This window comes from Mesoplodon bidens, assembly GCF_964165515.1.
Source record: "Mesoplodon bidens genome assembly, chromosome: 3".
NCBI classification, from domain to species: domain Eukaryota; kingdom Metazoa; phylum Chordata; class Mammalia; order Artiodactyla; family Ziphiidae; genus Mesoplodon; species Mesoplodon bidens.
In genome coordinates this window covers 146068776-146212954 of record NC_138178.1, presented here as the reverse complement: position 1 = coordinate 146212954, position 144179 = coordinate 146068776, and the positions used below count along the sequence as shown (strand labels likewise).

Genomic DNA, 144179 nt, shown 5'->3' with positions numbered 1-144179 from the left:
GGCTTGAAGGCTCTAGAGCGCAGGCTCAGTAGTTGTGGCGCATGGGCTTAGTTGCTCCACGGCATGTGGGATCTTCCCGGACCAGGGCTCGAATCTGTGTCCCCTGTGTTGGCAGGCAGATTCTTAACTGCTGCACCACCAGAAAAGTCCCCCAGGCATTTTTTTTTTTAAGGCATTTGTTCTTTTGTCAAATCAAAATGAGGTTTACCCTGTTGGCAGTATTATACCTTTTTTTTCTTTTTCACTCAGCAAGAATATACCACAAACATCTTACTCAGATTTTGACACCACGACTTTAAGTAACTGCTTGTCATTTATGAATTTCACTTGCAGTGTTACTGAAGGCCTCGTGGCTTTTTCTCTTTGTGATGTTTTTTCAGCACCGGAAACACAACACTGAGAGGGTGACTAGCGGGTTGCAAAAGTGTGACATACAGCTGTGCATCTCTCTCTGGCCAGGACAGGAGGTTGCTTCACCCTGTCCCTCTAAGCAGGACAAGCGTTCTTGAAAGAAGCCACCAGAACAGGCCACAGATACTAAGGGCTCAGCAACGGTCAGTTGGACAAATTTATCTTGTGGCTAGTCTGTAGTTCCAAACGTCAACAAAAACAATGCATTTTAACACATTCGGGATCATGCTACACTTGACTATTAATTCTTTTTAAATTGCCTTTTTGCATAAATCAGGAACATCTTTTCCCGTCAATAAGTATAATTTGAACCCCTCATTTTAAAAAATTATACAAAATTGATAGACTATTGGCAACTGTTGAAGCACAGGAATAGGTACACGGAGCTCTGTTGAACTATTCTCTGATTGTGTGCCTGTTGAAATTTTCCATAATAATTTTAAAAAGTAGGTTATAGTGTGCTCTTACAGTCCATCTTCAGTCTTCTGAGACCAAACCCTAGGGTTAGGGAGCTTGAGGTGAGTGGCCAGCTTGGAGCAGAAGACCAATTGGGAGATTTAGGGTAGGTGGGCCTCACTCTAGAAAAGCCGCTGTAAGGTGGGCAGGCCCGGAGGTGGAGGAGGGTGAGGGTCCGGGGGAGGGGGTGGAGGCGGAAGGGGAGCCGTTGCTGTGTGCAGCTGCAGGGCCCCTTCCAGGGAAGCCACGGTTGCTGGCTTCTTCCTGCCCTTGCTTAGACTTTGGGTGCCCCAGCCTGGCTTTAGCACCTGGGCTGTGTGGGAGGAGTTCCCTCTGTACCCGTTGGAGGCAGACCTTGGGTGCCCACAGATGCTCAGGATAGGGATGGGAACGGATAGGGTGGAGAGGTCTCCCCAGGGAGCATTTTCCACTTGCTCCCGCCTAAGGCACGCTTCTCCCCTCCCACACATACTCCCCCGTGAGTACACGGTTGCAGAGTAAGTCAAGGATTCGGGGGAGAGGTGGTCGCAGAGGAGACTGGGGGCTGAGGGAGGGCTGTCAGTGAATTAAGCTAACATGCAACTTGTTCTAGCACCCAGGCCTCTGTGTGATTTCACTGAATTGATTTGACTCAGGACAGGCCAGCAAATGTGGGGGGATAAAAACAAAAAAAAAGAGGATTGATCTCTTACACAGAGAACTAAAACTTCTGGCCCTTCAGGCTTTTTGTTTTCTTTTCCTTCTTTCTTTTTTGCTTGCACAGTGTTTAAAAACCAAAATAATAAACTTGTAACATTTGATCTAAAACCAAACTTATTACTGCTAACAATGAAAAATTAGGGGATTTCACTTAAAAAATTGTATTTTGGGACTTGTTTAAGAGCATCTGAAGATTGCAGACCCTTTGGCTGTGGGTGCCGGCGGCTGGGTCACCCCCTCCCACTCCCCCAGCAGCCTGGTCCCGGGGGATTTGAGCACAGGGCCCTTGGTTATAGACTCACAGAATGTCAGGAGATCATTTAGTCCAGAGTTTTCCAAACTATGGGTCTCCCTTCATTAGTGGCTCTTGAAGTCACTTTATTTTGAGAGAAGAGAGGAGAGGAGAATGCAGGCTGACAGAGGCAGCGAAAGTGCTGCTGAGATGTGTGTGCTGCAGGGAAGTGAAGTCCAAAAAATACCCCAAAAGGTTTGAGAATTACTGGACTAGGCTAATCCTCTCATTTTACAGATAAAGAAATTAAGGACCAGAGAAGAAGAATAACTGACCCAAAGTCACACAGCTAGCTAGAGTGAGCACTGGAGGAGGATGTACGGTCCCTGAGCCCAGGCTACCCACCTTGCCGGGGGTTGGGAACACTGAACTCAATGTGGTCAAATCAGGCTCAAGCCAATACTCTTCACTTATTAGAAAGGAAATGACCAGGTCCTTAGGACAATGTTTCCTCAAGGTAAGGGACCACCTGTACCAGGATCACCCCAGATGCTTTTGACAGATGCAGATCCCAGCCTCAGCCACCTGCTCACCTTAGACAAGTTACCTAACTTCTCTGAACCATTTCCCAGCAGTGAGGTGGGGCTAGTGAGAGCGCCAGCCTCACAGCATTGCCTGGAAGTGCTCCCATATGATTTCTGACATAAAGGTGGTTACTATCACCTATTAATTCTCAGCTAGGAGCCAGCCATTGCACTGGACCCTGGGGGACAGAGATGACCCAGCCAGTCCCCCTCTTTAGGGAGCTCACAGTTTAACCACTGATCACACCAGGTCCTCCCTCTTCAGAGCAAGACTCCAGCTCCTAATGATTCAACGAGGCCTGTTGCCATTTGTATTTTCCCCAGAACAAGTAGGTATTTGCACCAAAGAAAGGAGCCTCTGGCTGGTTGAGGGAATTCTCCTATCCTGAAGATGATAAAGCCCCCTCAGTTTCCTTATCTGTAAAATGGGCTTTCTCCATCCTCGGGGTGGGGAGGACAGCGTGCAGATATTTGGGCTGAGTGCAGAGGCCTGGAGAGCAAGCCAAGAAGGTGAGACTGGCAGGGACAAGATGTCCTGGGAGCAGGACCCTGTGCTGGACCCTCGGGAAAAGCCCTGGACCTATGGGAAGGGCACCATGGGCAATGAAGCCAACCAGGTGGGAAACCCCGAGGCCCTGCCCCGCCCACCTGGCCGCCAGACCTGTCTGCCCAGAAGGGAGGGGCTAATCAGAGACGTCCCTCCTCTGAAGGCTTCACCTTTCTCCTTCTTTCCAACCTTGACTCCCAAGCTGAATGGACACGGCTCTCCTGTTGATTCCAGCCCCCAGGCAGCAGGAAAACCAGCACTGTGTGGTTTTCCTGCTGTGACGGCTGCAGGGAGGGCCACAGAGGGAGGCCAGGAGGTGCCTCCCTCCGCACCTACCAGCCTGGCACCAGCAACAAAGCTGCCCTGTTCCCACTCCCGCAGGCGGCTTCAACTACGGGGTGCCGTCCAGAGAATGGTCTGGGGAGACACGCCCCTCTCCTTTGGCAAGGCTTTAACTTCTTGCATTTAAGTTTGAATAAATGTAAAGTGATATTTCACCTAATTGATACAGATCACTTAACCCTCGCACAGTCCTGTTCTTATTCCGAGGCAGCAGAGGAGACCCAGGCTGCCAGTAGCGGCAGACCCGGTACATTTGACCACTAAAGCAGATCATTTCTGAAGACCAGGCTTTTCTATACAACAAAATTATTTTCATCAAGAATCATGGAGCGGCTTCCCTGGTGGTGCAGTGGTTGAGAGTCCGCCTGCCGATGCAGGGGACACGGGTTCGTGCCCCGGTCCGGGAAGATCCCACATGCCACAGAGCGGCTGGGCCCATGAGCCATGGCCGCTGAGCCTGTGTGTCCAGAGCCTGTGCTCTGCAACGGGAGAGGCCACAACAGTGAGAGGACCGCATACTGCAAAAAATTAAAAAAAAAAAAAAAAAAAAGAATCATGGCATAAAAAAAAAAAAATCATGGAATAAAACAAATAATAATGGCCAGAAAAGAAACACAGTGAAGTTTGTCTCATATTTAACTTTGTATATGAAAGCATATATATTTTTGGCGTCAGTTTTTTATTCCTTATCAAACTATTATAGCAACAGTGTATGATTTGTAAGAGAGAAAAAAACCACACAAAACTCCTGTCCCCAAAGAAAGCCACATGTTTATTTCTCCGTGGTCCCCTTCCAACCTTCATCTGCCATATTATAAGCATTTTCAACATAGCAACAGAACCTTATAATTATGGTTCAAAGGATCCTAAGTGAACAACAATGGGGGGTGATAATGTAAATGCAACAACTCAGTGTTTTTTGTTTCAACAACTAAAGAAACGAACACATCATATTTCTCAGCAGCGGGAATATAAAATCATCCTTGTTAAATTTAAAATAAAACATAAGGGGCTTCCCTGGTGGTGCAGTGGTTGAGAGTCCGCCTGCCGATGCAGGGGACACGGGTTCGTGCCCCAGTCTGGGAAGATCCTACATGCCGTGGAGCAGCTAGGCCCGTGAGCCATGGCCACTGAGCCTGCGCGTCCGGAGCCTGTGCTCCACAACGGAAGAGACCACAGCAGTGAGAGGCCCGCGTACCGCAAAAAAAATAAAAATAAAAATAAAATAAAATAAATTAAATAAATTAAAAAAATAAAACATAAATATTACATTACAGAAAAAAGTAATGGATTAAGTACGTTAACTACATTTATGTTTGGGTGGTGGGGATTTTTTTAACAAAAGGGGAAAGAACACATGAAGAAATGTTTCTGAATGAATAAATGAACCAAACCATTTGTTTCATCCTTTGAATTGATTATCTGATTTTCTCTAGAAAAAAAAAAAAAAGAAGATGCAAATGATTCAATCCAGATCTTATTATACATTCTGTTATTGTAAGTTCCTGGTCTGGTAAGCGCACACACACACACACACACACACACACACAAAAACACTTGAAAAATCCCCCATTCCTAACTATGTGCTTAGTGCACGCCACCTGGTGGACAAATTGCACAGCACTCTGTCTCTCTCACTGGAGCTGACATGAAGTCACAGGTCCCAGAAAGCTCTATAAAGGTTTGGAAACAGGTTTATCCCTCATTACCTAATCCATTTTCAGTGTTTGACCGCCACTTTATTAACTTGAACCATTTCTCACCTTCACCAGGATTTTAACTTTAATTTGAAGGAGGACCATGTGCCTGAGCAATAAACTATCCAAATGAAGCAAATAAGAGTAGAGCTTGGGGGCTTCCCTGGTGGCGCAGTGGTTGAGAGTCCGCCTGCCAATACAGGGGACACGGGTTCATGCCCCGGTCCGGGAAGATCCCACATGCCGCGGAGCAGCTGGGCCCGTGAGCCATGGCCGCTGATCCTGCACGTCCGGAGCCTATGCTCTGCAACGGGAGAGGCCGCAACAGTGAGAGGCCTGCATATCGCAAAAAAAAAAAAAAAAGAGTAGAGCTTGGGCTTCCCTGGTGGCGCAGTGGTGGAGAGTCCGCCTGCCGATGCAGGGGACACGGGTTTGTGCCCCGGTCCGGGAGTATCCCACATGCTGCGGAGCGGCTGGGCCCGTGAGCCATGGCCGCTGAGCCTGCGTGTCCAGAGCCTGTGCTCCGCAACGGGAGAAGCCACAACAGTGAGCCCGTGTACCACAAAAAAAAAAAAGAAAGAAAAAAAAAAGAATAGAGCTTGGCATTAAAGTTAAATAAACACACTGAAAAACCAATGTGGCTTGTGTCTGTGATGGTGCAGGAGAGCCTCTTGGCATAGGGCAAGCAACAACTGACAAAACTTCAGGGAGAAATAGGTAAGTCAACTATTGTACTTTGAAATATTACCACACTCCTCTATGCCCAAGCAATACAATTAATAGACTGAGCTATTAGCTATATATAACATTCTGAACCTGGAAAAAAAGGAATACACATACTTTTTGAGATATGCAACCTTTAAAACAACATAGTAAGTCATAAAGGAAGCCTCTACAAATTCCAAAGGATCTTTACCGTTCAGACTGTACTTTGATGACAAAGCAATAAAATTAGAAATGTATAACGAAAGTAGAGTTTTTTAAAATCTCAGGACAGGCAATGGTCTGTGAAATATTTGGTGGATGGATATAATAATTTCCTTTTTTTTTTCAAAAAAGTTTGGTGACCTCTAAAGAATGGAAATACTATTTTATGGCTTCCCAACTAGACAAGGGAAAAACAGAGGTTATAGAAAACTGATAACATTTTCAATCCAGAAGAAAGTAGAAAAAGTAAAAGTGAAGAACAATAAAAGGGTAATACAAAATAAGATATTAGACATAAGTCCAAATGCATTAATAATTTTAAGGAAGATAAACATAATAAATTCAAATATTAAAAGAACTTACCAGATCATAGTCTTACAAATCCAATAACATGCTACTCATGAGAGAGACCTACAACAAAACCGGAAAGAAAATTTGAAAATAAAGGGATGAAAAGCTGGCTTAGCAACCTAACATAAACAAATAAATTATATGGTGTTAAAAAAATTAATAGGGGATGAAGAGGAAAAGTACATAATAAAGCGATACTCCATTAAGAAAAGAGGACATTGGGACTTCCCTGGCAGTCTAGCGGTTAAGACTCCGCACTTCCACTGCAGGAGGCGCGGGTTTGATCCATGGTTGGGGTAAGATCCCTGCATGCCGTGTGGTGCAGCCAAAAAAAAAAGGAAGAAGAGGACATCATAAGCCTGGGTAGACTGAATAACAGCTGAACCGTTGTTAAATATGCACACAAGTTCTTTAACACTCTTCCCTTCAAAGGTGGAGCCTAACTCCCCTGCCTTGAATATGGGCTAAACTTAGCAGCTCACTTCTGATGAGTAGAATATGGTGGGGTATGTGGTTCCAAAAGCCACATCATAAAAGACATCACAGCTTCTGTGTTGCACACTCTTGCTCTGGGGAAGGCCACCTGCCATGTCACGTGGACACTCCAGCAGCCCGAAAGATGTCCACATGGGGGGAGACTGATGCACCAACCTGCCAATCACATGCATGAGCTTGGAAGTAGGTCCTCGAGACCTGGGCTCACCTTTGGAGGACAGTTGCCCCAGCTGAGATTGGTAAACTCATGAGAGACCCCAAACCAGGATCACGAAACTAAGCCATTTCTGAATCCCAGACTCAAAAACTGTGAGACTGTAAATGTGTATTGTTGTTTTAAGCCATTAAGTTTGGGGGGTAATTTATGACTCAGTAATAGATAATTAATAAGATGGCCTTAAGTTTTAGAAAGCAAAAACTGACATAATTATAAAAAGAAATTGACAAATCACAAGGCCTAGTGGGAGATCCTAACAGCCTTTCTCAGAAATGGGTAGATCAAGCAGAAAAAAAATTATAAAATAGAAAATAATAATACAATTAGCTAATAGTTAAGAACTTACGGTATCATTCAAAGTATTTTGCTTGAATACAGAACCTTGCACCAAAAAATAGAGGCATACATTATTTCAAGGGTGAAAAAAGCATCATAAATGCTGACCAGTTATAAGGTCACAAAGAAAATCTCAAGATAGTTCAAGTAATCTGTTATACTAATCACTGTTTCTACTAAACACAATGCAATTAAATTTAAAACCAATAATTAAAACAAAGTGTTTTTAATCCATATTTGAAAACTTAAAAATTTACTCTCAAATAACTCATGGTTAAAGGGGAAATGACACTTAGTAAGAACTGAACAATGGAAATACTACTAATCGAATTTTTTGAAATGTAGCTGAAGTGGTATATAGAGGGAAATGTGTAGGCTTAAATGCATTTACTGAAAAACGAATTAAAATAAGTAAGTTGTGCTCAATACATGAAGCCAAACAGAAATACAGAATAAACCTAAATTAAGACCAAAGAAGGAAAATTTTAAAAGAGACAATAACAATAAATTAATGAAATAGAAAGCAAAAGAAAAAACAAGAGAGAGAGATTGACAAACCTCCAAGCTAGTTATTAATTTATTTTTTGAACTTATGAACTTCATTTAAATTGGAAACTTCTGCTCTTTGAAAAATACTGTTAAGAAAGAAAACAACAAAACAACAATAAAAAACCAAGGAGCAAATATTTGCAAAATACATATCTGAAAAAGGACTTGTATCCAGAATAGAAAATAAGTCTCAAAACTTAATAAGAGGGTTTCCCTGGTGGCGCAGTGGTTGAGAGTCCGCCTGCTGATGCAGGGGACATGGGTTCGTGCCCCGGTCTGGGAGGATCCCACATGCCGCGGAGCGGCTGGGCCCCTGAGCCATGGCCGCTGAGCCTGCGGGTCCGGAGCCTGTGCTCCGCGACGGGAGAGGCCACAGCAGTGAGAGGCCCGTGTACAGCAAAAAAAAAAAAAAAAAAAAAAAAAAAAAACTTAATAAGAAAACAACCCAGTTTTTTAAATGGGCAAAATATTTGAATGGACACTTTACCAGAAAAGACAAATAGTGAATAAGCACATGAAAAGATGCTCAACTTCATTAGTCAAAAATGCAAACAACTCAAATGTCCTTTGACTGGTGAATGAATTAAAAAACTGGTATGTCCGTACGATGGGATGCTATTTGACAATAAAAAGGAAGGACTTACTGATATCCATAACAATATGGACAAAAATCAAATGCATTATGCTAAGTAAAAAAGTCAGACTCAAAAGGCTACATAATGCATGGTTCTATTTATATGACATTCTGTAAAAGCAAAATTTTAATAAAGACAGAAAACAGATCAGTGGTTGCTGAGGGCCAGGGTGGGAGAGGGGTGGTTACAAAGGAATACAAAGGAGCCTTAGTGGGTGATGGAACAGTTCTGATTGTGATGGTGATTACATGATTGTATGAGTGTCAAAACTAAAAATGAAAAAGGGTGAATTTCACTGTAAAAAAAGTAGATGTTAATAAACCTGACTATGTCAATATATATATAATATATAATAAAACCTGACTTAGTCAATAAAATTGACTAAGACAGATAACACTAATAACAAGCCTCTGGAGAGACTGCTCAAGAAAAAAGTGAAAGTCACACAAGTAAACAATTTTAGGAATTGAGAAATATTAAAGGGTACATGATGGACAATCCTGCAGCCTGTGGAACAAAAACCACATTCACAGAAAGATAGACAAGATGAAAAGGCAGAGGGCTATGCACCAGATGAAGGAACAAGGTAAAACCCCAGAAAAATAACTAAATGAAGTGGAGATAGGCAACCTTCCAGAAAAAGAATTCAAAATAATGACAGTGAAGGTGATCCAGGACCTCGGAAAAAGAATGGAGGCAAAGATCGAGAAGATGCAAGAAATGTTTAACAAAGACCTAGAAGAATTAAAGAACAAACAAACAGAGATGAACAATACAATAACTGGAATGAAAAACACAAGAGAAGGAATCAATAGCAGAATAACTGAGGCAGAAGAACGGATAAGTGACCTGGAAGACAGAATGGTGGAATTCACTGCCACAGAACAGGATAAAGAAAAAAGAATGAAAAGAAATGAAGACAGCCTAAGAGACCTCTGGGACAACATTAAACGCAACAACATTTGCATTATAGGGGTCCCAGAAGGAGAAGAGAGAGAGAAAGGACCCGAGAAAATATTTGAAGAGATTATAGTCGAAAACTTCCCTTACATGGGAAAGGAAATAGCCACCCAAGTCCAGGAAACGCAGAGAGTCCCATACAGGATAAACCCAAGGAGAAACACGCCGAGACACATAGTAATCAAATTGGCAAAAATTAAAAAAAAAGAAAAATTATTGAAAGCAGCAAGAGAAAAACAACAAATAACATACAAGGGAACTCCCATAAGATTAACAGTTGATTTCTCAGGAGAAACTCCACAAGCCAGAAGGGAGTGGCATGACATATTTAAAGTGATGAAAGGGAAGAACCTACAACCAAGATTAACCTACCTGGCAAGGAGCTCATTCAGATTCGATGGAGAAATCAAAAGCTATACAGACAAGCAAAAGCTAAAAGAATTCAGCACCACCAAACCAGCTCTACAACAAATGCTAAAGGAACTTCTCTAAGTGGGAAACACAAGAGAAGAAAAGGACCTACAAAAACAAACCCAAAACAATTAAGAAAATGGTAATAGGAACATACATATTGATAGTTACCTTAAACGTGAATGGATTAAATGCTCCAACCAAAAGACTCAGGCTCACTAATGGATACAAAACCAAGACCCACATATATGCTGTCTACAAGACACCCACTTCAGACCTAGGGACACACACAGACTGAAAGTGAGGGGATGGAAAAAGATATTCCATGCAAATGGAAATCAAAAGAAAGTTGGAGTAGCAATACTCATATCAGATAAAATAGACTTTAAAATAAAGAATGTTACAAGAAACAAGGAAGGACACTACATAATGATCAAGGGATCAATCCAAGAAGAAGATATAACGATTATAAATATATATGCACCCAACATAGGAGCACCTCAATACATAAGGCAACTGTTAACAGCTATAAAAGAGGAAATCGACAGTAACATAATAATAGTGGGGGATTTTAACATCTCATTTACAGCAATGGACAGATCATCCAAACAGAAAATTAATAAGGAAACACAAGCTTTAAATGACACAATAGACCAGATAGATTTAATTGATATTTATAGGACAGTCCATCCAAAAAGAGCAGATTACAATTTCTCCTCAAGTGCACATGGAACATTCTGCAGGATAGATCACATCTTGGGTCACAAATGAAGCCTCAGTAAATTTAAGAAAACTGAAATCATATCAAGCATCTTTTCTGACCACAATGCTATGAGATTAGAAATCAATTACAGAGAAAAAAACGTAAAAAACACAAACACATGGAGGCTAAACAATACGTTACTAAATAACCAAGAGATCACTGAAGAAATCAAAGAGGAAATCAAAAAATACCTAAAGACAAATGACAATGAAAACATGACGACCCAAAACCTATGGGATGCAGCAAAAGCAGTTCTAAGAGGGAAGTTTATAGCAATACAATCCTACCTCAAGAAACAACAAACATCTCAAATAAACAATCTAACCTTACACCTAAAGGAACTAGAGAGAGAAGAACAAACAAAACCCAAAGTTAACAGAAGGAAAGAAATCATAAATATCAGAGCACAAATAAATGAAATAGAAACAAAGAAAACAATAGCAAAGATCAATAAAACTAAAAGCTGTTTCTTTGAGAAGATAAACAAAATTGATAAAACTTTAGCCAGACTCATCAAGAAAAAGAGGGAGAGGACTCAAATCAAAATTAGAAATGAAAAAGGAGAAGTTACAACAGACACCACAGAAATACAAAGCATCCTAAGAGACTACTACAAGCAACTCTATGCCAATAAAATGGATAACCTGGAAGAAATGGACAAATTCTTAGAAAGGTATAACCTTCCAAGACTGAACCAGGAAGAAATAGAAAATATGAACAGACCAATCACAAGTAATGAAATTGAAACTGTGATTAAAAATCTTCCAACAAACAAAAGCCCAGGACCCGATGGCTTCGCAGGTGAATTCTATCAAACATTTGGAGAAGAGCTAACACCCATCCTTCTCAAACTCTTCCAAACATTGCAGAGGAAGGAACACTCCCAAACTCATTCTCTGAGGCCACCATCACTCTGATACCAAAACCAGAGAAAGATACTACAAAAAAAGAAAATTACAGACCAATATCACTCATGAATATAGATGCAAAAATCCTCAACAAAATGCTAGCAAACAGAATCCAACAACACATTAAAAGGATCATACACCATGATCAAGTGGGATTTATCGGAGGGATGCAAGGATTCTTCAATATATGCAAATCAATGAATGTGATACACCATATTAACAAATTGAAGAATAAAAACCATATGATCATCTCAATAGATGCAGAAAAAGCTTTTGACAAATTTCAACACCCATTTATGATAAAAACTCTCCAGAAAGTGGGCATAGAGGGAACTTACCTCAACATAATAAAGGCCATATACAACAAACCCACAGCAAACATCATTCTCAATGGTGAAAAACTGAAAGCATTTCCTCTAAGATCACGAACAAGACAAGGATGTCCACCCTCACCACTGTTATTCAACATGGTTGTGGAAGTCGTAGCCACGGCAATTAGAGAAGGAAAAGAAATAAAAGAAATACAAATTGGAAAAGAAGAAGTAAAACTGTCACTGATGACAGATGACATGATACTATACATAGAGAATCCTAAAGATGCCACCAGAAAACTATTAGAGTTAATCAATGAATTTGGTAAAGTTGCAGGATACAAAATTAATGCACAGAAATCTCTTGCATTCTTATACACTAATGATGAAAAATCTGAAAGAGAAATTAAGGAAACACTCCCATTTACCACTGCAACAAAAAGAATAAAATACCTAGGAATAAACCTACCTAGGGAGACAAAAGACCTGTATGCAGAAAACTATAAGACACTGATGAAAGAAATTAAAGATGATACCAACAGATGGAGAGAAATCCCATGTTCCTGTATTGGAAAAATCAATATTGTGAAAATGACTATACTACCCAAAGCTATCTACAGATTCGATGCAATCCCTATCAAATTACCAATGGCATTTTTTACAGAACTAGAACAAAACATCTTAAAATTTGTACGGAGACACAAAAGACCTTGGATAGCCAAAGTGGTCTTGAGGGAAAAAAATGGAGCTGGAGGAATCAGACTCCCTGACTTCAGACTACACTACAAAGCTACAATAATCAAGAAAATATGGTACTGGCACAAAAACAGAAATATAGATCAATGGAACAGGATAGAAAGCCCAGAGATAAACCCACACACCTATGGTCAACTAATCTATGACAAAGGAGGCAAGGATATACAATGGAGAAAAGACAGTCTCTTCAATAAGTGCTGCTGGGAAAACTGGACAGCTACATGTAAAAGAATGAAATTAGAACACTCCCTAAACTCAAAATGGATTAGAGACCTAAATGTAGGACCAGACACTATAAAACTTTTTGAGGAAAACATAGGAAGAACACTCTTTGACATAAATCACAGCAAGATCTTTTTTGATCCACCTCCTATAGTAATGGTAATAAAAACAAAAATAAACAAATGGGACCTAATGAAACTTAAAAGTTTTTGCACAGCAAAGGAAACTACAAACAAGATGAAAAGACAACCCTCAGAATGGGAGAAAATATTTGCAAATGAATCAACGGACAAAGGATTAATCTCCAAAATATATAAACAGCTCATGCAGCTCAATATTAAAAAAACAAACAACCCAATCCAAAAATGGGTAGAAGACCTAAACAGACATTTCTCCAAAGAAGACATACAGATGGCTAGGAAGCACACGAAAAGCTGCTCAACATCACTGATTATTAGAGAAATGCAAATCAAAACCTCAGTGAGGTATCACCTCACACCAGTTAGAATGGGCATCATCAGAAAATCTATAAACAACAAATGCTGGAGAGGGTGTGGAGAAAAGGGAACCCTCTTGCACTCTTGGTGGGAATGTAAATTGATACAGCCACTATGGGGAACAGTATGCGGATTCCTTAAAAAACTAAAAATAGAATTACCATATGACCCAACAATCCCTTTAGTGGGCATATACCCTGAGAAAACCATAATTCGAAAAGACACATGCACCCCAATGTTCATTGCAGCACTATTTACAATAGCCAGGTCATGGAAGCAACCTAAATGCCCATCGACAGACGAATGGATAAAGAAGAAGTGGTACATATATAGAATGGAATATTACTCAGCCATGAAAAGTAATGAAATTGAGTCATTTGTTGAGACGTGGATGGATCTAGAGACTGTCACACAGAGTGAAGTAAGTCAGAAAGAGAAAAACGAATATTGTATATTGATGCATATATGTGGAACCTAGAAAAATGGTACAGATGAACCGGTTTGCAGGGCAGAAATTGAGACACAGATGTAGAGAACAAATGTATGGACACCAAGGGGGTTAAAGTGGCGGGGTGGGGGCGGTGATGGTGTGATGAACTGGGAGATTGGGATTGACATGTATACACTAATATGTATAAAATGGATAACTAATAAGAACCTGCTGTATAAAAAAATAAATAAAATTGAAAAAAAATAAAAATAAAGTAGGTCAGTAATAAATGTCAGTATGAGTGATCTATTTAGAGGGGTGGGAGAGAGGGAGAGGTAAACACCAGGAGTACAAAAGCAGGAATGGTTATATACTGAGCCTCTGGGGAGCAGAAGTGGGTGTGGGGAGGGGGAGGCAAGGCAGATGACTTTTTCCATTATTACTTGCCTTCTTTGTGTTTTAAACAATATGCTTGTTGTAATTTAATAATCAGAAAAAAAATAAAGGGTACATGATGACAGATAGTAAAATTTTAAAAAATTAAAACACTATATGCCAACAAATTTGGAAAACATATTTAAGTAGATAACTTTATAGAAAAAAATCACCAAAATTATCTCAATAAAATGGAGAATCAAATTAAATCAATAATCATTCAGGAAATTGCACATATGGTTTTATAGGTCAGTTTTTTGTTTGTTTGCTTGTTTGTTTTCTTTTGAGGTACGTGGGCCTCTCACTGTTGTGGCCTCTCCCGCTGCGGAGCACAGGCTCCAGACGCGCAGGCCCAGCGGCCATGGCTCACGGGCCCAGCCGCTCCGCAGCATGTGGGATCTTCCCAGACCGGGGCACGAACCCGCGTCCCCTGCAACAGCAGGCGGACTCTCAACCACTGCACCACCAGGGAAGCCCTATAGGTCAGTTTTATCCAACTGTTAAGAAACAATAAACTCTGTAGTCTACAGTTCCAGAAAATTAAAAAAGAGGGAAGTCAACAAAATATTGTTCCATGGGGTTAGTACAGCTCTGGTAGCAAACAGGGACAAGAAAAGAAATTTTCATACCGTTTTCACTTACGAATATATGCCAACTGAAAAAAAAAAAAAAAAGCACAACATGAGAGTTGTGAGTGAAGTTTTATTTGGTGCCAGATAAGGACTACAGCCCGGGAGACAGCCTCTCAGATAGCCCTGAGGAACTGCTCTGAAGAGGAGGGGGAGGGCGTCAGTATATATATGATCTTAGTGAAGGGGGTATGTGCAGCCAAAAACACATTTCGGCCGAAGGTCGCTGCTAGGCACGAGGAGCAGATGCCTCTGTTAACAATTTTAGTCCTTTTCTAGATATGAGAAGATGCAAGAAATTGAGCTCATAAAATCTCCTGAAAATATCTAAGTATCTGAAGGCCTGTTCTGCCAGCTTTTCTCAGAGCACAGAGGGCCTCATTCCTGATCTCCACCCCGAGCTCCTTTCAGGGTGTATTGAGGGTCAGGGACGGCAGGGGCTAGTGACTTGAGTCTTGCAGAACCAGATGGCGAGCGACAATTTTTAATTGGCAGTAGATGCCAATTAGACAAAAACTGCGGTGTATTTTAAGACACACGGGCACACGAGTGACAATTTTCAATTGGCAGTAGATGCCAATTAAACAAAAACAGCAGTGTATTTTAAAACAGGCACATACGGACGGCTACATGCTCTTATCATAATCAAGTTGAGTTTAGCAAGGATATGAGGATGGTTTAATAGCAATCAATTCTATCACTATTCAGTGTAATGCATTACATTAACAGATTAAAGAAAAACACGTTACATCTTATCTTTTCTATCAGTAAAAGCATTGGATAAAATTAAACATTCATTATTAACAGCAAGCTAGGAATTAAAAGACACTTAGCTATGCTAGCCTATGACAGCCAGCCTATGAGAGAATGCACCTAAAGTCACACACAAGGGGTTTCTTGGTATTTGCTGCCGTGAAGGAGCTTGCACACCTCAGGAAGAAGATGCTACCAGGGGCTTGTTCTGGAAGCTTGTGTTAAGTATTTGAGGTAAGTTTCAAGGCAACATGGTTTTATTCTGGCCTAGGGACTGTCAGAAAGTGAAGGCAGTTCTGTGATTGGATATTTCCCTTTTTATCTAGGAAGTCCTCTGGACCCCCTTTTTCACGAGTCTCTCCCTGCTTCAGTCTCTACCCCTGATAATTATGACACCTAGAACATGCTTTAAAATCTCCTAGGGTGCCCCTCCACCTACAGGGTAGCATTTAAAGTCATGAGAATGTCCCTCCCAGCCCTCTACCATAGAGCAGTCTCCAGGCCCATGCCACTGGGCAGCACATCCCCACACACACACCCTCCCTTCCAGCCACACCAAACGCCCCCCCTGCTCCCCCAAATCACAGCCTCTTTCAGGCTTCTAGGCCATGGCTCACAATTTTAGCTCTGTCCAGAAGGCCCCTCCCCTGCTCACCTTCTTTCTGCTGAGCAAACTCAAGTCCCAGATTAAATGTCAGCTGCTCTGCAAAGCTCTAGCCGGTGGTCCTGCACTATTTCCCCCCTATTTTCCCCGGTGCTGTCTCCCTCCTCATCCTTCCTGCAGCGCTTCTTTCCTCCTGCCCTTTCCTCCTTTCTCTCCTGCCCTTCCTCCATCTTCCTCTCCTACTTCAGTGAAATAATGAGTCTCTGGACCTGCCCTGCTGGGCGCTGAGGAGTCAAGGGTGAACCAGGAGGCCACCGATCAGTGACAAGACTATTAAAGAGCCACACACGAAAACCTCCAGGACCCAGCAGTGTCCACACCTTCAGCTCCACAAGCGCAGCCCCCAGCACCGGTCTGGCACTTTGCAGACGCTCAGGGAAAATCTGCTGGGTGAAAGGAGTCTGTTGTAGGTTGAATTGCGTTTCCCAGAATGATACGTTCAAGTCCTAACCCCCAATACCTGTGAATGTGACCTCACTTGGAAATAGGGTCTTTGCAGATACCATCTGGTTAAGATGAGGATCAGGTAGATCCTAATCTGATGACTGGCGGAAATAGAGGGACATTTGGACACAGACACAGGGAAGATGGAGGCAGAGATAGGAGGGATGCATCTGTAAAACAACAAGCGACAAAGATTGCTGGCAGCCACTAGAAGCCAGGGAGAGGCAAGGAAAGATTCTCCCCCTAGAGCTCTCAGAAGGAGACAGACCCTGCTGACGCCTTGATTTTGGACTGCTAGCCCCCAGAGCTGTGAGAGAATAAATTTCTGTTGCTTTAAGCCATCTGGTTCGTGGTGATTTGTTACTGCAGCCCTAGTAAACTAATGCAGAGTCCCAGGGTCATTGCCCATGAACTCCTGGTCACATTCCCTCTCCACCTCCCCAGGAGGCCACAGGTGCCCAAAACTCTGCTGCAGGCTGCATCTCAGCTTTCCAGTTTATCCCACCCGCCTGGCCTAAGCCTCCCTTCTCTGACCGGCAGAGGACTAGTGTCTAGTCTGACATTAGGTGGCGCCAGCAGGCTGAGCCATCCCGGCTCCCTCACCGTGGGCTGAGCTGTCAAGGCCAAGACAAGGAACAGACATCAACGTTTTAAGTTCTTCCCAAAGAGTTGGCTTTTGTTCTATCAGAGGGAGGAAGTCAGATGCTTTCACCTGCAAACTGTCCTTCCCAGCCTCTGAGCTTGAGCTGCTGTGGGGAGAAATCAGAGGAGCCGAATTATTGCCCTCACCTCCCCACCTCCCTGGGTTTTGCCCTCCCAGGTGGGCTGCGTTCTGGTCCTTTGAGCTCCCCTACATGTTCCTATGGGAGGCCAACCACTTCTTTTTCACCCCAGAAGCAATTCCCTAGAACAGGCTTTGATTCTCCCCCTGGACAAGTCTGATGAACCCTCCCCTGGGTCCTGGTCCCTCAGCCCCATACTCCAGGACCCTTTGCACAGCTCCCTACATTCCCTCTTTCCAATCAAAGCCCTTTGTGCATTTCTCTGTTCTTCCTCTTTTTCTCCTCCACCATAGAGATGTACGGTTGACCCTTGAACAACATAGGGGTTAGGGGTACCCACATGCAGTAGTGGAAAATCTGAGTATAACCTTACGGTCCAATGTCCATATCCAAGGTTCTGCACCTGTGGATTCAACTCATGTAGTACCGTGGTATTTACTATTGAAAAAAATCCATGTATAAATGGACCAGCACAGTTCAAACCCACATTGTTCAAAAGACCTGTACAGTCGTTTGGACCTGTCTGTTTTTTATTCCTTTCTATACAGTAGAGTCAACCACAGAGACCTCAGGCCTCTTAAGCTGAACGATCTTCCCAAATACGTGAGCAATGGTCTCATTTCTTCCACACTAACTCAAGCCCACCTTCTGGTCTAATCATCCGAGGGCTGCTCTTCCTTCTCTCACCAGGATGCCTGCAGTGGCCTCCTGCTTAGTTCTCCACTCTAATTTATTGTCCTCCAAGTTCTTTTCTAATATACTCAGAGCCTGTCCTTCTGCTCTTCGAAATCCTTCTTGGGCTCCCACTTGCCTAGGGAATCACATCCAAGTCCTTAAGACGGTTCAAAATCCTGCTCCAGCTGGAGCTGTCATATCTTTCTAGCTATTTCCCTCACTAGCTTCCTCTACGCTGTCTGCCCCCTGGATACGTCACTGTGGGAGAGAGCCTTGGTCAGAGCCCCCTTTGGAAACTGAATGCTATATTAATTTGCTGGGGTTGCTGTAACAAAGTACCACAGACCCGGTGGCTTAAACAACAGAAATTCATTGTCTCGGTTCTGGAGGCTGGAAGTCCGAGATCAAGGTGTCGGCAGGGTTGGTTCCTTCCAAGGGCCGTGAGGGAAGGACCTGTCCCAGGAGGCTCTCCTTGGCTTGTGGGTGGCCATCTTCTCCCTGTGTCTCCACATCGTCTTCCTTCTGTATCTGTGTGTCCAAATTCCCTCTTCTTATGAGGACATCAGTCATATTGCATTAGGACCCACCCTAATGACCTCATTTTAACTTAATTACCACTTTAAAGATGCTATCTCCAATTTCAGTCACATTCCAAGGTACTGGGAGTTAGGACTTCAACATATGCATTCATGGGGGTGGACACAATTCAGTTCATAACATGAAGGATTCCAAGCCACAATTTTTATTTTCTCCAGGAAGGCAGGTGGAAAGAACAGGCAATGAACACTGTTTATTGTTCTTCAGCAAAGCTCTTTGGGGAGCTGTGTGTCCCTTCCCAGAAGACAAATTACTAATTTGTAACAAGAGAAAAGATCAGATACATTTGCAAAAATTCTTTGTGAATATTTTCTCTGTACCTAGGTATCATGCATTTTGTTTTTTTAAGAAATAATTTTGAGCAGGTAATATATTCACTTGCTGCAAAATTCAAAAGTACAAAAGGTGTAGAAAATGACCCTTCCTCCCAAGTCATGCTCTGTCCCCAGAGGCGCTCAATGCTGACCATATCTGGAATGATCCTCTGTGCATAGAAAAGGATGCACATTGACACATTTTAAAAATCCTGTTTTGTACACAAATGATAGCGTTCCAGCACCCTCTTCTGTACCTGGCTTTTTTTTTTTTTAACAAGTGTATCCTGCAGATTAGTCCAGAGCTATTTTATTCTCTTTTTTCTTCCTGTATTCATTTTATGTTCAGATGTATCATATGTATTTAACCAGCCTATGTTGATGATTATTTGTTATTTTCAAATTTTGGCTTTATTAGACAACTGCAATGAATAGCTTGTATACTTTTGATTTTCCATGTATTATGTGAGGATATCTTTCAGAAAAATTCCTGCAAGTAGAATTTCTAGGTCAAAGAGTGTATTGTAATATTCTTTAATTTAAGTAAATAATTTTATTTAGAAACAAATTTACAGAAAGTTTCCTGAACCATGTGGGGAGTATGTTTTCGGATCCCCTTTAACATGTATTTCCTATGAACAAGGACATGCCCCTGCATAACCTCAATATAACTAACAGAACAAGAAATTAACACGTATACATTACTACCATCTAATCCTCACACTCCGTTCAGGTTTTGCCTGTTGTCCCAATAACATCTTTTATGGCAAAAGCATCTAATTTAGAATCATGCCTTGCATTTCTCTGGAACAATTCCTCAGTGTTTCCTTGACTTGTACGACCCTGGCAAATTGAGGACTACAGGCCAGTTATTTTGTAAAATATCACTCAATTTGGGTTTGTCTCATTTTTTCATGATTAGATTTAGGTTGCATTTCAGGGCATGTTATGGAAGTGATGCTGGGTTCTCTTACTGCATTCTATCAGGCAGTGCATGATTTTGATTTGTCCCCCTAGATGAAGTAATGTCTACCAGGCTTCTGTTTATCTATATGGACTCATGGTCTCCTATCTTATTCAATGGATTATAATCTATTATATTATCATCACTTTACTTTGATGCTCATATTGTTCCTGATTTGGTCAGTAGAAGCCCCTTCAAGTGGGAGTCCTTTGGACATGTACCCATCATTTCTTGAGCACTTTTTTTGCTCAATACAACAAAATATTGCAGGCTCATCTAGTAGTCTTCCTGCCTGGGCTCTGGAAACAGCCATTTCTCCAAGAAGCCCTGGTTCCTTTTAGTGGAAAACAGTATTTAAATGCCAAGGTCTGAACTCTAGATGTGCTCGCTGCTATTGAAGTGTCACTGCTCCCAAACCCTCTGGAAAGAGCTAGGGAATATTGGTGTGTGTGTGTGTGTGTGTGTGTGTGTGTGTGCATGCACACATGCATTACATCTATATTTCTATATCTATTTATGTAGATTGAAACCATGAAAACCTACCATTCCAATCTGACACTGCAGGGTTCATTGTGTTTGTTCTGTTTCCCATTCTGATATATGCAACTCTGCCCCCACTTAATGGCATTAGAATTGAATTGTTCACTAAGAGAAGGGAAGAGGAGCTGCACTGTAATTTGATGGTTGTTGCCAAATTGCTCTCCACAGAGAATGTACCAATTTACACTCCCAGGTCTCTACAGTCTGGAGAGTCCTCTTCTTCATACTTCCCACCCCACAGCTCCTTGGGTTTTTTGTTTGGTTGTTGTTTTTTTTTTTTTTCAGTTTTAATATTTAAAAAAATTGAACTATAGTTGATTTATAATGTGATGTTAATTTCTGCTATACAGCAAAGTGATTCAGTTATACATATGTACATTCTTTTTTTCATATTCTTTTCCATTATGGCTTATCATAGGACATTGAATATAGTTCCCTGTGTTATACAGGAGGACCTTGTTGTTTCCACAGCTCCTTGTTGACTTACTGCCCTACCTGTAGTGTTAAAACACAATTCATCCTTCACGATGCAAAAATGGCACCTTCCCTAGGGAGTCTCTGCTCGTCCCCCAAAGAAATGAACTCATCCCTCTTCACTCCCCAGGCACTTGGCTGGTGCTCCATTAGATTTCTTTCTTTAAGTTCTGCCTTAAGTTTCAGGCAGCTATTTAATCTCTTTTCTCCCCTGTTAGTCTGCAAACTCTTAGAGGGCAAAGACTGAGTCTTATTCACTGCTGTGCCCCTGGAATCTAGTATCAGACTTTGTGTAAAGCGAATCCTAAAAAAAAAAAAAATTTTTTTTTGGTTGACTTAATTAGCAAATGAATGAATGAACAAATGATTAGAGCAGGAGTGGGAATGGCCATCCCATAGAAAGGCTACAGCACCAAAGTCTCTAAAAGTCTTTGGAGCCGATGTTGAAGGGCTTCAAGAGGCCACCCCAGAAGCCAGAGCAGCCCCCATGCTTGGTGCGTTTGTGTGGAGCCGAAGTCCTTCCTTTACACACCCCAAATCACCCCAGATGTTCAGCCCCAGCCAGCAGGCTGAACCTGCAAGCAGGCTGCCTTTGTTGGAGGCTGGACTACCTGCTCCCACAGGAAGCTCTGCCGTGGGGAAGTCCACACTTGCCAAAACCTCCTCAATTTTCTGCCAAGTTGGGAATCGTCTGCCACCCCAGGCTCAGGGACAGTTCAAGCTGCCCCAGACGGGCTGCTCAGGCATTCCTATGTTGTGAAATTTCCTTTTCTGGGGGCCGTAGGGCATCATGGGAAATCTGAAATGCCAAACAGCTGTTCACCTCTGGGCGTGGGACGGGATGGTCCCCAAGCCCTGTGATCCTCCTCTACCACCGCAGAGCTTAGAGCAGCAACCCGGGCCTGTCTTGGGAACGTGTCATGTCTTGCCCAGGTTCAGATTAATTCTTTTCCTCAGGAATTTATCTATCATCCATCTTTTTCTCTATATATAATGCATTATTTAATTTAGAAGAGGAATCGCGGTTTTGATATTTCATCTCAAACATGGATGTCTCGGACGTCAAACTTGGACAGTTTTCAATATATGTCTTTGTTACAAAGAGTAAGCAAATTATATTTTAAAATTCAACTTCAGGAATAATGATACAAGTGTGAATCAAAACACCATTTTCTGTCAACTGGCATATTTTTAAAAATGGTAACTCCCCATGCTGGTGAGGTTGTTTAGGAAAATGAACACTGCCAATGACAACATAATTGGGAATAACTTCTTTGGTGGGCAATTTGAGATACGTCAAAAGACTCTAAAATGTGTTTCTTCTGATCTAGCAGTTTCATCTCCAGTAGTTTATGCCAAAGAAATAATTTAAAATACTATCAAACCACTGGTTATAAGATAAAAAAAAAAATGTGGCAACCTAAAAGTCCAAATTACCAATACGACAGAAAACTATACAACCATTAAAAATGAAGTCAATGAAATTTTATGAGATTAGAACATTGCCAGCAAGAGGTGGAATTATGGGTGATTGTAATGTCCTTTTTAAATTTTCTCAAATGCCTATGTGTTACTTTGGCATACTGCAAGATATTTTAAGTAGTCTGAGAGAGCCCTGCGCTGGAGACTGTTACTACTTTTGTTCTTGTCTAGGGGTCTCCACTTTCCAAATTGGGAGGCAGGGGTTCAGCAGCAGGGCAGGAAATTCTTCTGCTCTCCTCCCATCCACTTTCCAACCTGAGGCAACCACTTCAAAGACAGCCCTTCCCCCAGCAGCTCTGCAGGTTTTGCGGGCTGTTGCCTTTGTCCCCCTCATCTGTCATCAAGAGAAAGGCCGCAAGCCTGCGGTTGACCCCGTTTTGACAAGACTACCCAGCATACCTTACCTGATGGGACGTGTTTCTGCACCTATTTCCCAACGACAGAGACGACTTACCTCTCACTGAAACAAGCAATCTTTCCTGGGTTTTTTCTTGTGGAGGAACAACTCCCACTGCTTTGTGAATTTATGTCTTATCACATTTCTGCATAGCTTAAATGCCTCCTCCCGACACCGTGATGGGTACGTCCCATCCTTTGAGAGTAGTTTATTATCCTCGTGAACAGTGTGCCATTTCCCTGCCCCCAAATTAGTGTTTTTCCTCTACCTGAAGCTCACTGGTGAGACAGAGACTCTGAAAGGCAGAAAGAAGGGGGTGAGGTCCTGGAGAGGCAGGCAAGAGCCTGATGGGGTAGGAACGGGCCAGGGCAGGGGATCGCTCCGGTCATCTGGGTTTGAATTCAATCCTGGCTCCGCTTTGGGCGAGTTAGTTCACCTCTTTAGGCCTCACTCTCATTCTATATCGTCTGGGGCTCTGGGCAGGGATGGTACCCGCCTTGTAGAGCTGCTGTGTGGGTTCCATGAGTTTATACACATGGAGTACTTAGAAGCCTGCCTGGTACTGAGTAAGTGCTTTTTAACGATCAGCTTTTATCACCATTACTCTTATTGGTACAATACTCTTCTCTTCCTCTCCTTGCAATTAAGTGATGTCTGTGCGGACCCTTCTGAGGACTGGTGCTCTGAGGTTGAGACTGGGTGTTTGGCACAGATGCCCCTAGAATGTTTTCCCACCTGACACTGTTAGAGAAACACATCCTGACCATTACCCCGAGGGCAAATTTAAGGGTGGCCTGGTTTTCAATCCCAAAGTACCCTGTACATCTCTCTACTCACACCCTTTACTTTACTACCTGTTGCAACTGCTCGAGTACTGTCGGCCTCTCCTACCTGGCAATGATGACCTCTTCACCTCTATGTGCCCTGCCCTTTCATCTCTAGATCTCCATCATTTCCCCTCCCCAAACTGTGCCTTCCATTTCCCCATCTCAGAGGATGGTGTTGCTGTTCACCTAGCTGCTCAAACTGCCTTATTTCCCACAAGACCAAACAACTTCTTAAACGGTCTCCAGGTACTTGTTATACCCCTCTAAATTCATTCTTCTTAAGAGACGGAGATAGCTTCCAAAAAATTTTTAAAAATTAAAAAAATAAATAAAAATTAAAAAAAAACAGAGCTTACTAAGTCATTCTATTACTTAAAACCATTAAGGCACTTGTTGCCCTTAGGATTCTCAGCTTGGCTGGCCGGGGCCTCCTACCACTGGCCCCTGCTTACCTCGCTCAGCCCGTCCTGAGCCACTCTGCCCTCAGCCCTGCCTGCCCTAGACTCCTTTCAGTTTCAGTTTCTCAAACTAAATGTGCTTTTCTGCTGCCTACACACACACACACACACACACACACACACACACACACACACACACACACACACACACACACACACACACACACACACACACACACACACACACACACACACACACACACACACACACACACACACACACACACACACACACACACACACACACACACACACACCCCCCCCCCCCCCCCCCCCGTGTCCTGCTCCGCAGCCTCACTCTTCCGGCCCTTCGCATCTCAGCTCACGTGGCATTTCATCCAAAAGGTGTTTCTGACTGTCCCCCAACATAACTTCGGTGATCACAGCCATCACTGCATAGTGTTGTGACTGTCTGCTTCCCTGAGACGTTAGGAATTCCATGCAGGCCCCAAACTCACGGTCTTGCTCACTGCCAAATCCCAGCTTGAGCACAGTGAGGGGCACACTAAGAGCACTAAAAAAAAGAGAGAAATGATGTATTTCCACTTATGTTTGTGGTCTCCCTCCCCTGTACCTTCATCCTGTCTCCTCTTCTCTCCCCAGAGCTAGCGGTTCATCCCTTCACGAGCTCCTGCCCATAGGAGGGCTGCTGCAAAAACCTTCTGGAAGGATGACATCTCTCACAACCGCCTTCATAAGAACTTTTTTTTAATTATTATTATTTAGAAATGCAGTTATATACATAGAACAATTAAAATTAAATTAAACTTTGTACAAATATTAAAATACTATCTTCACACCCACTGCAATGTACAGGATACCAAAAAATATATATATAAAATAAAATAAAGCAAACCCAAACTGATTGACATCCTGCACACTCAATGATGCGTGTGTCATGTGAAACCATTGCAGAGATTCCACAGTGGTGTGATGAGAAGCCTGGGCAGGGTGTGGTGGGCCGCCAGGCGACCCTCCTCGTCCCTCTCTCCTCCCTGCTTGGCCATCTGAGTGCTTTGCCCCTGCATCTTCCCCAGCTCCTAGCAGAGGGCTCAGCCTTGGGGTTCTCATTCAAAATTCTACTAGATTTCCAACTGGTGGTTAAGAGGGGTCGCTTCCCAGGAAAGCTGAGCCTGCCTTTCCCTCTCCGGGGAACTAGCTACTCTACCACTCGGGTGCACCCATCTGTCAGACAAAATCCTCTCGGAGCCCCTCACCGGACACCAGTAACGACAGGCCCTATGCTGAGAGCCAGGAGCCCTAGCAGGCTCCATGAGACGCTCCCAGCCTCTATCCTCAGCAAGCACATCTGGAATTAAGCTGTCAAGCCTGTGTCCCTTCCCTCCTGGGCCCGTTATTCTCAAGGTGGGGGGTGGGGGGAGGGGGGGAACAGGCAAGGATATAGAAATATTTGCAGCATTTTCCATTCTCTATGTAAAGACGTTCCCTGGGAATGGAAGTGACATTGTTATGTAGAAAGCAAGTGGTTTGAGCTCCTCTGGGATGGGGAGGGGAAAGGCCGAGTGCTAGGATTCCTGTGCCACCACTAACTTAGCAGGAAAAGTGTACCTTTGTCTGTCTTGCCATCCAGCTTCTCCAGAGCTTTAAAGCTGGGGGAGGGGGAGAGGAGGAGGGCAGGAAGAATGGGGATGACAACATGAGTTCTGTTTGCAAATGGAGTGTTAGTAGGATGTACATTGAAATACCTTATAAAACCAAAAGAACTCACTAAGTGGCCAGGACTCGGCCCATTTCACGGTTCACACCCAGTGAAGTGGGAGCATAGCACACGAAACTCAAAAATGGCAAAAGATAGAGCCTACGTGCTGAACTAAGGCATTGAAAGGGATGGAAATTTTAAGTAATTTTCACCATATACTGGCCCTTGAAAGTCACTGGAATGTGACTGCAAGTTGCCAGGATATAAAACCTGCACTGAGTCAGCTCATGTACGCAAAACAAACAAAACAAAACACCCCTTTTTAAACGTCCTTTGGTGCCAACTGTTCTCCTGGGCGAGTCCTCTGCTGGACTCCCCTGGAGGGGAGCCCGGGAAGCCAGACCATGGGCAGTTTTCCCCACCTGCTCCAGGCCCCCCCAGCACCACCTTGTCTCTCAGCCAGGCCCCACTCCAAGGCAGCTGTGGGGGGCCCTGATCCTTCGCAAGGGACAGAGGCCAGAAGCTCTAGAAACAGCAGCGCATGGCTGACGTGGGAGCAGAGAACTCGCTGTGGCAAGCCGTCGTGGGTGTCAGCAGCACTGAAGCTGGCTCTGCACCCACAGGCCAGGGGACTCCGGGAGGTCCCAGCAAAGCCAGTGACATGGGGAACGTGGAGGGAGGTTCCTGACTTTTCTCTCTTCTCTACCGGGTGGCAAGTCTGGGCTTGTGATCCCCAGGGCGGGCAGGCAAAGTGGAAGAAGGGTTCAGAAGTCAGGCTTTTCTTTTTTCAAGGGCCAGGCCGGTCACCTCTGTGGCTGAATATACCGCAAACAAAAAGTGCAATCTCTTGGGTGAAAAACCCAGAGTAATTAGATAAAAAAAGGTAAGAGCTTCCATTTAAAGAAAGATTCTAGACTAGAATTCAGGTGTTGGAAGATTGGGAAACGAAAGCTGCAGGCTCAGCAATGAGACTGTGGATGCCTCCCCCCGGCCCCCACTGGTCCCTGATCTCCTTTGGAGGAAGACAAGGGCAGCCGGTGGGTGGAACAGAACCTGTGCAGGGTGAAGCGGCGGGGCCGGGGACCCTGCCCTCCAGATGGGCCCCATGCCAGCAACGGCCAGCAGGCACATCTCCGAAAACGGCCTCTTCTGAGGCCAAGGACAGCCCTGCTCCGTTCGGTCTCCCTCCCTCCGGCTCTCGGGCCAGGGCTGAGGGCACAGCATGCGAGGGCTCCCGCGGGGAGGAGCCCGACGGCACGCAGGCGCTGCCCGCACCTGAGCCAGAGGGAAAACTACAGGGGCGGCGAGCCCCCGGCAGAGCCCGGAGTAAAGTGCGTGTGTGAGAGTGGAGGCGGGAGGCTGAGGGCGGGCCATTCGTTCCTCTCCTCTTGGAGGCCACCCGCAGCCGCCCCCGGAGCTACCCTGTTAGGTCAGGAACTGAAAACACATCGGGCTCTACTATTTTCACCACCCCAGACAGAGGCTGGGGGAAGGAGCGGAGGCGCGGTGCTTCCGAAACAAAACAGTAACACGCGCTCCGTAGTGCCACATCTCCTGAAGCAGCAGCAGCCCTGTCAGCAGGGGACACTCAGCCGAGGGAGTGGCCCCAGCAGGGCCCCGGAGCCAGGCTGCTTCCAAACCATCTCCACCAACAAGCGGGGTGGGGGCGGTGTGCCCACTGTGTCTTGGGCCCTCCCGGTGCCGGGAAGACCAGGGAGTCGTCTGCCAGCTGTGACGAGTGGAGGGGCGGCAGGGGAGGGCGGAACGAGGAGAAGCAGCAGAGGCAAGCAGCAGGATGCTTCCTGGGCACAGTTACTAAGGCACGTGACTGTGGTGAGGAGGACCCTCAGGACCGGGGCGGAGCTGCCTGCAGCTGCCTGGGGACACGGTCGGCCGGCGCCTCTCAGGCCTCCTTCCCTCACCAGGAACCCAGAACGGGGCAACTGGCCCCAACTGCCAGTGACCAGATGGGCATCCCATGGCATCTCAGCAACACTCCCGTCCCGTGGATGATTCGCCTCAGGCCTCGGCCAGCAAGGAAGCCGGAGCTTCGCAGGATCAAACCCAGGAGGCCGCATGCAACTCCCCGCTATGCTCCAGGGAAAGAGAAAAGACGGAGGCCAGGAAGGCCAGATGCTGGAAGTAGGAAGTGAGAACTTGCATATGCGGAAGACGATCATTATCAGCCACCGTCCTCCCCTCCCTTGGGATCTTCTGGATGCTTCTTGGAAACGTGACAGGGCCAGGTGCTGGCACCTCTGAGCTACAGAGCTGGGCGCTGGGACAGCTCTGGCATGACTTTACACGGCCTCCCTGCTCAGCCAAGCAACGCGCCCCCAGCGTCCACCAAGGGTAGGCCAAGGGAGCCACACTCTTGCCCCAACTCAAGCCACTCTCGGACCTGCTCCTGCTAAGGGCAGCAGTGCCAGCCCCCAAAGGAAACAGGCCAGACCCAGGCCCGGCCCCCTGTGCGGCAGAGTGCCGCCACCAAGGCTTGCAGGACAGCAACAAGCCCGCATGACAGGGACACTGGATGGGCGGGAGGAAGGCACAAGTAAACGCAGCGCTCTGGGGCCCACGGGGGCTGCCGCCCAAGCGCTCGCTCGCTGGAGCGGACCCGGAGGGCTCGGGGGAAGGAAGGGCTCAATCCAGCACATTCAACGATGTCCCCGACACAGCCGGGAAGGCTGGGCCAGGCAAAAAGCCAGCTCCTCCAGCTGTCCAGCAGGCAGATGGTGAGAATCTTCCTTGAGTTTCCAGCCAAGGTGGGCCTGCAGGCCCTCAGAGATACACAGATACACAGATACACAGGTGGCAGCTCAGGTATCCGGGTAGGGCAGCTGGAGTACGTGGTGCTCAAACCCACAGGGAGAGGGAGGGAGGGCAGAGAGGAGAGAAGCCAGCGGCAGCCCTCATGCTTCTTTCAACAGTGGGATATCTGTGGGCAGAGGAGGATGGAGAGCACAGTGGTTAGCCCGTGTGAGTGACTCTGCAGCACACCTGACCCCGTCGCAGGGATCCCATGTTTAAAGAAATAAAATGCCCTACACACAGGCTTCTAGGTAGCCTAAATCCCTCGCCCTTTTCTAGGCCTTCCTTGCTCATCTCTCCCCCTGCCTGTGTGACAAAATCTGAACATTCAGTCGGCTATTCAAACCCCTTCTGGTCCTACCACCTTGAACCCTCTTCTCTGCTTTAACTCCGATGTTTTAGTTGCTTCTCTTTCTATCCTTATTCTTGCCCTATGAGGCTCCTGAGCCCTGGTAAGTCTCACCTCCTCCTTCAAGCCATCCTCCAGCTGTGTGATACTGAGTAAATCACTCCCCATCTCTGGGTCTTAGTTGACTCATCTGTCACCCGACTTAGACTGACACCTTAAGGGCCTGGCTTCCTTCAGTACTGTCAGCCCCAGACAGCTCAGGCTTAGCCTGTAACCGACTCGATAACCTGTGTGTCTTGTTTTTTGCACTCCTCATTCTGACATGGACCCCACCATTCTTGGTTCCATTTTTTCTCAAGTATAGGCTCCATCTTCCCAACTGACTGACAATCCATGTGGGCAGAGAGCATGTTTCACAGTTCCTTCCATCCATCACACCTGAAACCTAATCCAGCACCTGGCACAAGACGGGCTCTGAAAAACGCTTGTTCAATACATGGAACAAACCAAGGGAGCAAGGAGGAGAAGGGAGAAGAGCTGGCACCACCTTGGCTCCTTAGGAGGGATAAGGGCTGAGGCTTGTGTCAATACGTGCAGACACACAATATGTAAAGCTGGCTGCCCAGGGGGTCACTGGCTTCCACCTTTAAACCCTGGCCACCTATTTAATGGCCCCTTCCTAGCTCTATATCCCACCAAGAAAAAAGGAGGCATGCTGCTGACAATGAGGAAACCCTACACCTGATCTGCACTTAAGAATTTCCAACTTCTTTGCTTTCAGATATTCTAAACCACACACATTAACTGTGCCCAGGACTCCCAGGAAACAGTTTTCTCTAAGGCTCTTTTACGGGGGGGTTGGTAAGTATAGAAGTCCTCACTTTCTAAAGGGAAACGTCTAGATTCGGTCTGCATCCTGAACCACAGTGGGATTTTACATAAACATGTTTTTTAAAGTGACAGAGTCAATCCCAATGTTCAACTCTCCAGGCTCCGGTAAAGGCAGAGGTGTCAGGAGGGGGCAATTTTGTTCTCTGGCTGGTTTGCCACAAAGGACCTGGAGTGACCTGGGAGGCAGCATGGCACCATGGGGCTATAACGCAAGTTTGGGAGCAGATCCATCGGCTTCAAATCCCAGCTCAGCCACCTACCAATGGGCAAGTGACTTAACCTCTTTGAGCTTCAGTATCCCTATCTGTAAAATGGGGCTGGTAATAATACCCACTTCTCAGGATCACTGTGAGGTTTGACTGACACAGTGCAAGAAAACCAACTAGCACGGGACCTGGCATGCTCCTATTTAAAATGAAGCAGCTGGAATGCTCTGGGAGAGGCAGGCTCCAGTTTCCTCTGTCATAAGACCCCACACCTTCTTGTCATTCCTGTTCTTTCAGGAACATAAAAATTATGACAAGAGGACAGGCCCCACTCCACCTGCAACCGGCTGTCTACCCTTTGATTTAGCATATCCCTGAGGCCATGAATAGTTTCGGAGACTCCAAACCTATTAAAATTCACAGACAACAGTGAAAAGCCTCCCTGTACAGAGCCCAAAGGCCTACCTGGGGCTCCGAGGGTAAAATTCTATTCTGTAGGATAATCCCCCAGGTATTATCTTTCTTTGCCTCCAGATACACCAATTATCAGAAAGGTTCACAGTCCTTCCTCACTCCCAGCAAGGACCCTGAGCAGATAATAACTTACGATCGATCAGCACAGAGCACCTACCATCTGTGTAGTCCTCCGACGTGAGGCTTTGTATGTCACTGTTCTCTGAATCTGGGGCTTCTTTGTGTGCCACTCGGCTGTTCCCTGAGCCGGCCACCCAGGAAGAGGGGGCTGCCTGATGCACCATCACAGTCTCCGAGCCCCGAGAGCCCCGGGCTTCACACAGTCCAGACTGGCCCGGGGCCTCCTCCTCTCCGCCTGCGGAGGAGCAGGCCCCCTGGTCCTGCAGCTGCTGCTCCCTTGGCCCGCTCCTCCCACTGGGCCCAGACCCTTCTGACAGCACAATCTGCACTCTGGGGTCAGCGGGCGGCACACAGTGACCGGAACTTCCGTACACAGCCTCCTCATACGATGGCAGCGCAACCTGGACTCCATCCACCATGATGGACACCTGGTCCCCGGACACCCCCTGGTCACGCCTGCATCCGTAGGAAAGGACAAAGGAAGAATCAGAATACACACACAGGTAAATATCACAGTATCAACAACACCAACCGTTTCTGACCACTTACTATGTACCCGGCATGGCACTAAGGGCTTTACACACTTTACCCCACTGAGTCCTCACCTGACTCCTTTCAGGTAGATTCACCAAGAATGCAGATGAGGCTCAGAGTAGTTAAGTAACCCACCCAGTCGCACAGCTGGTAAGGGACGAAGCTAGGATGTGAATCCATTCCACCTGCTTCCAAAGACTGTGTTCTTAACCTCTGGGTACACAGGCACCTAGCCCTCTGGTCCTGTGCAAAAACTAGGAAGCTAGAGACCCAGAAATAAAGCCATTCACTCAGCACAGCTAAGATAGGAAAGTGGGAGAATGATGGCTACAAATACCCGTGAATACACCCCTGCCTGCGCACTTCAAGCGGGCATACTGTATGGTATGTAAATGACATCTCCATAAAGCTCCTTTTAAAAAGAGGAGGAAAAGAAGCATCGTGGTCTTGAAATGGGACACTGGACTCAAAAACTGAAGAATTTTATTCTTTTGACTCAGCCACTTTGCTTGCCTTTTATTTAATTTTTTTAACTTCGTAAACTTAAAAAATATGTGAATTATAACACAAGTATTAGACAAACATCGAAAAACGTACAGCTGATTTATTCCAGAGGTAACCTGGCATACAAGCCCTAGCTGGGTCAAGAAACAGAACACTGCTGGCACCACCTACCCCACCCCCACCGTGTCTAGTCCTATCGCCTCACCACCAAAAGTAACCACGATCCTGACTCTCATGAAAATCGTTCCTTTGACTTTTATTTTAGTAATTTTACTGCCTAAACATGAATCCTTCAGCACCAGTTAATTTCTGCGTATTTTTGATCTTTATATGAATGGGAAAGACAATAAGAGAGAGAGAGAGAGAGAGAGAGAGAGAGAGAGAGAGAGAGAGAGAGAGAGAGAGAGAGAGAGAGAGTGTGTGTGTGTGTGTGTGTGTGTGTGTGTGTGTGTGTGTGTGTGTGTGTGTGTGTGTGTGTGTGTGTGTGTGTGTGTGTGTGTGTGTGTGTGTGTGTGTGTGTGTCTGGCTTTGTATTTAACTCAACATTATAACATTACGTTTGGGAGATTTATCCATGCAAATACTTCTTTTCTGGATTACTTTTATACACGCACTTTTTTTTTTTTTTTTTTTTGCCACTGTGAGGCTTGCAGGATCTTAGTTCCCAGGCCACAGACTGAACCCAGGCCCCCGGCAGCAGAAGGGCAGAGTCCTAACCATTAGACCACCAGGGAATTCCTGAACCATTCTGAAAATAAGTTATTTCTTACTAATTAAGACAGTAGTTAGCACACACCTCCCAAGAACCTCTTTTCCTATGTAACTACAACAGTATTTACATCCTGGAAATAACATTGGTATAAATACCGTAATACAAATGTTCCCAACTACCCAAAAATATATCTGCTTCAGCTGCTGTCTTGTTTTCATCCACAATCCAATTATGGATCATGCATTGCACTTCGTTGTCCTGTCTCTTGCATCTCTTTTAATCTAGAACAGTCCACTATCGTTTTCTTTCAGGACACTGATGTTTTTTATAAAGTCCAAGCCAGCTGTCTCCTAGAATGTTCCATGATTTGGACCTGTCTAATCATTTCCCTGGGATTAGAGTCAGGCCAATCTTGGCCTAGAACACTACACGCCACAGCACTGTCTGTGATGTCGTGTCCTCTTCTGTGTGTCACACCAGGAGACACATAAGGTCTATGGCTGGACCATATTATTATTGCTGGACTGTTTTATTCGTTCTCAATTTCCTCACCTGTACTTGCAGATAAAAATCTGTACTACCCAGTTCAAATGGCACACACACAGTGAGGATGACAGAAGTGGCACTCAAAAAAGTGCTCAGACGTTTCTGGAAAGAAGGGAAACTTTGATGGCAGGGTGGCATCTGAAAACAGAGTGCACTCTGGCATGTGCTTAACTTTCGTTATTCAAAATAACATTTTTTGTTTGTTTGTTTGTTTAAAAAGTAATAGATAGGGGCTTCCCTGGTGGCACAGTGGTTGAGAATCCGCCTGCCGAGGCAGGGGACACGGGTTCGTGCCCCGGTCCAGGAAGATCCCACATGCCGCGGAGCGGCTGGGCCCATGAGCCATGGCCGCTGAGCCTGCGCGTCCGGAGCCTGTGCTCCGCAACAGGAGAGGCCACAACAGTGAGGGGCCCGCGTACCGCAAAAAAAAAAAAAAAATAGATGTACAAAATTTAACCAGGGTCTCTAATGAAACCCAAATCTCCCTTCCACTTAGGCAGAATCAGTTACTTTGAACACACTGACTAGTTAACTACCAGGGGAAAACGATCCCTAATTTGGATGAAATGAGGAACAGCTCGAGTTGACTGAACGTGGCAGTAGCCAATTCTTTCCAATAGACAGTCCCTTCCAAATCTTCTCTAGTCTACTGATTAACTACCCTTAAAAATAGCTGCTACTCCCTGCCCCAAACAAAACAAAATAACAAGAAGAAAGAAGAATCACACACACGGTACACAGATATTAAACTGGTCCTTGTCTGTGCATTCCAGACCAGGAGCATTTTATTTAATGCAGTTTAGTCTGTTCCTTCGTGCCAGTGCCTGACAACAGTCACTGAGGAAGGGGTGTGGATGGACATAAACTGTTTTCTTCGGAGGGACCGAGGAAGGGCCAGGGCAACCCAAGCAGGTAAGGGGGCCACGCCAGCCTGGGAGAGCCCACCATGAGGGACCCACCGGGGGCCAGGTCCCCACCATTGGCCACCCCCACCCCAACCTCACCTATCCAGTCTGGGATGATTTGTGGCTGGTGCACTCACCTGGAAAAAGGAAAGTGACAAAGGTAGGCAGGAAAACCACTTCCTCGGTTTCTAGTGCGGTATAGTGCAGGGCTTGCCAATCCTAGGCTGCACGTCAGAACCACGTGGGGAGCTTTTTAAAACACTAATGCCAGGCGCCCAGCCCAAACTAAATAAATCAGAACTCATGGGGATGGAGGCCCAGGTGCTGGCGTTTGTTTTTACTTTCCCACAGGTGCCTCTAAGTGCATCCAGGAGAGGGGAACAGGGAGACAGGGCAGTGGCTCACAAACATGAGTCTGCATCAGAAACGCTTGGAGGGCCTGAGAAACAGAGTTTCTCATTCTGTTGGTCTGGGGTGGGGCCTGAAAATCTGCATTCCTAACAAGTTCCCAGGTGATGCTGATACTGCTGGGACCACACTTTGGGAACCACTGATGTAGGGGAAATAACATGCCACTAGAGTTGGACAGACTGGGGTTTAAATCTCACCTCTGTCATCACCTAGAGGGAGGACCCTGAGTGAATGACTTAACCGCTCTGAGCCTCAGTTTCCTAATCTGCAACGATCCTGTGAGGATGAAGACAATGTATGCAAAGCAAAAGCACAGTGCCAGGCACATCTGGAAGTTTAACACACGGCAGGGCCCTCCCCTTTCCCTGGGTGCACACAGACCAGCAGAGGCCAGCAGGCCCACCAGCACCCCTCTGCCAGCCAAAGGCCAGCCTCCACCATGACGCACGCCGCCCGCTGCCACTGGCTCACCTGCTGTGATGGAACGACTTCAGCTTTGGCTGCAGCAGCACAAACAGCACCACGAGGAGGAGAATGAGTGCCACGGAGCTGGCGGTGGAAGCCACGATGGACAGCGTGGGGACCCCGAGCGACGTGTGGGCGTCTTTGTCTACGGGAACAAGCCATCGTCAGACGTGTTTTGTACCCTGACACACGGAACGTGAGCCCCACAGCTGACTTTGTCAAGGGCCCCCTGCACAGTGCCACGCTGAGACACGCTACGTATGGCCAGGGCCACTTTTGGAGTAACGGTGCAGAGTGGCTTTTACATCAGGGAAAGGGGACATTTCCCTATTCTGTTCCTGAATCTAAAATTCCCTTCACTTTGGACCTCTGAGGACCATCTAACACCTAAACTCACTTACCCCTAGAGATCTTACCTTTATAAACCCCATCTGACCCTGTCCTCAATAGCAGGCTGGAAGACATGAACCATCCAAATGCACACATCATTCCACCATCTGAAGTCCCACCCATGTGGCAGGAAAATTTATAAGAACAGGGCGGTACTAACAATCTGTTCTAAGATCCTGCAGCTTTAGTTGTAAACCTCAGGCCTGTCCCCACCCTTCTCTGGGGTGTCACGGTCTTGAAGCTCGAGTGAAAGCACAAAGATGGCTGCATGACACACTTTCCCGCAGGCAGCTGGATTTCCTGTCATGCATGACAGGAGGAGGTGGAGGGGGATAGGTCTTCTGGCCAGCTGGACTGCAGCTCCGTAACAAAACAGTCCACTTCCATTCAAGGAAAAATAATACAAAAGAGACACTACAGAAGGTGCTCGCACCGTGCTCATGGGTTAGCAGAACACAGTCAAAGGTCACCAGCACTGGGCTAGGCAAACAAGAGATCCGGCGCATCAAAGGGACTTTACATAGCACAGCAGATGCCTCGGTGGCTCGGCTGAAGTGCACTGGGACGCGCACCAGCAATCCAAATGTCTTTCACAGAGACATGAAATCCCACAGGAAGGGAGGCTGCAAGGCATCAGAAGGGCCATGCTGCCCCACAGCACAGGGTGCTCCAGAGGGAGCGGGCACCACTTCCCGGGGGTCAGAAGCAAGCAGAAGCCCAGCAGCACCCCTCTCCCATCTGCCAAACTGACCCTCGTTGAGATGGCAGCTGATCTCCATGGCTGGCTTCCACTCGCCATTCTTACACGTCAGGTATTTGTAATCACCCTTCAACATGTAGCCTTCAGCACACAGGTACTCGATGACGCTGCCCGAGTTCAGGGGGTCTCTACAGGGCCGGGGGTGGCAGATGTAGCCACCATTCTCTGGCTCCGGGGGCAGGGAACACACTGCAAAGACAGAGAGAGCAGAGGTACAGTGGTGAGGTTTTCCAGCGAGACTGCCGTCAGCGACAAAGAGGGGCAGCTCTGAGGGCTTCGGCAGGAAACACACCAGGAGCAAACAGCCGGCCCCTTGGAAAGGCAGCTGGCCAAACCCTTCGAGTTCAGGGTGCCAATGACAGAGGGAGGCGCCCTGGCAACAGGGGAAGCTTGGCCGCTTGCGGCACTTCCCCTCGCCCTCCCTCCCCAGCACTGCACCTCAGGACAACTGCATTCATCACTGAACAGTAGACTTCGACAAAGCTGAACTTACAGAGATCTAGTGCATGTGGGGTTTTTTTTCAGCATTTTGTTTTTTTATGATTACAAATTGTGTATTCTTTTTTTTTTTTTAGCTCCCAGTCTATCCCTCCCCCTGCCACCCTTCCCCCCGGTAACCATAAGTGCATTCTCTAAGTCTGTGAGTCTGTTTCTGTTTTGTAGATAAGTTCATTTGTATCTTTTTTTTTTTTAGATTCTGCATAAAAGTGATATATATTTGTCTTTCTCTTTCTCTGACTTACTTCACTTAGTATGATAATCTCCAGGGCCATCCATGGTACATATGTACAATGGAATATTACTCAGCCAATAAAAAAGAATGAAATAATGCATTTGCATAATGTGGTTTTAATAAAACTTACTGAAATACACAACGAATCAGAGTGACAGGTGATAAAACACCGGTAACCTGCACAGGGGAAACATTAGCCTTGTTTCCAACAACAGTACCAGAAAGGATTCCTCCGCATAATAAAAATGTGACTTCTTGGCATCAGAGGGGATTTCTGATGCATTTCCTGGGAGGCTTCCCAAGCCCCCGTGCACCACCCATTCCCTGACTAGAGCGGTCACTGGCATCACTCGTCTCTATCCCACAGTAACGCCCATTATTTTTCATTCAGGTAGGACTGTTTAGTTTTAAAAGCGCCTTCACTGACCTCCTATCTTATTTATTCCTCTGACAACTCCGTGAGGTAGTTATCCTTTCTCCCTTTGAAGATGAGGACACTGGCCCACAGAAGTTAAATGACTTTTAGCCAAGTCAGGCAGACCTGAGAGCAGAGCCAGGGCTTCCGATTCTAACACCTGTGCTCTTCCCACCAGCAGACACGGCTTCCACCCCGGGAGTGAGCGGGCCTTTAAGGAGTGCGTATATGTCAAGGTTGCCGCCCCTCTGAACAGGTCAGTTAGGGAGATGGCAAGTGGTGCCTAAGTGTGGTGGGAACGCTGGTGTATAGGTAAGTTGCAGTCATACAGCAGAGGAGCCGGAAGGCCTGAGCAGCCCAGGGAGAAGGCAGCCTCCCCTTCTGAGCCTGGACAGTCACTACAGAACTGAAGTCCCCGGGCAATGGATCATGGGGTATGCCTAGCAAAAATAGGAGGGGACAGGAGGGGCACTATGGGATCACTGTGAGGAAGGCTGGGCTGGGGGAGAAGACATGCAGGCAGGTGGCCAGGCACCCACAAACTTCAACTTACCACAAGCCTTACCAAGGCAGGAAAGATGAAAGTCTCTAGAGGACATTGGATTTTGCTGACGAATACCCTGTCCCCATTGTGACTACCACAAGGACATCAGTATGAGAATAAGAACTGCTGGGTTTCTTTTCTTCACTTCCTCTAACAGACCTGGAGTCTCTGACTGTCTGAGATAAGGTGCTCTCCCTTCATGGGACCGACCAGCCACCACTCTCTCACCAAATACCACTTCCCTTCAACCTGCTATTAAGCAAGATGACTGCCAGCCAGGCTGTGGGGTGGATACTAAGTCAAAAAAGAGACGGTGGCTCCCTGCCCTTGGGCTGCTGATCACTGAGACTGGGAGAAAAGACTCCATATTTAAAGCTATTAAAACCCTAGGGTAGGTCCACAGGGATCCAGAGAAGTCTGGGCAGCCTCTCTGAAACCGGCAGATGAGCCTCAGTAAGCCCCCTCAGTCCCCTCTAAGCACACACCTCCTCCTCCTCTAGGCTCTTCCCACACCACCCACCTCGCCCACCCACCAGGTCTTGAGCAGGAGGGAGACACAGGCATCACATTCCTTCTGGTGCCTCTCTAAACTCTGGCCAAGTAGTTCAAAGAGCTGCCCAGCTGGATTTCCAAAGGAACCTCAGCAGACTGCTTTACCCTTTACACTTACCCTCTTTTGTTCAGGGCAACAAGCCTGCCACAGATGCTCCCGGCTCTCCTTGGGTTGTGTCTAATTGGTTCATTTCCTCGGGGTAATTAATGATGAGCACCCGGGGGGCAGCTCCCGAAAACAGGCAGGACCCACTTACAGGTCCAGGGTGCTGGGGAAGACAGTCCCAGGGGAAGGGCTGCTGATTCTAAAACCATTCCTGCTCTGCTGGGTACTTCTGCCCATAAAGCCCACATCTTCATGGAATCTCTGAGAGGGGCCCTGGACATCACCTGGTACCCATTTTACATGTGCAAAAAATGAGGTCTACAGAGAGGCGACTAACAATTCTATTTCAATTCAACTAATATTTACTGATTACTGTGTAGGGATCACTGTGCTATGCTCTGAAAAAGGATAGAAGGATAAGCACTTCAGGTACTTGTAGCCAAATAGGGGTATGACAAGTAAGCCCACACATATATATTTTTTAATTAATTAATTAATTAGGTTGGTTGCAGCAGGTCTTAGTTGCAGTAGGTGGGCTCCTTAGTTGCGGCTCGCTGGCTCCTTAGTTGTGGCATGTGAACTCTTAGTTGTGGCACGCATGTGGGATCTAGTTCCCTGACCAGGGATCAAACCCGGGCCCCCCGCACTGGGAGCATGGAGTCTTAACCACTGCGTCACCAGGGAAGTCCCGACACATGTATTTTAAAAGTGGTTTTCTTCATGGCTTCTGGGTTTTGTGTCTTGGGTAAGGACATTTTCCTAAACATACTCTCCAATATCTTCTTCTAACGTTTTATAGACTGGGTCCTTTGTTATGCAAATAATACCTTCATAGAAAAAAAAATCATAGGAAATATATACATGGTACAAAATCCAAAAAGTAAGAGGGTAAATGTGGAAAGTAAGCCCTTCTCCTTTCCTAGTCAACTCAGTGCCTCTCTCCAAAGATTCTCCACAAAGATTTATTCTAATACACGTCAAAGAAAGGGATTAGTGTCACAAGAGAGGGAGCTCAGAGCAGGAGAGACCAACCTTGTGTGGGGAACGGCTGGGAACAGCTCGTGGAGGAAGTGGCGTTTCCAATGGGGCTTGATTTCAGCAGGAAAGGAGGTGGTGGTTTGAAGCTAATGCACCAAAGTAGGACAGTGTAGATTAAGCCCAGAGAGCATCAAGTAGCCTAGGTTAGCTTGGTTGCATAAGAAAATTTGGCCGAATAAATAAATAGATAAATAAAATACAATGATAACAGTAGTAGCAGTAATAATAATATCGTGATGAAACCATCTTGTAGAGGGGCCTTGGCTGCCACAGGAGGTGTTTATACTATATTCGATGGGCAGAATTACAAGAGGAGCTGCATTTGATATAAGATGGACAGAAGAGGAGAGAGCTTTTAGAGTAGGTCAGCAGTAGAGCAACCCTTGCATGGTGAAATAAACTGGACAGAAGCTCTTTTATGTTTGTCTATGAGGATCATACAAAGGAAACAAACTAGAGTACATTAGGTTCAGCGTCACAAAGGGACTGCCCCAGGTCCGAGGAAGAAATAAGGAGGCCTTAGAAGGAAAAGTCAGAAAAAGGCAAGATTGTTTTAAGACGCCAAGAACATAAGGAAAAAAATACGGCCCTCTTGCCCAATCAAAGAGCACAGTGGGAGAGCCATGGCAAAGAGCAGGTGTTGGAGAGGACCCTCTCAGTGACGCCTGGGGTTCACAGGAACGGGAAGAACATCAGGAAGAGCAAATAAACCATTCAGTGGCTTCCGGAAGCCCCTGTTCTGGGCAAGAGGCTGACCTAATCGGGCTTGCTCTCTGACAACCCCAAGTCCGCAGGGGGAGTTTCTAGCCCTGTTCCTAGCCCCAAGAAGACAATGAACTCATCTGATTTGGCAAAGCTGCAAAATTTTAAAAAGAGAGGGAGAAAGCCAGAAGATGGAAATTTTACAGAAAAAAATCAATTAGCTCTCCTTAGCTTCCTTCTCCGCTTTCCGTTATCTCTTACACCCATTTAGGCCTCCAGTGAGCACAGGAAGCAGCGAGGTAATTCTCCAGGGGGCCCCTCAGAGTGCCTGGAGCACAGCAGTCATTGAGCGAGAGACCATGTGACCAGCTGGTGAGGGTGCAGACGGAGGAGATGCAAAGCGATCTGGCTGATACTTCTAACCCAGAGTCCCCACAGCCTAAAACCATTAGCAGAAACCAATAAGAACCCCCAGTCAGCACTTCTAAATGTGTTTTGCTTTTGCCGTTTTGGGGACCAGACTTTTAGCAGGAAGAGACAAATTAAAGACAAAACAAAGTCTTATAAGATTCCGTAACAAGGGAATCAAAACAAGCTCCAGGAATGGCCCTGGGGTCAAAGTGTTCAGTTTAACAAACTGAACAAATACTTGAGCCCCTTTAAAATGAGGTGTGGGGCATAGGGAGTGTGAAGATCAGCTTGAGGAGAGGAAGCAGACATGTAAACACCTAGTGCAGTTAAAAAGACTCAACCTAAGAGGTGTCCATCTGATGTCACTTATCAAGAAAACACTATACTCCCACACACGGGGCCCGAGGGCTTAAGAAACTGTGTCAGTGTTCACTTGCAGGTTTGAAATAATGTCGTTTTACACCAAAACCAGTGCACTGGCATTGAGAACGCAACTGAGCACAGAGAAATAGGTGCTCAGGGAAGGTGTTCTAAGGATGGCCAGAGAAAAGCTTCCCTGGGAACTCAGGGGAGAAGGAAGTGGTTCCCCCAAACCCAGCACACCAACACGGCAGCTGTGGTCATCAGGGACACGGCTGAGGCATTATCAGACGTGTCCCTGTGTGGCTGTAACTCCATCAAACAGTTAGAGCGAGCCTCTCCTCACAAGACGTTCTAGCAGGGCCACAGGAGTAAAGGAGACAGGACCATGCCCTCAGAAAGTTTACAGTCTACAGGACACGGACACATGCACAGCCAACTCTGATGAAAATGAAAGAAGGAAGTGTTCAAAGGTGAGCTCTTCTATTGGCCTGGGGTGACCTTCTGGGTAGGGACATCTTTTCTGTTCATCTGAGAACCGCTGGCGACCAGAGGAAGGTGAGAGCCCAGGCAAAGAGAAACGGGAGAAAGGGGAGGAAGGAGTGGATGGAAAGCACACACCTAGCACAATACCGTCCAACAGAAATATGATGCGGCCATACAGGTGATTTTAAATTTCCTTTAGTGGCCACATTAAAAATGTACGACTGGTGAAATTCATTTTAATAATATATTTTATTTAACCAATATATGCAAAATACATTTTTGATAGCTCAATGCATAATCAATATAAAAATTTATTAATGCGATACTTTATATTCTTTTCTTCATAGTAAGTCAACACTTACAGCACATCTCAAGCCACACTAATCGCATTTCAAGTTCTCAATAGCCACCTGGGGCTAGTGGCCATTATACAGGACAGCACAGATGCTAGGGATCTGAGAACAGTGGGAAGGGTTCAGACCACACAACTGAGTGTGAGACAGGAGGCTAACAGCAGATGAAGACACCATGGAGCACTGGGGGTCCCTTCAGGTTGTTTTTTATTTTATTTTATTTTTTAATTAATTAATTTATTTATTTATGGCTGTGTTGGGCCTTCGTTTCTGTGCGAGGGCTTTCTCTAGTTGTGGCAAGTGGGGGCCACTCTTCATCGCGGTACGCGGGCCTCTCACTATCGCGGCCTCTCTTGTTGTGGAGCACAGGCTCCAGACGCGCAGGCTCAGTAATTGTGGCTCACGGGCCTAGTTGCTCCGCGGCATGTGGGATCTTCCTAGACCAGGGCTCGAACCTGTGTCCCCTGCATTGGCAGGCAGATTCTCAACCACCGCGCCACCAGGGAAGCCCCCAGGTTGTTTTTTAAAGCACTGTTTATGTGCTTGCTCTCAAAGCCCTTTCTTGATATATGAAGGTCCAATTTCTACTTCTAGCCCTCAATGGTTTGCTAGGAACAGAGAGAGCCAGAGAAAAAGCAAGGCAAAAACAGAAAAAAAAAAAAAAAAAAAAAAGGCATTCAAACGTGCAGATTTCTTTTTGCACATAAGACAAGGAAAATAATAATTGCAAACAGCGTTATTACATGTGCCAGGCACTCTTCTGAGCTCTCTCTTTACACGAAGCAGGTACTATATTTTCTCCATTTTCTAGGTAAGAACAATGAGGCTTAGCTGAGTTGAGTCATTTGCTCCAAGCCACACATCTCTAAATGACTCAACAGGCGCTCTGGCTCCTGAGCTGCAGGCCTGACCACGAAGCCAAGGTGGGCCTGCAGAGGAGGGCAGGACACCAGGCTCCATTCTGTGGCTCCTCCCCCGATGGACTAGGCCTAGGGCTTTTGGAACATCTAGCCTCTCTGTGAAAGGTGTGAGCTTGCTAGTTCAAAGGGGAGATGATTCTCCTCAAGAAAGCCTCCCCAGAAAGCTGGTACTGGGCATTCCAGACAAATGCAAGGGGGGATGGGGTATCACATCTGACTACAGTCTAAAGGTTCCTTCTGAGGCCTCCTTTAGAAATCTCAGTAATTATAGCTCCTAGTCACTGACCATCGACTATATGCCAAGTACCAGTCTAAGCACTTTACATGTTTAACTCATTTAAGCTTCACAGAAACCCTGTAAGAAACATTATTGTAACATTATACAGGTAAGCAAATTGAGTGAGAGAGGTTAAGAAACTTGCTCAACGTCACCCAGCGGGTAAGAGGCGGAGTCAGGATTTGAAGCCGGGAGGGGTGGCGTCCCACTCCACGGCACTCCCTGGGCAGCAGCAGGGTGCTGAGCCCCGCTTCTCCTCCCACACCCGCATCTTGGAAAGGGAGCCACAGAGAGAGGAGCCCAGTGACAAAGACAAATCTGGGTGCTGCCCGTGGACACTGGTCTCTCTGGGACTCAGTTTCAGTACACGCATGCACTGAACCAGATGGCCTCCGAGTCTGCCATTGGCAAATCTGTGTAAGCTGGGTGGACGGCCAGCCTCACCACCTCCCGAAATTCCTTCATAAAAGCCCTACAGCCACCGCAGTCTTGAACTGAGCACAGGGTGTGAGAGGCTCCAGGAAAAGCATCCTGTCTGTGCAGAGGTCCTGCATCCAGCATCAGGGCAGATTTCTACCTTGGGCACGTGGTGAGGTCAGAGAACCAGGCAGGCAGAGGTCAGTTAACTCAAGAGAGAACCAAGGGCTGCTTCCGTCCATGGCTTTCCCTGGCTTTCTGCCTTCCTGACCCCACTCAAATAGTCAAAAGTCTAAAACAGGCTGCAGCGAGAGGGAAGAGAGGATTTCTCATGCCATTTGCAACCTTCCTCTCCTCTAAGACAAACCTTCCCAGCAGTCAGACAGGAAGCCCATTGTCCAGCCAGGATCCCTTTTCTCATGAGAACTTTCCACATGCCGGGAGGAGGGCCAGCTGCAGGGCGCTCAAGCCCTTCCCAGGGTGTGGCCCTGGAGCCGGGGTGGAGGCTCAGTGGCAGAAGCCACCACGGCTTAGGCTGTCCCCACAGCTCCTCGCAGGCCCCCAGCACCACCTGCCTGAGAGGGGCCCAGCCCAAGCCCTGCTCCGGGGGCCTGGCAGCTCACAAGTGGGTCCGGCTTCAGAGCCTGTCCCTCTCTTGTCTTAGGCCTGAGTCCCTCACCCCCCCCCCCACCTCACAGGAGAGGGGACATGCCAGCCAGCAGGTCAGAGCCCACAAGAAGGAAGAACATTTTCTTTATTGAACCCTGCCCCAAACATAAAAACTCTTGTCACCTGGAAGTAGCCATCAAAGTCCCTAGTCATTCTGAAAGAAGAAGTGCTAATCCTCTGCCTGGAAACCCTGACCTGAAACTACAACGGGGTCAACTGAAACCCAGCCCATCTTTCAAGACTCAGTTCCAAGGTCGCCTGCTCCAGGACACTGTCCCAAAGAGAACTAAGCAGCACAGGGCAGAGGTTACCAGCCTGCGCCTACAGTGAGAGCAGCCGGGGTGTGTACCGCTCTGACAGTTACCCACCACGTGGGCTCAGGCAGATCTTCCTTCGCACCAGTTCCCTCATTTGTAAGATGGGGACACTAAAGGTATGTACCTCACAGGGGCGCTGTGCAGATCCATCACAGTCATGCAGGTAAAGTACCCGGTGAAGGGCCTGTCACACTCCACGTGTTCAGCAGACAGCAGCTTTATTCCTCCTCCTCTGTTTTCCCCTAACATCTTCACACCTCTCTATAAACATCACTGTATTGCTGTCTCTGCAATTATTTTCTCACAGGTCAGTCCTTCCCCCACCTCTCCATTAACCCACCCACCTACCCAAGCTGTAGTGCAAGCATGTGTTCTGCTTCCTGTTCTGATTCTTGTATTCCCAGAACTCGGCACAGAATCTGGCAGAGAGTAGACGCTTAGTAGAAAGCTGACTTGACTTGGAAAATTTTGCCCACATTTCAAGGCACTACCTTGTTTTTAAATGCAAAGGGTCACATGGTTTCCGATTTGAGATAAGTCAGGAGCAGGTAACAGCTGAAACAGGAGGGAAGGGGGTAGGGCACAACCTTTAAAAGAATGACATAGCCATAGGACAAGACAAAGCTGGTTAGAGCTAACCAGATCCACGAAGGCGGAAGATTCCACTTCCAGTGGACCTTGAGCCTCATTATACGCTCATTGTAATGCATTAGCTAAATGGTACACCCACTAGCACCATGACAGTTGAGGCCAACCATCATAGGTCAAAAAGTGGGCGGTGGTCCAATTCCTGGAAATCCCCGCCCCTTCCCCCAGAAATAGTTGGAATAATCCTCCCACTCATTAGCCTATGAAATTACCCCACCCATAAAAACTAACCACCCCATATTTCCGGAGCCTCTCGCCTTCTGAGATGGCCCACTCTCTGTCTGTGGAGTGTGTTTCTCTCTAAATAAACCCACTTCTTACCTATCACTTTGTCTCTCACTGAATTCTTTCTGCAACAAGACATCAAGAACCTGAGCTTCATTAAGTCCTGAAACCAGGTGTGTGATCTCAATTAAAAGACCTTGGGTTCAAGTCCCAATCTCGGTTTAGGCTGGGTTCGAGTCCTGGCACATGGGTTCAAGTCCCAATCTGAGCTGCACGGTTTCACAGCAAAGAGACTCCCTCTGCACAGCACATCTCATGTTCTCTAAGTTGGCATCTACCGGTGAAAATATTCTCCCAGCCAACCAGGACCAGGGGCCACAAAGAGTCAGAGCACGGTCTGATGGATGAATCTGGGTTTGACCTAGTGGCCTGCCCTGCAACCCTGTCCACTGCCTGAGCTCTTCTGAGCCCTACTCCTGGACAGCCAATACCCACCTCCGTAAAGTGTGTGAGGGGACAGATGAAACTGTGGACCTGAAACTGTCTTGCATCATGCCTGGCACACAGTAGGCACGGGTAAATTCTTCACATTTCTTTTCACATTGTAAACTAAATTCCTACCTCTGGCTTTTGGAATGGGGTAGGGCAAAGACTCTGGCAAAGAAAAGAAAAAGGACTGCTTCAGAAATTTCTGGTTATCTGGAGAGAGGACAGGCAGAGAGCAGAGAAGGATGAATACTCTGGAGGGGCTTGCTTTGCTCCCTCTGCCTCCAGCTCAGTAATATGCCAGCCCCTTCCCCACTTCTCAGCAGAGCCCGGGCTGCTCTTGGCTGACAAATGGCCTCCATATGGCCTGTTGCCCCTTCATCCCCTCTTGTTCTCACAGCTCAGGGACTTGGGGGACATGCTGTCAGCTGGGACTGCACGCCCTACCCCACCCCTACACTGTATGACTGCTATAAAACGAGCAGGCAGGAGGACCACTCTCCTTCTCCTGCTGCTCCAGGCCTGGGCTGTACAGCATCTAAAGCCACCCCCCCCCCGCCCAATGTAGTGACCTACAGAGCAGCGCCCACAATTGTCTGCCGCCCCGCCCCCAGGATGTTGGGACACAAGCAGAGGTAGGGAGCCAGGCCATTCCACAGGCATTAACAAATGATACTGTGTTCCCTTGAGAGTGGTGGTTAAAGGGTTAAGAGAAAGCAGATGTTTATTTTTTTCCTCATCAGCAATTGCTACTTCCTGGTCTCATCTCCTTCATCCTATCATCTAAGGAAGTTGCACATGAGTCGGCTCTCCCCCTCAGAATTCCTCACCTCCAGGAGGACGCAGGCTGGTCCTCTGGAGGAAGGCCCCAGTCAGCTGCTTAAGGCACTGTCCAACCTCAGAAGGATAACTGATGAGCGAGTGATAATTAACTTAGGAGTCGGGCTTGGAGTTTACAACAGGGTTGGACTCTTGGGTACAAAGCTCAGAGCTGTGGTTTCATTTCCAATCCTGCCATCTAATGGAAATGCTTCATGCCAAGTCTGGTGCCAGGCACACACAGTAGGCCTTCAAGAAACACAAGTTTAAGTTTAAAATAAATTTAGAGATCTCTGTTGTCCAACAGGGTAGAAGTGACTAAGGGAATTAACACTTATCACCAGGCGCTACATTAGGCACTTAAAGTTGCCATCCTAATTAATTCTCCCGTCCTATGAGGAAGGAAAGTGAGGCTCTGAACAATTTAGTAGTGGCCTGAGGTTACAGAGCCACCCAGTAGTAGAGTCTGGATTCAAACTCTGGCTTGCCTTTCTCCCCATTATAGGGAAGCTCCCTGTCTACAGATGCCACCAGAAAAACTTAACGCCAAGACCTACAAAAGTATAGCATGGGGGTGGGGTCCATCTGACACATGTTATAGTAATTCCTGTTTGGAGAAGAATGTGGACTGGTGAGTTTGCTTGTGCCCAGAGGACTCAGCTCGTATCTCAAGTGGGGCCCCATTTTTTCCAGAGAAGTGGTGGGGGGAAGGCAAGACAGGGTCCTTCACTAAGCTCTGAGCATTACAAACAATGGAGCTATTTAAGGAGTACAGATCCCAAAGCTGCAAGTGGGAGAGGGTATGGGGGCATTTTCAGCTGGGGACACAAGCCTTCCAAGAGGGATATATGAAAGGAAGCTTGCCACTAAACGCAGAACAGGGACACGAGCTAGGGTAGACAGAGGGCTGCCCTCCTGCCGGAATACACAGGATCACTGGGCCAGCTCTGCCAAAGCCCAAAATAAACAGCCTCTGCCGTGTACCTCCAAACAGTGAGTCAGGCAGCATTTTGCTTATGCCGGGTGCTCAACAAGCCACTGCTACTTACCGAGGCCCACACAACTGCAAAGAATGAAAGGAAACAATCAATAAACTCTACCCACAGACGGTGGCAGAAATCAGCTGAGGTGGCAGAAATCAGCTAGGGGGATGGCCTAAAACCAGCAGGCACCACACTTCTTTGAAAAACACTCACCAGTAACTGAGGGGTAGAGGCATGAATAATCTTTCCTGGAAAAACAGATGTGACTGGGTCTCCCTGTGACAGACAAGGTGCAAGTAACACACTACGAGTCTAAGGCAGGCCACGAAGTGAGCCCTGTATATTCTGTAGGGGCTTGTGTCAGGCTGACCCTACCACAAGACTAAAGGAAATATAAAAGGGAAAAGCTGTTTTTTTGGAGGGGGGTGGGTGGCATGGGGAATGAAGCGAGGGCTAGGGGTCTTGTCTTTATCACCTCTGAACCAACAAGTATAAGGAACACTGTGACAAATGGACCATGGGAAGATAGAGTCAAAAGTTACAAAGTCCACTCATCTGGAGAGTCTTCTCCGTCCTGTGGGGGATGGGATTCTCTTCTTTAAACACTTCATCTGTTTAAACCACCCTGTCTCACATAACCAGCACAGGAAAAGGAGCTTGTCAGGCCTTCTTGGTTTCCTCTGCATCTCCTAGAAGGGGAACTTATCAGCCTGCGCTATCATTAGCTGACCAAAGGCAGTGAGGAGTCAAATCCGCCCAGAGGTTTTTTTGTTCTTCCCTACTTTCAACTTGTGGATCTTTCTAAATTTCTGGACCAGATGGAGCCACGGTACTCCTGGCAGACCCCTTTCCCTCCCCCCCAGGCAGCAAGGAAGACAGGAGAGCCTCTCACCTCCTGTGAATCCACTCAAACCCGCTGTTAGGTCCAAAGCAGGGCCCCTGGCCCCCAAGGTGCTTTCTCACACATCTGGGACTGGCCTCCCCTTTGATTTTAGCTTGAGTATTTATTAGCCTGACTCTGACATATTGTCAAGACTCATTGATCATTAAACAGAGCCACCCCAAAAGAGATTACGGAAGCTGTGGAGACAGAGTCTCAACCATGCTTTTATTTGTCACACTGAGGCCCACGCTCCTGTCACCTCCCCTGGCCTCTCTCGGTCTCTGGACCCCTGACCCTGGCAAGCCACTTTTGACCAGTCGAGATTCCTGGTCAGAAGATGTTGCCTGCTGTAGCCTCACCCATTCTGCGCCTCAGTAGATAATCTTTTGTATTCCAAAGAATGACTTTCACCCAGAAGAGAGGTAAAAAACATTTGCAAGCATTGGTTCTTATTCTCTCTGGATTTCGCTCTCCTAATAGGAATGCCTTCCTCAATGTAACGAATAAATATCTATGAGCAACTACCAATGTGACAGGTTGGTGCTAGAAATTCAAGAGCAAATAATACACAGTTCTGTCCCTGAGGAGACTTCAGACTCTTTGGGGAGATAGATGAGGAGCCCCAAGTACCTTATAATAATAGTAACATCTACGCTGTTTATCCCCCAGAGTTCACGTAGGGATTACATGTATCCATTCATTCTTTCAACAAGTTTTTACTAAGCACCAAAGCACTATAGCCGGCAGTGGGAGAAGGAGGGTTGGGAAGATGGCAAAGATATAGGCCCTACCCTCTGGGAGCTTACTGTCTAATAAATAATCACAATAGACACATGTTAGAAATCACTGTGGGCTACAATAAGAGGTTCTAAAGAAAGATTAATCCAATGAGGAAGAGATCAGAAAGGAAGAAAGAAATGATAACAGAACTCCAATTCTAGGGGAAAACAGGATTGTGACCATGGGATAAAAGACTGTGACTATGGGATCGTGACTGGGCTAAAGGAAGGGGGAAGAACACGCAAGGGGGAAGGTAAGGGCATAGGGGCAGCAAAGGCAGAGGAGCAAGAAGAGGCGCGCGCGCGCGCGTGCGTGCATGCGTGTGTGTGTGTGTGTGTGTGTGTGTGTGTGTGTGTGTGTAAAGCAGCAGTTTTAGCAGGAGATAGCTGGAAATTGAGAAAATCAGGCTGGTGCCAGAACAGGGAGGGCCCTGACTACATAGCTAAGGAATGAAAAAGTCTTGGGTTCCTCTTGCATAAAATGAGATTTTTAGGACCTTTCCAGTCCCAAAATGCAAAGTCATGTTACTACTAATAAAAAGAAAGCCTTCTCTATGATACTCATCCAGCTGAAGAAGCCAGCCATCTCCATCTCCCTGCCTACCCTGGCAACTATCTTTCAGTGGAGCTGGCTGTGCTGGTGCGGTGGAGTGGGCACAGGAGAAGAACAGAAGGGGAAACCACGTGAGTTTCCCAGTGCAGATGCATCATGCTTCTTAAGTTTGCCGAGGTGAAGGGGGCCAGGGAAAACTGGAGGGACTAGAGCGGAGAAAAGGAGTACAAAGACATCTTGTGGTCAATTTCTTTCCCAGCGTTCTCTCGCATGGCAGCAGATGGCCTATCCCTGAAGGCCTGGATCTCAGAAAGCAGCTGCTCCCAGGTCCTGGTCTAACAGCTGGGGTCACAGGACCTCTCTGCACAAGCTGAATGCCAGAAATCAATGGGTTCCATTGTGCCTGCACGCATGAACTCTCGGGTCCAGGCTCCTGCCCTATGCCTGTCTGGAGCAGAGGACGGGGACAAATAACACTACACGCTTTGAAAGACGGTACTTGCAAATTAATGCAAAGGTAGAGTATCCTAAAGCCCAATTTCATTTAAATTACCTTAACTTTGCTAGGAAACTATGGAGATGTTAATTATTTGAGAGATAAAGGACTCATCAGTGAGAGGGTCAAGGGGAGAGGGAGCAAAGGGACAGATCATCATCAGAGGAAAACCCCTAACTGCCTCCGGCCCTCCCCTCCTTCCTGCCCAACGCACGGCGGAGTCTGAGTCCACCGTACCAACCAAAGAGCGGGCTGGATGTTCCGTGTCCTGGAAAGGGGGATACAAACCCATTAAATGATGTGCGTGTACACAGAGGAGTGTAAGTGTATGATTACATAATTAGGCACATTAAAGTATTTATACTGCTGAGACTAAAAGCCCCTACTCAAAGGCATTCCACCAAAGTTGAAAGGGGAAAAAGAAAATAGAAAATAAAGCATCTAATTGCAATCTTCCACAAAGCCAGACATCCCCAGCTGGTGCCACAGCTGAATTCTCGTAATTAACATGTTGTAACGGCAAGTCTGAAAGACACTGGATGCTTATCAACTCCGTGCCGTGGCCAGACGGGCGCGGGAGAAGCCCGCAGCACTGCTACAGTTAAAGGGATTTTTCTCTTTCCATTATAATGGTACCCTGGTGTGGGAGGTAGGCTATTTCTTCTTAAAAACTTAGTTGTTTAAAGCACACACATAATAAAACTCTATACCCGCAAAGTCAAGGGACTGAGACTGGAGAATATAAAAAAGTTCACAGTCTAGGAGGTGGTTTATTTTTGGTGGTTGGTTTTCTCTTACCTCCCCAAACGTGGGGCTTTCCCAGTTAGAGAAGGCTAGCAGTGTTAAGCAGCCTACCCTTTTAAATAAATAAAGCTCATCTGACAGCTTAAAAATCATAGGTTAAAAGTATCTAAATAGAAAAAAAAAGATGACAGAAATTAGCATATAAATGAGTACAATGCAAGGGGAAAGGCTTTGATGCGTCAAGAGAGTAGATCAGGGCTTCCTTGGTGGCGCAGTGTTTGGGAGTCCGCCTGCCGAGGCAGGGAACACGGGTTCGTGCCCCGGTCCGGGAGGATCCCACATGCCGCGGAGTGGCTGGGTCCGTGAGCCATGGCTGCTGAGCCTGCCCGTCCGGAGGCTGTGCTCTGCAACGGGAGAGGCCACAACAGTGAAGGCCCACGTACCGCAAAAAAAAAAAAAAAAAAAAAAAAGAGAGTAGATCAAAATGGACTGTGTTCCAAAGGACACTCAGTCCCAGAAGGGCCTTGCACATTTACAGAAAGGGTTTTGTGGGACTTCCTTGGTGGTCCAGTGGCTAAGACTCCACGCTCCCAATGCAGGGGGCCTGGGTTCAATCCCTGGTCAGGAAACTAGATCCTGTATGCATGCTTCAACTAAAGATTCTGCGTGCCACAACTAAGACCCAGTGCAGCCAAAATAAATAAATAAATAAATAATATATATATATATATATATATTTTTTTTTTTAATTTAAAAAAAGGGTTTTGTTTTTGCACAATTCTTGGTCACTGCAGAACCTGGTTTTAGATAGTCCCCCCCACTTCCCTGAAAAGACCCCCTCACCAAAGTTAAATAACAGTTTTACATATTATAAGGAAGTTGTGTTCTCAGAAAGCCAAACAAGATGGTAAAATGCCTAATTACACTCTGCCTTTTACACTCTTGGACAACATAATTTGGGCATTTTTTTTACACTATTCTTTAACTGTGTTTCTTTCCTCTTCATAACTGAGCAAGGCTGTTGACTTAAGAATCAGCAAGCGTTCAACTGACACTAATGATTCCCTACCTCTGGCATGCTCATTGAGTTTCAAAATCTTTTCCTCTATTATATCAACTTTAGAAGTCCCACCCTTCTTCTAACTACCATCAGTGATGTCATTTTCCCATTTTCAACCACCCTTAGAGCATAAACGTCCAAAAATTCAAGTTACTATTACAGCGTACACGGCTGCACAGGTGGAGTCAGCGAGGCTGCTCAGAGTGTGCTGCAGGCCGGCAGGCAGCCACACCGCAGACCCACCACCCAGAGGTTCCTTCTCAGCTGCTGCACCAAAATCCAGACTCATTACCCAAAGGTGAGCGGGGTGTCGATTTACAATGCGCCAAAGTACAGGTTGTTCCTAAGACAAATGTTTAAAAGCTGACTGCTCAGCACTGCTTCAGAACTACCTCACGAGGCATCCAATTTGGACCCCTCGCCCCTCACTCCCCCAGCCCCAAAGGCCCGGAATCATTTTGGTGAACCTGACGAAACTACATTCTTAGGTAGGCCCCGATACAAATGAGGAATGTGTCCAAGTATCACGGGCACTCAGCAACACACGCACCTGCACTTCACAAAGAAGCCAGGACTGCAGCCAGGGTGCAGAGGTTTGCACAGCACCAAGGGAAGTCAAGCTAGTCAGCACCTGCCACAGGCCTGTTACTCAGGATGACAGCTCATCCTGGGTTTCCCCGGCCTCTTTGCCTTGTTGATGGAAAAGGTCTTGTCACACGCACAATCAGGGACCCCGAGTCTTTGCAGATGCCTCCAGTCAGACCTCGCAGTGAAATAACGTTAGCAGAACAATAGTTCCTTCCCCACTGCCGGGAGCAACTTGGCCTATGGGAGACAGAGCCCATGTGCTTCAAAGACTCCACAGAAATGGGTGGGCAGTCCTTTGGGGCTACGCCATTTGTACTCGCAGCCCTTGTACAAAACCAAATGAAACCATACACCCCAAGACAGCATAGAAGTTGCAGAGCAACTGATTCTGAACTCTGGGCCTCCTTTCTCCCCAACAATCCCCTCAATTTTCCCAGCTAGCCTCACCCCTCAGAGGGACAGAGAAAAACAAACGCAAAGACAGCTGGGCCTTCTGCAAATGTGGGCCGGGCCACTAAAGTCAAACCTCGCTTTAGGGACCACCCTGTTACTCAACTGTAACAAAGTGATTACTCAGAATGGTTTTAGCAGTTTATCTAACCAGCAATCCAAACAGAGTATCTGGGGCCTTAGTTTTCACAAAAAGGGGAAGAAAGCACTGGTCTTTTACATGAGGTAAAAGCTGAAGTTTCAAGGCTCTAGGCTAAGCCCCGGCACCTCTCCTGCACCAGGGCCCCAAAGCCCTCAGTGGAGAGAGCCAAGGCTGGCAGCGGAGCCTCTGCCTGGCCTACACCCTGGCCTGGTGACAGGCTGGGATGATCCCCAAAGAGGAAATGCTCACTTCCCAGGGCTGCAAACTTGACATCAGCCCTGGCCATGCTGTGGGTCCATGCTGGGGAGCTTGGGGTGGGTCAGCTGGGAGTGGCAGGCCAGGCCCAGGCCCAGCAGCTGGTACGGAAACTGTGATTCCTTTTCTGACTTAGGCGAACTGGGCAGTACCTCCCTTGGCAATCATTTACTTTTCCCTCTTTCTACTGGAAATTAATAGATCTTGTGATATGCAAAACGTGTTTATACTTGTTTGTCCCCACTGATACAAACTCTCTCAACAAAAATTTATTTTCTCAATTTCCATTTTTCTCGAAGAGCAGCTACTAGACAGTCTATTAAGAAGAGCACTTTCTGGGCTTCCCTGGTGGCGCAGTGGTTAAGAATCCACCCACCAATGCGAGGGACACAGGTTCAAGCCCTGGTCCGGGAAGATCCCACATGCCGCGGAACAACTAAGCCCGTGCGCCACAACTACTGAGCCTGCGCTCTAGAGCCCGCGAGCCACAACTACCGAAGCCCGCGTGCCTAGAGCCTGTGCCCCGCAACAAGAGAAGCCACCGCAATGAGAAGTCCGCGCACCGCAACGAAGAGTAGCCCCCGCTCGCCGCAGCTAGAGAAAGCCCACGCGCAGCAATGAAGACCCAGCGCAGCCAAAAATCAATAAATAAAATCATTTTTTTAAAAAAATAGCACTTTCTGACTGATACTCTTTGATATTATTTATAATCCAAAGTTACCCAAATTCCTTATTTAAAGTTGTTAAGGGGGTGCAAGGCACAGGGGATGGTAATAGTACTCAGCACTGGCAAGGATTGTGGAAACAGCACTCTTTTACTCCTGATTAGGCATGAGGTGACTTGTGTCCCCTGGATCTGAGCAATCATCCCTGGTCAATCACATCCTAAAATGACCAGCTGGAGGGACGGAACTCACTGCACCTTGTGCTTGGCTCCACTGGGCACATCACACCTCCACAGTGGGCCTGGTCAAAGCTCAACCAGAGCTGGCACCTAATGGCTGGTCCTACTCAGCCAGCACTAACCTCATGGCCTGAGTTGCTGTGCCCTGCCAGGGAGAGCTGCAGGAGGCCAGAGGCCACAGGCACTGTGGGACCGTGCTCACTCAAGACAGAAGCCTTCTACCAGGCCACCCCTCCCTCCTAGGACCCAAGTACAACTTCCTTCCAAGAACTGTGGATGGAGCTGGGGTTCTCCTACTGCCCACCTGGAGGCATATTCTAACTCACCCTGATCAGCTAGTACTCCCCCAAACCACATTCTTCCTAATGATGCTCTCTTCCCAGAATCTTTGAAAGTCTGCCAATTTCTTTCTATATAAGTCTGTGTTTCTCTTGGATACGCCAGGCTCTCCACAATTCTGTCTGTCCCATTTCTCCAACGTCAAGTCCCACTAGGCTACCCATACTGGCCTTATTCGCCCACACTCATGGCCTCAGATGGGCCTTCTGGCTCTTCCCCTCCTCTCAACATCCTTCCTTTCCCTCCGTCAACTCAAACCCCTCCCATAGTGCAAGGCCTGGTCTTAGTGCTTTCTTCTACAGGAATTTCCTTTCTCTGAACTAAAGTGCCCAAGACTACACAAACTAGCCCACAGTTACATACCATTTTGTTCACCATTGCTACGTGGGAGTTGGTCTTGCCTCTCCAGGGTACCGTGAGCAGCTCAAAAGAACAGAGAACCCACCTTCACCAGCCTGGGCACATTGAAGGCACTGAACAAATACCTGATGGAATTTGTGTCCAGAAGGGCTGATACCTCTCACAATGTGGACTGATTAAATGCTTAAAAAGTCCCTAGCTCTTGCTTCTCAGGGAGTCTCTCCTCCCCACACCCCACTCCTGGACCCAGTCCTGGCAGACTTGGAGACTTCTGCCTGCAGACAGCCAGCATTCCAGCTTGCATCGAAGCGTCAAATAAAGGATTTCACAATGCCCCCACCCCGCTTCAGGCTCCAAAGCTCTTCAAGGGCACCCTGTTTAAACAAGAGGTGTGGTATATTTTTGGGAAATGATGAAGCAACTTCCCATAAGAGAAAAGAAAAAATTCCCCAAGTGCAGAAGGCTTCTTGGAAAACAAATAGAACAGCTTCTCTTGCCAGGGCAGAGAGAAAGGATTTGACATCCAGGCTCCTCATCCTTGGCAAAGAAGCCTGCCGTGCGGGAACAGGGGAGACAAGCCACACGGGGGGAAAGGAGGCAAATCCTTATGGCCAGATGTAGAACACAGCAGTTTTCAGAGTTGGAGGCCCAACCTAATGCCTCATTTCACACTGTCCAAGGTGCCACTGGGGGCTCCACCATCTTCTCTTCCTCTTACACACCTTAAACAACAGACATGACCCTATGAAGTTGGGTGCTAATGCAGTATTTCACATACACCAGGAACACTTCTACTTAAAAACAACTGCACAGGGAATTCTCTGGTGTTCCAGTGGTTAGGACTCGGTGCTTTCACTGCCAGGGCTCAGGTTCAATTCCTGGTGGGGGAACTAAGATCCTGCAAGCCGTATGGTGCAAAACAACTGCACAGTGACTCTTCTGGTGCATGGTAAAATCCTTTTGCAGTAACCACACTCTTGGACTTCCCTGGTGGCGCAGTGGTTAAGAATCGGCCTGCCAATGCGGGGGACATGGATTCGAGCCCTGGTCCAGGAAGCTCCCGCATGCCGCGGAGCAACTAAGCCCGTGCGCCACAACTGCTTGGCCCGAGTGCCACAACTACTGAAGCCCGCGCACCTAGAGTCCGTGCTCCGCAACAAGAGAAGCCCCCGCAATGAGAAGCCCACACACCGCAACGAAGAGTAGCCCCCGTTCACCGCAACTAGAGAAAGCCCGTGCGCGGCAACGAAGACCCACCACAGCCAAAAATAAATAAAATAAATAAATATTTAAAAAAATAACCACACTTTTTTTTTTAATGGGTGTGTGGATTTTGTAATTCATACATTAGGTTTGATTATCAGGATGGTTTTCTCACATATTGCAGAGTGTCTGCGTTTCCAGGGAGGGGCCATGAGCAAACTGGGATAGAAGGAGACAATTCCTATCACTGTGCTTGATCTTCAAGGCTTAACTAACTTCTCCTCATATTTCATCTTCATAGCTACTACTAATCAAACAGTACAGCAACATTAGCAGTACTCTTCAAAAAAGAAGGAAGAAAAGCATCACCCACAAAGGAAACCTCTCAGGTCCATATCCATATAAAGACCTAATGTTTCCATACCTAGTAACCAGCATTTGTGTGTTCAGACCTCACTTCTTTGGCATAAGCCCCCTCTCCCTGAACTTGAGGGTTCATGTCCACCTGGACTGTTTACATGGACCAGAAGGCAGCGTGCAACACGTCAAGTCCTAGCTTTGCCCTGCTCATCAGCAACACAAGCCAAGGAACAACTCTTCCCCTCCTGCTGTCTTACTTTCCCAACCTCCCTAGTGACCATTCTCAAGAACCAACGAAAGGGCCGTAAACAAGCTGCCAAAGAAAGTCAACTCTTTCAGACACAACAGCGACGCGAAGAAGGCTCCTGCAAGCTTACAGTCTCGGACTTGAATCCCTTCTCAGGTACCCACCCCAACCTCTTACAGCAGGCACGCAGGCCTGCAGTCTTTCCAGCAGGAGCCCCCTTTCTCCGTACCCATGTGGATTCCCGCTACAAAGCTCTTTCAGAAAATAAAAGTTAATCTACCTAATCTGCATCTCTAACAGATTTCGAGCGTTTGTGAAATTTTACTTTGTAAGCCGCTGAAGGGGAGGCAGGAGGCTGGGTGGGGCTGAATGGGGAAAACAGCGCCATCCAGAATTCCTTCCCTGAGCGGGGCCTTTCCGCTGGCAGCATTCATGCATACGTACAACTCATGCATCACTTTTAAAATATGCCAGTCAATTTAAAATACATGTCAATTTATTATTTTTCAAAATAAGCAGTAACTAAATTGTTGGTAGGGAAAGCGAGGGACTAGGTGCTCTCATGCGTCTGTTCAGCGCATTCCCTTCCTGCAGGCAAGATAGGCTGGAAGAAAATTTATTAGGATGTCTACCTCAGCTCCTGAACCACAAAAAAGAAAACCCCTTCTCTTGCAGCTACTGAAGAACTGGGATGCAAAATAACAGCAGGAGTCAACCTGGTAAACAGAATTTATAGGGAAGGAACTTGTGGGGAAGGGATGGCGATGGAGCAGCTGTCCCCTAACGAAGCCACAAGTGAAACAAAGACTAAAAGAAATTAACTCCAAGTCTTCATTTTAATCGGAAACGCTGAGTCAGTGCGGAGACAAAGATGAAAAAGGGATCATCTTCTCAGGATTTATATTTGCGTTTTGCGGGGACTGAGAGTCAGACAAGCTCTCAGATGGGGAGCCACATGTGAGATGGAGGGAACGGCATAAGTGAGGCACTGGGGGCACACTGGATGGTGCGTCACGGGAATGAGAAAATGCCTGGTGATGTTCCAGGACGGAGCACAGGCTAGGGAAGTGGCTGGAGAGAAAGCACAGGTGAGGGTTGCGTTGCTAGGGAGTACAGACCTTAAGAGCAGCCTTACAGCAAGACCTGAATTTGTTTTCGCTTGTTTTAAGGGGAGAAGTATCACGCCAAGTCTGAGATTTTAAGTTATTCTGGCAGCAAGGTGGAAGACAGATTTGAGGGGAGGGAGGTGGGGAATACACTGGAGACAGAGAAATCAGTAGGAGTCTGGTGAGAGGTATGGGGCCTGGGATGTCAGTAGTGTTATTTTTTTCTTGGAGGGGGCCACCACTATACCCCTCACTGTAGTTAACCTGGTGGCTGCCTGCCCACCCACTGCCCTCACCCCCCCAGCCCAGCCCAGCCCAGACACAACCAGGAAGAAGAAAGCTAGTGCTTCTCTAACAGGAACTCAAATGTCCGGGGCTTTAAAGAGGGGATGTGCTTCCAGAATCCCTGTCACTAGTGAATTCTGGTCCTCTGGACAGCAAGCTGGCAATGAACTAGTGATGAACACAAGGATCCAAAATGAGCATGTACAGCATCTCAAGGAGAGACTGCTGTATTCTGCAAAATGCTTGGCGACTATCTTGAACAAAGGGGTCTGGAAAAAGTGACTAAATCCCTGCCTATCCTTCCATCCCTTCCCACACCCCCACCACCCCCCCCGCCCCCCGCCAAAAAGAATTCTACTATAAAGGTAGATGTGGAAAACGTTCTATTCAGGCTATACAAATGTTTTGAGAAGGTGTAAAATTAAGCAGCTGACGGGCCTGGGAAATGGCAGATAGCACCCACAAAAGTACATTCCTAAACTTCTAGAAGAAAATATGAGCCCATCTTCATGAAATTTGGACAGAATTTCTTAAGCAAGTCGAAGAAAACATTCCACATAGACACACTACTATATAGAAAATAGGTAACTAATAAGGACCTACTAGCAAAGGGAATTCTACTCAATACTCTGTAATGACCTATATGGGAACAGAATCTAAAAAAGAGTGGGTATGTGTATATGTATAACTGATTCACTTTGCTGTACATCTGAAACTAACACAGCGTTGTAAATCAATTATACTCTAATAAAAATCAATTTTAAAAAAGAAAACATATTCCAGGAAGAAACAAAAAATGAATAAAGTAGCAGTGGTTCTCAGACCCCTTGTCCGCAAGCCCCCCGTATACTATCGAAAATTACTGAGGACCCCCAAAGTTGTCTGTGTGTTACAGCTATCAATACATACCACAGTTGAAAATAAAGCTAATTTTTACTATTTATAAATTCATTTAAAAATAATAATAGGGCTTCCCTTGCGATGCAGTGATTAAGAATCCACCTGCCAATGCAGGGGACACAGGTTCGAGCCTGGGTCCAGGAAGATCACACATGCCGCAGAGCAACTAAGCCTGCGTGCCACAACTACTGAGCCTGCGCTCTAGAGGCCGCAAGCCACAACTTCTGAGCCCGCGTGCCACAACTACTAAAGCCCGTGCGCCTAAAGCCCGTGCTCCACAACAAGAGAAACCACTGCAATGAGAAGCCCACGCACCACAACAAAGAGTAGCCCCCACTCACCGCAACTAGAAAAAGCCCGCGCGCAGCAACAAAGACCCAATGCAGCCATAAACAAACAAATAAATAAAATTTTAAAAGTAAATAAAAATAAAAACAATAATAAACATCAGAGTGATTGTGTCAACACATGTCATGTAGCCTCTGGAACTCCACGACACACCTGTGAAAGAATGAGTGCAAAAAGGCAAATAGCATCTTAGTATTAATATGAAAATAGTTTCAACCTTGTCAGCCTCCTGAAAAGACCCCAACGACCCTGGAGAACCTCTGCCATAGAGAAAGTTAAAATAATCTGCAAACTGGGAGAAGACAGTCAAGGAAAATACAAAATTCAAGCCACGGAAAGATTCCATTTTATATCCATCAGATTGGCAGAAATTAATATCTAACAATACCAGCTGTTGCAAAGCATGTGGAGAACTAAGAATTTTCTTATGTGTCACTAGGGGTGAAAACTCATACAGTTACTCTGGAGAGCTACTTGGCAATATACAGAAAGCTGAAGTTGTACACTTCTAATAATCCAGCAACTCCACTGCTACGTGTATATGCCAGAGAAATCTTGTATACATATTTAGGACACATGTACAAGGATGTTCCTTGCAGTATGCTCCTAACGATGAAAAACTGAAGTCACCTGTATATCCATTAATGAGAGAATGGTTACAAATACTCTGGCATATTAACACAATGGAATAATGCTATACTGTAGGTAAAACAAATGTATCAACGTGGCTAAATTTCAAAAACAATGTTGAACAAAGAAAGGAGGCTACAGAAGATAACATGCATTTTAAAACATAAAATGATATCCTATATTGCTTAGGAATGCATGTATAAGTATGTAAAACTTGTACACGTCATATAAAAAATACAAAAAAAAAACAACACACCCCACTAAAACTCAACCTCCACAGACTGAGGGCCCTTAAAAAAAATGCATGTAAATACATGTGTAAGTATGTAAAAACAAAGGCATGGTTGGAAGGATACACATTGATTTAGCATACTGGCTATATCTCTGGAGAAAAAGATCTAAAGCAAACATGGCAAAATATTAAATCTGGGTGGTAAGTACCCAGGTATGTTAGTCTCTGTATTTTTTTTTTTTTTTTTTTGCGGTACGCGGGCCTCTCACTGTTGTGGCCTCTCCCGTTGCGAAGCACAGGCTCCGGACGCGCAGGCTCAGCGGCCATGGCTCACGGGCCCAGCTGCTCCGCGGCATGTGGGATCTTCCCGGACCGGGGCACGAACCCGTGTCCCCTGCATCGGCAGGCGGACTCTCAACCACTGCGCCACCAGGGAAGCCCTGTATTTTTTTAATGTCTGAAAATTTTCATTGAAAAACTAAGAATGGGATAATAGATTTAAAGTGGTTACTACCTGAAACATATTGCACATTTCCTATAGGTATTTCACAACACCCCAAAACTCAGGCACATCACTTCTTAACAGGTATTTAGTAAGTTGGTAAGTTTTCTAATTCTTTACAACCACCCATTTGGTCCCAAAATACAGACAGAAATCTTAAGATTCACCAAGACTGCCAACTCCTATGGAAGACACTGGATTACCTCTTCAAGGGCTCTCAATGTATATGTCCCTCAATCCCAAAGAAGTTTCCTCCACCTACCCACTGACTGACCCCTGACTGCTCCCACCCCCAAAACTCATCTGAAAGCTAAGATACCAAACAGCATCTGTAAAAATGCTTTTCTTAAAAGTCAGAGGCACGTGCAGTAACTCTGAGCATGTACTGTTTTGAAGGTCTTCAGCCTCAATGGCCCCACCACCTGCCTTCAAGTCAAGAGAGCAGCCAGACTGACCCAGCCACTGTCAGAGTCAACTTCACTTACATCATTTAATACCACTCCTCCCTTTCCTCCTTAGTTTATCCTAAACACTTAGTCCTCAGGAGTGGGCCCTCTATAGTGTCAAAACCCAGATCTCCAGCCCCTAATGCTTCCTGCAACATGGAGGGCATTTCCTTGGAATACAGTGTTTCTCAGAGGGTAGGCCACCCTCACGACCTGCAACAGTGCGTTAAATAGCTTCTGCCTCTGGAAGGGAACAAATGAAACCTGCACCCTTGCTTTCTTCTGTTCAGGAAAGACAACTGAAGGGCTGGGAGACTGATATTATTTTAAAACTTTTAAAGAATGCATATTGCTGGGCTGCACTCCAGACTGACTGAATGGTTCTTTGTGGGCACGGGGTATGCAAATCTGATTTTAAAAGCACAGTAAAGCTGGAAAAGCATCACCCCAGAGGATGTTAGTTCTCTAAGTCTGATGAAGGACTCACACCTCACCACCTTTTCTGTATCCCAGAGTCCTAGGCGGCCAAATACCAAACTCCCCTTTCCAGCTCTCCCTTGGTTTGGATCCTGCCTTCCCACCAGGCCCAGCGTTAAGTCTCAGCTCTCTGGAAGCCTTCCTGGATGACATCAGGGTTAATTCTCTTCTTTCTAATAGCACTCAGTAGCTGTACCACTCAAGGTGTATTCTGTCTTATCTTTCTCCCCAATTAGACTATGAGGACCCTCAGTTTCTGGCAGAGGGCCCAGTGCATACATAATAGCTTCTTAACACTTCAGTGGTTGAAATAATCCTAAAGACAATGGCATGGGAAAGTCAGTGTGAAACACACACACACACACACACACACAATGTAGTACAAAAAGTATTTATTTCATTTGCAAAGGGAGGACCTGGGTTCAAATCCAGCTTTACCCTTTACTGGCTGTGATAAGTTATTGTGAAGACACCAGTATGACATGATATACAAGAAAGTGCTTTACATTCTGTCAATTGCCAACAGTAGTAAACTGTTACAGCTATTGCTACCCAGTATTTCTCTGATCTCAGGAGGTGGTTCATATTATTTATTCCTCTTTACAGCCAAGAAAGGAAAAACACTGAAACAGGCATTCCTACCATAAAAACACACAGAGAAAGCCTTAGAGACAATTCCCACGGTCTGCCTGCTGGAACCTCAGCTACTCAGGCCTCTGTGCTTCCACCAGGGCAGGGAGGAGGGGCAGGGAAACACTCAGTAACTAGACCGTGCCTGGCACACCCAGGAGGTCTGTAAATGTTGAGTGATGAAAAGCCTGCATACAGAACTTGGGACAAGAGAGCATTCTCACAGTGACCCCTTCCCACCTGCACTCCAAGAACTAAGTAGAGTTTTATAGGAGCACGGTGAGCACGGTGAGTGAGCCTTAGGCCCCCAAGTGGGTGTAAACTGAAGAACAGCAACAGTCTCAGCTTCTGAAAGTACTGTCAAAGGCAGTCGTTAAAATCATCCTCAAACTGCTCTTCCAGTAAATGAAAAAGCAGCATGCAGTATCCAGCTGCCTCAGATTAAAGCAGGGGAGTGGGGGGAAATGAGAAACAGAGTCAGGATTTCCAATTACTGCTAACATGAGGGTATTCAAAAGGGAGGAAATTAATGGAATCATCAAAAGGCTGGTGATTTCACTTAAAATGAATTAAATCAACCTCAGTCTTCCCCTGTTTCAAAGCAGACCTCAGGCTACTCAGTGCTTGAGCTGCCTGAAAGCCACCCATGCAGGAGCAGAGGGGCTAAGTGACAATTAGCCAAGGCTGGGAAATCTTTCATTTGCCCCTTCAGACAGAGGCTGGAGAGACAGGGTCAGACAATGGTTCTGAGGCAGGATGTGCTAATTTTCTTCAGGCCAGGAGTCCTTTAGTCTGCCAATACAAACAGCAGGAAATAAAGGCTGTAAATGGGGTCAAATTCAATCTGAAGAACAGCAAACTCGCCTAGGATGGCAAAAACATTCTGTAACTCACAGCTACCCCAGACAAAGTGGGCAAAAGAGAGAAGGGAAGAGGAAAAAGACTGGGGAGCTCTGGATGTGCCCCTCACACAGATGGCGTATGTAGGGCCTTTGTGATCTCCCCAGGCACACCCCAACCGCTACACACACAACGTACAAACATCAACGGCTAGCTCTGTCAGAGCAGAGTAGTTAAAATGAGCACAGAGGAGGAGGAGAGGGGAGGGCAAAAGGACAATTACATGAAGTTAAGCAGGGAGAAATCAAAGGAAAGGAGAAGAGGCACATGGATACACATCCCTCTATTCCATCCACGAGCAAATATTTTCACAGGCCTACCATGAGCACTGTGCCAGGCAGTGGGGAATGTGGGAGCACCTGGAAATAAGAACTGATCAGACAGCCTGGGAAACACTGCAGTCGACAAGCGTGATGATCTGGAGTAAAGGGATCAGCACCCAACAAGGATGCTAAGTCATTCCTCTGCGGACAGTTTTATGGAAGCAGCGTAACTGTAGAGCCCAGAGGCTCTCTAAAAAGAAAGGTTACTCCAATTTCCAAACTTCTCTAGTTTCACTTTCCAGATGGGATTCTGGTTCAGTACTGCGTGTCAATGGAAGTTCTCACACACGTTAAAAACTAAAAAACAAGTAACAAGCAAGCAGAAGTTCCTGACCCTGCAGAGGAAGCTGTCAGGGAAGGCATTAAAGAATATCCGGTATCTAAGCTCAAAGGGCCCTGGAGAGCTGGTCCAACCCTTACCTCACCGCTGAGCAAAGTGAGGGGCCTTCAGTTACTGCTCATTAGAGGCAGTCCAGGGGCTGAGGCCCGGGACCCCAGCTCAGGGCCCTGCTCTTCATACAACAGATCCCAAGCTGGGGCAAGACTTTCTAAGATGCAGACTTTCGGAGCTCACCGCCGCCTAAGAGGGCAGAATAAGAAGTGGAGGGAGGAGATGCCCAAGGTGATGCCTCCAGGGCTTCACCAGGCCTGGTCCCCCCTCTCTGCTGGGGAGTCGGCAAGGACCAGAACCAGACTGGTGAAGGTAAGAGGTCTGCCAACACCTCCCTTAATCATTTAACCTTTTCTCAGTTGTCAAGTTAGGCTGGTCCACCTGCAGCATCCTATTTCTGAACTTCCTCTCCCCGCAGAGGTTCACGACCTCTCCAGCCCTCTGTCTCCACCTTATCAAATGTGCTCTGGAAGGGTTACGTGGGCTTGTTCAGCCCCACTGTAAACCGGTGATTCTCAGTGTGGTCCCCAGACCATCAGCAGTAGCCTGTAAGAACTCAGTAGAAATACTGATGCAAACTGGAGGTGGAGGTGGGGCCCAGCAATCTGGGCCCTCTAGGGGATTCTAACACACACTCAGATTTGACACCCAATGGTGCTTATAACGTACATGCTTCAGCCTGTTGCTTCTCTCACAAGTAGGTGACTTAACTGGCACAGCTGAATGACCTGAACTTCAAGCCCAAGAGCCCACGGAGCTGCCACTGGAGGCGGGAGGAGCTTCCCAACTCAGCATCCTCTTCCCCCGTTTCCAAGGTTCAAGGCCTTGTAAAAGAAGGTACACAAACTGTCCTTGAAGCTGTGACCAGAGGCTGGAAAGCACAGACTTGGGGAGAAAGATCTCGAGGACCCTGAAGGGCCTGACCTAGTAATGTGAACAAAACGGAGCCTCCCTTCGCCAGCTCTACACTGCTGAGGCCAGACTTCAGAAGGGACGACAGTGGGCCAAAGGGCCCAGGCCTCTTCCTGACTGGAGAGTTGACGTGACTCTGATCCGCCCAGATGCCATCCTGCCCCACGGAGGCTGCAGTACTTGTTCTGCGGGAAAACTGGCCTCGCCTGACCCCGCCTCCATGGGGCGTTACCATGGGACCTGCAGGATACAACGGGCACCCGCTGTGGGTGCCCTGACACACTGGGTCACGTCCGGGTGGTGAGTGGGTTTCCGCTGGTGTGTGCCAGGGAGCAGGTACCGTGGTGCAGAATCTGGTGCCTCAGGTATCGCCAACCACGGCCTACATAGAACAGGACCTGTGTCCAAACCTGCCGTAATTAGCCTTCTGCTTCTCTGGCTTATACCAGGCCCTCATTCCTAGTAGGGACTCTGGGGCTTCCCAGAGGAAAATGGATGTCAGATTTCTAGGCCTCTAAAATTCCTGACTACAACAACCTTGTCTGACATGACCATGTCTGTGGAAAAAAATACTTTCTTAAAGATCTCTCCATTTCTCCTCTCACCTTCTCTATTCTCAGGAGTGAGGCATTCTCACATTTGGAGGTCCAAGCTTTAGACTCCATAGGTTTGGGCTCCAGACTCAAGATTTGGGGCTCTGTTGGAAACTTCAGTTGATCTCCTGCACAAAGGGGGCTATCAAATGCCAGCCTCCTGCCCAGGGATGGATGAAGGATTAACTGGTTAGTGTTAACCAAGTGCTTTGAGCAATTCAGAAAAGAGATACTCTGTTTAAAAAAAAAAAAAAAAGCACTATAATAATCCTTTCCATTGGAATAGACTTTTATTATTTACCCAGAACTTTATCTCACCTAATCCTATCATTCACACTCTTAATTATTCCTGCAGGCCAGGGTCTGCCATTACTAGTAACAGAATTTCTGTTAGTGAGACGGACTGCAAAGCTAAGAACAACAGCGTGGAGAACGGGTTCCTCTGCTGAAAGCCTCTCTCAAGAAACTCGAGACACTGGGACTTCCCTGGTGGTCCAGTGGTTAAGACTCCATGCTTCCACTGCAGGGGACACAGTTTTGATCCCTGGTGGAGGAAGTAAGATCCCCACGTGCTGCGTGGCCAAAATGGAGACACATCTCTGCTGGAAGGCACAGCGGTTCTCTGCACCCTGAACACATCAAATCACAGAGAGTCCTCACCGCAACAGCTCCAGTCACTCCGGCCTGACCCCAGCTGAGGGGCCCTGGACACCCGCGCATGGCCGTGGCCAGCTGCTGCTCCTCCTCTCTTCTCACTTCCTGAGCATTAGGAACTTCCCCATGGAATTCCCGACGCAGAGATCCACATGGGGACCCCGTGCAGTGCATCAGACTGGCTGCAATAAGCCATCCTTGTCACGCACGCCTCCCACGGGTTGGCTGGCCTGAGGTAAGAGGATGAAGGGCCTGTCCTGAGTGACGCCCTGGAGGGGCAGCCTCACTGGGCCAGTCACTTCCTGTTCCCACAGGCAAATAGGAGCCCATTCTTCTCATCCCCATCTTCTCCACAACTTGTACCAAAATCAACACCCTCTGCCAGCCCTCCTCATTTCCCTGTTTAGACTCATTCAACCCTTAATCCATTAATTGGTGTTTGCTTTTTTCTTTAACCCTTTGATCTTTCACATCAAGCTTGTTCCTCCTCCACACCCCTACCCCTCCACAGCTCTGACAGCCAGCTACGAAGGGCACCTACCTGCCTCCACCAGCATCTTACCCCCTGGGAGCTTCCCCCAAACTGTGCTTCTGGTGATGTTCAGCCCCACGTCTGAACTCTGAGGCTAAGGATAGACTTCATTTTTCTTTTCTGAAACCCCAGCTTCCAAACATACTCCACCAGGGACATCCCTGATGGCGCAGTGGTTAAGAATCTGCCTGCCAACGCAGGGGACACGGCTTTGAGCCCTGGACCCGGAAGATCCCACATGCCGCAGAGCAACTAAGCCCGTGCGCCACAACTACTGAAGCCCGCGTGCCTAGAGCCCGTGCACCACATCGAGGAGTAGCCCCCGCTCGCCGGAACTAGAGAAAGCCCGCGTGCAGCAACGAAGACCCAACGCAGCCGAAAATAAATAAATTAATAAATTTAAAAAAATATATATATACTGCACCAAAGTAGAAGAGACCACTCATTCATCCAGCAGGGTAAGAGGAAAACCAGTTTAGAGAACAGAGTATATTGTACTTCCAAAGTTTCAACAGAAGTGACACTGCAAGTTCCAAAGGAAGGAAGAGCCAAGGTGAGCACAGCAGACACGAAGCTAACTAACTCTCTCCCTCTCCTCCCTCCAGACTGCCCCCAACATGCTGGCTGAGGTGACACAGAGTAACACAATGATGGTAACACCACAACCCTATACGGTAAGTATGTTATCCCAATCTCACACATATGAAAACTGAGGGACACTGAGAAACTTGCTCAAAATTAGACAACATGTTAGTGGCAGAATTAGGATTCAAACCAACCTGCTTGGCCCAAGAGACTGCATTCTTTTTTTTTTTGCGGTATGCGGGCCTCTCACTGCTGTGGCCTCTCCCGTTGCAGAGCACAGGCTCCAGACGCACAGGTTCAGCGGTCATGGCTCACGGGCCCAGCCGCTCTGTGGCATGTGGGATCTTCCCGGACCGGGGCATGAACCCGTGTCCGCTGCATCGGCAGGCGGACTCTCAACCACTGCGCCACCAGGGAAGCCCCGAGACTGCATTCTTAACCTTACTATGCCATCTTGTCCCCCTACTTGCCTCCAGGTCTCGGTGTACACTCCTCTCCTTCAGAGAGGCCTTCTACGACCACCCCTATCTGAATCAGGAGCCCCGCCCATGTGTACTCCAGCCCAGCAATGACTTCCCTGATCACAGCAAGTATCTCACAGAACTGGAGCTGGCACAGTCGCAGCACTCGGCAAGTGCTCAGCAAATAACTGTGGATAAATCAGAGTCTGAACCATCCCGTCTGCATCCCTCCTGGTATAAAGGACTGCTCCTGGCTGCAAGCGCCCACCTCTCACAGGCTGACTGTGAGGACCAACTAGACGTGATAACTTCCAACAAGAGCCAGTCCAGTACTCGGCCCCAGGAAGCCCCTTACAGCATGACCCATCTCCTGCCGTCCTCCCTGCCCGCCTTGTATCAACACACATCTGCTAAGCGAGCTGATGCCGCTTATGAAAACACCAAACCCATCCTATCTGTCCCAGAGCAACCCTGGTCATTAGGGTTTGGAACAAGTCCATATAGGGTTTGTGTGTCATGATCTGCAGAACTGAGAGTTCAGGGTCCCCAAACCTGAAGTCTTAACGAGCTGCCCAAACCCTTCAAATAATCAAAGACAGTTAAGATTCTAGGAGTTGGAATCCTGTTCATAGGAAAAACTCTCTGACATCCTCCCAAGAGAAAGGACTGAGACCAAAGAGCTCCTGCGAATTCCATTCAGCAAATACACATGTAGCCTACTCTCCTTCCTGCAGACCCTATTGATTCTAGTGGTAAGGGGATGGGTGGTGTCTCAGAGGAGGTAACTTTGAATTTGATCTTAAAGGATGAAGTGAAGTACAGGAGGGAGGGGAGGCTGGATTCCAGCCACAGGAATCTAGCCACTAAAAGAACAGCATGAGGATAGGCTTGACGGTGCTAATGTTCAGGAAAGGGGAGTAAGGAGTCCCCTTAGCCTTGACTTTAGGGATAGAGGTAGAGGGAGCTGTGGGTGGGGAAGGGAAGCCAAACCCATGCAAGCTGCCTTTCCCCCCCTCCAATGCCAGTATAGTTTTAGAGCCAGCACAGTTCTCACATGCATTCTTCCACATGACTTCACTCCCATAGGTAATGAAAGCCTTCCTTTCCTCCCTCTTCATCACCTGAAGGGACCCACGCTGGGTTCAAAGATCCTCACTCGGGCTGAAAGTTAGCACACTGTGTGATGAACTCTTCTGGGCAGCCTGCCCAGTCCCACTCCCTTCCTCTCAGAAGAGCCCCACCACCTGCATCCCCTGAGGCATGAAGACACTTTCACACCCTTCTCCACTCCCAAGAATCTCATGGGGAACCACAGACCAGGCTGCTGCTGCTCGCAGGGCCGTGGACTCGTCCTGCTTATCCTCACGCACAGGATAGGCCACGATCCGGCACAAACCTGCCAGGAGTGACCCCTTCCGGGATGATCACTGGCCTGGTTATAACAAAGTACAAAGGACTTTGTCTCTGCCTTCAGCGAGCTTATATGCAAACACTTACAAAACCAAGAACAAAGAACACGAACTAAGATCAAGTGGCTTGTGTACAGAAGAGTAAAAGATCAGAGACTGACGGGGTCTACTGTGTGACAGGTATAAAGCAGAGGGCCACACGACCTACTGATGTCACCACCTAACTTCATGGACCATTAATTAGCAATTCGGGGCAACCGTGCATGGTCTTCAGGAGCCCGAGTGGGGCTGCACTGACTCAAGACACCACTGGGTCCTCTGCAATCCGGCCTCCAAAGTAATGAGACCAACCAGGAAGCAGAAACATCCAAGGCTTCTCTCCTGTCAGCCCCCGCACCTTGCTGTGCCGAGATCAGTGCCCAGCAAATACTGACAGCTGGCTCCCCACGCCCACTCAGTCCTTGTCTGGTGTGTGACAATCCCAGCGACATTCTCTTGAGCCTCCCACCAGCTCAACAAGGTTGAGCTGTCAGAACTCCAGCCAGTGACAATAAACACACAGGTCCCGCCCTCTCCCAGGGAGACATGTGTCCACTGCACGTGAAGAACTGATCGTCAGGCCCATTGTATTTCATAAAGTGTCACTAGTTACTCAGGATAACAAAGGCTAGAGCAGAATTATTTTATAATCCTGTGGGAGTACTTGGCCATAACTTCCTGAAACACATTTCCCCTCCTTGGTCGAAACACCTAAAATACTTTTGTAAATTTGAAAAGAAAAAACGCTTTGCAAAGAATAAACCTTGATGAGGATCTGTTTGTGTTCCCTGCATTACTTCCCAGAATTTTGAATGATTAAACAGCTGTACTTTTAAAAGATCTGGCTACTGGCAAAGCTAACAAGTTAAAGAAGTTAAATAAGGGGAAAACCTTGTCTCTGGGGAAGCAAGTGAATCTAGGAAGGAAAAAGCTTCTTACAAGAAGAAATGCTCTCAAATATAGCTAAGTAGGAGGAGGCAAAAGGACTACCAAAATGGAGAGACGAGAAGAGAGCTCTTATTTTTTAATTCTAATGTTGATTCTCACGGATGTGTTTAGGAATTCTTTAAAATGTAATTCCTTCAATCATACATCACTTTGCTGATGAAATGAAATACCTCTTTAAAAGAACAGACCCTTGGCATTCTCAAATTTTTAAGGTTTCAAAAAAACTGAAAGTTCCTAACAAATAGTACCTTTGAGGAATCCCAGCTCTGAGATGCCAACAAGACAGCCTCACTGAAGGGAAGGGCTGACTGTGAGAATGTCCTAGCTGACCCCTCAGCACAAATATCGCAAAGGGCCACGACCCCTCTTTTCTGCTTGGCTTCATGCGTGAGATGCCAACATGTGGCATTTGAGAATTAGGAACCTGTGAACTATGAAGAACTCATGCAGTACGTATCTAACTCTGCTCAGGATGTACCGAACTGAATCCAGGAGAATCCAAGACACACGGAAGAAACAAGGAGCTCCTTCCAACCCGAGCTCATCAGCTTTGGTGTCAGAAGTGTAGACTGGTATCAGCTGGTGCTAGAATCTGGTCTTCAAACCTAGGAATTACTTATTTGTATGCCAGTCAATGTCCTAAGTACTTTATATATACTATCTTATTTAATCCTCGCAACAGTGTATTAAGTAAGATTATCTAGTGTCTTCCCTGTTCTAGGGAACATCGACAATGATGTCTGGAAGATTATCCAAGGTAACACAGGCAGCTAGGCGTAGAGGCAGTGTTCACCCTCATCTTCCAGTGAATTCAGAGTTCACGCTTCAGGTTGGCTGAAGGTACGCTGGGTGAACACGGCTGGGAGAAACCAGCGGCCAGCGCCCCCCTCAATCACACCACACCATGGCAAAGTTATCTCTAAACACTGCTGTCCCTCCGGGCCCCAGAGCTAAACACGAGGCGGGCCAAGGTCACTCCTGATCTGGCCCCAGTCCAGGCAGCCAGCTACACCAGTACCAGCCACCTGGAATGGGAGGGCTGCTCACATCCTCGCAGGCTCATGCTGCTGGGGTGACGCAGAAGAAAGGAACCTCCAGTGGGTAAGAGGTGGTCAAATAATTCATCTGAAAACCTACCTAGAATAATTAAAGACTCTGAGCACTAACCCTAGTTGTTTTTTTTTAAGCACCCTGTGACCCCCTTTTGTGGAAAGAGTTGGGCAGGTAAGGATAACCTCTAAGCTTGCAATTAAGGATAGGGTAGTGGGGCACCTTTGTTTGGTAGGTGGAATCTGTGTCTAATGAGGGCTTTCACCCAGATGAGAGCCACTGAGGTGTTCAGTCTGGTGGACTCCTGGCTTCTTTTGTTCGAAAGTTACAGTGCAAAGCTCATACCATGCGTTGGCAATGTTCTAAACATGGCACAACAATCAGCCTGCAGAGGGTAATTTCTCAATGCCTTTTCATGACGGCAGGGTTCAGCAAGCTCTGTAATGACCCATCCAGCCTCCTACCACAATCCCCAAGTCTTTTTATAGTCACAGGTAATTACACCATGGAGAGATTACATCACGTCGCCAGGGTTTGCAGCTGACAGGAAGATGCTCTGCGGATGTTTTGGGAACTACAGCCACATTTAGCAAACAATTTGCTGTGGTCCCTATTGTTCCTTTCCAAGAATAGAACTGCCTTGGCAAACCTTGTGCCTAAACTGGGACCCAAACCACCAAGGGCCACTGTAGATAAGAACAGAAACAACCACAGAGGTAAACACGGTAACCCAGAGGTGACTCCTGCATCCTATATCCATGGAAGAAAACAGATGGTGCCTCTCTTCCTCTGTCAAAATTACCCTCTGAAGGGTGATCTGAGTGCTCCAACAAAAGTAACACAAGAAACAGGTCTCAGAGAAGCCTGCCCCTCAGCACAGGCAGTACAGTTCTCAGCAGAGCATGGGCAACACAGTCAGACGTACTGCACGCAAATCCAAGCCCGCTTCCCCACCTACGACTGAGTGTCTCTGACCAAGTTCCCTAACTTCACTCTGCCTCGTTTTCTCACTTGTCAAACAGTTACATGACCATCTAGCTCACAGGCACTCTGAGAACTTTACATGTGATGACACAGAGCCCGACACACAAGTGATGCTCCATACGCATCGTTTCCCTACCTGTTCTCTCTTCCCAGTTCAGTGTATGTTACCTCTGACTCCAGGTCCCTTCAGGGACCGTGAGGTGAGCCAGGCCACCTGCCAACATCTCTCTCTGCCATAGCAGTGCTAACGGCCAAAGCCACATCATCCCCTGAGAGCCTAGCTCTCCACATTTTCCATCTTCAGTGAGCACTAACTGCCTGGCTTTCTCCCTCTGCCACACGGAAATGCAAATGGCTGCCTTTTCTGCCTAGGTGCTTGTGTGATGTTTAACATGGCCGCTAAGTGTTGTGGCAACATCTTAAAGGAAAAAACAAATCAGAAACAAGTAAAATACTAAGTTTTTTTCAATAAATATGCTCAGAACAGGGAGAGAATGGAAATTAAAAGCTTTCCACATGAGCTAGGCTGAGACCATCAAACGATGCAAACATGGAAGGCAAAAGGGTTTCCGGAAGTAATCAATCCTTCCTCAACTGGTCAAGTTTGACATCTCCTCCCAACCCCTCATCCCCAACCCAAAAAGTGACTCTGCATCTCCAGCTTCGTTTTTTAAAGACAGCAGAGGACGTCATCCACAGGAAGTCTCTTGCCCAACATGACTCAACAGGAGGTCAAATACCGCCCCTGCTGCTGTTGTTATTTAGGAATTACGCTGAGCATTTTTATATGTCAAGTGCCTTCCAATCATTTTTATTACACAATACCAACCTATCATCCTTAAGTATCTTGTTCCTGTTTTACCGGGCACAAAAAGAGGTCAAGTGATTTACCTAAGGTCAAACACACAGCAACTTTCTTAAGGTCACAGGTAAAGAGATCTGTGACCTTAAGATCTCTTAAGGAGAGAGATCTGGGAGAGGCTGCTACACAGTTGGGATCCTAATTCCTCTCTAGCCCAAGAAAAGCAAGTTGGGTAGCATGAGCACAGATCTTATTTTTACATCTGGTCTTCCCCTGCAGGCTGTGACCAGGTGTGAAGAATAAGATATGCTTCCTTCTGCCACCCTGAAAAAGGGAACTTTATCAATAACTCTCTCCATCTCTGCTACAGGCATGACCAAGGGGCAAGCTGAACCCGACGCCTCCGTAACCACTTCTCTGTTATAACTCCAAATCTCCAGCTGCAGATAAGAGGAACCAGGATGGAAAACTGAACTTTGAACATGACATACGTAACTTTTCCCAGAACTTTACCCCAGAACTCTCAAGTGCCTCTTCATACATGATTCTTTTCTCTAAACCTAAGCAATTATGGCCAAGACTAGAGGTGCCTGTGGGACTTATGACCAGAGACTGCGCAGGCCAACGCCCCACCGAGGGTGCCCACTGGCCTCTGTCCCGTGGGATTCTCGCCGTCGCGAATGTGCCGGGACACACGAGCATATCTACTAGAGCTCACTGGGTAACAAGCGCCTCATTTCAAAAGGCCTCTGGAATGGGTATTCAGGGGAAGCTACAGGAGCAGATAAGAAATGCAGGAAAAGGAAGAGGAGACCTTGCCTGACCTGAATTGCCTTTCCTTGACTTCAGAGTATGTGAGAGCCTTGGTTTCTTGGCAAGCTTGCTCAGCACGTTGCTCAGGGAAGGCACAGCCGTACAGGTGTGCTCTGGGTCTCAGGCCAAGGAGTGGGCCCCTCCTTCCCCCAGAAGCCACTCCAGAGAGAGGGAACAACATCGTAACTTGGTGCACTGGATCGAAGTAATGATGAAACCCTTCCCCTGCCTGCACCCTGCTCTGTGCCAGTACGTTTGTTTTATGGAGAGTAAAAAAGATCGGGCAGAGGGAGTGGGGTGGCAGGGGAGGAAGGATTCTTTGCAGATGGGGGAGGGAAAGAAAACAACTGAGCCAACTTTCCCAACCTGGTCTGAGCCCACACTACAGATACATTTTTCCATACTGGAGAATAATAATCCCTTTATTCAGCCAGTCTGGAAGCATCGATCCCTGATAATTGATTTCAGACCTTGCATGGAAAGTTGGGAAGGTGTGGGTAGCTGGAAAAGGGGGTGGGGAATGGGAGGAGGAAGAGGGGAAGCCCATAAAAGAGAGAGTGGCGGTACAGGGGATGGCTTAATGGAGCTAAAGAGGCTGAAGGCATCAGACACCGAAGGCAGATGCTCTGCCCTCATACTGCCAGGTAACACAGCAGGACCGCTTCCCCAGCAGAGCCCCGGAAGAGGATGGTGGTGGTAGCGCACCAGGCACTAGGTGAGGTTGTGGTCCAGGCACTGCCCTAAGACCCTGGGCCAGTGCACAGCCTCTGAGGTCCGACCTAGCTCTGCCCAGTCAGTCCTTCCTTCCTTCCTACTCTGACAGCCACTCCATTCATAGGCATTCTTACTGAGCACCGTGTGTTCTGGGCTGGGGGTAAGGTGGCAAACCTCTGCTATAAAGGGTCAAACATTTTTTTTTTTTTTTTGCTATACGCGGGCCTCTCACTCCTGTGACCTCTCCCGTTGTGGAACACAGGCTCCGGATGTGCAGGTCCAGCGGCCATGGCTCACGGGCCCAGCCACTCCGCGGCATGTGGGATCTTCCCGGACCGGGGCACAAACCCATGTCCCCTGCATCAGCAGGCGGACTCTCAACCACTGTGCCACCAGGGAAGCCCAAGGGTCAAACATTTTAAAGCGTACATATTTCAGGCTTTGGGGGCCACATGGTCTATGTCACAATTACTCAACTCTGCCATCTAGCACAGGTGAGGGAACTGAGGCTTACAGAAGTAGAGACCCGCTCTCGGTCACAGAGCCAGCAAGTAGCAGGACTGCGCTCTGAAAACAGGCAGTGGGTTCCAAAGCCGGCACCGGTACCTGCACATCGCACCCTGAATCCTACACCTCCGTCCCACCCGTGACTACAGCCGGGGGAGGGGAGTGGTCACGTCATCCCCGCAGGCTCCTACACCCCCGCCCCCCGCTGGCTCACTAGGCACCTCAGCCACCAGTCCCACGCCCTCAACTGGCCCCCGGCTGTACCAACAGAACAGAAGCCCTCACCCTCTGCTCCCCTGCTAAGGGCTCCACAGAGAATCCCTTCTCCCAGCCTTCGGGAGAAACAATGGTATTGAGTCTTCTCCCTCCCACACACAGGAGGCAGGCTGGGGCTCACCTGAGGCGAGTCCGTCTCCAAGGAGGGTGCTAAGAATCACCAGCAGAAGGTACACTCCATGTCCCACGGAGGCCACGGCAAACAATGAGGTGCTCTTTGGTGCTATCCTGCCATGGCACATCTTTCATCCGTCCAAGTTATTTTAAAAAGAAAAAAATTTAAAAGCCAGAAGTAAAAACACTGAAGTCAGCCCTGGGTAGATTCACCTATAAAAAACAAACCAAAAACAAGGACATAAGTGAAAACTTTAGCCATGTTAGTTACAATAGGCACTTTACGGTAAGGAAGCCATAATCACATACAAAGTTGAAGGAATTCTAGCAACTGAATCCCTACTGCCAGGAGAAGAGACAAGCACATAAGCGGTTTTCCAACTCCTCCCTGGGGAAATGCCAAGGCCCGAAGCAAGCTGCCATCGGCGTCAGCATCCGGGCGCCAGATCCTTGAGACAGGACAAGGAGACAAGCGCCGGCTCACCTGGAGCTCTGTCAGGCTCGGCAGAGCTTTCAGAAACTGCTGTGGCTCTGCCCTGCTGCCTGCCTTGGAGGCTCGAGCAAAGAGGAGGAGAGAGATGGCTGTTGACTCAGAGCTGCTACACCAGACTCTGGCTTTGCCTTTGCCACCGGACTCAGAGCAAGTTCAACTAACCGAAAAGAAAAAAGAAAAGAAAAGAAAAAAAAAAGAGAGAACACATGTCTTAAAGGGAGAAATACACCGCCTAGAGAGAAGGAGTGCAGCAGCGGGAGTTAAGGGCCCGGGGCTTGGCTGGATGAGCCCCTGAGGATCTGGCTCTGACTCAACAGCCACGAATCTCAAAAATGGACTAATTAATCAAGGCTCACCCAACACACCTGTGACCCCAGAGCCCACATTTGTTGGCTACACTTGACAATGATTGAGCGGAGAACGGGTTGTAACTCTTAATTAGCCCCACCATCCACTCTAGCTCAGACAAAGACGTAAGAAGAATAGGAACCAGTACCTTAAAAAAATAATAATAAAATCAGGGATTAAGACTTTTCAGGATTTTTTTTCTACTTGCCTTCAGGGAAGCAGAAGGGTTGATGATACATTATGATATAGGGCTATTATATTTTAGTTAACCCATGGGATTTCATTTATCCTAGTTTATAACAGGTATTCCAAATAAGAAGGTTACACTTCCTTTTTAAATTCCATATACACCTCCTTCTCCAACAAGGCTTTATGTAAATAGATAAAGGAGTCTGCCATCTACAACCCTAAGAAAGGATGCCCCTGAGGGATAACACCCAGACCTGACTTTAATCCATGTATGAAGCCTTGACTCAAGCCTATGCACCCCTTCTGAAGAGAGTTACTTCAAACAGCAATAAGAATTGTCTCAGTCCAAAGGAAAAGCAGCTATGAGGGTCTTCAATGAGAATGAGCCGGGGTTCAAGAAGAGAGCTAGCCGCCGGGTCTTTACCCACTACCCCCAAATAGTTGGGACTGTAGCAGTCCTCTGTCCCCAGTTTTTACCCAGATTCCAACTTGAGCCTTTATGGCTGTAGAACAGGGATGGTTCATGGAGAGGTCTAGGGGTGGAGTCTGTGACTGACCCAAAACAGTACACAAAACCATGTGTAAATGTGTGGAATGTGTAAACAGTTTTGTGGCTAAGAATGCTAGAGTTAGAATGCCAGAATTCAAATCTATTTCCTTTACTATGACCTTGTGGCCAAATTCCTCTCTTAGCCTCAGTTTTCTCATCTGCAAAATGGAGACAGTGACCATACCATCATCTTCACAGGGCTGATGTAAGGAGTAGGATCAAAGTGCTCAACACAGTGCCTGGCACTGAGCAAGTCCTCAGTAAACACCAGCAGCTGTCGCTATCGTAATTATTAATAAGATCTGAGAGTCGAGGACCTTGGAGGTCATCAGGCTTCACCTCCTCTTTTGACAGAGGCCAAAACCAAGGTCCAAAAAGTTAAAGGATATGCCCAGGGCCACCAGCCAGTTAGCAATGGGTCCTTGGTGCTGCCCTTGTATATGCAGCCACAGCAGGTAACCCTACCAGGCAGTCATCATCCCCTCAAGGCAAGAACCAATGGATCATCAAGGATGACACCTGCCCGTGCCACAGCACAGCACGTGCACAACAAATACTTTTGCAGTGAATGGATGAGGCTGGATCAGGGTGACGCTTAGTGTTCCGTGCCCGACTGGAGGACTGAGGAAAGATTACCCACAGGAGGGGATGCTGAACAGATTGCTAAAGGATGTGTCTACTGGAAAAGGAAACGGAGACACCAAGTACAAGTGGCTCAGAGCAATGGAACCCAGCGCTCCCGGCAGATGCTAGAGGCAGGGGCTAGGCTAAGTTTAAACTTTATCCTGAAGACCACATGAAGCTTATGAGGATTATAAACAGGGAAGTTACAACACCAAATTCATTTAGGAAGATCTCTCTGGCAAGGATTTTAGAGGACTGGCGCAGTGGGGGGCTTACCAAGTGGTAAAGAATCTTACATTTCGTATTTTATAATTAATATAGAGCTCTGTGGAGAACTGTGTGACAATATCTGTCCCCAAAATGCACACATTCTCTGACCTATCAATTCTACTTCTATCATCTGTCCTGAGAAATCACGTGTGCAATGATATATATGCAAGATATTCAGTGCATTATTTGTACTAGCACAAGGCTGAAGGGTGACTAGTTAAATAAGTTGTCATACACCCACATAATAGAATACCACGCAGTGGTTTAAAAAGAACTGGGCAGTTCAGTCTGTACTAATATGGAATGACTTCCAAAATTAGTATGTGAAGAAAACTATGTGTGTGTATGCATGTATTTTTAAAGGACACACACACACACACACAACACACACACACACACACACACACCCCACCCCACCCCCGTATGCACTGGAAGTCTCTCTCTGGAATTGATGCACAAGAAACTGGTAGCTACCAAGTGCTGTCAGCGAGGGAATCTAGTGGTTAACAGGGAAGAAAGCTTATTTTTCACTGTATGTATTCCCTTTTCATCTTCTTGAGTGTTGTACTTTGTGTATGCATTACCTCTTCAGACAGATAAAATACAGAATAAAATTAATGTAGCAAGGCATTCCTGTAAGCCACCTGTCTCCTCCCTCAACAAACTGACTGACACTCCAATAAACCTGACTGCTCTCTCTGCCAGGAATACAGTCAGTGTCAGGGCTCAGCACAAGGGTCATCTCCTGGAGGAATTCTTTTCTGACACGTCACACCCGCCTCCAGTAGAACTAACCCCCTCCTTACTCCCAAAGTGCCCTGAGCACCCTACTCTGACTGTACCTCTATCAAGTTATTATATCTGTTTATCTGTCTCACCTCACTAGGCTCAAAGTTCCTTGAAGGCAGGGACTGTGAATTACTCAACTTGTAATCTTCATAAGCCAGCACAGGGCCTGGCACCTGACAGGCGGGCAGCAAACGTCTGCCAAACTCATGAACACTGTGGGGGATGAGCCAGTATGGGACTGGGGAGGAGATGCACACAAATGAGCCCATGTTCTGTTTTGTTTTCTAGAAACAGCCGGTTCCTCCCTTACTGCTTAAGCAGCTACCTGGGCCAAGGGACCGATTCCACCATGAAGCCTAAGACCTGATCAAGTGCAAAACAAATGGGGTGATGGAAACGGGGGCTCTGCAAAGAGAAGAGAAAAGATGAACAGAGGAGAGTCAAGGAATGTTTATATGCAAGGCTGAGCCAAGGGTTAGTGCTTCAGAAATAGTACAGAGAAAAGTGAATCCCCACAGCCCCAGGATATCACCCAAAATGGGAAAACCCAGCTACTATGAAGAAAGGGTCTCACGACATCTAATCATTTTCAGAAAGAATCTACTTAGAACACAGAATTTTAAAAAAACAAAATAAAGCCTGCCCTTGAATCATGGCTTTAGACCAAGTGAAAAGAAGAACACTTAGAACAAATTAAGACCAAGTATTCATTATTACCCCTAGAGAAACATACAGACGAAAACGTAGTTAAAAAAAAAAAAAAGAATTCATCTCGCTTCAGTATTCCGCTGGTGTGTTAGTGACCACTTCCCCTGATTTAAAAAAATTATAATTTAGAGATAAAGTAAAATGCTGGATGTCAGGGGCTAAGGGGAGGGGGGAATGGGGAGTGAGTGTTTAATGCGTATAGCGTTTCCGTTTTGCCAGATGAAAAGAGTTATGGAGACGGATGGTGGTGATGGCTGCTCAACATTATAAATGCACTTCATACCACTCTTCTCTGGCTTCCGTTTTCACACCTCAAAACAGCTCAAAGGTCTCTCTCAATCACAGAATTCTCCAGAGCATCCACGCTTCTCTTTGTATAACCTATCTCTTCCTCCAGCTTTTCCAAAACACGGGGTGGGGCAGTGTCATGGGAAGTCTGCGTTCGCCCTTCTGACTTTCCTTCTTGGGACCAACGCCGCTGCCTCGACAGCCTGTGGCAAGGGGAGACCCCCAGGAGCTAGACTGCCAGCCCCTTAAGGTCAGGATCTGGCCTTTCCCCACCTCTGTGAACCCAAAACATCAAAAGCTGAGTGGCTGCTCTGCTGAATGTGATGTCACGAACACTCGTCTCCTGTCCAGAGTGATCCTCCAAGAGGAAGGACACTGCCCTTAAGCCACAGCTCTGAACTCGGGGAAGAACCGTCCCACATCTCTGCCTCTGTTTCCTCATCTGTAAAATGGAGGTGTTGCTTGCTTTGAATATCTCACCAGTGAATATCTCACCAGTCTATAGTGAGGTTCAAAAGGGACAAAATATAAAAGACTGCTTGCTGGGCTTCCCTGGTGGCACAGTGGTTGAGAGTCCGCCTGCCGATGCAGGGGACGTGGGTTCGTGCCCCGGTCCGGGAAGATCCCACGTGCCGCGGAGTGGCTGGGCCCGTGAGCCATGGCCGCTGAGCCTGCGTGTCCAGAGCCTGTGCTCCGCAACGGGAGAGGCCACAACAGTGAGAGGCCGGTGTACCGCAAAAAAAAAAAAAAAAAAAAGACTGCTTGCTCTGTAAACTGGTAAGAAGACTCAGGTCCTCCTATTTACAGTCTTAGCCTATGAGCCAAGACAGCAGAGGGTGAGCTGAGGAACCGCTCATAAAAACGATGATGATATAAGCATGGCAGGCTTCTGGTGTTGAGAAGAACCTGTAACACGAGCTCAAAGCTCACACAATTTGCTTACTTGTTGTTGCCACAGATGCTTCCAGATTAACCAAAAAGCCTGCCTAAGGTGAAATGTATCCTTAGAGTCACCTTGAAAAATGGCTCATAGCTTAGGGAGGCAGCGGCAGCTGGGGGAGGGGCTGCGAGTGGGGAGCCACGGAACAGCCCGGGCACCCAGTCCCCTAGACACGCAGGGCAGGGCCCACATCTCCACAGCTCATGAGTCCGGGTTGCCCTGGGGCCCCATCCCTGCGGGTGGAGAATGTCACAGTCCTGCTGAGGCACAGGCATGTCACACTCTACTGAGCGCTCCTCTGTGAAGGCAAAGGGTCCTGACTCAGCCACACTTGGCGCCCAGGGGCTAGGTGAGTTTCTCTACATCTCTGTGAGCTCAGCCTCCGTTTACATGTCACACTCAGGACAGTTTATTTCCTAAACCATGGCCATCTCTCCATTAGTTACAAGAGGGAATTGGACAGGTACAACCAACATAAATCCTTTTCTTGCCTCAGACTAGTCTGGAAAGGGGATGGTTGTGGTGGGAGAATCTAGAATAAGAGTCTGTTCCTTTGATTAATACTACCATGTGATGGGGGGAGACAAAGAACAGTTCATGAAGTTGGAACAGAACTTAACCATTACATTTCAGACTGTAAAGGTAAGAAGTGCTAACTCTGGAGTCCAAAGTTCCCCAGAGGGTGTAATAAGACAAGGGAATAAGGTGCTGGGAGGCCCTCCCTTACCTCTCTCTTTCTCCCTGCAGCGTCCCCCCTCTTCACGCCCACTCACCCTGAAATGGCTGGACCACAGCAGCAAAAGGTATCCAAATGTGTATCAGATCTTAGTGCCTCCCACTCCTCCCCCACAAAATGACAAAACTGTATTACTTCTAGATGTCTTCAGTTTACTTTTTTCCTCCCTGGGGATAAATGGCTCCTTCCAATCTTCCTAACCTCTGTATCTTCCCCTTTCTTTTGTGCCACCCGCAGCTGAGTACTTCAATAGGCACGAAGTTGTCTATCGGACTTTGAGATCCTTGAGAGCCATAAGTTCCTCTATCCATTTCCTTTTCATCTCCAGCTCCAAAGCCCAAAGGACACAAACATCAAACTCTTGTTAAAATTTGCCTCCTACAGGGACTTCACTGGTGGCACAGTGGTTAAGACTCCACGCTCCCAATGCAGGGCACCTGGGCTTGATCCCTGGTCAGGGAACTAGATCTCACATGCATGCCGCAACTAAGGAGCCAGTGAGCCACAACTAAGGAGCCTGCCGCAACTAAGACCTGGCGCAACCAAATAAAATAAATAAATAAATAAATAAATAAAATTCCTAAAAAAAAAAAATTTACCCCCTACAAATCACAAAAATAACCCTCAGCTTTTCTCAGAAACCACTGAAGCCAGGGTAGGGTAGGTGTTTGAGGCTTTTTTGAATTGCTTTAATATTCCTTGTATTCTTGTCTTACTCCCCAGAACGGCTCACTACATCCTCTTGTTGTCCCAGTTTTCCCCTACGCTACTGCTCAGGCTTCAGGCAGCAGGGACACCAGCAGACACACTAAACCTTCTCCTCAATAGTTTCCAGCATCTTTTTTCTAGAACCTAGCAGCAGGATGACTGCAGCATGTATCTGAATGCAGGAGACAGCCCTTAAGTCCCAGCTCCACCAACCAACAGCGGATTGGCCTCAGGCAAGCCAATCATTCTTCCTGGTCCTCACGGGGTAGGTCTGGATGATCCCCAAATGCCCTCTGAGTTCTAAGAAATCTGGAATGTCTTCTAGGGAAAAGGAGAAGCCCAGAAGTATTTCTCCTGAAAACATAGGTCAACAAAAGTTCTGACTAGAAGGAAGAAATGTTAAATCCACCCTCCTTTTTCCGCAGAGCAGCCCTTTCCCCCTGCATCTCCCCAGAATCTATCTCCCTCTGCACTGCAGCAAACTCAGGAGACTCCAACTTTTCCATTTAGAGCCTAATCAATCCATCAGCACATTTGTATAGGCCATCCGTACACAGTGTTCCTGAAGTGCTTTCCAAAAATAACAAACATCTGACAAAAAAAAAACCCAGCCCCCCCCCCCAACACACACACACACACACGGATCACTACAGAGCTGTAGGGGCCCAGAGAGAAAGAGAAAATGCAAGAGAGAAGGACACAAGAGAACAAAACAAGACAGGCTCAAGACAGGACAGAAAAAAGGAGAGAAAAGGCAGAGTGCCTGCTCACAGGCACTTGGCTCAGGCCATAAATTTCCAACAGTGAAGGCAGGAAACCACTTCTTCTCTAAACTGATGGGCTAAACTAGAACCAATCAGTTCGCCTCTTGATGCCTCTGTTTACTCGTCAGTAAAACGAAACAATTCAAGTACTTCTCTCTCAGAGAGCCTGGATCCGTGGAAAGATTCTGGCAGGCTGTGCCAGAATCTCTGGTCTGCTTGGATATTATTAGTTAGGTGGCCTAGGGCAAGTTATTTTCAGTTCCCATCTACAAACTGGATAAATAATACCCACCTTGTTGGGCCTCCGTGAAGTGGAAATGGGATCAACGTGAAGGATCAGGACAGTGTCTGGAACACTGGGCCCTCAAATCAGTGCTGTTGAAGGCCCCTTCCTGCTCTACCAGGATGTTACTGAGTCCCCACTAGACCCCCGAAGGGCACTGTTTCAGCTGGGCTGAAAACACATGCCCCCAGACTAGGCTCGAAACACAGTCAGTTTAGATGAAAGAAGAGCCAAGAGGTTAAACAAATGAACCTCCAAAGGTCTCTCCCATGAAGTTCTGAAAATATATATTTTTAAGGAGCTTAACATTCCCTCCCCCAAAATTAAATAATCATGTATGTGACTATACTGAAGTGATATTTGTGTCTAGAGGGACCAAGGAGGTTTTCTAGCCTGAATGTGCTACAGGAGAGGATAAGGGCACAGAGCTTACATGTCTGAGATACACACACACGCGCGCACACACACACACACGCACACACATTACCTCATTATATAGGTGCCATTATGCCTATTTTACAGATAAATGAAATCAAAGGGGCCTAGAAGTCTTTCCTCCTCTTGCTTTCCTACAGCAAAGGACTCCCTGTTCTTTTTTTGCAAATACAAGGTCAAGCTTATTTGCATCTCCCCTGAGAAAACTCTTCAATTGAGCCAACAAGCATGGAAGGCTCTTCTGAACCCACAGCATCACTGCCTGGAAGACTGGGAGAACCAATCATGTCCTCCCCCAGGGCCCACTCACAGTGACTTAACTGTTGTATGCTACAGTTACTGCAGGTGGTAAATTCCTGCAGAGCGCCAACCCTGCCTCTTTCTGTGCCCCAAAGTGCTCAACATTTATTTGTTCAGGAAGGGGGAAAAAAAGATAAACCCCAAACCCATAATTTGCATAGGAAATACAAGATGGCAAAGTAGCAGCAGATATAAAACAGGAGGGGAAAAGGGTATATAAATCCTGAAGTTTTGCCAGGTAGCAAAACAGATGCTTGGCAGAAGTGGCTGTAACTGGTTCCTAGACCCAGAGCTACATCTATGTGTCATCACACCCCTCTGCTTGGTTCCTATCAGAGCTGGGTGGAGCAAGCTTCAATACCCACTTGGCAAATAAAGTCTGGGAAGCTGATTTGCTAAACCTGATTTCTTAGGGCTCAGTGTTTGTAGTGACTCTACTGCAATTCAGCAAATATTTACTGGCTGTCTTCAGTGCAAGACTTGGGTGATCACAGAGATGAAGTGGGGCATAGTTCTTACTCTCAAGGAATTCACGATCTACCTGAGAGGAATTACATGTTTATCTACATAAAACACTGTGAAACTGTTACAAGGGTTTGTGTTTTTGCTTTCTGTTTTGTTTTTTAATTTTAAAAAGTGCTATGAGAACACAGAGGAGACCTAAGAACAAAGCCTTCTGGTTGGGGGTAGGGGGAGGTGACAGAGAAAGCTTTGAGCTGGACCTTGAAGATCACACACAGATTTAGTGTGCTCCCGGGGCAGTTCTGCATGCACAGTGCTAATCATAAAGAGAGAGAGAGGAAAAAAAAGAAAGAAATGGTAGAACAATTCACCAAAAGGATGGCAGAGGGAGAGAGGAAAAATGAAGTGATAATTTTGTCTGCCAAGAGTCACTGAATGCTGCTGTCTGGTAACAGGAAATAAATATGTCTATATACCTTCACTCAAGGGGATGTTTCAGTGCTAGATTTTGGTTTTCAAAGTATGTACTCATAGCTGTGTAGGAAACACCTCCTCCAGGTCAAAAATAGCAAGCCCAAGAAAACTGGTTGAAGCAGTTGTGTTTACTTTTTACTGTCTCTGTGGATCGCTTTCCAAAGGCTCCCAAGTGGAAGGGTATAAACAGGTCTGTGTCACTTCCTGGTTCTCAGGCCTTCTGCTACATTCCCAGTCAGTCTGGGAATGCTGCCTATTTAAAAATAAACTGTAAAAACTCACCAAAAACCCCAACTCTACTTTTTCCTCGACTTCATTCAAGTTCACTGTAATTAAAAGGGGCTGAGCGAGAGATGAGACAAAAATGACCACAGAGAATGAATTCTCAGGTGAAAACAAAAATGTAGGCTTACTGAGTTCAAGGTCAGGGGATTTGGATTCTACTCATGTTCTGCCTCTAACTGGAAAAACCGGACCTTGAAAAAGCAAGAGGCTTCATCTCTCTGCACAACAGCTGCTTCAGCATCCTCTTAACCCCAATACAGTTCTCCAGTCTTTGTGGACCTCAGTTTCCTTATCTATAAAATAGCGCTAATAACAGCTACCTCACAGGGCTATTGTAAGTATCATATGGGAAATATATATAAAGCACTTAGTATAGTGTCTGGCACCCAGTAAGTCATCAAAAATGGTGTCATAGTTATCACCATCTATCGTTACTGTCATCGTCATCTGAACACGGGAGGGCTGAGCTAGATGACCACTACTTGAAGAACCTCTCTGGCTCCAAAATCCTATGATTCTTTAAGTCACTTCCTCCTTTTCTTTATTTTTTTTCCCCTTATTTTCTTTTCTTTTTTTTTTTTTTTTTTTTTTTAGGGGGGTGAGATGGAAAGGAAGGGAGATCAACTTGGAGAAGCATGGCAGTTACTGACACATCCTCCATGTTTATGTTAGAAACACCAGAATACACTTAAGGAAATCCATCAATGAGCGTGAAGGGGGCATGTTACCCTCCCCAAGGGAAACGTCCATCTAGGACCCACATTAAAGCCACAGCACATGGCAAGTGCACCCACAACTGCTGCCACTCCTCCCGTGGTCATGAAGGACAACACCCTCCTGGGCCAGCGCGATCCGACTGCATCCACCTCGTCTTTAACAGCGAGCAGCTCCTTAGGGAGCCCGAAAAGACAGCGTGTGGCTCATCCACCCACTTCTAATAACAACTAATCCCCCCCACCCAAGGTATTCCTGTTTTAAACAAAAAAGTGCCTTCTCCTTAAGATAATTTGAATGTGGTCAAGAATCAAATGCCCCTCCCCAAAAGTTACGAGTGTCATCAGAGATGTCTGGATTTATCAAAGCCGAAGCGCTAAACCGTAGTTAAATTCAGATGAAATTAATAAGCGTTTTCTTTTACTCATTCCGGGTCCATAATGTGCCAAAGGCTGTAGAAGATGCCAGAAACTAATAGGATGGGGTGAGTGAGAACGATAAAGGACGACACCTAGGCTTTTGGCCTGTGACTGTGTGAATGGTAGAAGCTACCCCAGGAGGGAAACAACACAGGTGTAGACAAGCAGGTTTTGGTGAAGAATATGATGAATGTAGTTCAGGTTATTTGGGGGTGGGTTGAATTGTAGGTACTTGAAGGATATCCAGGTAGAAAAGTCTAGCAGGCAAGTTAGAAATGAGTATCAAAATCTGCAAAGTGCTCCGAACTTGGGGTATTGCCCTGGAGTGATTAGCCTGAAAGTGATGGCTGAAACCATGCAAAATAGACGATGAGCTCACCTAGGTGAGAGAGATGAGTGAGGACAGAGTCAAGCCAGAATCCTGGGGAGAACACTAACTTTTTAAAGTGGCGTATCAAGGAAGGAGAGACCATGAAAGACACTCCAAAAAGCACAAGGAAACCAGAAGCCTGTGCATCACAGCTGCCAAGGGAGGGACAGAGTGATTCAAGGAGGATGTGAGGGGGCACAGTGGCAGATGCGGCAAAGGTCCAGTAAATAAGAACTAAAAAACACCCACTGCATCTGGCCACTAGGATATCACTAGGGACCTCCTCAAGAGCACATTTATTAGAGTGGTGAGGGCAGATCATGCTGACTTTAACATGAATTCAAAGTGAGAAAGCAGATACAATAAGGGCAGAACAATTGGGGGTGGGTGGAGCTGGAAGAGAAGGGAGAAGAAACACTGGATGATGGCTTCTGGCTCCAAATATATTACGAGTTGTACTTTCTCAGTTAACCCAAGGATTTCAGTTAAAGCTTCTGGAACTGCCCAGATAGCTCCGAGACACCCTCCCCCCAAACCCAATGGAGAGTCCCTCCGAATGGGCACCCAGACATACACACTATGGTTGCCAAAGCTGTGGAGACGCTGGGGATGAATATTTAAGACCTGCCTGCTTCCTTAATGTTCAACAACAACAAAAGCCTCTCCACCCCATCACCCCTTTTCCAAAACTACTACCTCTTCTGTAGGATTCATGAGTGAGAAGAAACAGTCAACCTAATGGCAGGGCCAGAGCAGTGGACTTAGTGTCTCTCAGGCCTTAAGGTGCTCCATAAATATGGTCTCGGTTTCTGCCATTTCCCTCCTTTCTACTCAAATTTCAGCCGAGTATTTTCCCTTAAGGTTCAGGATTCCAGAGGCATATTCTTCACCTCCATCTACTGAAGCTTAACAGCCCCAGTGAGGTACACATTTAGAACAAACAAGACACTGCCTTCTGGCTCCAAATTGTTCTCCATCTTGTATAAGTTCCAAGAAGCCTCCTAATTTATAACCAAACCATGACTCTTCCCGTCCTCTTCCTCACAAATTACCCAAACTTCCTGTAAGTTGTCAAGGTTGGACTGCAAGGCCCCAAGCAAAAATGAGAAGCAGGAACTTGCCTACTGTTCCTTCCCCTTTGATTAGTCCCACGCCCCAGCACCACCTCTGCCCTTACATGACCCTCTCATTGTACAGAGCCCCTCCACCAATGCCTGCATGCTCTAGGTCTAGCTCCAACCATATCTCCAGTTCTCTCCACGTGGGGTTCTAAGTCAGGACCAGAGAAGAAAGGAATCTGGTTAAGTCACAAGAAGGAATACTCCCTTAAATCTCCAAATACAGACTCAAAAGTTATCTCAAATTAGTCAAAGTTCAGGCAGAGGTATCAAATGAAGAACTTCATAAAGTCCAGGTATCATCTTAAGAGAGACTGTGATAAACACAGCAGATAAGAAAGAAACAGCAGACTATACTACAAACCTACAGTAATCAAGACAGTATGGTACTAGCACAAAAGCAGAAATACAGATCAATGGAACAGGATAGAAAGACCAGAGATAAACCCACGCACATATGGTCATCTTATTTTTGACAAAGGAGGCAAGAGTAGTATACAGTGGAGAAAAGACAGCCTCGTAAATAAGTGGTGATGGGAAAACTGGACAGCTACATGTAAAAGAATGAAATTAGAACACTTCCTAGCACCATATACAAAAATAAACTCAAAATAGATTAAAGACCTAAAGGTAAGGCCAGACACTATAAAACTCTTAAGAGGAAAACATAGGAAGAATGCTCTGTGACATAAATCACAGCAAGATCCTTTTTGACCCACCTCCTAGAGAAATGGAAATAAAAACAAAAATAAACAAATGGGAACTAACGAAACTTAAAAGCTTTTGCACAGCAAAGGAAACCATAAACAGGACAAAAAGACAACCCTCAGAATGGGAGAAAATATTTGCAATGAAGCAACTGACAAAGGATTAATCTCCAAAATATACAAGCAGCTCAGGCAGCTCAATATCAAAAAAACAAACAACCCAATCCAAAAATGGGCAGACCTAGATAGACATTTCTCCAAAGAAGATATACAGATTGCCATCAAACACATGAAAAGATGCTCAACATCATTAATCATTAGAGAAATGCAAGTCAAACCTACAATGAGGTATCACCTTGCACCAGTCAGAATGGCCATCGTCAAAAAATCTACAAACAGGGACTTCCCTGGTGGCGCAGTGGTTAAGAATCCGCCTGCCAAGGCAGGAGACATGGGTTCGAGCCCTGGTCCAGGAAGAGCCCACATGCCGCGGAGCAACTAAGCTCGTGTGCCACATCTGCTGAGCCTGTGCTCTGGAGCCCGTGAGCCACAACTACTGAAGCCCGCGGCACCCTAGAGCCTGCGCTCCGCAACAAGAGAAGCCACTGCAATGAGAAGCCTGCCACACCACAACGAAGAGTAGCCCCCGCTCACCACAACTAGAGAAAGCCCGTGCACAGCAACGAAGACCCAACCCAGCCAATAAATAAATAAATATTAAAAAAAAAAAAAAAAAAAAAAAAAATCTACAAACAATAAATGCTGGAGAGGGTGTGGAGAGAAGGGAACCCTCTTCCACTGTTGGTGGCAATGTAAATTGATACAGCCACTATGGAGAACAGTATGGAGGTTCCCTAAAAAACTAAAACTAGAACTACCATACGACCCAGCAATCCCACTATTGGGCATATACCCTGAGAAAACCGTAATTCAAAAAGAGTCATGTACCACAATGTTGTTCGTTGAAGCACTATTTACAATGGCCAGGACATGGAAGCAACCTAAGTGTCCATCGACAGATGAATGGATAAAGATGATGCGGCACATACATACAGTGGAATATCACTCAGCCATAAAAAGAAACAAAACAGAGTTATTTGTAGTGAGGTGGATGGACCTAGAGTCTGTCATACAGAGTGAAGTAAGTCAAAAAGAAAAAAACAAATACCATAACATATATATATGGAATCTAAAAAAAAAATGGTTCTGAAGAACCTAGGGGCAGGACAGGAATAAAGACACAGATGCAGAGAATGGACTTGAGGACACGGGGAGGGGGAAGGGTAAGCTGGGATGAAGTAAGAGAGTAGCACTGACATATATACACTACCAAATGGAAAATAGACAGCTAGTGGGAAGCAGCTGAATGGCACAGGGAGATCAGCTCAGTGCTTTGTGTCCACCTAGAGGGGTGGGATAAGGAGGGTGGGAGGGAGATGCAAGAGGGAGGGGATATGGGGATATATATATATGCATATAGCTGATTCACTTTGTTCTACAGCAGAAGCTAACACAACACTGTAAAGCAATTATACTCCAATAAAGATGTTAAAAAATAAAAAAGAAAAGAAAAGAAACAGCATAACTTAATAAGGAAATCTGATATCTCCCTCATTCCCAACACACATGTTTCTTAAGAAGCTTACTGACTTCGTTCAACACATATAGTGAGCACCTACTTACCCTAGCTTCACACGAAAGGTACAAAGATGGGGGAAAGCTCATACCTTTAAAGAGTTTATAGTCTACTGGGGGAGATAAGATACATACACAAATAACTATAATGAGGTAAAAAAGTGAAAACACACTGGAGATATATAGCCAAAGTGTCAAGGACAAAACAGGGAAATAAGCTGGAGCCAGAAGAGGGAAATGAAACGGCTAATTACAGAATCAATCACAATGTGAGTTTTAGTGTCATACAAAAGGGAATTCAAATCCTGATTCTGCCTCTTGCTTCTTAGGGGTGCTAGGTGTACTGTTTTACCTGCTGTGAGCCTCTGTTTCCTTATATATGAAATTGGGGTAGCAGACATTCAACAATAGGCAGCATAGGGCAGTGATGCTTGAAAAAAGGGGAAGAAATGCAGTGAGTCCTACTAGTGCCCCAGCCAATCCCCTAAAGGAGTCTTCAGGTCACAGAGTAGGGAGAAAAAACCTGAAAGTGTTCAACAATTTCAATGAGTTGAAGAGACAGAGTTGGGCATCTGGGGAAGCCAAGGTAGCTAGAATGTGCAGGGCAAAGTAATTGAAAGGAGGGAGCTCTAAAGAGAAAAAAGTGCAGAGACCTGCAGAGGCTCAGTATGCTGATCTGTGCAGGTGTTTGAGGAAACTAGCAAGGCTGAGGAAAGAACCAAAGGAAAGAAATAGGCAGCATAACCCCCAGCACTCACACAGAGCCAGAAATTTACATGTTCCCACCGGCCAAAGTGGAAAAAATCTCCTAATCCACAGGGCATTGGAAGGAATCTTCAGAAGGGTTTGGCCGCAGCAGTGGGACCATCCTAGCCCTAGACTAAAGGCTGTTCTGGACCCACCCTAACAAACTGAAAAGCAAGCCTTGAAAGGATCAAACCAATTCTAAGTACTAACTGAATTGCTTCTGAAAACAAAGCTGAAGAGTTTTTAAAGGAATACAAAAAGTTCCAGCACCCACCAACACACAACTATGTCTAGCTTCAAATCAAAAATTAACAGGCGGGGCTTCCCTAGTGGCGCAGTGGCTGAGAATCCGCCTGCCAATGCAGGGGACACAGGTTTGAGCCCGGGTCTGGGAAGATCCCACTTGCCGCGGAGCAACTAAGCCCATGCGTCACAACTACTGAGCCTGCGCTCTAGAGCCCGCGAGCCACAACTACTGAAGCCCGCGCACCTAGAGCCCGTGCTCCGCAACGAGAAGCCACCACAGTGAGAAGCCCGCGCACCGCAACAAAGAGTAGCCCCCGCTTGCCGCAACTAGAGAAAGCCCATGCGCAGCAACAAACCCAATGCAGCCAAAAATAAATAAATAAATAAATTTATTTTTTAAAAAAATTTAACAGGCGTGCAAAGAGGCAGGAAATTATAACCATGACATATGGTCACATGAGGAGAATAATCAAACAATAGAAATGGACAAGGAAATGACACAGATGACAGAGTTAGTGGACAAAGATATTCAAATCTCTATTACAAATATACTCTGTGTGTTCAAGAGAAAAAAGGAAGGCATGAGCATGATGAGGAAAGCAATGGAAGACAAAAAGAAGACTCAAATTGGACTTCTAGAGGGAAAAATACAAATATCTGAAATGAAAAATACACAGGACGGGATTAACAGATTAGACACTGAAGAAGAAAAAAATTAGTGAACTTGAAAGCATAGCAATAGAAACTGTCCAAAGTGACACACACAGAACATCAGTCAGAAGTGTTGACAATATCAAGCAGCCTAACATATATATAATTGGGGCACGGGGAGGGCATATGGGTAGGCACAAAAATTGTTTTTTAACAATGGCTGCAATTTTTCTAAATTTGATGAAAACTATAAACCCACAGATTCAAGAAGCTCATCAAATCCCAAGAAGCAGCACAAAAAGAAAACACAAGGTACACTGTAATCAAAATGATGAAAATTAGCATTAGAGAACATATTAAAAGCAGCCATGAGGGGGTAGGAGGAGAGACAATGCATTCAGAGGAACAAAGAATTACAGCAAGTCTATTGTTACAAACAACACAACCCAGGAGGCAATGGAGCAACATGTTCAAAGCATTGGGGAAAAAATTCAGTCTGACACTGGTTAAGGAAAAGTTGACAAGAACTATAAAGTTCCCATCATGAATGCTTTTTGTGCTCTGCAGTAATATTTTTCAGGGAGGCCTGTGCTGAGCACAAGATGGAAGCTCAGTGGCCTTATAAACATTTGCAAGTACAGTACCCTATGAAGAGTAAAAAGGGGTAAAGACTCTTAGGTTCATACAGAGCCATGTTTTACCCATATTTTATACCTATGTACTCAGAACATTACAGACTATAGCTCTTATGTAGTCATATTCCTTAACACAATGGAAAAGAGACAAGAAAGGTCTATCAGAGGATTCATCCCATAGCAGAAGAAAATCAAGAAATAAAAAAGTAAATCTCATGAAGGAATGAATTAGCTCACCAGCATCAGGCCTGACGAGGCCTCCCTCTCCTCAGGTGTACACTTCTATTGGTTAATGTGTCTGACTGGCCTTTACAGATTCAGATAAAAGGGTTTTTTCAGAATCTAAGAATGCTCCTTGAGAAGTAGGTAAGAGTAACTCAAGAGCTGAATGAGTTACTCGATTCTTAGCTATGCGATCCAGCCCAGGCTAGCACAGTCTCCTCCTCATTAAGCACCTGGGCTGGCATCCCATTCTTCAGAGTCCAGCCTGGGGTTTTACCCTGGAGGGACCATTAAAATGGCAATTTATCTGTTCTGGGCATTGGTTGGTCTGGTCTCCCCACTAAACTATAAGGTCCTGAGAAAGCTGGGGCCCCATCTGTTTTTTATGTTTTCTTTGTTAACTCTGAGACCACCACACTCTCAAAAAAAACCCAGTATAGGTGTCCAAGTGGGACCATCCTTCCCAAAATACTTGACTGCCTGAACTAGCGGTTTTCAACTGGGGACACTTTTACACTCCACCCCAGTCCCAGGGTTTCTGGCAACATTTGGAGGCATTTTGATGGTCATAACTTGGGGGGTGCTATTGGCATCTAGAGGGTAGAGGTCAGGGATGCCACTAAATATCCCACAATGCACAGGACAGCCCCCAGAACAAAGAATTTGGCTCCAAATGTCAACCGTGCTGCAGCTGAGAACCCTGGCCTGCATGGATCAGTGCTGAGCTGCAGCAGACGCCAGTAGATGTGCATGTCTTGCAAATTCCCTCACACCACTGGAAAGCCTCTAGTCCTACCACCTGTCCCCTGATCCTCCCGCTGTCCCTAACGCAGGCTTACAGGCCCTCGAGAGAGGAGCTTAAGGGTTCAGACTTCTGGGTTTTCACCCCATCTCTGCCACTAGCTGTTTGATACTGGCTGGACATGTCACAAAACTATTCTGGGCCCATTTCCTCCTCTGTAAAATAGAGAGGTTGGAAAAGATGACTTAAGCGTTCTTCCAGCTCTATTTGAAATGCTAGCTTTGGCCTTATCATGAGCCAAAGAGAAAGGGGAAGGATCCAGCTTAGTCGTGAGTATGCACATCCACCCGCTGAAGGACAGAGGTTCTTCTATTGTGGAAACTGAACCCAGCCAAGGGGAGGTCCAGACAAGCCTGGAGCTCAGGTATGAGCGACCCAGAAAGGGCTCTGCAAACACTGGCTGCAAGTCCAGCCCAGGCCCTCAGGTTTAAAATATGAAAGTCCTTACTAGCTTCCCTCCTGCCTTTCCCATGTCAATCTTTTTCACCAGTGTTTGGAGGAGGAGCGAGAGGCTAGGGCCACTGAAGAGTAGCACCGGCATCGCCTGGGAGTTTATCAGGGATGCTGAATCTCAGCCTTCATCCCTGATCTACTGAACTAGAATCTGCATTTTAATAAGATTCCCCAGGCGACGCCTATGCTAAAGTTTGAGAAGTCCTGGTTTCGGGTATACGGCCCTTCTATTCTCTGCTTTGTCATCTCCTCACTCGTAAAGATGACTTTCAAGACTCTGTCCACATTCTATCCTAACCCCACCTCCTTGCACACCCTGTGCACATGTACACACGCGTGCACGCGCGCGCGCGCGCGCGCACACACACACACACACACACACCAGTTCAGAACTTCCAAATCCAGAGTCACCAAGAGTCATGGGGACAGGTTCCTTCCTCCTTGCCTCTTTCCTACATCCACACAAGGGGAGAAAGAAGCTAGGCTTGAAGCACAGGCCAAATTAGAGCTTTTCTGAGAGTGATTCAGCCCACCCCTGCTGTTCAAAGATTCCCCAGGAGGAGGGATGGAAAAAGGGAAGGTGAACCCAAAGGTACAAACTCTGATGGGAAGAGAATCATCATGTGCATCTGAACAGAGACCAACAGGGGTCCAAAGTTTCATTTCTAAAGTTTTTTTTTTTTGCTGCTGCTGCTGTCTTACGTTACAGAAAGATTCTTGGGGCACGGGCTAAAGGGCAAAGCACACACACAGAGTAAACAAAAACGCAGCAAGGGTTCTCCTGGGGGTGGGGGCAGCTGGAACAAAGCAAGACCATGCTGAAGGGTAGCACGACAGAGCGCTGGAACAGAGGAGAGAATGTGGGGGGCAGGGGGGCTGCACTCCGCTGAGAAGTCAGTGTAGTGGAGGAGATTAGGCTGCTGCTCGCCCCTCACTCCACCCGCTGGCGTAAGCAGCAGATGGCCCGGCCCCAGGCAGCTGGCAGAGACAGCCATCTGCACGTGCCTGCCTGCCCCTCCCCCACGGCTGAAGATGGGGAGGAGCAGGGCAAGGTCCAGGCCCAAACCCAGGTGGACGCATCCTCTGGAAAACGCACCCTGGGGGTGGGGTAGCAACGTCACCCAATGCTCTGCCACAGGGGGATGAGCCTCAAAAACAACTCTAGCATTACCCAAGGTTCTCTTGCAGCCACCTTTGCTGCCTCTGGTCACCTTCTTTACCAGGAGCAGACTCATGGGTCTGTCTTGGGGTCCTAACACAGTACAGCCTAAAGTCCAACCTATCCGTGTTAAGAGGGAAAAACTGAGGCCTAGAGCGGAATTATGACTTGCCCTGGGGACAAAGGGCTTGTTAGTGGCTGAACCAAACTAAGTTCTCCCAACTCTCACTAATAAACAAGGTTCGCCAAATATCTCCCGATCAGAGTCTAACCACTGAGCCCCCTCAGACAGAGTGCCAGCCCCAGCACTGTTCACTGTGCTTGTCCATTCTGAGCCCCCAAGGAATGGCTGCTGCCCATTCGTAATTCTGCCAGATTAGGAAGTCCAGCATTAGTCTCCAAGAACTGTGTGTGTGTGTGTGTGTGTGTGTGTGTGTGTGTGTTTGGAAGCGAAAAAGGGCTGTTCTGAGAGCTGAAGGGAATTATCAGCCAACACAGAAACGGAGGCGAGTCTGAGTTACTGCCAAACCAGACTGGCTTAATTAAGACCCTCCCACCCTCTTCCCCAGGAAACCCACCCTCTCCTCTGGCTGGTCACACTAACCTAGCTGTAAGAAGCAGTCATTTCAGGGAAGCCGAAGCCCTCTCAGCTGACCCAGCCCTGGGGGATGGGCCATCAGCCAGGGAGCCAGGCCACCGGAGCTTCGGCACACCAGCTGCCCTTATTGTCGCCTCAGTATCCACCTTCGACAGCACTTGCTCCATAAAGGTCCCCCAGCCTCCAGCCCACTCTGGATCAGTGTGCGCACCCAGTGGAAGAAAACACTCATTAGCTTTTCGAATGTAACCCTCTACAGAACCCAAATAGAAGGCACAGTTATGCAACTGCAAAGCAGAATTCCTCTTCTTGTAAAACAAAGATGCATGTCCACAACCAGCTATCTGGTAAAAACCGGGTGGAAAGAGGCTAAGGGGCATTGAGGTCAAGCTGATTGACTAACCTCATCTAGATGCCTGGCAAACGCCAGCTTCAAGGCCCTGAAGCCCTGGTATAATGAAAGCATCCTAATGATCAGAAATCTTTCCTGCCCTAAACGCCCTCAGATGCTGCTTCTGACCCTACACTCCAGTGCTATCGCCATAGGCTCATCCTGGCCTTTAGGGCCAACACCAGCCCAGGACCCTGGACATGGATATTCAGGGCCAGAAAGTAGCCTGCCTGAAAAACTGACTTACTCAGGAGCTGAAAAGCAATGTTTGGGCCAGTACAACAAAGGGCCATAATGGGCACCTTGTACCCCAAACTCCTTCACAGCCGCCACAAGGAAGCTCTGGGTAGAGGAGCGTGGGGTGTGCAGTAAGGGTAGGGAACGGGGACACTACTTCCTTTACTTCCGCCCAAACCACACCCCTTTAGAACCTGCCCTCCTGAAAGGCAAATGCAGTTCTGACTTCCAAACCTCACTGTTTCAGAGAACTTCTGGTCTTCTCTCTTCGCTTTTTAAAACAGACGACTGCTCCCCTAGGGAGAAAAAGCAGCTGTAAACCCAGGAGAGGGCAGACAAAGAACCCTGCTAGGAGTTCCAGAGGAACAATTATACTACTGTTAAAAGGCTTCTCAGAAGAAGCAACACAGCCCATTCCAAACAGAAAAACACAACTTCCTTCAAAGTACTTGTCTAAAGGGTAACCCTAGGGCAGATGATTTCCCTACACTCCACTATGCTGCCTCCCCTACTCAACACTAAGACCTTGACATGTAAAGTGCGGTAGTGATTTTCTTCCTGGGAACCTTAAAAGAAGCAGTTCACAACTCAGTCTACCTGCTACTGTCTATTGTTATCATCATCATCATAATCATTAAAGGGCTAAACTTCATTACCAAACTGCTACAAACATTTAAACAAATTTAAGCCATTATGTTCTTAGGCAGACTGAAGCCACAGTAGTGACTAGTGGAAAGAGAATGGGGAGAGGCTATAAATCTGAGAGGCGCAGCCTGGCTTCTGCACTTCTTACTTCCCAAAAGGAACAGCAGTTTTCAAAGGCTCAGGATTCTGGGAAATCACCCACTGGCTCATTATACAGCTCCATCACAAGTAATGAGGCTGCCACCCCAAAACCCATTTGCCAAAAATAAAAGATCTAAAGAAGTGTTTCAGAGAAAGTTTGTGAGAAGAGAATTCAAGCTGGTTTTATTTTCATACAAGCTACAATTAAATGGCTTTGCCTCTGTAACCACACTTCCTACCTAGAATTCCAGGAAGTTTAGGTGTGCCCCTCAGATTTAGACTGGCTTACAGGGAATTTAGCTGGCTGAAACTGGTCCCAGCCCATAAATGTTACTAACCTGTTTTCACAGTCCTAGTTGGATCTGAGAAATAATAAAGGGGAGTGGGGGAAGGAGGGCAGGGAGTCAGTGCTACACTTATAATTCTGCCCGAGTCAGAAGAGGAAGACACTGCTTTTAATTCCATGCAAGAGGCTATTATTAGAAGGAAAAATGCCCCATAAGCCATAAGCCCCATCAGTGTCAAAGCAAAGAAAAAAACATATTTAGAGAATATATTTAAATCCCTGCACTTCCCATAGGAATCGATACAAACGCCATTGATACAAATAAATCAAATCATGTCTGCTCACCGTTGCCCCTAATGGTCTGTTCCCTTCAGCTACAAGCTTCCCTGTGGCCAGGCGCCTTTCACGCCCTCCTTTTGAGAGGGCTCGTCACACGTGCATCTGGCCTCACCACAATTCCCCAAGAACGCCGGCCAACTTCTAGGATGAACCCATTTTCCACGTGAGCCAGGTTTTCAAGAGCATCTCAGAGCGAGACAAGCTCCTGGGGGACAAGCCTGACGACTCTTTCCGACAGTCCCGTTGTCTCGGGTCTGGCGTGTCCAGAGCCCTAAAAGCCCCTGATGGTCTTCCAGCCCCCGGCCCACGTTCTGCTCCAGGCCATCCAGAACCCCGCCAGGAACCCCACCCCCAGGCACTGTCGGATCACCTTTCACCTCTGCCCCCACTCTGTGAGGCATCGTGTCCTGACGGTCCTCTTTGCAAAATGTACAGAAAGCACAGGGCCTGGCCCACCAGGAACTCTCAGCGGAGCTGGGGAAGCTGCCTACCCTGACAGCAAACAATCAAGGCACACAATAAGGCAAGGGTAGCTATTTCAGTAGCCTGTGTGGGTGCAATAAAACACTACGTCGGGACTTTCCTGGTGGCCCAGCGGTCAAGACTCCACACTTCCACTGCAGGGGGCATGGGTTCGATCCCTGGTCTGGGAACTAAGATCCCGCATGCTGCGCAGTGCAGCCAAAAAAACACACACACACACACACACACACACACACACAACCACTAATTCGTGAGGTATGAATTTTAGAAAATAAGGAAGAACAGCAACTACTTGAGAGTTATGGACAGAATCATGGAGAGAAAAAAAGATACAGAAATGGATCTGAACCAAGACAATTAAAGAGGGCCGTAAAAAGGAAGGAAGGGAGATCTGACCTGAAAGCCTTGAGTGCTGAATAAGTATGGAGATAGAAAGAGAGAACTTCTGGGGCTGGAAGGCTTAAGTAAGCATGATAAATTAGGAAGGTAGGGGTGGGGAAAGAAGTCAAGAATCAGGGAAGAACAGAAAAAAAAAAATCCATCTGAGACTGTCCAGGGCAAGGCACAATTCTGACGGTTTTCCCGGTATCTATCACATAGCAGACTCTGGTTACTCAGCGAAGTATTAAGTATTCAACCGAATACTTACAATAAGGCCAGATTGTACAGCTATGAGAAACAAGCAGAGAAATTCAGCTTTGGATCAGTAGGTAGTGGGGAGCCAATGAACGTTCTCGAGCAGGAAACATGACCTAATCTAATTCAACGGGCATTTACTAAAGGCCTACTACGTGAGAGGGACCAGAATACTCGGTCCTCGCCCTCAAGGAGCACGGCCACCACGGGAAGGGATGGTAATATGACCTCCCACACACATAGGGCTGCATTCTCTTACCTAGTCTCACTTGAGATAAGAACAATGTTAACCGGACATGAACCTGGCAAGAGAGACTAAAGTAGCCTGGGAGGCCAGACAGGATGATAAGGTCTGGGCCAGAGTGGTGATGACAGACACCTACAGAAGAAAGAAATGGCAGGAGCTGGTTACTGACTAGACGGGAGGGGCTCATAAGAGGGGAGTCACGATGACACAAAGTCAGAGAGCAGGACGACTCGGATTTCAGTTCCCAGATGGTGACATACCTTCAGCCCATGCTTTGGCCTAATGCTAAGGTCAGTCGGCTCCACCATTCTGCCCATTTCTGGGATGAGGGTCACACACTCCATCCTTCCCATCCACACACCGTTCTTCATGCTAGTTGTGATTTCCTGTAATTCCCATTTGCAAGGGGGTAAAGGAGATCGATGAGGAGTTGACAATTCCTTTGTCCATCACAACACTAATAAACACATCTCAATAATCCTGCCCTAAAGTTTTATTGGCAGCTCTTATTCTGGGAAGAGGAGAAAAGGGGGAGGAAGCATTACATTTTAAAAGCCTTGAGGCAGTGTTCTCCCTACCCAGTGAGTTTTCCTCCTAGGCAGAGCCTCCCCAGCGACATTTAGCAAGGCAGAGGCAAGAGATGGAAAAGTATCAACCTCAAGAGCCAGTACCAGTTCCTACAGAGAAAAGAGGCCCAAGACCCCACCCCACCTGGCTACGTGAAAAATGAGCACACAGTCAGGACGGCAGAATCAGCATGAAGCAGGCCCCAAACACATGGAGTAACCAGAATCAATGGAAACAAGTAGCTGGCCTTCCGCAGTAACTGCTCTCTAAGGGAGACGACACTTGAGGACGGGCCAAGTGCTCATCCCAAAGTAGAGCTGCCCAGTGCAAGGCTCTGAGCCACAGGAAGGCCAGCTTGGCTCCCAAAAAGGTGGCCCCTCCTCAGAACCCTGACACCCTGCCAGCCACTGCCATCCCTGATCATCCTAGACAAAAGCAGCACAGTAACAGGTGAACAGCGGTGACCTCTGGAAGGAAAAATCACGGCTGATTTTCTCCCTCCGTGATTGCAAGTAACCTGTATTTCCTATTCTTTCTTCAAGAGACAAGTAGAACTTGTGATTTCTTAAATTTTTTGAGAACAAGTAAGTTGATGGCGGAAATGAATTTGACATGTGTACCATTACAAAGAGCAAGTGCAACTTAGCCCTCTTTCCTAACCATTAAACAAGGATAAGAGGGAAAAAAGAGTGCAGACCGAATGAAGAACAGTTATTGGTTAAGACAACTTGGTGGATTCTCTGACATTTTCTAAACAAGTGCTTCCCTCCCACCTGTGACATATCCTGACTGCCTGAGAACAGTCACCCACACCCTTCACACAGGGGCTCGGAGAACTAAAACTGGGATGCTGAGAATATGTTATCACAAAGCTTTTTCCCAGTGCTTGGTTTAGGCTTCCTATGGTTGGCAAAAGGCCTTTCATAAGCCAGTGGCTTGGCTGTGTCAGTGGGAGAGGGATGTTTAGTTACCCTGCAGGACTCTACTCTGTAACTGGGGTGGCCATACTCCCAGTAACATGAAACCTCAGGATAATAAAAACAACAACAATAATAACAACATTGTTATTATTACCTGGAACCTGACTGTCTAATCACTGTACAGGAATCTAAGCATTTTCCATCTAATATCTGATTTAATCTTCACAAGAACCTTGAACGGTAGGTACTACTACTATCTCCATTTCTGGACAGTGGTTAAGTAACTTGTCCAAGGTCACAGAGATAGCAAGTTGACAAACTAAGCAGTCTGACCCCAAAGCATATAATCTCGCTAGAGGTTCAAATCAATTCCATGTTAGATAATGTAATTCATTTTAAATATTAAAATTATCCTGGATACATTACGGAATAAGAGGCAAAGCTTCCATTCACTATCAAAAGAAAACAGGAAGCTTTGAAGATGGTTCATACTGCTGCTTGCAGCTCTACATCCTCTTGAGTGGGCTTGGACTTGGCTTCCCAGCTCTACTTCAGAACCTAAGCAGAGGGAAGTATTTTAACATGCAGACCAACTCTAGGGCCCCAACAAGGGAAGGATTCCTGAGGTAGAGGGTGGATCAGGTGATTCTAAAGCACATACTGAGAAACACTGCTTTGGGGTATTCTAGGAAACTTTTTTTTTTTGATTGATTGATTTTTTTGGCTGCGTTGGGTCCTCGTTGCTGCACGTGGGCTTTCTCTGCTTGTGGTGAGCGGGGGCTACTCTTCGTTGTGGTGCGCAGGCTTCTCATTGTGACGGCTTCTCTTGTTGCAGAGCACAGGCTCTAGGCACACAGGCTTCAGTAGCTGTGGCACACGGGCTCCAGCAGTTGTGGCTCACGGGCTCTAGAGCGCAGGCTCAGTAGTTGTGGCACATGGGCTTAGTTGCTCTGCAGCACGTGGCAATCTCTCCGGACCAGGGCTTGAACCAGTGTCCCTTGCATTAGCAGGCGGATTCTTAACCGCTGCACCACCAGGGAAGCCCCTCTAGGAAACTTCTGAAGCCACTGCAGGATTTGAGAACTAGGTCATTAGATGTTGATGGCTAATTCCCCTGAACCGCTAATGAGACAGATAATCACTTTCAGTCATAGGCACCGCATGTGAAGAAAGCTGTTGATAGAATGGAGTGGAGGGAAGCAGGAATTCAGAGACTTCAGTTCCCAAAGCTCTCTTTACAGACCTGCATCATCTGAGGAAGCCATGTGCCCCTAATCTTCCACATCTGAAATAACCTGGCTAGAAGCTGCCCCCCAAAATGAGATTGATTCCTCTGAAAAATAACTGCCAAAGATGCAGTTAACATTGTATATTAATGACCAAATTCAGATATCCTTAATAGAAACTTCAACACCAAAAGGCTGAGTGGGGAAGAGTTTTTTTTTTTTTTAATGTGTGATTTTTCGAAGTCCCAACACAAAGCTTGTTGCCTAGGTCTTTGCACTCATTTGTAAATTGAATAAAGATGCACTCGCTTTCAGGTTTCGCCTCTCTGTGTTTTCGTCAGAGTTAGTAAGTGTCCATCCACATATGTGAGCTCACCAGTTTTGTCCTTCCTCTTTGGCTTAAATTATCTATGTCAATTGCATTACTATCCAAGAAAGATGGCTCCAAGTTCGGAAACGGTTTTGGTAATTTGATTAAGTTGTACAGAAATGCTAGTGCTTTCTTGGGCACCAGTGACCTTTCCCTGATCCTTTCTGGTCTCTGAGGGTAAGTCCTGGTTGCTGCCTCCCCTTGAGGTGGGACCCCCTCTATTCTCTGATTTCCTCAGCCTCTTCACAGGGGCCACACAGTCCAGCTAAGACTTCAGATTGTCTGCTTCTGCTGCTGCCTACCAGCTGTGCCATCCTAGAAAGTGTTTTTTTACCCTCTTTTGGCATCAATTCTCACAACTGTAAAATGGGTATAATATAAGCAACCTGCTCCGAAGTTGCTGTGAAGATTAAACAAACTAATATATATAAATCACTTGGAACAATGCCTGGCACACAGAAAGCACTCAAAACGTGTTATCTTTTATTATGCCTCCACCTTGCAATACTAAGAAAGTTTTGCATGAATCTAGAGTTTTATATTTTTGAAGCAGTCTCAATTCATTATTACTACAATCAGCCCTCACAATAACCATTTAAGCGAGACAGGACTTAAAGTTTATGGATGCTTCCTGCTATAAGGAAGAGGAACTGACCTGGCCTGTTCCTCACGAGCTGTTTGCTCATTAGTCCCAGTCACTGGGTCAGAGACCCATCTCCGTCATCTTTGGATGCCACTCCCCACACACATGCCAGCAGGCGTCAGTAAATCAAGGCTGAACTGCACTGAAGGTTTACAGCAAGGGCTAGCCGTGCTATAAACAGAGCAACCCCAGCCTTAAGGCAAGGAGCGGGGGAACAAGTCAGAGTCCCTGTTCTAGGGAATTCCTGGCTACCCTGAATACAGAGACAAGAGGGCTAATTTCCTAGTCCTGACTCCCACCTCATCCCCGAGAGGAAAAGGAGCAGCTGCAGGAGAGGGAGCAGCCAGAGGTCACTTAGAGGGAAATGGCAGAACTGTCCCTGCACAACCTCGAAGGCAGCAGGGAATCAGGATAATACAACACGGCGTTACCCAGCCCCTCCCGCCGGGCCAAATGGGGATCCATAAATGCGGTGTTTCAAAGGCGAATAATGCTGCCTTCACTAACTGAAATGGGAGTTGCTTTTGAGTAGAGTACAGGCCAGTCTATAAACACCAGGGATTAAAAGGCTTCCTGTGGGGCCCGACTGCCACCGGCCTAAAGACGGAGTCTATCTGGCCCTCCAGACCCCAAACAAACTCCATGGCACTTCCTTCAGGGAAGAGCTGCCATCATCCAATGGTACACCCCCTCAAAGTGATACCGTAACCCTTTTCTTCTTCTTCTTTTTTTCCACTTCAGATCACTTTGCTAAGCAACCTCCCCTTTCCGCATCCTGCACCCAGCACCACTCACTCCCCAGCGGCCCCCCAGCAGCTCCCCACCTGACCCTGTCCTCCGCTCTCCAGGCATTTGTTTTCTGCCTCCCTCACCACCTCATCCTCCATGCCAACAACTTCCTAATGCCCATGTATTTTATCTGCCATGAAAACAACACAGGCTTCAGAATCCTCCCCAACCTTGGTTCGGGCTGCACACAGTTACTTACAGTACTTAACTTTTCAGAGCTTGGTTTTCTGATCCATGAAGTGGAGACAGGCCCTCCTAGGTACAAGGCCTAGCACAGGGCCTGGCACAGAGCGTGCACTCAATACCTCCTGCCTTGTCCCACTCCCCACGGGATTCTTCTTCTTCCTTCTTTCCTGGGCTCTGTGACCCTGATACAGTCACTCTTTCTAGGTATCACACCTGCTACATCCAAAGGTCTCAACTCAAAGGAGTGACCCAAATGAGGAACATTTTAGTCCCCGATGTTATCTGTGTAGCAGGCACATTCTGGGCACATGGTCCCATCAGCAACCTTCAAATTACAATAAAGAGAGGACTGGTCACCTTCTATCCCCCCACCACAGATGACCCATTTAATGAGAAAAGTAACCAGAGCGGATGGGAGGACACGGAGTTGAGAGTCACTTGTGGCAGAAGCAGGAGATAAATAAAGGCCTCTGTAAGGTAAGGGTAGCATTTCCACATGCAACTAAAAACCCCAAAAGGAAAATTCCCATAATTCCACATTTACATATAAAATTTTTAAATCAATTCTGACAGCAAGAACATCTGCCAGATTTGCTAGAAACACCATCTGGTTCATTTCTGATAAGCCCCAGGCACAACTTCACACAGGCCAGGAACTGCCTACAGTTTGGTTCCCAAAAGGTGGCATCCTCCATGACAGCTCCAAGGCAGTGGCCACCCCTCCCTCCCTGGGGCCCGAAGGCTGCTCCTGCTAGTTCATGATTAGACTTGAAATTAGCCCGGAGCTTGACTCTTCTGTAAGTACCTCCTCCAAAACTTCCAGGCATCACCCTTATAACCAGAATTAATTGAAGCAAGTCTGTCTTCAAAAACCCGATAAATACTACAGAAACATGACAAACAGCAGGAACAACTTGTGTTTCAGAGGGGCTTTCATAAACCAGGTGGGAGGGCAGCTTCTCCACTGAAGAGTCTTATTTTTCAATTAGCTAAGAGTAAGAGGGTCCCCTCCACGAGGTCTTTAAGCTCCTCCAAGGACCTTCCTTTTGCCAAGCCAACAGGAAACACTTTGATGCACTTCATGGAGGTCTTCAGGCCACCATAAATAAGGAAAAGAAAGCAGCCTGGGAGTCAGAGCAGACTTGTCTCAAGGTGCAATGACTTGGTTTGTGGTGCCTCAACAGCAGGCCTATCCTTCAGATCCTGATGGGGAATTAAGCATAAAATGTGAACCCAACACCTACAGCAAGAATATACCCCAAAGAAAAATGGACTACAAGGTTCACCAGCCACCACTAAACACAAATGGAAAAAGGTGTATTTGAAACACACGAAAACAGGATAAAAACTATCATGTGCAAGAGCCTGTACAAATATGCACACCCCTGGGACTTCCCTGGTGGTCCAGTGGTCAACAACCCGCCTTCCAACGCAGGGGACGCGGATTTGATCCCTGGTCAGGGAACTAAGATCCCACATGCCGTGGGACAACTAAGCCCGCCTGCTGCAACTACTGAGACCGTGCACTCTGGAGCCCGCACACCACAACTAGAGAGCCCACGTGCTGCAACTACTGAGCCTGCGCACTCTGGAGTCTGCGCACCACAACTAGAGAGATGCCCACACATCGCAATGAAAGATCTCACATGCCACAACAAAGATCCTGCGTGCCACAACTAAGACCCGATGCAGCCAAATAAATAAATAAATATTCAAATAGGCACACTCCTTCTTCTAGTCCACTAAGCAAACCTGGGTTGGTAAAACTTTAAGCACTGTATTGCCTGTACTGTTCACCAATTTTTGGTATTTCATGACCCTTGTGAAGACGGAGCAAGGCAAGTGTGGTAAAGAGAGAACTGAGAAGGCAAGGGTGAGAAGCATGCAGTACAAACCGAAGGTGAGAAACGGGGGCATAATCAGCTCTGGCCTCACAACTGGGTTTGGGGATGAGAATCTCTCACTCTCTGAAAACAATGCTGGGCAGAAATCACTCAGCGTTTTTCCTTCTCAAAATGTGAATACACAGAACAGGAGCCCACAGCGAAGCTCAAAACTGATTTCCCACCAAGTGTGGCTTCTACTCACCCATTCAGCCGCACAGACAGGCAGCTAGCTGAGGAGCAGGTAGGAAGCCACCAGCAGTACCAAAGTGGTGTGGAAACAGGCCTACCCCAGAGAAGCTGAGCGTCCTTGTGCTGGCCTTCCAGGACAGAAGGAGGAGGGCTGGGAGGCTGTGGGCGTGGACTCCAGCAGCAGGGCAGTTTAACAGAGAAGGCCAGACTGGAGGAGCTGAGAAAACTGAACCCACAACAAGGGCAGTGGTCAGGAGTCCACCACCTGACAAGCCAGGAGGATGTGAAAGAAAAGCAAGAGGAAACAAGCCCCTCCCTTTTGTCAATCTGGATGCGGTCCACCTGCCTTAGAAAGTAGAGGAAGGATGTGGCCCTAAACTGGACTCTCCCCTTCTCGGACAAACTCGGACGCTCAATAATCTCCGCTGTCCAGACCAGCAGCATGTTTCACCTCCAGCACCTGGCTGGTGCTTCGTGTTTGCCCATCGGTGAGACCTCCCTGGTTTGCTACCTGGGCCAACAGGCCACACAAGCATCAGCATCACCATTTCTGCTGCTAACTCAGCCCTTGGCCTTAAGACAGGACACTTGTCCTAAACTACTCTGTGCCTCACATTCTGTAACTTTAAAGTGGGCGTCACTCCCACCTCACTTCCAGGGTAACTGAGAGGATAATAGCCAATAACAGATAATATTTACTGAGCGCTTACTATGGGCCAGGTACCAGGCTAGTTGCTTTCCATGTCTCCTCCAAACCCCCCTATGTAGTAGATACTGATGTTAACCCCCATTTTCAGTTTAAGAACTGGGGCTTAACAAAGAAACTTATCCGAAGTACACAAGCCAGACAGAAAATCTAACACTACTAAAAGCAAGGGCCAAATACTAATTAATACCACTTCTTCCCCAAATAAACTGCCATGAGTATCTTTTACTTGTCAGACAGTGAACCTAGTGTTTCAACTATCCCATTTTATTTGATTTTCATAACAATCCCATGAGGGGTTACTTTTCAACATAATTTTAATTATTTAAGTTATACATGCCAATGGTGAAAATTCAAATGAAACAAAAAGAAAGTTTAAGAAGTTATAGTTTCCTGTTACCCTTTATCACCCCAGAATTCCCACCCCAGGTAATCATTAATATTCTGGTAGCTATCCCTCTAGAGACAGGTAGCGGTAATATTATCATCTCCATTTTACAAGTGATAGAACTGAGTATCTGAGAGGTTAAATTTGCTCAAGGTCATACAGCTGGGAAGTGGCTGAGCTGAGACGGGAAGCAAGGCGAGTCTGATCCCAAGGCCCGCTCTCCTCCACCGCCTCCCACTCAGGACCCACTCCTTGAAACAATCGTCCATTTTCATTCACCATAGGAAAGGGGGAAGCTCTGCCTGGCCCACAGCCAGCCTCACTTCTCCACTTTCCCAACCAAATGGAAAAAGCAGACAGGCTGTCCGAGCACACGCTGCCCCAGGAACATTGGCACTGCTTCGTGTTTTTCAAATCTAAGCTGTCCTGGATGAGGCAGGACCTTCACCTCCAACCTCCTCACTGCCCAGACAGGCTCATCTTCTGCCTCTGAAAGTAAGGGCAGGACAACGCAGAAGAGGAGGTCAAGCCAGGCCTACAGGAGACCTTGGATCCCCCTGTCAGCAAAAAAGGACACTCTTCCGGAGCTCTTAGGAGTACTGAAGCGAAGACAGTCCGCCTTTGGAAACAGCTGTGGGGGGCATCTCAGGAAGGCCCCGACCCACAGTTGGTGCCTAGAGTCAGAACACACCTGCAGAAAGACAGAACAAGACTGCAACGATACTGATACAGACTGCAGAGCCCTCAAAATCCCCATCACAGGGCCCTGAGAACCCAAGGAACTTAGAATTTCTGCTCTGGCTCACCCCCAAATGGACCTCTAATAACCTGGAAACTGCATGGGTTTCTAGATACCAGGGTTTTGCCCCTGTGGCCTCCCAGCTCCTCCAAAAAATAAAAGTAAAAACCTTCTCAGACTATATGGCAATGCTTCTTCCTCAGTTAGGAGACGAAATTTGCCCTAATTACACACACTTTCACCTCTCTGTCCCATCAGTACACAAAAACATACCGACCTTTAGAGTACCTATGCTGAGATGGGGGTAGGGACGAGGAAAGGGGTTGTTACATTGCTTTCCACGCACAAGTTAAAATTTATCAAGTCTGCAATTCCAAGAACTTCCCTGTTTCCCAGCAGGATACCAATGTTTGATTCAGCCTCAGCCATGGCTGACTCAGCATCCCTATTTACAAGCACAGTGGATGCTAAATGTCCACTGGTTACCAAAGGCCTTGGCTTTCCCATTTGTAAAATGGGACTGAAACCTTTCTCAAGGTAATTATCTGATTTCTTATGTGAAAGCACTTTGTAAAATAAATAAATCTTTATTGCTGTTAATATGAATGCCCAACCTACATAAGTAAATGAAGAGGAAACTTAAACCACCCCTTCCCTCCTCAAGGGGTTTGACATCTATGAGGGGAAAAGATTAACCAAAACACAGGAGAACAATTCAAAACCTTGGTTATACTGTGCTGCAAAGAATCCCTGTGGGGAGATGATTATATGGGAAAGAGCATCCAATACTTGTTCTATTAATAAATGAGTTCAGATGCACTGCTTAACAAACATCTACTTGTTACCACCCACAGAAAGTTTTACCAACACCAAAGGCTCTGGAATCTGTTCATTCACTGTCACTCACACACACATCCCAAGAAAAACCGTCGGTGTTTGCAGGGAGCAGCCCTTCTTTCAAAGATGTGATTTTTCAAAAGCATTCACAGACCTTCAAATGAGATGACCCACACAATTATATTTTGTAATTCCAGGAGCAAAGGAACCGCCCCCAGAAGAGCTCAGTTCTGGAGAACAAACAGAAACAAGCCATCCTGTGTTAACCACTTCCTTGCCTGCAACCAGATTCACAGTGGATAACATACATATATGTAAAAAAGGCCAAACCAGTAGATGCACACATGTAAATTGGCTTCAGGGTATGACTGATGCCTCCTGAGGCTTTTAAAAGAATGACAGAGTTTTCCAGAAACAAAGACCTGCGCTTGAAAATTAGAAGGGGTGACTCTCTGGTCTCGGATCAAAATTCATAAGGGTTCCTATAGATTGTTTTTGACTGGCCTTGCTAAAACATTTTGGACAACAGCCAATACCCTCTCTTTCCTTCTCCTCCTCCCACCTCCATGGTTCCTGAGCTGTCTTCTTTTCCTGCCACCAGTCAGAGTAAACTTGGTGAATGTTAACAGCTTTTTATCACCTTGTTTATATTTGTTTTTCACTCAAACCAAGCCTCCCTCCAAATGTTTCTTTTTAGAATTTCATCAATAATACCACTCTTACATTCCTTGTCATCAAGGCTTATGGACTCAAGGTCACCTTGCCCTCTCACCCTTTTTACTTTAATCCTCTATACCGGGTCAATCCTTCTCAACCAGTCAATTAATCCAGGAGCTGAGTATAAAGAAGTGGACAAGACAGTCACTGACCTCAGGGAACTTCCAGTCTCAGCCTAGAACCTGAGCCTACACGGAGATGGCTTACCCACAGAGGTAAAACATACGGGGATGTGCTTTTATTGGGACCCTTATTTGTGCCAGTAGTGTACTAGGTCCTTTACTGCCTCCAGCAAGTTATAAAGCCAGATATATCAGGAAGAGACACAAATTAACATATCTAAAATTGAGGCTTGAAGGAAACGGACAAAAAAAGATTCCCTAAGGAACTCACACCACTGATCCTACCTATTTCCCTTCTCCCAATTTCTCACTGTTGAATTCACACCCGCTTTTCTCTCTAAACTAAAAACAAAACCCCCCCCCAAAAAAACACTTCAGGGTCAGAAAACATTCCCACATTAAAAACTGGCTAGTTAAGTAAAGCTGGAAAACTGGAATCCTCACACCAAACTCCTAGACCGAGCTTGCTCTACAGAGAAAGGCAATTTGCTCTCTTGCTAGGGAGGCCAGGAGGAATTCTCCAAGGGTATTTTTCAAGTTCTCCTCCCTTCCAGGGTGGCTGCTGGTTTGGAGCACAAATGTCCCTAAAAAAGCCAGAGTCACTCCTTCAGAGTAGCCAAGCTGAAAGCCTGCTTTACACAACAGATTCCTCCAACACTACTGTCAAATTAAATAAGCCGTTGAGTATTCCCCCAGACTGTTAACTTCATGAGGGCAAGTGCTGTGTGCATTTTGTTCTTGTTCACAACTGCATACCTAGCACTTAACCACCACGGGCATTCACTAAATACCTGCCACACAAATGACTTGACTTCCTTCCTTCCTCTTGGTTTCTGCAGCAACCCTCTACCCACCTCCCACCAGCCTGACATCACAGCCCAACCAGATTTTCAGCTCACAAATTATGAGAACTTGAAGGTGCGTGTAAAGGGGAAAATAAGATGGACCAATGAAATCTTACGCAACCCAGAGCCTGTTCTTCTTGCCATCCTGCTGTGTAACAAGCAAAGTTCTCACAGGACTGAAACGAGGAGGTAGATGGCCTTCCCCTGGCAGAGTGTCTGCCTGGGAGTGGATGAGAATCAAGGATTGATAAAAGTGTGCACCAGCCAACATACCATTTGTTAATTCTCTAAAAATGTCCTGAGCATGCCAACTGAAAGAACAACACCCACTGAACACCAAACTGCTCACTGGCTTTCTGGGATGGAGAAAGCTAGCATATATGACACCTCAACCCAAGAAGTCTATTTCCTTCCTGGCTGGTTAGAGACACAGTTAGAGACGTGTGTTCACACTGCATTTGGAAGGGTGGCTGACCCACATGAAATAAACCTGAGGATATCAGAACCACAGTTGTGAAGGGTTTCAGTCTGCTAGGAGGGAGGGGCCACCAGCCATCCTAGACAGCATGTTCTCAAATACTGGGCAGTCCTACTACACCTAGGATGCCACCAGCACCTACCTGCCACTGTCCCACCTGGGTGAGCAAGACCCAAAGGGGAAAATGACTCAGGAACCACATCCCATTGGCCTGGAGTCAGGTGGTGTTTTCTAAATTGTAAGGAAGCACAGTACAGAGATAAAAGAGTTAAGCAGGCCCAGCCTAAGCACAACTCCCATTTTAAGAACAGTTCTTCTTAAGAACTGAATTTAAAGACTCATTCCCTTTTGTAATTTCACTATTAGACTCAAAACCACAATCACAGAAGGGATAGGAGTTTGTTCCTAACGATATGAACCACATACCCTTCTGGGCTCCAATCCCCTTTCCTGGAACAGGCCCAGAGAAGAGAAGTTGATCACACTAGGATAGAAAAAGTACCAGACTAGGAATCTGCAGCCCTGGCTTCTCCCCTGGCCCTGTCATCACTTAGGAAAATGAGCTCTGAGCAACCATTTCCCATTTTTCTATTCTATAAAGTGAGGATGTAAAATGAGACCATCCTCGGAGTCCCATCCTCCCAACCCTAGCATTTCATGAGCTCTCTCTGGTCACATGCTTGGCTTGCTGTGCAAGAAGTTTTGGTAACATCTGGATACTACAGTCAAGCATTCAAATCTTCAGATAAGAGTCCTGTCTCCTTACTCAGCCTTTTGAGACTCCTAGTACTTGGGAACAGAATTTGTATTAACAGGTAGAGCCCACTCCAAATCTAAAACTTTTGGCAGTGAACAGTGGCAGGGAAGTTATGGCTGCATTCATACACATTTACACACACACACACACACACACACACATGAGGGGACTTTCTGGAAAAACTGGTACTTGGACTTGCTCCAGGTGAAACAGGTACAGGGGAAGACGATTCAACTTCCTAGTTTTTGTCTGGCTTGTTGGACAAAGGGCATGAGCCCTGTGTCCCATGTGTTTCTGAGGTAGAACTATCTTGACTCTCTGACCCTTAGGTGGCCTACACATGCACACTTTCAAGAGCTTCTGGGCGGGATCTAGGAGCAGGAAAAGCAAGACCAGCTATTGGTTCCAAATGCTAGGAATTCCAATTAGAACAAGAGTGAAAGGAGGCACTGCACTATTTCAGTACTGAGGCTGCTATGATGTAAAACCACCCAGGGGTAGATTAATCTGTAGAGGAAATGACACTCCCAGCAGCACCATCTGTTCCTCTTTGTGTCTGGCCTGATCTGTATTTTAAACCTCGGGTGCAACTAAGGTCCACCAGTAAGAGCCCGTAAGAGCCGTTCTAAAGAACATTCTTTCTCAGGCCTGCGTTTAAACCACACTCACAGCCCCTCTCCCTCCCCCCCTCACGGGCTGGCTCTCTATTCAGCAAGCATGCCACTCCCCAGTCTAGCAGCAGCCTCCAAGCAGGTGCACAGAACCCTCGCATGGAATTTTTCATAAGGAAAGGGAAAACTTCTGAGAACTATAAGTTACATTGATAAGGAAGGCTCTGTGGGGTTCATGGTAACACTCTCTCCAACAGACACAACTGAGGCTTCATGCTGAAACCACACCCCCCTTTTTTTAAAGAAGCAGTACATGTGCACTGAATCCAGGCACTAATGTATCTGTCAGCTCTCACTACTGTTTTAAGTTCCACACCAAAGATTTGGAAACAACGCTACTGGAGAGTTCAAACCTCTTAAACACTATACACACACACACACACACACACACACACGTGTATATATATACATACATATACCTATATATATACATATATATATATATATATATATATATGTATATGTGTATGTAGCACCTTTTCTTAATTCAGGGCAATACCCTCAACACCACAGGACCAAGAGATTTCGCTATACTGTTCTTGCCCAAACAAACTACATAACCAAGTAGAACGTTAACTCCAAAGTAGAAATATGGATGCAGCTTTTAAAATATCTCCCTGAGAAATGAGAACATATGTCTACATGAAACCCATGGGTTCATGGCAGCATTATCCAAAATAACCAAAAAACACAAACAACCCAAATGATCATCAGCTGATGAATGGATAAACAAAATACAGTAATATATCTAAACAACAGATTATTCAGCAATAAAGCAGAATGAAGTAGTGATATATGCTGCAACATGGATAAACCTCAGCAACATCAGGCTAAGTTAAAGAAGCCAATCATTAAAGACCGCATATTGTATGATTCTATTCAAACGAAATGTCCAAATAGGTAAACTATAGAGAGCGGATGAGTGGTGCCCCTGGGCTAGGGGGATTATAGAGGAATAGGGACTGACTACTAATGGAGTTTCTTTTGGGGGTGATGAAACTGTTCTAAGATTAGAGTAGATAAGATTATGGTGATCGCTGGACAACTCTGTAAATATACTAAAATCCACTGCTTGTACACTTTAAATGGATGACCTTTATGATATATAAATTATGTCTTAAAGCTGTTTTTTAAAAATGTCATATGACAAAATAAAATCACCCCTCCAAAAAAATAATCTCCTTGAGAAAACTTAGAAATAATCTAGATGTATGAGAGAGGGTATTTAAATCACAGCTGATCTATTTGATGGAATTTTATAAAGCCACTAAAAATAATTATAAAGGCTATGTGTTATTGTAGGAAAATGTTTATGCTATAACGTTAAATGAAAAAAAAAAAAACGAAATACAAAATTGAATGTTACAAGGACTACCAACTAAAAGAAAAAGTAGAATACATGGAAATGATGTTTGTGTTAGGTTGGTAGAATCACAGTGGTTCCCCCGCTCTATTTCCCAAGCTTTCCGTAATCTTGTCCCAGTGTACTGACGATTAAAAACAAAACAAAACAAAACCCTCAGTCTTCCCTCAGTTTGCCTTGACTGCAACTTAAAATGCAAAATAAGCAAAACCACCTTGTTCTCTTTTTCAAGTTCCCTTTTTTAAACTTCCATCCACTTAGTTACTGAGATTAACTAAGAACAACTCAAAGAACGAAGAGTGGGATAAACACTCCCCCTCTCCTATTCCCAGAAGCTAGTTTCATTTTCCTGGCTTTGTCAGAAACCAAAGCCTAGTCTAGCCAAAATATCAGCAAGGAGAGTCTACACACAGGGCAACTCATGTTCTGTTCTTAAACTTCTGTGGGTGAAGGCAAGTCACTGCTGGCAGGAGGCTGGATTTGGAAAGATTAGACTTTCCCCCTCCTTAAAAAAGGATAGAAAGAAAGGGGAAGTTGGGAAAAGCCCCTATTTGTGTCTGTCCTCTGAGGTTTTGTGTCCAATCTCCAACTACAGGAGGAAAGAATCCTGAGTCATTTAATCTTTCACCACAGAAGATCCTCTTCTGAGTAATAAAGAATTGTCAGTCACCACCTCTGCCGTCTGCAGACCCACTGAGAACCTATTACTATCATCAGGAATCCCAGGCTACCTGTCCCCAAATCAAGCAATGGGGCTCTGCCAAAAAAATAATAATAATAATGGTACGTGTGTGTGGGAAGGGAGAATACATCTAAGGGCACACCGCTATCAGGTAATTTTAAGGATCCACCAACACTGGCGACAGAAACAGGGAGCTACATCTGTTTCTGCTTGAGAAAAATGCTTCAGTAATATCCTGTCTCTGGAGTACTGCGTGAATTCTTGGCACGCGGCTTCAGATGCTTCAAGTGTGGCTATTTTCCTTTTTTGAGATGTAAGAGCCAGGGAGGGAGAATACATCACAGGCAACACGAGAGTCTGTGAAACCCGTTCAGTTCTCACCACAATCACTGCATTTTCTGCTATTGCATTTTCTGCTCCGTGAGTCTCTCACAGAGACTCAACTGTCCCCTAGCCCTGACAGCAGCACAGGTGGCCTTTCACAGCTGAAGTGACCCAACTCGGCACCACCGAGAGGCCTACCAACAGAGTGGAGACTTCCACACTCGGGTAAGAACCAGAGGATGAGAGAGCAAATAGAGGAATCCTGCTGGCTTCTAGGCCAAAGAACTAAAAGGGAAGAAAAGGAACAGCATCACAGACACAGGTGAGCACAAGAAAAAGGAAGCATCCACAGGTGCCCGACAGGCTCTGCCACTAAAACCTAACCCTTGTAAGAGGTGCCTCTTTCCCCAGTACCTCTACTTTTTCAGATAAAGGTTTCACACGGATACATGGAACTTACAGCCATCTAAGGGAACAACGGCTGCTGCCCTGAATCCTAGCCGGGGCAGGAGTGAACACATCTTGATGCTCAAGGACGGTCACCCCCATGCTGTCCTGAAACTGTCATTAGTCTCAGATCCACAGCTGTTAGCACCTTCAAATACTCATCACACACACACACACCCCCAGCCCCAACCCTGAGCTGCAACCTTCATTCCCATCAATGGGGAAACAGCCCTACCACATTACAGGTATCATTTCTCACTGCTCTAGTTTCCAAGTTTCCTGCAATGTGGCAACATAACTTAAAAATACTAATGTTTTAAAAACCATTCCCATTAAGTGAAGCCTCACCACGGTGGGATATGTGGGTGGCCCCTAGACCTAAGCCATCTTGAGGAGAAACCAGGGGAAACAGTCTCTATTATCATACAAGCAGGTGTCCTAATCCTCAACACTCAAGTCTGCACCACAGCAATATTTGCTTTCAAAGTTTAAAAAAAAAAAAAAAAAAGGCACTGGGCTTCTTCCTCTCCTTGTTCCTTCCCATCTTTCTCCTACTGCTTGAGGGAATGCACTCTACACAAGACTTCCTTACTGTCTAGGTGGATGAAAAGAGGGAAAACGAATCCTGCTTGGAAGCTTTCGCTAGATCACATGTCACATTTAGGAGCTCAGTAAAACGCTTCATGCATGGCAGTTACACAACTGGGCCTAGTGGGTCTGCAGACATTCAGGCCTCCAAGTAGGCATTTCAGGCCTGTAAGCAGAAATCACATCCCTGTTGCTGCCTCTCAGTGAATCGTCCCTGAGGAAATGGGGAACTAGAGGGGAAGACAAGCACATGTGCTCTCTGGCCTTCCTTCCCTGCCTGCAAGAGGCTCTGCTAAAGACATTCTCCCCAGTTCACTTGTTTTGGTATGGAAACGAGGAAGATTACGTGGCTCACTAATTTTTAAAGAAATACTGTAATTCTCTGAGCCCACAGACAGATACCAGTAGTTACCTGGCTATCAGAAGAGCTAAGAATGCGGAAAGAGAGTACTAGGAAAGATTTAAAACATAAGGCAAGTTTTTTTCTGGAGGATGTAAAAGCATAGAGGAAGTGAAACAACGCTGAGTAGCAATAAAGTTGAAATAAGTTCTTACTTTTAAGAAGCCAGATGAATGATTCCCTTTGGACGGTGCATATGTGTGTGTATGGAGAGGGAAGGTAGCTATAGGAATTGCTGCCCTGGGAACGGCAAGGAGGAAACCCCCTGCCAGGAGATGCACCATTACATAAGAGCACAAGTTCAGTCACCACATAATGGAGACCTGCCAGGAAAGCAGACAAAGTGCTGAGGTCTCTTCATCTGCCAGCCTGCATCTGTAAAACCTCATTCTACCTTTCTTCCTCTTCTTTCTATCTGCCCACATTCTGGGCTTTGAGAAGGCAAGCCTCAGCAAATAAGTTGAACTGCCATGTGACAGTGGGTTTGCTCTTCGGGTTTAAGCACTACAGGGCAGAGGAGAGGCAGGTCCTAGTCTGAGCACTCAGGGACCTGTCCCCGTCTAGCTGTAGGTAAGGTTTGGTTTCATATGCCATTTCTACTACAGTACCCAAAAGACCACCCTGTGGACAGGGAGTTCTATTTATCAGGACTGGTATCAGTATTGTTCTCTATTTAACGCACTGGTCAGGACTTCCTTAAGCAGCAAATGGCCACCAATGAAAATTAACAACATAAACCAAAATAAATTGACTTAAAAACCATGAACTCCGTAAGAAATGGCAGGGTTCTGTTCTGTTCACTGCAGTAACCCCAATACCTAGCACAGTGCCCGGCATATATTCTGTATCACAAATACTTGTGAGTACCAAATAAAAAAAAAAAAGAATGAATGAACACACGAATGTTGTGCAAACGTACCATAAATGTGTACCTTGGAGAAAGAAATAAGGATGCACATGATCTGAGAAAGCCTGAGCAAGTAGTGCTTTGGAAAGAGTCTAGAAAGACTCCAGTTTCAATTTTACCAAATGGTAAGCAAACTAGAAATTAACAGTATAATCTAGTAGTTCAGGGTGAGGGCTCTACTATGAGATACCTTTGTGACCTTGGGCAAGTTATTTGTTTGGCTTTGCTCTCATCTGAAAGAATGAGAATAATGACAAAATCTACCACAAAAGTTTGTTGTTTATTAAATGAGATCAAGAAAGTAAAGTTCTTGGCACAAAACTCAGTTCACAGTAAGTCCTCAAGAACTTTCCCCTGTTATTGCTATTATTTTTTCATTATTAAATATCTCCTCTACTGAGGGGAAGGTAGATGTACTCCCCACGCCCCAAACTCTGAAAATTTTCATTTCTGATTGAATATGCATCTAGCTAAAAATGGAAAGCCCAGAAAATTCAAAACTCAATGCCAAGCACATGTCTCTACTAGCCTCCACTAGATGGTGACAATTTGGGTGTGGAATTCCCAAAACAGAAAAGGTGTATGTATGCATTCACCCCATTCATACATATTTTTTAAATCAGAACAATGAAAAGAACAGAAGTGAATTAAACAGTGTAAAGGATGGAAAGACACTCGTCACCTCTGCAGACCTAGAAAGGGTGTAAAATACCTACGGTTTAATTGAACTGGGTAGTTTCACTGCACCTCTGTACAGAGCGCACACAAGCCCAGTTAGCAAGAGCAGTAATGCCCAGCGAGCCGCCTGCCACCAGGGGACATTCTATGGGAACAGCAGCATCAGGCCTCACTGCTGAACTTCCCTCAAACCAGCTGGAGATTTGTTCTCGACGCCTCTTTTCTCCTGGGTCTTACAGTCCCCAAAACCACCTCCCCCTCCTGACCTCCTTACAGGTAACTTCTCCCACTTCAGCAGCCCCACGGTCACAACCCTGTGGGAGGGTCAGACCGACACCAGTATTTGTCTCTAAAACCCAGAAGTGAAAAAAGAAAGTCTACATACATAAACAGGAAGTGGTTTCGGTGCGTCTCAGCCCGGATACTAAGAAAAGTTTTTGAGATTAAAGACCAGACGAGGCGCGGGGGCTCCAGAAAGCTCTGGCGCTCGCACACCCGGGCTCCAAGGTGCCCTCGGAAGTCCACCATCGCTAAGCCAACCCTGCCCCAGCACAGGACCCACAGCTTTAGTTGGCTTGACGGAAAAGCAGTAACAGTATTAAAGACAGCCAGCCTGTGACTACCTCCCAGCGACCTGCAAAATGGGGTCTCCACCGTGAATTCCGAGCCGGAGCGCGACGCCGCACGTCCGGCGAGGCCCGGGCGGCGCGCCCCGATTCCGGCCACCAAGCTCCCGGCCGCAAGCCGGCCGGCCAGTCTTCCTCCCGGCCTCGGCACAGCTCCCCGCCGCCGCCCTCCCGGCCCACGCCGGCACCGGGCTCGCCGCCGGGCGTCGGGGTGACAGCCGGGCCGGCGCAGGAAGCGCGGAGAGCAGCCGACGCGGGGCGGCCGTCCGGGCTCCCCAACGTCCCTCCCGGGCGGTGCGCCGGTCCTGCGCCCCTGACAGCCGGCCGAGGGCGCCAGTGACACAATGCCCGGCCCCTCCGCCCCACGGCCGCGGTGACAACTCACCCGGGGAACGGCGCGGCGACCTCCGGGAGGCGGACGCTCGCAGCTTCCGCGGCGCAGGGATCCGCTCCGCCGCCCGCGCGCACCCGCAGCCCTCTTGGGTCTTGGCGAGACCCCGTGTGCCCTTGTCTGGCTGGAGCTGCGGGAGGAGGAGGCGGGAGGCAGGGGACGAGGATGTCGCCGGCTTAGGAGAATGGAACACGGCGGCCGTAGCAGAGGCAACGGCAGCGGTACGCGAGTCACCGGCCCAGCTGTACCGCGCGGGCGGGGGAGGCCCGCGGAGGGGGAGGGGAAGGGGAGGGCGAGGGGCGGGGCCAGGCGCGCACGCAACCAGCGCCGGCGTCGCGCTGCCGCGACCGCCCCGCTGGGAAGCCCCGCCGGTCGACGGCTGGAAGCACGCAAGCGCCGCCGGTCTGCCCGCATGCCCCGCGGGAGGCGAGACTGGGTGGGCGGGGGGTGTTCTTAAAGGCACCGTCACGCCAGCGCTGCTAGAGTGGACCGGGTGGTGGTACAGATTCAGACTGAGATGCCTTTGCGCTGCACTCTCCAGTTCTTTTACTATTATTATTGTATTATTATTTGGATTATTCGGATATTATTTGGATTACTATTATTTGCAAAGAATTGGTTTGCTCTCCGGTCGACAAGGCGCTTTCATTCCTGTTGCCTTCTTAGCTCAGGAATCCCTCGCCAGGCCTGTCGCTAAGCGGTATTTCTCCCTATTAAGCGGTACTCCTCAAACTAGGTTGCAAAGCCTACCAACCTCAAAATTGTCCCGGGGTGCAGGTGTAAAAATGCAGATTTAGAGTCCCACGTCCCACCATTCTGATTCGAAAAAGCTACGATTGGACTCTGGAATCTATCTCAAAAAGCATTCCTAAGGGATTCCTCAGCACACTAAAAGCACGCGACGGATCTCAAGGTTCAGAAAACTGAAGTTCAGAGTGCGCACTGGCAGAGTCCGGGCTAGAACCCCGCCACACGCCTAACTTTATTTCCCATCCTGAGCCTTGCCTCCTGGGGCTATTTTCCAACATATGCTAGTTTGTGGACTTTATAGCTACAGCATCTATAAGTGATCCCACTGCGGCCCTAGGAGATACGTCCTCTGTATGTATTTACAGGGCTTGTGACCCCTTAATGACAACGGTTTTGACTTTGTGGCCCAGGGCCTTGAACAGTGCCTGTCTCAGAGGAGCTCCATTAATGTTGAGGCGTTCCGACTTGAGAATCAGTGCCAGAGTCTGCGCTCGGACCCAGAGACTTAAGCCTCTGCTGCAGATTGGGTAAGGCAGGCTCTCCTTTCTGATGCCCTTTGGACACCCTCTCAGGGCCTCTCACATAGCCTAGTTCTAGCAGGTTCTCTGGAAGAGTGCTGTGAATTGAATTGAATTTTTGGTTGAATTTTTGAGGTAGCTCAAACAAAGCAAGCAGGGTGTCAGGCCGACCCCCGCCCCGCCCGACCCCACCACCATGCACACACACCCATCCGAAGAAAACCCTCCCATTCTGGGGCCCACAGGACCTATGGCTGCTGCTGCCTCTTCCATAAGCCTGTCTTTGTTCTGCCTTCTTTCCTCCTTGAGTTCTGTTAAAGAGAAAACCCACAGGCCCAAAATGGCATCACTTGTGCTAAAGCCCGTGATACCAAACCTAGATTTACTACCTAACCTAACTGCAGTTTTGACCTTCACCATAAATGTAATCTTAACCAGTTTGGAATCTTCTGGTCAGCACCAATGAGGTGCTGTCACATGGACCCTCTCCGTTCCCCAGAGGAAGAAGAGGCAATTTGCATAATAGAACCCTTGGCAGTTCTCTTCCTCCCCCACCAAAAAAAAAGAAGACCTTCGGGCCTAAAAATTATCCTTTCTTTTCTTTTAATAATAGCTCCCTTGCCCCAGCCTTCTTCCTATAAAATCCTTCCATTTTGTACAACTCCTCTGAGCACCCTTCTAGTTGCTAGATGGGATGCTCCCTGATTCCTGAATCATTGAATAAAGCCAATTAGATCTTCAAATTTACTTGGTTGAATTTTGTTTTCTAACATCTCCTAGGTCCAGACTCACTGCAGAAGCTGGACACCTTCCCTTCCTGCTCATTTCCTCCTCTACTGGGGCCTCACTGCCCAGACCACTAAGGGGGTTGAAAGCAAACATTAGATCTGCCTGGATCTGCAACAGAGTTCACCAACCTGCTGTCGGCTGCAGGAACACCCCAGGCGGACCCAAGGGCCAGGAAAGCAACAAGGGGGTTGGAAGCAAAGGAAGGGCTAGGGAGGAGTTAGAGAAGACAGATGAGAGAAGAAGAAAAGAAAAGCGGGCAAATCATCCTAGAAGGCAGCTTGGCATGATGGAAGATGGGTTAGGCCAGGCATTGGAGCCCCTAGTTCTGCAGTCAGTTTGCAGTCAGTTTGGCCACTAACTGATCGGTGACTTCATGCAAGACCCTCTACCTCACATTGTAAAATGGCGTCTGAGACCCTATGCAAATCTGTTACTATCTAAAAATCTTATCCTGGACATCCCAGTGTCCACAGAACAAAATCAAACTTGGAGTATGCCTTGGACTGTGTCTTGTGCGCCCTACAGTCTGGCCCAGATCCTCTCCATCCCTCCACACACCCACGCTCCAGCCTCCCCACACCACCTGCACGCCTCTAACAAGCCACCTACTTTCACACTTCAGAGCCCATGCCCACACTGTTTCCTCTGCCTGGAATGTCCTCCCCAGTCACCTTTTGCAACCTTTCTAGAGCTTCCCTTCTGCTCTTCTGTGGCATTTTGGATGATCCTCAGTTTAGCACATATTTCCTTCTGCTTTATATTGCCAGGGTCAGGGGTGAATCTCTTTTCTCCCTTTGTAAATGCTGGCTCCCCAGCCTCTCCTCTCCCGCCACATCCCCTCCTGCCAGGTTCCACTGGCCTCCTCTATAGAGCTGAGCAAAAGCCCCTGTTACATTCTGCCTCTGGGCCTTGCTCGTCTCACCTGCAAAATGGGGATGGTACTCCCTGGCGGAGGTTAAATATTTTTAGGTCATTAAAGAGATAATTCCCAAGATGAGAGTTAAGAATAATTTAAGTTTAGAGATTCTCAAGTGGGAGGAACAGTTGATTTTTTTTTTCAATTTAAAAAATTGTTTTAAAATTTGTAAATATTTTTGAAAATTTAACAGCTTTACTGAGATACAATTCACACACCATACTACTCACAGTTTAAATATATAATTGTATATTTGAAATGTACAACTCAATGGTTTTCAGTATATTTACAGAGCTGTACAACCATTACCACAATCAATTTTAGCACATTTTCATGATTCCCAAAAGAAACTGTATACTCATTAGCTATCACTCCCCATTTCCTCCCACTCCAGCCCCTGCCCTAGGCAACCAATAATCTACTTTCTGTTTCCATAGATTGGCTTATACTGGACATTTTGTATATGGAATCCTACAAGATGTGGTCTTCATAATTGATTTTTTTGTATCTTACACCTAGCATAATAAATTTTAAGGCCAGAGCTATTTTTTAAATTTTCACTTATTTATATAGCCCCTGCCTTGTACTAAAAGGGCTTAAGATGGTTCTTCAAGCTAATATTCCTAGGTCCATCCAGATTTCCAGTACAAATCTTTTTTTTTTTTTTTTTTTTTTTTTTTGCGGTACGAGGGCCTCTCACTGTTGTGGCCTCTCCCGTTGCGGAGCACAGGCTCCGGACGCACAGGCTCGGCGGCCATGGCTCAGCGGCCATGGCTCACGGGCCCAGCCGCTCTGCGGCATGTGGGATCTTCCCGGACCGGGGCACGAACCCGTGTCCCCTGCACTGGCAGGCGGACTCTCAACCACTGCGCCACCAGGGAAGCCCCCAGTACAAATCTTTATACTCTAAATCTAGGTACTGGAAAATGGCTTGATGGCTAGACCCAGGTCGATGGTGAGTAGAGTGATCAATCATGCCAGTTTGCCTGGGGCAAAGGGCGTTCCAGGGACATGGACTTCAGTGCTAAAACTAGTACAGTCCTGGGCAAAACAGGAAGAATCAGTCACTCCCATGGAATGAGTCAGAGGGCACGGTATTCCTTCTCCCTCTCCCAGGAATCTAGGAGCTTGTGCCTCTACCACTTAGAGGGCAGGAAAGAGGAGCATGGCTCCCTGAAAGCGAAAGCGAGAAAAGTTCAGAATTTGTACCTTGACCCTTGAACAGGGTGGGGTTAGGGGAACCAACCTCTCTGCAGTCAGAAATCCGCTTGTAACTTAGTCAATCCACCTTTATGCAGTTCCTCTGTATCCACGGTTTGACATCCCTGTGTTCAACCAATGGGGATCATATAATACTGTAATGTTTACTGGAAAAAATCCACATGTAAGTGGACCCAAGCAGTGCAAACCCGTGTTGTTTGAGGGTCAATTGTACTTGGTATCTCTGTTGTTATCACTGTTACATATAACAGCAGGAATGACAGCTACTATTTATTGTGCACTTACTGTGTACCAGATACTTGGTAGGGACTTTATACATGTAACCACTAATTTTGACAACACCCCCAAGTTAAATATTGTCAACACCACTTTACACGTGAGGAAACAGTCTCTGAGAGACTTCTGTGACAGCAGAAACTACATAGCATTGCAAAACCAGAATCCACTCGTCTGTTCCAAAAGTCACACTCTTTCGGGACTTCCCTTGTGGTCCAGTGGGTAAGACTTTGCACTCCCAATGCAGGGGGCCCAGGTTTGATACCTGGTCAGGGAACTAGATCCCGCATGTCGCAACTAAGAGTTTGCATGCCGCAACTAAGGAGTCCGCATGCCGCAACTAAAGATCCTGCATGCTGCAATGAAGATCCTGCATGCCGCAACTAAGACCCGGTGCAGCCTAAATAAATAAATAAATAGTAAAAGGAAAAAAAAAATAACCAGACCTCATAAGAAAAAGAAATGTGAAGCCCTAATTTGTTAATTTGTTGGGCGGATACTACTAGGTCCCAGGTTTAAAAAAAGGAAAAGTCACAGTTTTTCAAATAAATCATATGCCTTCTCCTGTCCCCAATTTTTAAAAAGAGCAAATAATGACCCAAATGGTCTTTACATATTTTTTTTTTTTTTTTTTTTTTTTGCGCGGTACTCGGGCCTCTCACTGTTGTGGCCTCTCCCGTTGCGGAGCACAGGCTCTGGACACACAGGCTCAGCGACCATGGCTCACAGGCCTAGCCGCTCTGCGGCATGTGGGATCTTCCCGGACCGGGGCACGAACCCGTGTCCCCTGCATCGGCAGGCAGACTCTCAACCACTGTGCCACCAGGGAAGCCCTTTACATATTTCTTGATCTTTTTGAAAGGACTTTCTTGCACACCAGCTCATTTTATCCACACATCCTCCCCATAAAGTGAGACATTATCATCCTCCAGTTTTACCTGTAAGGAAGTTGAGGCATCCAGCAGACTTCTGGCTTGCCTAACCTGAGGCGGGAATTAGCATGGGGTTTCTTGTTTTGATTAAAGATTCCTTGGGCAGCCTTCAAAGTAAACAAGTAAACCCATCTGACCCCAGGGGAGGTGGAGGTATTCAAGCCACCGTCACCACAGCAAGTCAGCATCCAAGGTGGGTGGGCTAGCAAGGCTGGGCACGCAGAGATGAAGGGCAGGTACTACTGCAGGGGAGGAAGACCCTGAGCTCAGGTGGGCGCGCGCCAACCGTGGCACCTGTCCCCAAGCGTGTCAGGAACCTGTGAGAGTCAGGCTTGGTGGCCCAGTCCGTGTTGGCCACCGATCTCCTGGGGCTTTGCAGAGGTCAGAGGTCAGAGCGGGGCTTCCCAGAGCGGCAACTGTGATTCCCTGCTCACCCCAACCGTGAGCCCAGCCCTGGAAAAAGTATACCTGAGGCTGCCCGGTCAGCAGGCGTGTGTAAGGGGATGAGCCAACCCCTCCTGTTGTTCTGAAGCACTGACAAGTCTTTGATGACATCCGTATCTCTGACACAGACCAGGTAAGCAGGGTAAAAGTATCAGCCCCATTTTACACTCAAGATAAGCCAAGGCAGCAAAGAGAGCATCTACCTGCTGTGTCTTCAGATGGGAACTGCCAAGATGCTGCCTGCACAGGTGCCAGCCATCCTGATTCCCTGGCCTTGGCCCGAGGGCTGGGCAGTGGCACTGGGGGGCTGGCAGCAGGGAAGGAGGAAGGCCCTGGGGGCAGTGGTGTCCTGAGGTCCTTCCAGACACAAGTGGCCCTCCACCCTTGCTGCTCCTGGTCACTTGACACCCATTCCCTTTCTTAAGTCTGTCCTGACCATTCATTTTCAAGTGATTTAATGGTGGGAAGGCTGGTGGTGTGATTGGCTCTGCTACCTCTGACAGCAGGTGGATGAGGATGGAGTGGCCCCCTCCCTTCAGATGGGCCTGGGAGGTAGAGGCAGGGCTGTGAAGCTCTGGTGCCACTGCCGATTTACTAAGTACCCCATACTGTCTGCCAGGCACCGTGCTAATGGCTTTACCTACGTGATCTCATTTAATCCCTGCAGTAACCTGTGAAGTTAGTATTAATACTGTTATCCACATTTCGTAGAAGGAAACTGAGGTACTAAGAGGTTAAAGATAAGGCCAAGGCTACAGTTACTAAGTAGCAGGGCCAGGCCTGCTTACCTCCTACAGAATGCAACTGCAACGTGCACTGCAAAAAACAAATGTGATTTTTTTTTTTTTTTTTTTGGTGGGGATATTTTTTTTGGCTTCGCCGTGCGGGATCTTAGTTCCCTGACCAGGGATCGAACCCGTGCCCCCTGCATTGGGAGCACAGAGTCTTAACCACTGGACTGCCAGGGAAGTCCCCCAAATGTGATTTTTTTAAAGGGAGACCAGAGCCAGTTACCTGCAGTGTTGTGCTGGAGCCTGCTCATGCTGTCTCTCAAGAACCAACTATAAAATTCCCAAGATTTTTGTGCCCCAGTTGTTAAACATGGCCTTTATTAAAAATTAAATTATATATGTAAAACGAAATAAATTTTAGCTTTGGGAGAATGTAAATTGGTGCAGCCATTATGGAAAACAGTATGGAGATTTCTCAAAAAACTGAAAACAGAACTACCATATGACCCAGCAATCCCACTCCTAGGTATTTATCTGAAGAAAAAAATGAAAATACTAATTCAAAAAGATACATGCACCCCAACGTTCAGAGCAGCATTATTTACAACAGCCAAGATATGGAAGCAACCTAAGTATTCCTCAACAGTTGAATGTATAAAGAAGATATGGTACTTTTTTTTCTAGAGGTGGATTTATTTTTTATTGAGGTATAATTGACATATAACTTTATATTAGTTTCAAGTGTACAACATAATGATTTGATATTTGTGTACACTGCACAATGGTCATCGCAATAAGTCTAATTACCATTTGTCACCATACAAAGTTACAAAAATTTTTTTCTCGTGATGAGAACTTTTAAGATTTACTCTCTTAGAACTTTAAAATATGCAATACAATATTATTAACTACAGTCACCATGCTATACATTATATTCCCATGACATACTTATTTTATAACTAGAAGTTTGTTCCTCTTGACCCTCTAAGAAGATGTGGTATTTAAATACAATGGATTCCTTCTCAGCCATAGAAAAGAATGAAGTTTTTCCATTTGCAACATGTGGATAGACTTGGAGGGTATTATGCTTAGTGAAAAAAGGTCAGACAAATACTGTATGATATCACTTATATATGGAATCTAAAAAATAAAGCTAACTAGTGACTATAACAAAAAAAGAAACAGACTCACAGATATAGAGAACAAATTAGAGATTACCAGTGGGGAGAGGGAAGGAGAGAGAGGCAATATAGGCATAAGGGATTAAGAGATACAAACTACTATGTATAAAATAAATAGGCTACAAGGATATATTGTAGAGCACAGGGATTATAGCCAATACTTTATAATAACTATAAATAGAGTATAATCTTTAAAAATTGTGAATCATTTTGTTGTACACCTGAAATTTATATAATATTGTAATACATCAACTATACTTCAATAAAAATAAATAAATAAATAATGGCATTAACATTACACTAAAAAAATTATGTTTTAAAGTAATAAATACCCAAACTTATCAGTTCCTAATTGTACTACATTGTGCTTTTACCTATGCTTTCAAGTCTATTTACATCTATTGTGTACGTATGGTGGAAATACTGTATAATATTATATTACTTAGAATCTCTTCCCAATTCCAGGTTCAACAACATCTCATTAAAACCTTGAAATTAGACATGGTGGAAGTACTTACACCACAGAAATTAGCAAACACTACAAATCAACCCTGACTCCCAGAACAAGTTGTTAAACATTTACCAGCACGTGTGTCTGCAGAAGCTGCCATGTAGGAACAGTGAACCCAGCATAGGTGGCCTAGGGTTAGATACACTCAACAGTAAAGCCAGTAGGTGAATGAGGGCAGAGAATATGTGGGGTACCCCTAAGAGACAGCCAGACCCTAGAGACTCTCCATTTACCAGGGAATGTGTGTGAAAAAGATTTGATGTCCCCAAAGTACGTCAGTTCCATCACCTCCCCTGAGGTGCATTATGAATATTTCTTTTAATTTCCCCTGGTAATAGACAGCAACACAATAATAGTAGGGGACTTTAACACCCCACTTTCACCAATGGACAGATCATCCAAAATGAAAATAAATAAGGAAACATAAGCTTTAAATGATACATTAAACAAGATGGACTTAATTGATATTTATACGACATTCCATCCATAAAAAACAGAATACTCTTTCTTCTCAAGTGCTGATGGAATATTCTCCAGGATAGATCATATCTTGGGTCACAAATCAAGCCTTGGTAAATTTAAGAACATTGAAATCGTATCAAGTATCTTTTCCTACCACAATGCTATGAGACTAAGTATCAATTACAGGAAAAAATCTCTAAAAAATACAAACACATGGAGGCTAAACAATACACTACTAAATAACCAAGAGATCACTGAAGAAATCAAAGAGGAAATCAAAAAATACCTAGAAACAAATAACAATGAAAACACAATGACCCAAAACCCATGGGATGCAGCAAAAGCAGTTCTAAGAGGGAAGTTTATAGCAATACAATCCTACCTCAAGAAACAAGAAACATCTCAAATAAACAACCCAGCCCTACACCTAAAGCAGTAAGAGAAAGAAGAACAAAAACCCCCCAAAGTTAGCGGAAGGAAAGAAATCATAAAGATCAGATCAAAAACAAATGAAAAAGAAATGAAGTAGATGATAGCAAAGATCAATAAAACTAATAGCTGGTTCCTTGAGAAGATAAACGAAATTGATAAACCATTAGCCAGACTCATCAGGAAAAAAAAGGGAGAAGGCTCAAATCAGCAGAATTAGAAATGAAAAAGAGAAGTAACAACTGATACTGAAGAAACACAAAGAATCATGAGAGATTACTACAAGCAAAAATATGCCAGTAAAATGGACAACCTGGAAGAAATGGACAAATTCTTAGAAAAGCACAACCATCTGAGACTGAACCAGGAAAAGATAGAAAATATAAACAGACCAATCACAAGCACTGAAATTGAAACTGTGATTTAAAATCTTCCAACAGGGACTTCCCTGGTGGCACAGTGGTTAAGAATCCGCCTGCCAGTTCGAGCCCTGGTCCAGGAATATCCCACATGCCCCGGAGCAACTAAGCCCGTGTACCACAATTACTGACCCTGCACTCTAGAGCCCATGAACCACAACTACTGAGCCCATGTGCCACAACTACTGAAGCCCGCATGTCTAGAGCCCATGCTCTACAACAAAAGAAGCCACTGCAGTGAAGAGTAGCCCCTGCTTGCTGCCACTAAAGAAAGCCCGCACACAGCAACAAAGACCAAATGCAGCCAAAAATTAATTAATTAATTAATTAAAAAAAAAATCTTCCAACAAACAAAACCCCAAGACCACATGGCTTCACAGGCAAATTCTATCAAACATTTAGAGAAGAGCTAACACCTAACCTTCTTAAACTCTTCCAAAATATAGTAGAGGGAGGAACACTCCCAAACTCATTCTACAAGGCCACCATCACCCTGACACCAAAAGGCAGACAAAGATGTCACAAAAAAAGAAAACTACAGGCCAATATCACTGATGAACATAAATGCAAAAACCCTCAACAAAATACTAGCAAACAGAATCCAATAGTACATTAAAAGGATCATACACCATGATCAAATGGGGTTTATCCTAGGAATGCAAGGATTCTTCAATATAAGCAAATCAATCAATGTGATAAACCATATTAACAAACTGAAGGAGAAAATCCATATGATCATCTCAATAGATGCAGAGAAAGCTTTCAACAAAATTCAACACCCATTTATGATAAAAACCCTCCAGAAAGGAGGCATAGAGGGAACTTACCTCAACATAATAAAGGCCATATATGACAAACCCACAGCCAACATTGTTCTCAATGGTGAAAAACTGAAAGCATTTCCACTAAGATCAGGAACAAGACAAGGTTGCCCACTCTCACCACTCTTATTCAACATAGTTTTCGAAGTTTTAGCCACAGCAATCAGAGAAGAAAAAGAAAAAAAATGAATCCAAATCAGAAAAGAAGAAGTAAAACTGTCACTGTTTGCAGATGACATGATACTATACATAGAGAATCCTAAAGATGCTACCAGAAAACTACTAGAGCTAATCAATGAATCTGGTAAAGTAGCAGGATACAAAATTAATGCACAGAAATCTCTGGCATTCCTATACACTAATGATGCAAAATCTGAAAGAGAAATTAAGGAAACACTCCCATTTCCCACTGCAACAAAAAGAATAAAATACCCAGGAATAAACCTACCTAAGGAGACAAAAGACCTGTATGCAGAAAATTATAAGACACTGATGAAAGAAATTAAGGATGATACAAACAGATGGAGAGATATACCATGTTCTTGGATTGGAAGAATCAACATTGTGAAAATGACTATACTACCCAAAGGAATCTACAGATTCAATGCAATCCCTATGAAACTACCAGTGGTATTTTTCACAGAACTAGAACAAAAAATTTCACAATTTGTATGGAAACACAAAAGGTCCCGAATAGCCAAAGCAATCCTGAGAAAGAAAAACAGAGCTGGGGGAATCAGGCTGCCTGACTTCAGACTATACTACAAAGCTACAGTAATCAAGACAGTATGGTACTGGCACAAAAACAGAAATACAGATCAATGGAACAGGATAGAAAGCCCAGAGATAAACCGATGCACATATGGTCACCATATCTTTGAAAAAGGAGGCAATAATATACAATGGAGAAAAGACCGCCTCTTCAATAAGTGGTGCTGGGAAAACTGGACAGCTACATGTAAAAGAATGAAATTAGAACACTCCCTAACAGCATGCACAAAAATAACCTGAAAATGGATTAAAGACCTAAATGTAAGACTGGACACTATAAAACTCTTAGACGAAAACATAGGAAGAACACTCTATGACATAAATCACAGCAAGATCCTTTTTGACCCACCTCCTAGAGAAATGGAAATAAAAACAAAAATAAACAAATGGGAACTAATGAAACTTAAAAGCTTTTGCACAGCAAAGGAAACCATAACAAGACGAAAAGACAACCCTCAGAATGGGAGAAAATATTTGCAATGAAGCAACTGACAAAGGATTAATCTCCAAAATATACAAGTAGCTCAGGCAGCTCAGTGTCAAAAAACAAACAACCCAATCCAAAAATGGGCAGAAGACCTAAATAGACATTTCTCCAAGGAAGATACACAGATTGCCAACAAACACATGAAAGAATGCTCAACATCACTAATCATTAGAGAAATGCAAATCAAAACTACAATGAGGTATCACCTCACACCAGTCAGAATGGCCATCATCAAAAAATCTACAAATAATAAATGCTGGAGAGGGTGTGGAGAAAAGGGAACCCTCTTCCACTGTTGGTGGCAATGTAAATTGATACAGCTACTATGGAGAACAGTATGGAGGTTCCTTAAAAAACTAATAATAGAACTACCATATGACCCAGCAATCCCACTACTGGGCATATACCCTGAGAAAACCATAATTCAAAAAGAGTCATGTACCACAATGTTCATTGCAGCTCTATTTACAATAGCCAGGACATGGAAACAACCTAAGTGTCCATTGACAGATGAATGGATAAAGAAGGTGTGGCACATATATACAATGGAATATTACTCATCCATAAAAAGAAACAAGATTGAGTTATTTGTAGTGACGTGGATGGACCTAGAGTCTGTCATACAGAGTGAAGTAAGTCAGAAACAGAAAAACAAATACCGTATGCTAATACATATATATGGAGTCTTAAAAAAAATGGTTATGAAGAACCTAGGGGAGAACCTACCAAATGTAAAATGGATAGCTAGGGGGAAGCAGCCACATAGCACAGGGAGATCAGCTCGGTGACTTGTGACCACCTAGAGGGGTGGGATAGGGAAGGTGGGAGGGAGACGCAAGAGGGAGGAGATATGGGGATATATGTATATGTATAGCTGATTCACTATGTTATAAAGCAGAAACTAACACACCATTGTAAAGCAATTATATTCCAATAAAGATGTTAAAAAAAAAAAGAGTATTAACAGAACCGTTATTTGCAATAGCCAAAAACTGGAACACCCCAAAAGTCCACCTACAGCAGAAGGCATAAACACGTGTGGTATGTTCATACAATGAATACTATGCAGTGATAAGAATGAACAAACTTCCAAGTCACACAACATGTGGCTGAATCTCACGGACATAATCTTTTTTTTTTTTTTTTTGCGGTACGTGGGCCTCTCACGGTTGTGGCCTCTCCCCGTTGCAGAGCACAGGCTCCGGACGCGCAGGCTCAACGGCCATGGCTCACGGGCCCAGCTGCTCCGAGGCATGTGGGATCTTCCCAGACCAGGGCACGAACCCGTGTCCCCTGCATCGGCAGGCGGACTCTCAACCACTGCGCCACCAGGGAAGCCCTCATGGACATAACCTTGACTGAAAGAAGCCAGACACAAAAGAAGTATACACTACATGATTCCATTTATATAAAGTTCAAAGATAAATAGGCAAAATGAATGGAAGGTGTTAGAAGTCAGGATGGTAGTTACCTTTAGGGGGGCATTGTGAGTAGAAGAGAGTACGAGGGGACTTCTGGGGTGCTGAGAACGTTCTGTTTCTTGACCTGAGTCCTGGTTACACAAGTGCTCGTTTTGCAAAAGTTCATAAGGTATATTCTTATGATTTGTTCACTTCTTTGAAGTATGTAGTTAGTTAATAAAAAATTTACTAAAAAAACCAAAAAAAATCAATCCAATGCTTGCACCTAGAATCACCATGACTTTGGTAACTATGAACACAGATGGATGTAGGTATGTAGTTTTAGTGACTCAAATGCCTTGAGTGTTGTTGCCGCCTGTTGCATGATTTTTCTGAAATGGTGAGCTCTTGGTAAAGTGCTGAAAAATAAAGCACACTCTTCCTGCAATTGTTGTGATGGTTGTATTTCTGATTGTTATACAAAGGGGCTTTTTTTCCTGCATAAACATCCAGTGGGGCAAACAAGAAGCTGTGGAACACAGGGTGGTTCTTGGACGTGCAGGGCTGTCCTGTCCATTGCAGACCTACTGGCATCCCCCCACCCACCCTGCCGTCTGTGGAATGGGTATGATGGCAGTACCTAGCTTGTAAGACTGTTGTAAAGATTAAATAAGTTCTTTTCAATAAAGTGCTTGGAAGAGAGCCTGGCACACAGTGAGCACAAAGTAAGTGTTTAAATATTATTTTTGTCCTTTTGACCACTCCCACCCATTAAATGCCAATGGTGCTGTTAAGCATCATAACAACCAAAAATACCCTCACAGGTGTCTAAACAACCCCTAGGAAGTGACACTGCCCATAATGAACCATGGCTTTAAACCCACCGGATGACCAGGGCTCACAAGAAGTAGCACAAGAAGTAGCAGCAGCATCCACTGATTCATTCATTCATTCGTTCACTCACCAGATATGTGTTAAGGACTACTTTCTTCCAGGTCCCACCCTCAAGTTGCCACCAGGCTGAGTGGGAAGACAAAAATGTCCACAGATAATGACAACGTAGGATGGTAAGTGTTCACATAGACTAGCAAATTGTCTATCGGAGATTCTAGCCTCCTGTAGAGGGGGGTGGTCAGCCTTCAGTTTGTTTTAATTTTTTATTTAGTCACCAGTATTGGAAAAGGAGAAGATTTCACATAAAAAGCAAGACTTCCTGCTTCTCTTTAAAAGTCCAAAGCTTTGTACATGCTGGGCCTGCATGTGTTTGTCTGGTCGGGGGCTCTGCGTATACCACAGTCTCCAGCTGGCCCTCATTTACCTTCCCTGTCTTGAAGACCCTGGAGCTTGGGGCCACTGTCACAGATCTGTCTGCTGGTAGCTATGGGGACCCTGAGGAAAACGGAAAGCCTCCAGGATGGGCAGGTGAGTGAGCCTTGAACCCTCAGCGGGAGGCAAATAAAGAGGGAAAGGACCTGTCACTGGAGGAAGAAACGGTGCTCTGAAAGCAGGGGCATGCCTGCAGACCAGTCGCTAAGACATGGAGGCATGGGTCAGAGCCCTCGGGCCCACTGCAGCAGAGGGAGGCCTGGGACCAGCTGGAGTCAGGCCAGCACTTGAAAGTTCCGAGGTCTGAGACCAGCCTGCTGTCTTTCTCTGCGTACTTGTTTGACAGAGGTACAAGGTCAAGATCCGAGTGAGTGCCTGGGCTGAGGTGCCGCCAGACGCTGCTCATGGTGTCTTTGCACCTGGGCCTACCCGTCACACGTCTGGGTTTGGGGCTTGGGAGATGAACAAGAAGCATGAAGAAAGTGGCAGGAACAGTGTGGTCCTTAGGGTCTCTGCAGGGCGGGCCTGACCTGGCATGACTGAAGGGTCACAGACAGCTCCTGCCACATGTCTAAAATACACCGTTAGAGATTCACATCCCCTAGCTCGGCGCTTCTCAAACTTTTCTGTGCACACCAATCACCTGGGGGAGCTTGTGAAAATGCAGATTCTGATTTAGCAGGTCTGAGGTGGAGCCTGAGAGTTTGCCTTTCAAACAACCCACCAGGGATGCTGTTCTGCTGGTCCAGAATCACACTTGGAGACTGGATCGGGGTTTCTCAACAGCCCCACTATTGATATTGTGGGCTGGGAAACTCCTTGTTGTGGGCCTGTCCTGTACATTGTAGGATGCTGAGCAGCATCCCTGGCCTCCACCCACTAGATGCCAGTACCAGCCCCCTAGTTTTGACGACAAAAAATGTCTCCAGATACTGCCACATGTCCCCTGCGTGAGGGACAAAATCGCCCTTGGTTGAGAACCACTGCTCTGGAGTCTGGAGAAACTCTTAAAATGTAAGAGTTGGGCTTCCCTGGTGGCGCAATGGTTGAGAGTCCGCCTGCCGATTCAGGAGACACGGGTTCGTGCCCCGGTCCGGGAAGATCCCACGTGCCGCGGAGTGGCTGGGCCCGTGAGCCATGGCCGCTGAGCCTGCACGTCCGGAGCCTGTGCTCCGCAATGGGAGAGGCCACAACAGTGAGAGGCCCGCGTACCGCAAAAAAAGAAAAAAAAAAATGTAAGAGTTTATATGTCTATGGGTTTTGCTGGAATTTAGAGAGCCTTCAAGGTACCGAGCAGGGCAGACTGCATAATCTGTGGGTCCAGTACAAAATTAAAATGTGGGAGCCCCTGTTCAAAGAGCAGGAAAAATGTGCCACTAAAGGCACTAGAATATAAAGGTTTTGCCTTTGAAATATTTTTATTACTTGTAGAATCTACAAGGGGTAATAGAGATAGATACATGAGTAACAACATAAACACACAAATTGTAAAAATGTATTTTTGGTAACTTACTTTACATAATTCAGTATATAATAATACTTCATTAGTGTTAGATCTTGATTGATTATAAAAATTTTCTGGCTTGCTTTTCTGCAAATTCATTTATTAGGTCATAAAACTGTAAAATTTTAGCAACTTTATGTTCAATCAGTATAATGGAGAGTGATGTTAGTTGCTCTTGGCAAATGTAAGATTGCAATATTTTCAATAATTTTTTTATTTTGAGAAGGAGCTTTCTGCTGATGCAACTGTTACTGAAGCTGTTAAGAGTATTTTATGGGCTGTGAATACATTTCTGATAAATTATTTCAAAATATAAACTTTAGTACATTTAGAGCTGAATATTCTCATGGAAAAATTTTTCTAGGCAGATTTAATTCTTCACACAAATCAGTTTCATGCAAGTCTGAATTTGATTTTAAATGTAAACTTACACAATGGCCTTTTAATGTTTCTTCTGACATTTCCTGTATCTTGAGGTCATATAGGAAACTGAAAGTGGCTTCATCTTTTGCATATAATTTAAAACACCTATTTCTTCATTCTTTCATTGTATCTTCAATTACAAGAAACATTAATTTTGAAATTGTCTGGCTTGTTAATGATTGGTTTAATCCAAGCTTCATATGAATACAGTGTTCTTTTTCATTGAATGAGACAATTCGATTTAAATCTAATTCTTCTTTCTAAGCCTGTGAATACTTGCTTTGCAATTTTTCAGTAGTCTTTAAAGATTCTAAACTCCTTGAAGAATTTTAATAATTCCCTGATATGCTCTATTACAATGTCTATATATATGTTTTTATTTTGTAATAATTTACTGACCAAGTCTACTGCCTGAAGGCCAGGAATTCCTGTCTGGGAGCTCAGATCCAAGAGTTAATTTTTGTACAGGCACTGCAAGGATGGGCTCCAGGGACACAAGTAGGCCTCCCAGTGGGGTATCTAGTGCTGCCTTCCTGTAGAGCCCCTCCCCAGTCCTGTGGTTGTTGCTGCCACCACTGTCACTGCCACCAATCTGAGCCCAGGTCTGGCCCAGCGACGTTGGAGCCCAGTGGTGCCCCAGACTGTGCCAGGCATGCATGTGCACGTGGGGCCACTAAGCCCACTGTTCTGTGTTCCTGTTGCCTACCCAATCTGTTGTCTTGTCTCATGTGTGCTCCAATGATCCATTGGATTTCACTTACAAAACACTTATCTAATTCAAAGGATAAATTATTAAGAATTTCAAGATGGAGACAGGAGAAGAGCATTAACCAAGGCAGATTTTGGGAGTTCCCTGGTGGTCTAGTGGTTAGGATTCCAGGCTTTCACTACTGGGGCCTGCATTCAGTCCCTGGCTGGGGAACTGAGATCCTGCAAGCTGCACGGCACGGCCAAAAAACAAAAAACCAAGGCAGATTTAATGCTCTTTGGAGCATAGGACCTGGTATAACCACACAGGTGGCACACCCAGGAAGCCTAGCCCACAAAGGGTAGTGATAGGTAGTGAATGAAAGGGGGCTTAGTGAGAGCAGTTACCAGCAGGATCCATGGGCCTCTCAGAGGCAGCAGGAGGGCATATGGAAAGGAGAGCTAGAAGACCCTGAGGGCAAATGAGACGTTTTGTTTTGTGTCTTTTTAATTTATTTTATTTTTGGCTTAGTTGGGTCTTCGTTGCTGCACGCAGGCTTTCTCTAGTTGCCGTGAGCAGGGGTTACTCTTCATTGTGTTGTGCGGGCTTCTCATTGTGGTGGCTTCTCTTGTTGCGGAGCATGGGCTCTAGGTGCACGGGCTTCAGAAGTTGTGGCACATGGGCTCAGTAGTTGTGACTTGCAGGCTCTAGAGTGCAGGCTCAGTAGTTGTGGCGCACGGGCTTAGTTGCTCCTCAGCGTGTGGGGTCTCCCCGGACCAGGACTCAAACCCGGGTCCCCTGCACTGGCAGGTGGATTCTTAACCACTGCACCACCAGGGAAGTCCTGAGATGTTGATTTTAGAATCTACACATAAGCATCCCCTGCACAGCTCCATGCAAGCAGGCTGCTCTGGTGGGGACAGGAGTCCCTGGGAGAAAGCATGTCCATGGGGACTGCTGGTTCGCACAGTTACTCAGGGAGAGACCCTCCAGGTTCAAGGCCCCCTTCCTCTGCCCTCTGACTTCCCGCACTTTCTCTAGTTGCTGCTCTCACACCATTCCTTTTCCCGACTTCACTCCAACTTTTCTCCAGCTCTTCCTTCTCTGTCCTGTTCTCCTTTGCAAATGTGTCTGGGGGCAGGCCTCGATCTTCCTTGGCGGTAAGAAATACTTCCAGAGAAAGATTAATTTCAGAAAGATGAAAACCTTTTCCCTAAGGCTGAAAATAAATGGAAAAAATATGACAAAGGGAAACCAGCTTCAAAATGTAAATACCTTTTAAGGCTTTGGTGAAATCCAAGCTGCTGGCCTCTCAACAGCTTGCAGGGAATGTCACCACAGCTTCTGTAGTAACCGCCCCAGAACAAGCAGGGGTCTTGGGCTGAGAAGAACAATCACAGCAGAGAGAATCTCCTTGGCTAACAGAATGTCCCAGCACCGGCAATGCCAGTGACACTTCGGGGCTGCCACTGCTAATAAATTACACGTGTGCTCAAGGTCTCAGTAAGAGAGCGTGTTCACAATCACAAGCCTGTGAGGCAGAAATCAATACCCTGCTTTAGCGATGGGAAATGGGGAATCAGAGAAGTCAAGTAACAAGTTCAAAGTCACCCAGCCAGGAATTGTCAAAAGCAGGATTCAAACTATGGTCTACCTGACTCCAAGTCCAATGCACACGGTTGAATAATACGTCTTTGTCCCAAAGCTGCCCTTAAGCAGATTAGCACAGTCAGCAAAGTGTATCTTCCACCACATCTTTTTAGGCCTCCTGGCCTCACCTTTTGGGTCGTTGTTGACCTGACTCAGCCACCCACTTCTTCCGACTGGCAGTGGTAGAATTTCAGGCATGATAACATGCCCATGGAGAGAGATGTCCTCCGGTTAGCATACCTCTCTGGTCCCTCATTCACTTATTCCAAAGGGCAAGATCAGCTTTGTCTGAGGCTCTGGGCTCCGTGTACAAAACACATGGTTTATGGATATGGTGCCTACATTATTCCTACTGTTTCTCAAAGCCTGACTCCTTTGCTGAAAGCAAAATTCAGGCATTAAGTTGTTCCCATTTTCCAAATGGGGAGGCTGAGTGTAAAGCTGCGAGAAGGAGGAATATCCATGGAGTACCGTGTGGGCATGGTATCGGGGAGGTGCTCGTAGGAATGCCTGTTCTGTGCCCTTCCTTTCTGTCTGAAATGAGTCACTGCAATTCCAGTCTCTTGAGGCACTGAGCGGGGCTCTCCTGGGGACCCTGACAGCTGACCCTCCCTCGGCCTGTCCATTGGAACAGTGTCTCCAGGGCTTTGCTCAACAGTTTTGTGAGCCGGCCAAATCCCCATCCACGCCTACCTCCTGCTCAGCTCTCTGAATGCTGGCGATCCACAGGCAACATCTGCTCCAGAGGCTTAATCCAGCCTTTGGAAGGTTTCCCTTCCGAAATCTCTGGCCTGGCACCACTCCCAGCCCCAGTCATCAAAGAGCTGCTGCATTGCTGTGGCTTTTCCAGCAATGGCTTTGTATGGCCAAGGGAGCAGCTTTGATCTCCATGGAGCTGGGAAGCGCTGGGGATGGAGGAAGGAGGCCAGAGATGAGAAGGCAGGAAGGCCTGCACACACTTGCTCAGGACCTTCCACCCAGCACCTGCAGGCTCTGTACAACCCCGAGGAGTCAACAGATGTGACTTACACTTTCACCATTCAACTTTGATGCTAACCTTCAGGCATAAACAGTTGTCAGTTCTAGCAGTATAGCGTGGAATTTGGAGTTACGAAGGATGTCTCTGAATGCACCGTTTTATCTTTCGGAGTTAAGAAGCATCTATGAATGCACTTTTTCATCCAGTTATGGGACATTTCAATATTTTGTAATCATATTAACAAAGACACTCTGTCTACAGTACTGCTCTCTGGGTTCCCCAGCTTCACAGATTATTCTAAAGTATTGCTCTGTACTATGGCTTGGAAGAGGACAAGGCTTTTGTGACAAGTGATGACATAGATACTCAAAAACAAGAAGTAATTGGACAGAAGTCACAGGAATTTTGTAGAGAAAACCACATCATGAACAATCCAATGACCTCAAACAATTAACTAATGCAGGGTCCCAGCATCCCCATGGTCTCTCTGGTCTCAGAGCCCTGCAGAAGGTCCTCTAGACCCCTCTACCCAGTCCCAGCACCAAGAGCCCTCCTGTCCTTTCCCAGTGGGCCCCTCGGTAGCCTTTGTGGAAGCAGTGAGTGTTCACTTTGTGAACCATGTCTTAGGCTTCCCCGGACCATAGCAGTCCTGCAGCGTGCCTCAGGCTCCACCCTCTGACTCTAGCCTTCCAGACGTGCAGTCCTCCCCAGAACCACTCAGAGACAAGGCTCTCGCAACCCCCAACCCTCACCCCACCCTAACCCTCGTAAGACTGACCCTCTCAGGACTTGTTGGGTTCAGGAATAGGATTAGATGAAAGCCCATCACCACTGACTGATCATTTTCTGCAAGTCCTCCAGGGGGCCAAGGGCCCCTCCTGGGCTCTTATACTCCCACCCTAGAGGCCTCATCCTTCTCTCCCTGAAACTATCATCATTGGTTGGAAAATTGAACACCAATAAGATTCCTGAGTGCTTCTTTCCCGTGGCAGGAACTCAGGCCCAAATGGAAGCTGAGGGGATACCAGCTCACTCCTTCCTTTGGGCTGTCCTTAACATCATCAGAACATCTCCATGGGTACCACATCTCTTCTTTTGTGCTCTTATGGACTTTCTTGACACTTATAAGCCTTCAGACTTTTTATTAGGCCATTGCTTCAGTTAGTATTACCTTTAAAATATATCAAACTGTAGCTTACACACACTCAAGATGGCTGCTGTAGCTCCAGCCATCCCATCCATATTCAGGCAGTAAGAAGATGGACTAGGACATATACCTGGAGAAAACTATAATTTGAAAAGATTCATGCACCTCAATGTTCATAGCAGCACTTTTTACAATACCCAAGACATGGAAGCAACCTAAGTGTCCATCAACAGATGAATGGATAAAGAAGATGTGGTACATATACACAGTGGAATATTACTCAGCCATAAAAAAGAATGAAATAATGCCATTTGCAGCAGCATGGATGGACACAGAGATTATCATATTAAGTAAGTCAGAAAGAGAAAGACAAATACCATATGATATCACTTATATATGTGGAATCTAAAACATGACACAAATGAACTTATTTATGAAACAGAAACAGACCCACAGACATGAAAAACACACTTATGGTTACCAAAGGGGAAAGAGGTAGGGGAGGGATAAATTAGGAGTTTGGGATTAGCAGATACAAACTACTATATATAAAATAAACAAGGTCCTACTGTATAACACTGGGAACTATGAACCCTGTAATAAACCAGAATGGAAAAGTATATGAAAAAGAATAGATACATATATGCATAATTGAATCACTTTGCTGTACACCAGAAAGTAACACAACATTGTAAATCAACTATTCTTCAATAAATAAATAAATAAGAAGACGGGCCAGGAGAAAAGAGGTGTTTTCCTGGAAGCCCCACCCCACCACTTCCAATTACATCTCATTGCCCACTTTTATTTGCAAGGAAGACTGGAAAGCAGTACTTTAGCTGGGCACATTTCTATGCTTAATAAAATCAATCCGGGTTCTATATTAAGCAAGACGATAAGAATGGATATTGGGTAAGCAATTAGCAATATCTGCCCTGCTATTTTTATACATTATCTTTCTTGTCACTGTTGGGCTAGATGTGTTTTGGAAGTCAGAATTCCTTGGATTTTATAAAGGTGATATGGAGCTTATACTGCATGTTATAGAATACCCCCACTGGGGGTCTGGTACAGCACTATGTAGCCCACACATTAACTTTTCCATAGTGAAATGTTTGAGTCACATTAAGTGTGATAAATAAAACTATAAATGGCCTCACATCAGCCCAGGTCAGATTTCATCACCTAACCAGTTTTGATAGCCAAACTTAGGGGAAAATTCAATCTTTAGAATTTCTGGGATTTTGCAGTTATGAATGAGGAATTGTGGCTCTGTATCCTTATTTTACTTAGGGAGAGAGCAAGGCTCTTCTTCCTTAGAGAAGTTAAGTAACTCGCTCAAGGTCACACAGCTGTAAGTGCGATAGCCAAAACTGGAATATGGATTTTCTAACTCTAAGGTGAGCACATAGGGAAAAGAGGCCTATGGGAAGCTGACTTTTTATGATGATGCCCGGAGCCACGTTGAAACGACACAGGAGTGCCTGCTTAGATCGAGGTCTGCTTCGGGGAGGTTATATTTAAAGCAAAGGTTTATAAACACATTTTAAGCACACTGTGGATGAGCTTAATTTAAAAAGAAACCACATGTTATATACTCCAAACAGTCCAAATGACAAGACTTCTAATTTATTTCTTATAAAGTTCAAAGAGCCTACTCTTTACTATTATTTATATAAAATAATACATTTTTTATGTTACATGTACATGGTACAAAATTCAAAAGGTACCAAGGTGAGAAGTAAAACCGGTCTCCCACCACTTCTTCGCAGAGACAATTGCAGTGACTTTTGTGTATCTTTCCAGAGATAGCCCCTAATTTAGAAATCACCAAATATTATCAGTGGTTGCCTCTGAATCATGGGATTAGAAGTGATTCCTGTTCCTTGTTTGTTATACTTTTATACTGTTGAGATTTTGTACCAATTATTTAACCCCATGGAGCCTCAGTTTCATCCTTGGTAAAAGAGATGTAATATTGTCTGTACAGTGCATGTTTCAATATAATGTGCTTATCCCAGAGTCCAGCCCAGAGCAGGCACCCAAGCCCTTTCCCTTCAGGTTTTGGATCAGACCAGAACACAGCCAGGCTCAAACCCTAAGTGCATCGGTGTGTGCTGGCTGCTGACCACATTTTTCCCCTGGGTACCTCACCTGTGTGAAGAGGTGAAGAAAGTGGGTGAGATTTCAGGGCGGGCAGGGCACAAAACCTTTCCAGGGTTCTTGTCCACCTCCTCCCGCCCTCTTCCCCCTTTATCTCCAGGCAAAGCACTCTTGCGCTCACAACTCTGCTCCAAGACAGGAGGCCTAGGAGCCTTCCAGGAAGATCCAGGGTCTTGCCTTTGCAGGGTTAAGGCAGCCAAAAATTGTGTCACCACTCTCCTATAAATGAGAGGGACAGGATTGGCTACATAATTTGCAGGGCCCAGAGCAAAGATAAAAATCTGGGGGCCCTTGGTCAAAAATTAAGAATTTCAAGTTGAAAACAGTAAACCATTAAACTAAGGGCAGAGCTATACTAAATGTGGGACCCTGGGAGACTGCACAGGCCTCATGCCCAGGAAGCTGGCCCTGGATGGGACCGAGATAGGCTCTGTCCCCCCCAGGAATGTCCTCTGTAGGCCACTCTCCCTGCCACTTGGGGAAGGCATTCACCAGCATTGCTTCCTCTCCATTCTACACCTGAGAGGATTTGCAAGAAGACTCAGACCTCAGAAAAGATACTCAGGGTTCTGATGGAGGTCGTGTCCACCTACCCAGACAGCCAGCCACATGCCCACACAGAGCTTGCTGTTTTTGCTCTGTTTTGCAGTTTGATCTCTTTGCCACCTTGAAGGTCTCAAGCTGACGTTGCTCAACATAGTCTATACATGTGTTTGAACATGAGTGCCTTTAGGTAGAGCAAGCCCGTTCTCACACAGCCACGGGCCCTCCGCTCTGCATTGCAAGCACCTGCTCTAAGGATTCAATTATCTGGATGGTATCCGAACATTTTTTTTTTTTTTTAAATGGAAGGCCTTACATCTCATGAGTCGTTTTCAGTCAGATCTTCTCTGGGAGGCATGAGGAAGGCATTCTCCCACAACTGGTTCCCTCTCCAGGACTGTTAGTCTTTGAACATCTTTGCAGAGATAGCATGGCTTTGAGGTGATCTGGATTTTAATCCTGGTTCCACTAATTAGCCGGGGTTATAGGACTTCTCTCTTGTAAACCAGAGCTCACTTCTGCTGATTCATTGATATGCATCAAATACCTTTAAAACACCCATATCCCTAGTTAAATTATTGTCTATGCTTCACAAGAAATACTATGCAACTATTAATATGAATGAGGAAGTTCTTTATGTAATGATAGAAAACATCTCTAATTTATACTATGTAAAAAGGGCAAGATGTGTTTGTAGTATACCAATTTTAGTTTTCTAAAAAAATGTGGGTTATATAGACATATATCTGATGTTACACTCATCATCTCTGGAAACATGCACAAGAAAGCCATTTTGGTGCCACTGAGTGGGAAACTGGGAGACAGGAGTCTCAGGTAGACCTCCTTCTCACTGTATATTCTTATACCGTCTGAATTTTTTTTTTTACTACTTGTACATCTTCCCGTCTAAAAATAAAAAATTTAATACAATAAAAAGTAAAAAACCCCAAAAAGTCCACATCTTTTATCCCAGTAATTCCACTTCTGTAACTCTATCCAAATGAACTAATTGAAAATATAGACCAAATGATTGGCACAATCACTGGCACATTTATAAATAGTGAAACATTAGAGATAAACGATGTCTAACAGGGGAGCGTTTAAATAAACGATGGTAAAAATAAGTGATGGAATTTTTTTTTTTTTTTTTTTTTTTTTTTTGCGGTACGTGGGCCTCTCACTGCTGTGGCCTCTCCCGCTGCGGAGCACAGGCTCCGGACGCACAGGCTCAGCGGCCACGGCTCACGGGCCCAGCCGCTCCGCGGCATGTGGGATCTTCCCGGACCAGGGCACGAACCTGTGTCCCCTGCATCGGCAGGCGGACTCTCAACCACTGTGCCACCAGGGAAGCCCAAGTGATAGAATTTTATTCAGACAGTAAACGTTTACATAAAACATCTGATGCCAGTGTATAGTGTTTATGACATAAGGTTAAACAAAAGAAGGGTGGTGTTTATTTATCAGACATTATGTAACTTTGGTATGTGCTGGCACTCTTTTTAGTGTATACAAGTAATTAGCTAGTTTACACCTCAAACAACTCTATGTGGCAAATACTAATATTATCCTCATCTTACAAATGAGGTAACAGGGATAAGAGGTGGAGTGCTTTGCTCACGGTCAAACATCAGATGAGGGGCGGAGCCAGGATTCAAGCCCGGGCCGAGGGCCCCAGAGTCCACCCTCTGACCACTCCGCTTCACTGCTCTCTAGACGTGTATACACACACAAACACGCACACACAGACACACACGCGCGCATCAACAAAATTGTGTGTCTGCACAGTAGGCACTCACTACATCTTGTAAAGCCTAGAAAAAGTGTTACAAGGAGTTATGGCAAATGTTATCGATGATTACCTCTGGATAATGGAATTAAAAGTGTTTTTTTCTTCCTTCTTTATACTTTTTTTCTACTTTAGGGAATGTCTGCACAGATTCATTTTATCAGCAGAAAAGAAAAGAGAAAAAGAAATCGGATTCCCTTAAAACTCCTTCCCATGGACCCCAGGTTTTACTGGAAACAGCTCTTATGCCGTCCCAGACATCTCCACCTGGGATAAATGGTTCTTCTGGCCCATCCTGCTCACTGCCCCAGTGTGGCCATCATCGAGGTAAGACAATCTAGTTTGTCTGTGAGGGTCCAGGCAGGGTCTGACCAGTGCCAGGAGCAGAGGGCCCATCCCCCGACTCTACCCCTCTTTCCTCAGAGCAACTTCAGATTATGTTGACTCTACCAGATCAGCTGAGACTCCAGCCTCTCCCATGCCAGCCCAGTTTAGGCAGTCTCCCGGACTTAGGCAGCTGCTGTGCTGAGTCCAGGTACGAGACTCTACACGTATCCTAATCAATTTCTTGAAACTCAGTCCAGAATCACAGCTCCCTTGGTACCCAGTAAAGTCTGGTGCTGTTTCTCAAAGGTGCCAAACCCGCT

At 46.3% G+C, this 144179-nt stretch overlaps 1 protein-coding gene across 4 annotated transcripts; it reads right to left on the bottom strand.

The window, feature by feature from the left end:
• Positions 1-24862: 24862 nt before the first annotated feature.
• SUSD6 (sushi domain containing 6) lies at positions 24863-118553 on the bottom strand. Of its 4 annotated transcripts, XM_081229101.1 has the most exons (7): positions 118260-118553; positions 99084-99209; positions 75304-75509; positions 35901-36098; positions 34766-34904; positions 30720-31138; positions 24863-28769 (listed from the first exon to the last, which is right to left on the bottom strand). In XM_081229101.1, exons 3-7 carry the CDS (start codon positions 75422-75424, stop codon positions 28744-28746), a joined length of 903 nt encoding a protein of 300 aa, XP_081085227.1. In that variant the 5' UTR covers positions 75425-75509; positions 99084-99209; positions 118260-118553; the 3' UTR covers positions 24863-28743. The 4 variants fall into 4 exon arrangements, with proteins under 4 accessions (XP_081085227.1, XP_081085226.1, XP_081085229.1 ...); XM_081229100.1 differs by lacking the exon at positions 99084-99209; XM_081229103.1 differs by lacking the exons at positions 99084-99209; positions 118260-118553 and adding an exon at positions 117883-118227.
• Between the last annotated feature and the right edge of the window lie 25626 nt (positions 118554-144179).

Bases quoted from the DNA above. Each gene is read 5' to 3' on its own strand.
- SUSD6 (XM_081229101.1), bottom strand. From the start codon at position 75,424: ATGTGCCATGGCAGGATAGCACCAAAGAGCACCTCATTGTTTGCCGTG. The intron at 34,905-35,900 runs GTCAGTTTGGCA...TTGTTCCCGTAG, and splicing joins CAGCTGCCATCTCAACGAGG to ACAAAGACGCCCACACGTCG. The intron at 28,770-30,719 runs GTAGGTGCTCTG...CTCTGCCCACAG, and splicing joins GTCGGAGGACTACACAGATG to ATATCCCACTGTTGAAAGAA.